The 144179-nt window shown below is 39.9% G+C and overlaps 1 protein-coding gene across 1 annotated transcript; it reads left to right on the plus strand.

Moving 5' to 3' along the window:
* The first annotated feature begins 23774 nt into the window (after positions 1–23774).
* Positions 23775–77846, plus strand: cntn3b (contactin 3b). Its single transcript, XM_084927539.1, has 23 exons — positions 23775–24188; positions 30479–30614; positions 32736–32871; positions 44296–44471; positions 48648–48746; positions 51053–51256; positions 52362–52464; positions 52792–52976; positions 53410–53546; positions 54038–54167; positions 54794–54944; positions 56497–56624; positions 58316–58491; positions 61044–61161; positions 62004–62162; positions 62291–62440; positions 68564–68634; positions 69022–69253; positions 69684–69793; positions 71046–71232; positions 72717–72829; positions 72930–73095; positions 73610–77846. The coding sequence occupies exons 2-23, from the start codon at positions 30560–30562 to the stop codon at positions 73852–73854; spliced, it is 3231 nt and encodes a 1076-aa protein (XP_084783665.1). The 5' UTR covers positions 23775–24188; positions 30479–30559; the 3' UTR covers positions 73855–77846.
* Positions 77847–144179: the final 66333 nt, after the last annotated feature.

Below are 144179 nucleotides of genomic sequence, written 5' to 3' on the forward strand. Positions count from 1 at the left end.
GTTGCCAAGTGTCAGCCATGTAAAGTAAAGGATTTAGAGAGTTTCTGTAAAGTGGAGTTGTCCAAAATCCCTCCTGAGATGTGTGCAAATCTAACTTTAAGACATCTTACCGCTGTGCAAGCCATCAACGAGTTCTCCTCTATTAAACATGTTTACTAAGGGATCAAATACTTATTTCATTCAGTGAGATGGAAATTAAAATTAAAATGAAACTACCATAAAAAAATATAAACTGTTCATTTATTTGTAAGTGAGAAAACTTACAAATTTAGCCAGGACTAAATAATTATTTCCTCCACTGTAGTTATATTTAATTCTAATGCTGCTACATGTTTTTCAGTGTAATTAAAACAAACTAATCATCAGTAAAAAAAAAAAAAAATGCTGTAAGATAAGATAAATGTATAACATCTGCTTATACTATATCTCAAGATGAGAGAACCACTGCCACACAACTACAGCATCAGCAGCTCATTTAACCTGTCAACATCAATTTAGCATAGATGTAAAATTGCTGCTTCTGTTTATAGAGTTGAAAGCATTTAAAACATAAAAAAAATACAAAAAATAAAAGCGTTATTTGGTGTATGTCTTTTTTTTAATAAATCAAACAAATTACTTTGTTTGTGGTTTCTCCTGTTCTTTCAAGAAGGAAAATTTGATTAAATTTGTGATGTGTTGCAGATGTACTTCACGAATGAAAAACGTAAGCGTCACGTCCTGTCTCACTTACTGCTGCCAAGAAAGAGAATCTGGCATTACAACTGCAGACGCTGGAGTGGCACAGCTGTCAGTGTTGGTGGCTTTGGTTGTTAAAACTATGGCTGTGACATGGTTGCTGTTCATGGTTATAACGCTGTCTACATGCAGTGGTTGTTGCTGTGATGCTTTTGCTGATTGAGCATTGCCCTGTAGCTACTGTATGTTTGCGACACATCCGTCACAGAACCGGCATCATTTCCAAAAGTACGAGGCTTAATACAGCTGAACATATCCATAGTATCATAGAGTGAACCGCATCCAGATCAGAAGGAGAAGTCAGAAAAATAACCACAAATCCCGCCACAGCTTCCCCGTCACAGCAAGGAGAGCAGCTGCAGCTGTGCTCGCAATCAGCAGCTGCATACTGTGGAATAGTCACTCTACTAAAAAGAGCAGCACATGCATCATGTAGGTATTTAGGTATTTTTGTCTGACAGTGTATAACTGAAAGATTAGAAATTCACCAACACAGCTGGCCATATAGCTCAGAGGAAAATACAATGTGAGAAAATACATATAAGGCATATGCAGTACATATGTATTGAAGTACAACTTATAAAATATGAAATTAAGGCAGTTTACTACAAAAAAAGCAAACCAGAAGGAGCGCAGGGGGTAAATGAATTCTATATGAACCATAGTCCCAAGCATCGGGATACTTTGAGTTTTGGATTTGGAGTTTTGCTTTCTGTTCTTAATTTTTAATTTTTATTTTTGTGTGTTTGAATCTTCAGACTCGATGATTTCCTGTCTGTTCCTCCCTCAGTGTGGTCGTGCTTTTGCTCTGTTCTTCTTGGCTCTGTGTTCAGTATTTGTTTTTTGGGCACTTCCTGTTTCCACTGAAGGTTTGTTTTCTGGTGTGTATCTGCTTCTAGTTTCCTTGCTGTTTCTCCTTCCTTTGTGATTATCAGTCTTGCCCTACTTGTCTTCACCTGTGTGTTCCTCTTTGTCAAGTTGTGTTTTCATGTTCTCTCTCGTGCTGCCCTGTTCACTTTCGGCTCCTGATGTTTATCTTTCTGGATCCCCGTGTGTTCTTATGTTTTTGGTTCCGTGTTCCATCTTTCTTGCTTTGTTTGTATTGGACTTTTTTTGTTTCCTTTAACAATTGATTTCTGTCTGAACATTCTGCCTCCTTCATTCTGCATTTGGTCCTCACCTCACTACTTCAGCTTAGGAAAACTAGCAAATGCCACCCTGTGGGTGTTTTTGTAAAAGGCCTGTGACACTTGTTCGCCTTGCTGTTGCATAAAAACACAGACATGTTAATTCATCATGTTATTCTTTTTATCTTCATTGTATCACTTTACATATTTGCAAAAATTGCTGCTCAAAAACACCAAACAAATGACTGAAAAAATATAAATTTTGTGTCATTCTTTTGTTTTTTCCTTCATTAAATAAGACAATAATCCACGATAGGCACTATTACTGCCAAATGAAAAGTCATTTATAGATATGCGTATAAAAACACATACCTGTTCCCCCAAAGATTTTAAAGTATGCACAACAAACAATGTATGCATAATGTGTACATATTGTCAGCTAAGTGAGTGTTATAAAAATCCCAAACAATATAAGGTATAGATGTTAATAATCCTGGTACCACAGGCTTTTTATATTGAAAGTTTCATCCAGATTGGTTAATGCATCTAGGAGAAGTGAGGGAGCAAACATACTTACACTACAATCATTATAGTAAGATGTAGAGTTACCAGAAGAAAACATATATCAAGGAGGTCAGGATGTGAATAATGAATATATTTGTGTGGTACATATAAAAAATAACAAACTGAATCGAATGAATGGATAATAACTTAACATTTAACTTAACATTGATGGGCAACTGACTGTCTGTGGATTAAATTGCAGCTCCTGTGGCCTTGTGACTTTCCTAATGTGATTCAGTACAGATGAGTCTGATGTTGAGAGAAGGGGAAAAGGAAAGTGACACAGACAATAAGCTGTGATACAGCAGCCTAGCAGAAGATTCCTGAGTAACAAACAGAGGATAGTGTTGCTGAGGAGACTGACAAAAAACATCAACAATAAATATAATACAGGATAGTAAGAACTGAAGTGTTGCTTCTTTTATCTTATTTTCACCAACGAAAAAAGGCTGGCCTCAAATATAAAACTCCCAGGCTGACAATTGGTTCTGCTTGTGTGTGTGTGTGTGTGTGTGTGTGTGTGTGTGTGTGTGTGTGTGTGTGTGTGTGTGTGTGTGTGTGTGTGTGTGTGTTTCCTCTGCTCTGTTCATTGTGTGTCACGGTGAAACAGAGGACAAGTGAAGTGAAGATAATTGCTGGTGTTGACCACAACTCATTATGCTACTATGAAACAACACCTTTCCAACAAGGATTAATATGTGCTGTGAGGCTCGAGAACCTCCTGATTTAGAAACCAAACACTGGCTTTTCCTCTCCAGCTCAGGAATAGAAATGTACATATGATCAGATACCCACAAAATTACAAAAAAATGGATCAACATAATTTTAAGGAATTATTTTTAGTCGAAAAAATTCAGATGTGGTTTAATCCTCAAGAAGACCTTAAAGATGCTGTTCTTTTCCAGACTGTGCCTGTTAAAACACCAGTATCTCTCAAAACAGGTCCAGCTCTGTATTTTGCTCTTGTATCCTGTATTTACAACACCACTTCAGTACAGCAAAAGAAATGCTTAACAATTAAGTTTAAATGCACTCAGTTTTATTCATGAAAATGCATGTCTAACAACAAACGAGACAAAAAAAAAACGAGCAGTGAAGCAAAAAACAAGTTGTAGTACCCTGAAAATAACACAAGCAGTCTTGTATATGTGCAGGAACCATGACTTGGCATTTACTAATTCCTGGCAAACTTTCTACTGGAATTTCCTTCTATGAGTCTGAGCTGGCTGAGCTTTGTACTCATATATTTCTCAAAACAGCATGCTAACACATTAAGAGTAGGGCATGCTACAGATGGCAGGACACCAGAGTCTACTTATAATTTCACACATTTTGAGCTGAGATTGGATTATTTCAGTGTCAATGAAATGGCATTCCCTTCTTCTTTTAAACTTACGGTTTTACTACAGTTAAATGCTAATTGCTAAATGTATTTAGCCTCTTAAGTAGCACCTGTTAATGGAGTGGTTTCCATGATTAATAATAATACAATGGTCATGAGAAGAGCACAGTATTGACAACATTAAAGAGCGGTATGTATGACATACATACGTCTCCTTTAACTGCCTACAGGACAAAATCTTTAATGTTCAAACGTATAAGATGTGAACTGTCAGCAGCCTAATGTGGAGCCATCACTTAAGAAATAATCAACAGTTTTAACATAATTAACGCAAATAAAAAATGTATTCTTCTGATCTGTGAGGAAAAACCTAAAGACTATCTTAATCATGATTTTTTTTTTTTAAACACTATTTATCTTCTTCATCATCTGATTGAAGTAGGTGGCACTCACAGGGATCCTTTTATGCAGAAGAAGAGTCAAATGATGTGTGAAATCCCCCTTTTTATGTGAATGCAAATAAAACCTGAGGCTTTGAGGCAAATTTGATAAACACTGTCTTGATACTTGTAACCTCTGACTGGGATTTTAGGTTTTGTTGCAAAGAAAGCCTGGCTATATTGAACGTCCTCCATACTATAGCTCACTGTACAATAACAGAACAGGAATGTGCTGACACAAATATCTAAACAATAAACCTCAGAAAGACACACTCACACTTTGCTATGTTAACTGAATATAAAACCAAAACGAGATAAAAACCCAAGACCATGAAAGAAACTTTTCTTAAGAAAAGTAAGTTTAATCCGTTTTACTCTTGTATTTAATTTATATTCTACATACCCACTGAAAATAATCTTATGGCTTGTGGTGAGATTTGCTTTTAGAAGGCCTAATATTGCCTCTAGTTACAACCAATGTCATGAGAAATACACCACTGAGCAAGCAACCTCCGTACTAAAACAGCCAGTGTGGAATAGCCAATGGCAGCAGTTCTTCAAATGATTACTTGAGAAGGACGTAGAATGTCCTGTATATGTCTTCTTGTCTCGTTGTCCTGATTTTTTTACACTAAAAATAATAATAATAATAAAAACTAGAACACATTTTAAAAATGTTAGCATTAAAGTAAAAGTCATTTATTTGAATTCAAATACAAACAGTCTCATCATTAAAAACATGGAAAGTTAAAAAAAAAAAAAAAACTCTGTTAACTTGAGGCTAGCTCCAAAAGCGGCTAATGAATGTGAGTCAAAGTACTGTGTTAGTATTTTTAAATATTTCTAAACTTTTTAAGACTGGAAAATACCTGTATTCTGTAAACTGACTGACTGAAACTCATAAAAACTAAGCTAAAATGAAGTATTTCCAGTCAAAAATTCAGTGGAAATCAGCAAATGTACTTTAATTTAATACAATAACTGAATCACATTTTTAAAAGCTGATTACGAAATACAACTGCAATAACTGTGCTTCAGTTGTGCGCCAGTGCTTATACAATTTAACACAATATTAATACTGTATCTGTGCATGCACCTTCGTAACCACACTTGTCACTGAGCTTAGCACTCCACCCACAATCTAAATATGGCCACAGTTAGATGTGTTTAAAGTTTTAGTCAGTGATTTCAAATGACAGCACAAAAACCACTGGATGTTGTCATGGTGGCCATGTTTGTTACATTAGGTAACACAAAAAGCACTTCCATGTGACTAGTAACTCTATAGCATCAAAGCATTTTTCCAAAAAATTAGGTATTGTAGAAGTTTTCCTTCTTTTTCTCACTTGGATTCAGAAAATGAAGAATTTAATAATTTGTTTAGGTGAATCAAGTCTATAAAGTCATCAAGGCTTTATATACGGTGTATAAAAACTGATCTTAGACAGAACATCAGCTGCCTTTATTTACTTTGTTTCTTTATGTACAGCTATGTACAGGTTGTATACAACGGTTTGTACAAATTATGCATTTTGTTGACTTACTAAATACTAAATACAAGTTCTTAAAATAATATTTTTTTCATTAAAAAATGTTACTTAAATCAGTCTTCTTTTTCTTATTGTTGTTGTTCTTGTTGTTTGGGCCTTGATGAAATATGAGGTTGATTAAGTCGCTCATTGAAATTGTTAAACTGATGACAACTCGTAAGCTGATGAATGCTTTTACTCTTCAAACTTTGTGGTGACACTCAGCAACTAAGGGCTCTTTACGGCAGCTGACTGGATATGAAAGCTAATTGAAGCCTGTAAAGCAGAGGAAGTCTATAAAAAGAAATCAAAGCTTCCAGCTTGCAATTTCCACTGACTAACCCGTCATTAAGAAATGGCAGTTTAGGGGATTTATGGAAGTTGAAACGAAATCTGGAACACCAAGAAAACTTGAAGGCATGACTGTATGCCTGCTGAGCAGGAAGTTACAGCAGCACCATGTGACTGCAAAGGTGCTGCAGGAAAGCTAAAGTGACACGAATGGTTACAAGTATGTTCATTGTAGCCTTGATATGATTTGTAAACAGGGTTTATTCTACCAAATAAAATATTATTTAAAATATGCACTAGAGATGGCACGAAACCACTTTTTTATGTCCGATACCGATATCATAAATTTGGATATCGGCCGATACCGATATGAATCTATAGTGTGCTCTTAATCAATAAAACTGTTTTTTAAATATCTTGCTGCATTTTGTATAAGTTTATACTCAAGTTTAAAAAACAAAACAAAACACTAAAGCTATTCTGTTATACCTGTATGCAAAAAATACACTGCACCCAAAATATTTCATAGTTCATACTGATCAATCTAATAAACTTAAACCTACTCCATACTCCCTATTCTGGTATTTTACAGAGTACTTAGCAGAAATATTAAGCAACCTAACTAATAGGGTTACAAACTCCCAGCAAAAAAAAAAAAAAAAGGAACCACCCCCCACCTCATGATGCTTAATCGACGTAATCAACTTTAATTTGATGTAGTGTGAAAAAAAATGCACAGAAATCAATTATTTTTCAAGAATAATTAAAAAGATTCAACATCTTTCTTCAACAGAACTGCAGAGATGGTACCTTCCCAAAGGAAAAAGTACTATAGCTTACTAGGGTATATTAGACTTAACAGTTACTATATACAGTAATGGACTTCTATACATTTTACATCAGATTAAAACTTTGGGTGTCAGATTCAGATAATTATTTATTAAACGCTAGATATTTTAAATGAGAATAAGAAAGAAAAGTATGTCTTTGTGCCCCCTTTTCCCTGTTCATGCCCTATCGGCCCCCCTGGCTAAACTTTGCTAGATCCGCCCCTGCACAGTTACCAGCCAAAAGGATCCTGGTCTAGAAAGTAATATTAAATAAATTCTAACAACAGCTTATCAAGCTTAAACGTGCTGCTGTTGTTCAGCCGCTGGTTTCCTCTTTCTGGCGTGAAGTGGGCCAAAAACAAACAAGAGAGACGGACTCGCAACAGAAAAGCCAATCAGCTGATCATTGAGCAGTTTCATGACTGAAGTAGCAACAGGAGAGGGAGAGAGAGAGGCAGTCGCTCCATATATCAGTTGTTAAGCTTAATGTGGGAATGCTTTACAAACATTCAGAGATGAACTTACACACTTACTTTACTTCTCTCTGGGATCACTTCCTGGGAGATGAAATGCCGGTTTGGTGGCGAGGCTACAAATACTCAACCAGACCACTGACAGGTCTCACACGCCACATGCCACTCTATCACGTGGTGCATACTGCTCGGTTATGAGCCGAGTTAGGCCATGTCTCAAGTTTTGTGAGGTGCTTGTTTGATATTTAATGGATCGGATTACATTTTTTATTTCTCTCCAATATCCGATCCAGTAATTTAGGTCAGTATCAGACCGATACCGACACGTAATATCTGATCGGTCCATCTCTAATATGCACCTCATTACCTCCCCGTGATACCATTGCCTAATTTTTGTGCCCGTTTTAAACTTTATATTTATTTTTATTGCTGGATCTTAACTTACTCACTGTCCTTTAGATTATACTCAAATTGCAGTTTTACTTACTTACACTGTAAAATGTAATATTGTGTTTAATTAAAAATATTAAATAGGCTGAACTCAATTTTTAACAATTTGTTATTAGAACTCGATTTAAATAAGTTACCAGTACTTTTTATGCAAAAATGCTGATAAACTCAATTTATTTGAGTTGTCTTAACTTAGAAAAACTAAGTAAGATGGAAGTTTTGCTTCACGGTGCGGAAGGATGAAAGATGTGTTTTGAAAATGCCACGTGACTACCGTCCTCCTCCCTCGGTCAGTCCGCATGTTCATGGTGCATTTGTTATGGAATATGTTGAGCAAACTTGGAGAAGCGTCAGCTCAAGAGATTATTGTCATTGCTGTGGATCTTTACCTGATACACTGACTTGGTGAGTAAATGTTTACTCTTATTCAAACTGATTTTGTGGCTTCTCTTAGTTTAGCACCAGGTTTATAATCTTGCTAGCTAGTTGGTGTTAGCCTAGCGTTGCTGCTGCCGCTGGGCTCATGTTACTTAAAAATTAACACCACAGCCTTAAAAACCTTACATAAAACTATGTCTGTGAAATTTTCTGTTGATTGTTTGAAATAAAAAAGTGAGATAAGAGCCCAGACAAAATTCTTCGGGAGGTGTAGCCGTTAGGGGTAGGGTGTGGTGTGGGGGGTATTTTCAATCCATAGCCATAACTAACTAACTAACTAACTAATTATATATATCATGTTTAACCTGAGTAGCAAAAGAGTGCAGGGTGGTTGAAAACAATAAGCCAGGAGTTAGCTGTGCTCCTGGACTCTATCGAGCCTTGACCTCCCGGTCAGCTATCGCGCTGGTGGATAACAGAGCTCTCCGAAAACGTGGAAGCACTTTTGCAAATATGTGATATTTTGATAAATTAAGTTGATATTTCAGCATTACATAGCTACATTCTCGCCTTAAAATATCTTATAAGGTTATTTTGTGACCCAGAAAGGGTAGTCTGGGGAAAAGGAGGATCACATTTGTCGCTGGTTGTCGGAGCCTGTGCGTACTTGTAAGCGCGGCAATGGCGGAGGAGCGCAGCTAAAAAACTTATTACTTTTTCTGGGTCACAAAATAAACTTTTAAGATATTTTCAGAATGTAGCTGTGTAAAGTTCAAATATCTGCTCGATTTATCAAGACATCACATATTTGCAAAAATGCTCCGACGTTTTCGGAGATGTCCATTTTTTTTCATGCTTTGTGGCAGCTTTTGAACATCTGTGGCATCTATTAATGTCAAATCTAGCCTTTATTTAACAACATAAGCAAACTCTATGTTACAATAATTGCACAGCCATTAAGGATAAAATCAGTTTCTGAAAAATGTTCTGTTTTTTCTCCCTCTGCTTGCTTCTTACTGTCTTTGAGGCTCGGGACCAGCACTCCTGTTGTTGGACAGAAAGACATCAGTAAGTATTTTGGTTTTCCAATATATTAGCAACTGTCAGTGACATTTATATTAATCAGGCTGAACCTTAATCATACTTTAGATCAGCCTGTTTTACTTATTGTTTTATTTGTGCTTTGGTTTGGGGAAGTTGATTCTTTACTGATCTTTTCCTGTCTTCTGTTATTAGACTTGAGATATGACTGCACTATGCTGTTGCTGGTGACTCCAGTTAATTCTACAAGAAATGCTGTGTAAGTAAACAAACAACAACAGTTTGGTCTGCATTTCTTGAAAGATCACATCCCCCCAAACTTAGTTTAGAGAGTCTACACTGTATATAGTGAAGTCTGCAAGTTTTCTAACAGCAAAATTTGTTTTGTTCCCAAATCATTTTGCACATCATTAGAATGAAAGTTATTGGCCATGTTTGCATAGCCCTTTTTAAAATGATGCTTTCATGACATTATTGTATGTTGGGTGGTGGTCACGGCTATCCAGACTGACAAGTGGGACATTGAATGTCACCTCTCCGGTGGGGAGGGAGTCTGAGATTGTCTAAATTGGAGTCTGTTTTATACCAAATGCAGAAAAAAATGTTTTAAGAAAGCAATTAAGTTCATGTTCCAAAAAATATGATTGTTTTCTTGCAGGACAACAGGAGAGATGAGTCCTCCGTCACAGATGGTGTGGTCAGTGAGGATGGTCGCCTGCAGGTTCAAGTTCATTGCATCTCCAACCCACATCCACTGCCACTGTACTTAAGGGAAGTTAAAGACTTTCTTCTGCACCTACATTTGGATCACCTCGATCCATGACAGTCATTCAGGCAGTAATGCCTGGACTGGAAACAAGCCATCCTTAAAATATTACAACATTCCAGCTCCTGTGTTGGAATGCAAAACAAATGTGTTGTTTAAATCAGAGACTGCACTTGTGACAGAACAACAAATATTTTATTTTGATTATATAAGTAAGTACAAAACAAAGTTGTGGTAGGCCTAAACTTATTTTCAGAATAATTACATCTGAGACTTTGTTTCATTGTAAGATTATAACAGTGATGGAAATATAATTGTTTGTTGTTCAGCAGAACAGTGTCCAGTATGTTGGCTGTTATACTTTGTTGTGTTTGAAAATAAAAGTTGGGCTCATTTTAACATCATTACAAAAAGTGTTGTTAATTATTTTTAATCATATTCATGGTACCACAAATAGTTTTTTCATTTAGTTGAACTTGAAATGTTTGTCAGTAGGTAAACAATTAAAATTGTACAGTCAGAAATATCAAGTTATTCTTAATACTGCAGACTTGCAATGTGTAAGTTGTCCTAACAGTCATCTTAAGTAAGCTTTACTTAGTTTTTTTGAGGCAACGAGTTTCCTCAATTTTTTTGAGTTCTGGGAACTAACAAGGCTGTACAGTGTACTCAAAATGAGTAAGTTGCCCTAACTTGGTCATCTTACGTAAACTTGATCCAATTTTCTTGCGTTCTGGGAACAAATGAGCTTGTACAGAGTACTCAAAATAAATAAGTTGTCCTAATTTAGTCATTTTTAGCTAAGCTTTACTCAATTTTTTTGAGGCAACGAGTTTCCTCAATTTTTTTGAGTTCTGGGAACTAATTAGATTTTACAGTGTAGAAGGTGTTACCTTACCGATCAGGCTGTCATTGATAAGGAATAATTTTCAAACAATTTTCAAACATAGCCAATGTTCATAATAACTGCTTCCAGCATGAAGCTGAATCCATACTGTTCATTACCACAATTCCTATACTTTCATTTAAAGAATAGATAGATAGTATTGTAATATAAATTGACAGTAAACTTTTATGCAACAGTTTGCAAAGCATTTGCAGTAATGGATGTTCATCTGCTAAATGTTCCTTGAGCAGCTTACATTTTATTTTAAACTGAATTTTCTGAAACTCAGAGCCTGGAGAACAAAAACTGTGTAACTGTCCAAATGCTTACCCACTGGACTGTACATTACGTAACAACGATGATTTCTTTTTACTTTGTGTTTTTTGATTTTCCTACTTTTTTCCACTTAGACCACCTTTGACATGTTCACGCTGAGGTGTTGCCCACATCTCTTAGTGGGTTTTTTTCTTCACAGCACAGATCCAAAGTGCACCAATGAAACAAAGTGTTATTCTCGCCAGTGGATGTTGTTATACCTCCAACTTTAGAGAACTGGCAGAAACAACAATGGGAGCAGTATACTCTATGCTGCCAAGCCTGGAGCTTGAAAGAAAAAAAAGCATTCTCTCAGTCAAAGCTGTATATGTCTCTGGGAAGAAGTGGACACCTTCAGGTAATTTTCATCTTTCTCATAACTTTTCCCTTGTTTTCTATCTTTCCAGTTTCTTTCCTCGTGGTGCCCATTCAGAAGGTCATTGTTAAGTATGAAAACAGCGAGAATGTGCAAAGCACCAGGAGACCTTCAAAATTATACATTTTTTTTCCATGTGCACTCCCTGCTCGGGGGTCAGGGGAGCACAGCAGCATTAGACTCAATGTTATGTTCATAGAGGAGCTGCTTGATGATTCCCAGCCTTCTGACCTCTTTTTAAGAATTTTATAACACTAATTTGCATATATTTATACCAACATATGGCTTCTTGGAGAATCCCTAATTTAGTGCATCAGTCCCAGTCGACCCCAGTTTTTAGAAGAATCCTCAATTGGAGTAATTTAAAACATTTATTTTCCCGTAGTGTAACCTTCAGTTATTGTTTGGACTTGCCTATAGTGCACACAGATATTATATGCTAGTGACGTGTGTACTGTGTGACATGCAGCATTTCTCCTTACTAGCAGCAGCGCCTGCAGATTCATCAGAACATGGTCCAACATTCTGAATTGATGAACATTATGTCTGTCACACAAAAGCTAATATAGAATAGTGACAGTTCAAATGAAAAAGTGTGAAGGCTCACTGGTTCAAAGTTTACATATGAAAAAGCCCATATTAATTGCCATTTTGGGGCCTGGCATGGCTGCAGTAGTCACTATTAGGTGGTGAAAGCAGAAAGCCTGATAGAAGAGATATTTCCTTGGTTATCTCTTTTTTTTAGAAAGTTGTTTTTTTTGTTATTACTAATAGCGTGCTTTAAAATTACATGCCGGAACTCAATTTGGAGCATTGGAGGGATGATTGAGAAGAGTTATTCATTAAAAGACACAAGGCAACAGCGGAGTTAGTTTTTGCAGTGAGTGGAGCATTAACCAGTACTTTCTGCTCCCCCTACATTTTTCTATAAATACTTTTACAAAATGCCGAAATGAAAACTGTAGAGCATACCAAAGCCCCAGTCTGTCTCTGTAGTGTGCAGCATACTGTAACAGCATGCTGTCAGCTTTTGTGTTTTAGTTCGTTCTTATTTTCACAAATTAAAAGAAGACACTGAAATCTATACAAAAATGCAGCTAGTAATGTTACTTAACTAACAATGTCAATTTTGTGTAATAAATAAAGATAAAAATATTGTGTCAGGTGATGCTGTTTGGGATTCTGAAGGTCTATATTTTTAGGATAACTCCTGTTAGTTACCCACTTCTGTCAAATACCTGCATCATCACACTGCAACAGAAACTTCAAAGTGAACTATAAAAGCGAGAATGAACTGTGGCAGTTTAGGCAATGCACAGTAGCAATAGGTTCATATATGTTGGACTGGTCTGAATCTTGTGCAGTTACTGCCCTGGCATTCATTCAATAAAATAAACTAAACTAAACTAAATAAAAAACAGATCAAATTCAACTCTGGTCATGTCCCAACTCCTATCTGGATCAGTTTGGATCTCTTTGTAGTTATTTTTTCCAACAAAGTCTGTTTTCCTTATTTCAAATGGCCTATCCCCCAAAAGCTTTATTGAAACATTTAAAAAAAATACAAAATCCCAGATATTTGTTATGACATGTTTGCTTTTACTAATAAAACTTTATATTCATTAAAGACTTTGAAAAGGTCCCTGTTTGTTTTGTTTTTTAAAATATTATTAAGCATGTGAATCTCATTAAAAATAATTTGTCTAGTAATGACAAATAATTAAATTCTCTGTGAAACAGTCATGTTTCTACATAAATGATTACATTTTTACTGACCAATTACTGAAACAAACAAAATAAAAAACTGTAGCAATAAAAAACTTTTTTTAAGTATTGATTTTTTTTTTAACCCTGTATTTGATGATGACAGAATGGCTCTACTTGAACAATAATAAATATTTTCTTTCTTTTAATATTTTAAGATAAATATCATGGTCCATGATGACATATATTCATATTCCTCAGTCCAAAATGAAGGCTCTGCTCTTTATTTACCTGTTGCCATGGCGAATCAGAGTATCAGCGCTCCACTGATGATGGCCGTCTTTCTCTACTCGTGCACATGCCTAACTCAGGCTGACCATACTCGGAGCTGACTGAACTATCCTAACCAAAAACTGAATGTTTCCTGGCAAAGGCGCAGGCGTACAGCATTAACTGACAACCTGCCTAATCAGTGAGCAGAGGCCAAAACTCCCTTGGAGACAGTGGGAGGGATGTCAGGAACTGAAAAGGCATAATAAAAAATAACTGCACACTGTAGTTTTTGCATCACACCATCAGGATTTAAATGACATTTCACAAGGTATTAAAAAGATTTCAAATGTAACTTGGTAATTGCTTTAATCACACTCCAAACAGTACAGTTATGCAATGTGCTTTCAACTGAATGTGAAAATGTGATATTCTCACTGAGTCACATTTTATGTATATTTCTATTGTCCAATGAATTAAATCTTTTTTAGAAACTTCATGGTTGTACATTTTCTGTAAAAAAAAAGAGAGACACCTAACAATGTCAAGAGCACATATATAACAGAAGTGCAAACCATATAACCAGGAATAAGCAAAACATTTCTATACATTTCTAAAATGATAAATTCTAGAATAAAATACTATTTCTTAATATTTCCTGACACTATTTCTTTCTTAGGTTCAAAAGTACAGCACATCGGGGTGTTAGGGTTGGGAAATAACTGGAGGTTTTAAAAGAAAGACAAGGTTATTTTCAAGTAGTCAGTAACTTCAGACTTTTAAAACGAGAAAAGACACTAATTATATTGTAAGTAATTTTAAGTAGTGAGTAACCTCAGGCTATTTTAGAAGAATGCACAATGTTTCCCCATCTCACTTTGTAATTATAGTGATTTTAGGGGCAAAGGCTGTATCACCTCCCATTTCATGTTATAATTACACATTATTTTGGTGTGCGTGGCAGAATATCCACTGTTCAACTGCACTCTTATATAAAAAAGACAAATGCTGTTCTCCTTTTCCTCCTTTGTAAGGTGACATTACAGAGCACAAGGCAATATGGTTTTACAGTAATGGAAGCAAGATGGTTTGTTTTCAGTTACCTTTAATTAAAAGAAAAAAACTTTAAACAGACATGGCTGTGTGGATTTCTTGACAAATAACTGCTTTAACAAAATATCTTCGCTAATTAGCGTTATAACAAAAAAGAACAGCAGGAGCATGAAATAATCCCTTAATCCATCAAGAAATGAAAATAAATTTGGACTACGGCTTCATTTATTTGACAAGTTGTTTTTGTTTGGGGTTTTTTTGTTTGTTTTATCTTGAACACTCACAACAACAGCAATGTTTTTGAAGGTTGAGTATGTGAACGGTGTTGTGGAGATGGCGTCAGACAGGGATGTGAGTTTGAAGCTTGAAATTGAAGGGCTGATGATGACTGTTGTCAGTGAGTTTGTCCCACAGGTTGTTGTCAGTTAGAAGAGAAAGATTTGGATGAAGTGGTAAAAAGATTCCCGAGAGGGGAGAGCGTGATGATTGGAGTAGACTTCAATGGACTGTAGGGGGAGGGAAGGGAGGTGAGGTTGTTAGGTATGGACTTAAAGAGAGAATAAGGTATATGTTTGTGGATTTAAGGAAAAAATTTATGGAAATCAATATATGGAAATGGCTGTGGTTAACACCTACATAAGCAAGAGAGAGGAACATAGGGGGATGTATAAGAGAAAGGTGCGTGCAGGTGTAGAAGGTGCAGACTGAAAGAGATACAAGACTGCAAGGTTGTAGCTAGGGAGCATCGTATGGTAGTCTGCAGGAAGGAAATGAAGGCAGAGGCGAGAATTAAAGGTGGAAGTTGAAGAAGGAAGAATGCTGCGCAGAGTTCAGGAAGGAGTTGAAACAGGATCTAGGTGAGAAGATGACTGGGAAAGTACAGCTAAAGTGGCAGGGAAACTGCCAAGAAGGTCTTGGTGTATCCTCTGGACTGAGGAAAGAGGACAAGGAGACTTGATTGTGGAATGAGGAAGCATTCAAAGGAAGAGGTCGGCAAAGAAAATGGGGACTAGTCGGGGAGATGAAGTATAAAGACGGGTACCAGGAAACTGGGTGTACTGCAAAGAGAAAGATGGCAAAGGAAAAGGCTTTGGTCACAAAGAATAGCCACTTGTTTCTGTGCTACCAAAGTTCCCCGGCTTTCATTCAAAATGTGTTTATCTTCAGTACCTGCACATTAAACTACTTAAACATTATAAATGTCTTCAAGCTCACACTGAGGCCTGTGGAGCACTATCGGCCACTGAGACAGTTCACACATTTATGTGTATTTGTATATGAATATTTCATACTTTAAGGCTGCCTGTTTATTTAAGGGAGATGAACAAAATATATTGGAATTGTACATAATAATATCACAGATGATAAATTCAATAGATTTTAAGTAGATGCTTGTGCATTCTTAGTCTTATATGTTGAATTGAACTATGTGATCTGTTCAAAGCCTCCCAGTCAGTGCTGTTCTCCAGTCTGACTGTACATGATGTTATTAGCACAAACACTTTAAAAGTGATCATTTAGGACTTCAGCAATAATACAGACAGCAATGTAGTTAGCAAAAAAACAACAACAAAAAAACGTTTAATTGGGAATTAACTTACAAACATCTGTCTCCTATTTTTTGTCACACAGGAAAAAAGCATCAATATCTGATGAGAAGACTTATTTATTTCTTTTTTGTTTGTTTGTTTTTCAACAGTAGAAGAATATCTAACAAGTTGATTTGTTCACGTTGTCACATCTTAATTTTTAAGTGAAATGTGCATTTTGAGTTTATACACTATGTATATAAGGCTTCCATTTCCTTTTGCAGTATTTTTGTGTGGTGGGGGTGCTGGAAAAGCTTGAAAAGGGACCTTGAAAGACCTTGAAGTGAATGATTGTGCGAGACACGTTAGTGAAGCTTTGTGTATCTCTAGCTCTGTGAATTTTCCCTGTGATTTCTGCATTAGCGTAACCCACCTTTTCCTGTGCACAGTTTCCCCGGACCCATGACCGACCTGATGTTTGAACCTTTGTGAAGAGAGTAGCGAGAGTGAATGTGATTCCCTTCCCGGACTTTCATTTATGACCCTGGACCCCCGCTATTCCCCCACTGTATATATCTGCACCTGGTGACTTTGTAAATAAACGTTGTTCCTTGCATTGCACTCCTTGCACTCTGCTCTGCGCCTGAGTCCTACTACAGTCCGTGACAATGCCTGAGGAACGAGAAGAAGTTTACTGGTATCAACTTTCAACAACAAGGGTGATGTGTAGAGCTATGGTGACTACATGGGGATAAAGTTTATGAAGCACACACAGAAGAGAGGTGATGAGCAGTGAGTAGCAGTATGGTACTGCAGATGCTTGCTTTGAGATTGCTGATGGAAATATACAGAAAAGCTCAACTTCACTGTGCCTTCATGGATCCTTAGAAAGCCAAGAGAGGAACTTTGGTACTGCATGGTGAAGTCAGGAGTGTCTGAAAAGTATGTGAGGGTGGTGCAGGACAGCGAGACAGTGGTGAGGTGTGCAGTAGGAGAGACAGATGGGTTGAAGGAGAGGGTGGGATTACATCAGGGATCGATCCGAGGTCCTTCTTGTTTGCACTAGTGACAGGCTGGCAGATGAGGTCAGGCAAGAGTCTCCATGGACTGTGATGTTTACAGACGACATTGTGATGTGTAGCAAGAGTGGGGGGCAGGCAGAAGAGAGTGGGGGGGCTTTGGAGAGAACAAGCAACACAAAATACATGTGTGTGAATGAGAGAGTACCTGGGATTAACAATTCAATGCAACAGACAATGCACAAGAGAAGAAAGAGCAGACTGGGTGGAGTGGGTGGAGACAAGTGCCATGGGTGATTTGTGGGAGAAGGATAGCAGCAAGAGTGAAAAAAAAAAGACAGATGGCCAAGCTGGAAGTGGCAGAGCTGAAGATACAAAAACTTTCATTGGGAGTGACCAGAAATGACAGGATTAAACATGAGGTTGAACAGTTTGCAGACCAAGTTAGAGAGGTAAGACACCGATGGTTTGGACATGTGTAGAGGAGGGATAATGGATATACTTGACAGAGGATGTTGAATACAGAGCTGCCAGTCAGGAGGAAAAGAAGAAGACCACAGAGAAGATACACGGATGTGGTGATGGAGGACATGCAGACTTTTGGTGGAGGAAGATGCTGGGAATAGGGTGAGTTGGAGGCACTATGGCGACTGAAGAAGAAGAAGATTAATCTATGATTAATTGATATGGCTGTAGTTAGCAGAAATCTTCTAACAATTGTGTTGCTAAATACATTATGAGAAATATATTGTTTTGTTTTTTTAATTTAGTTTCACATGCAGTCTTCTGTTCCCGCTCTTCAGTCATCACATTTGTTTCTCATCAGAGTCGTCACCCATCTAAATTTCAGCACCAGCTCCAACATCCGGTCTGGACTGGATTGTCATCAGTAGTAAAGCAGTAATCAAATTCCTTCTTGGCACCTGTATTTTCCCGTGTTTTTTCTATGCTAACTCCTGAGAGAACTCCTGTTTGTTAGTCACTCCTGTAGGGCTGAAGAAAACACTTCCTGCAAGACTCTCTTACCTGATTCCTTAAGCTGGATGAAAACCACTGGTCAGAAACCCACCTGTCTGTCCACTCGCCAATGGTACCAACTCTCCGGGGGTACCTGACCGTTGGCTCCTCCTGCTGTTCATCTCATTCTCAACAAGTAACAACACTTGCTCTTCAAACAATCAGTTTCTGGCATGGACTAATCCTCGACTCTTCCCTTCCAGAGTCGTACTCCTGAGCTACCTGACCAGTTTTCCCAATCCATTGTCATTCTCAATGCCATACAAATAAAACCTTTGAGGTATGTTAAGGTTGCACTCTTGCTTTAGAGTCTGCAAACTGGCTTTGCCTTTTACCTTCAAGAGTTTGTAGTTTCCCACATGTTCAGACAACATGCATGATCAACCTAATATTGTTGTACTTTTAAATTTATAATATTTGAATTTGCTAGAAGAAGAAGAAGAAGAAGAAGAAGAATGATTTTCTACTTATCTGTATTTTTTAAACCAACTCCCAATTTTGACCCATTCTAACCACAAGCTCATCGCAGTCAACATTCTTTATCAAGTAAAAAGCACTGCTTATACAGCACAGCAACACTGCAAACTTTGATGCTTGGCTCTTTGTTTTAAATAACTCTCTATATTTAATCTTGCAGAAAGATGCAATAATAACTGTATTTGGAAACTCGCATCAATTTTTAAAGAAATTACTGCAAAAGCAGAAAATTGAAGGGAGAATAATCTTCCTCTTCCTTCCTTATTCCTGCTTTCATCTTCATCTAAACAGGAAAAATTAGACTTGGTTCCATCAATTTTTGATAGTATTTTTTTTTCTTGTAAACCAAAATATGAATGCCATTGAACAGTGTATATTTTACCATGTGCACCAAAATAATTTGTAATAACAATGTGTGCACGAGGCTTAGGCTACTCAAACACAGAGCACACTCTTAAAATTACTGTGCACTTACAACATTACATGGAGCAGAAGTTATTTTCTCTAAACTACCCAAAATTTACTCATCAACCAAAATTACTGAGAGTAGAATTTTTTTGTTCTTATTATTCAAACTTGCATCTGTTTCTCCCTTGTTCTACTGAATGTCGGGGTAGATAGTTTTAGGTACTGAAAATTTTGGCCTAGATTTAGAAAATTTCATGATAAATGTTGTGAAATTGCACTTTAATTTTCAGCCTATATCATGAAGTGCCACCAAAAATTTCTTTTGACTTCTTTCAAGAGATGGTTGGAGATGCGAAGCTTCAAAGGGTGTCCAGCCATGGTTGGTCTACAGGCAATCGAGCAGGACTTGTGCTCTCTGAAACAGATGCATGTGCATGCAGAATACAGAATGGTGTCATCACTCATTTTGCCACCTCACTTACTTGTAGATGAAGGTGGATGGAGTGTATGTGATAGCCTCATATCTCTGCAGACCTTGATCTGTCATTTTCCCAAACACAAACCCCCACTACGGTACACCTCTCCTCAACCAATCAGACCCCAAATGACCTTAATTAATGGAATCTCCCCACCTCTGTCTTTTCCATTAGTCTCCCCGAAGCCCCTGGATTTTTCCTATGACCATAAACATTAAAAATTCATATCTCCATCATTTTAATATTTAAGTCAATCAAATGGTTTGCATCAGATAAAACTAACAGCAATTACCCATGCAGGGACAGGAAAATGTATTTAGTGTGAGTGACAGTTGATAAAACATGAAGCTGAATGTCTGCAGGTTTTTACCTATTTTTATTTATTTATTTTAAGCAACTGCATCTTCAAGGCATCCTTCACTTAAAAGTGAATCACTGGCACAGCTTATAAAGTAAATGAGATATCCATTCCACAGCTGCTGATGAAAGACTTATAAAATCTATTGGTTAAAGTGGCTTATACGATTAAACTTTATCGATATTTCACAATGATGAGCCTTGCATTTTTAATTTCACTGACTGTTTTCAGCCCTGTTGCATTAAAAGCCTGAATCGCTGCTGTAATGCTTCATTTTCAGTCAGTGTCTCAGTGTAAGCAGAAATCAGTGGCAGACTGCTAATTTGTGTGCACTTGTACTCTGACACCGACAACAACATAATTCGTACTGTCTGAGAAGCCTGTGAAGAACTTCAGTTTGAAATTAGTGCATTGGTTAAAAAAAACATGAGCAGTAACCCTGGCAAGATGAAGCTCTATTGTTTGTAATTTGCAACACAAGTGACCTCGTGGCCACTAAACCATCACGACCATTGTGAAGCTCTGATTTCACAGATGAAAACCGAGAGACTAATTAGCTGATATTAAAGAAGTGTTTGCTGGTCAGACACCTAAGTTCAAAAGATACACACTTCCAAATTTTAACTAGTAAGACTAGAGTTGAAGCTAACAGAAGCAAGTGATCTGATTTTACTTAAGCTGTCCCTCATGCCGAGTACTTGGAGAGGCAACCAAGCGGTCAAAGCCTCCACTCAAGGACAAGGACACTGTGGACTGAGTGCAGCAAGGGAGGGGCCACCATAGCAGCCTGGAACAAGGTTTCTTGCTCTGGAAATACTGACTATAGGAGGAGGAGATATGTAAGCAAATGGAGGTATCCAAGTGTGCAAAGGCCATCACCATCTGACTCCCTATGACGTCCTGTTGGCAGATCCCAGCTCAGCAGCACTAAAACACATTCTGGTTGGTGGAAAAACAGCCTCACTTAAGGCTTGGTGTTGGAGTATATTACAGCCTAGCGCGAAATTGAAAAGTAGAATGTAAATACCTTCTCTCCTAATCCATAATTTAAAGATGGTGGCAGATCTAAGCAGTTTCCAGTTATAATCTCATTAACCAACCTCACACAAACCTATGTAACCCATGTATGTACTCAGCAGCCACTTATTTAGGTGCAGCTGTCACAAGTACCGCTTGTGAGCACAAATATCTAATCTGCTAGTCACTTTCATTCCACATGATGGTTTATTTCAGAAACTGCTGATCTACTGGAATTTCTCCACACGATCATCTTTAGAGTTTACAGAGAATCGTTCAACAACAAGAAGATATCCAGTGAGCTGCAGTTGCATGGGTGGAAATGCTTTGTTGATGCAAGAGGGGAGAAAAGGTCAGACTGCTTTGAGCTAATAGAAATGCAGCAGTAACTCATATAACTACTTGTTACAACCAAGATGCCAAGGTACCTTGAAGCACATGAGCTACAGTAGCAGAAGAACATACCAGGTGCCAGTCCTGTCAGCTAAGAACGGGAAACTCAGGCTATGATTTGCATGGCTCATCAGAACTGGACAGCAGAAGCAAGCATTGCCTGGTCTGATGAGTTTGCATGTTTTCTCCGTGTTTGTGTGTGTTCTCTCTGGGTACCCTGGCTTCTTCCCAGTGTCCAAAGACATGCAGTTAGTGGGGTTAGGTTAAGCTGAGTGCAAATGGTTGTCTGTCTCTCTGTTATAGTCCTGTGTCAGACTGAAGACTTGTCCAGGGTGTACCCTACCCAGCGGTAGCTGGGATAAGCTTCAGCCCCCTACGACCCTGATAAGGAAGAGGAAGAGAATGGATCAATGGATCCCTCCTGTTGTATATTCAGTTCAATTCAGTTTTATTTATACACCCCAAAATCACAACAACAGTGACCTCAAGGCACTTTATATTGTGAGGTAGACCCTACATTAATACATACAAAGAAAAACCCAACAATCATATGACCCCCTATGAGCAAGCACTTTGGCGACAGTGGGAAGGAAAAACTCCCTTTTAACAGGAAGAAACCTCCGGCAGAACCAGGCTCATCTGCTGTGACCAGTTGGGAAGAGAGAAGGAAGACAGGATAAAAGATATGCTGTGGAAGAGAGCCAGAGATATTAGTGGTTCAGGTTGCTGGTGATTGTGTCATGCTTGCTGGTGGCCTTTTGGGCTATTAGTATCTATTCTACAAAGAATTAAGGCAATTCTGAACAAAAAAGGGGAGTAAACCTGGTAACACTGTGTACCTAATGAAGTGACCTGAGTGTATTTTTGAGGTTATCATTCCCGAAGAGAACACAGGCCCAAGAAGCTCGGGTACATTAAAAATGATGCCAAAACAAAACAGTGTGGCTGGGAAGCAACTGAAGTAGTCTGAAAAGTGTTTGGAGTCACATCAAATCCAGGAGTTGGCATTGCAAGAGAAATATTGCCAACAATCTTTGTAACTTGTCAACCACAGATCCTGTACAACAGCTAAAAACCCAAGTAGTTAACCTCTACTTTCAGCATACTCCTGTGAACGCTACCTACATGTCTGTGCTACAGAGTCTATGCAGTATGTGCCATTATATTTAATAACAGCTAGTCCCATTAAAAGGACCATTTAAAGTATATGCATTATAGATTAAACGATTAACATAAGTGATAATTTTTCAAGACATCCTACTGCTATTTATTTGCACTTAATCTCCAAATATTGCTTAAAACAGTAATCTGGACCCAGCACAAAGATATAATAGCAATACAGACACAGCACTGGTATGTAATCGTCTTATAAAGCTGCACATATTTGCAAACAGTTGCCCATTAGCACTCTTTCTCTTATGCTCATCAGCTAATGTCCACTTCCTGCTGCTGGACAGGAAGTGGACGGCAGATTTATCCTAATATTTTGGCTGAAAATAGACAGGACAAATGCGTAGAGGACAAAAATTCTGAACAATACCAAAGCACCTACACATCTGGGTTATAATTAATTTTTAATTTGTATTTATTTATGTTTATTTTTTTGATATTGTGACTACATTGGTTCGCTTACATGCGCACAGCAATTGGATGGCTTTTACATAGTGATTAGTGCAGCTTTCAGACTGATGACCTAACTGTGTTCATACGCCAGGCGCAGAAGTAAGTGGGGAAAATGAGCCTTTATTATTAGCCCGTGTGTTTATAACGAGCATGTGATTGAATTTTTCCTGCAAACACTTTAAAAAGAGCTGTGGGAAATAAAACTCCACCAAAAACACAGTGATTTCGGATGGTTGCATCATGAAAACAATGAAACACAAAGTAGGCAACATCATATTTATAAACCAAGAGCCTCTAAAGCACCTGTGTGTGTGTGGTCCTGCATACACACACAAACACACACACACGTTTGTTGTTGCTGTGCTTTTCAGTACAGTGAGCTAGAATCTTTATATGGTGATACATGGGCACAAAAAACAAACGCACAAAAAGTGTATTTTTTACTTGATGCATTTTCCTCGTAAAAACATCGAGGTTTCTGGTGGTGAGTTCAGTGACCAGAAACACATCGATTCTTTCCTACTTTCCGTTAATCAGAAGATCACATTTACCCGCCTTCAAGCCCAGGCATGGGTTTATCATAAAAGTTTTTGCACACTACATTCTAGACATTACATTACTAAAAACATATTTAGATTTTTTATGCGGCGTTTGTTTCTGAGTGCTTCTTCTTTTTAAAACCGACCAACCCTGTGGTTTCGATCTTTTTCTCTTTTTTTCACTGTATTTATTTTATTTTTGCACTTAAATTACCTTAATTTAAACGATAAACATATAAAACGTGCATTTATGTCAGCTGCCCATAGGTTGGTGGCGCATTACCGTGCATCGATGGGTGTTTTCACGCGTCACCAGTGGGCGCTTCTTCCTGCGCACAAAGAGAGCAGAAGCCGTGTATGCGCACAATGTGAGAGTCTTCGCTCAGAGGCAGCGCTGTCCTCTGTGCTTCTTGGCAGCATCTTGTGGAAGTGCAGTTGGAGGAGGTCGCGGAACACTCTCGGCTCGGCGCGTATCGTCCTCGGCCGGCAAATGTACTTATGATTGTGGGAATTTACCGAGAGCACAGCTTACTGTTAGTCCCTTCCAAGCGAGCAGAATTAAGTGCAGAGCGCAAACACTGCTGGAGCAGAGGGCATCCTCTCTTTTTTGTTCTTGCTTTTTAAGAGGACAGGAGTTACTGTGAAAAAAAGGAAAAGAAAGAAAATGAAATAATGTGTGTGAAACGACGCGTCTGACGGATAGTGGGATTACAATCACAGCAGTTTAATGAAGAGGAAAAAATCTGCATCCTAGGACAAGTAAGTGATCCTTGGAGAGCATCACTGCATACGTGCGTGTTGTCGCCCTAAATTTATGTGCATGCACCTACCGTGAACTGTGTTCTGCTAAGTTTTGGTTTTGCAAACATGACAAAAATAGAAACAAACATAAGTTGGAAGGATAGAGCTTAAAAGCTCTCTTTCCTCTGGCGAGATGCCGTTGTCTAAATTTGTGCAAAGGGCACAGACGCCAAACGTGTGCGTGCTGATAGTAGGCACACGTGCACGATGCTGATGATTGCGTTTCTAGATGAGCCTCAAATGGGTTGGATGGTCCTACTGGGATTTGTACCGCTGGGGCTCATTTCCCTCATCTTTAGACAAAGTCCATATGGTGCCGCTCTGCTCAGTCACACAGAGAGAAACAGCATCAGGACCGTCCGCCTGGAGAAAAGCCTCTTTCGAACTTGTTAAAGGCGATGATATCCATCTCCAGGCGGAGGAAGGGGGGAAAGAGCATTGACCTATGTGAATTATTTAAAATAGTTGCATTTTTATTTTTCTGTGCTGCTGAGTTGTGCCTCCATGCCCTCTTAAATTATAACATTTCGATGATTTTTACCCTTTTCTCTAAAATTTTGCATACTCATGATAGTTGTGCCACACGGGGGATAGTTATTAGAGAAATGATCTTTAAAAACTCGACTCCATCCTCTCTCTTTTAATCTTGTTTTCTTCTTTTTTTTTCATGCAAATCCAAATATTTGCCCATCGGTGGTCTGCACACAAGTATTCCCTTTCTTCCCACCCAGACTGCAATCGGACAGAACAGTGAACAGAAAATGCAGCCGGCTCTGCATCTTCAAAGTATCCTACCATTCAGCAGGGATTGGAATCGTTCTCCCCTCTATTCATGTTTATTTATGGCTGCTTTTCGCATAACTTTGAGAAAAACGAGCAGAAGGCAAATGAGAGGTGAGACGTGTCTTTGAAAGGCATGCAGCGAATTGTTCTATAACACATAGCAGGATAGCAGTGCAAAGATGAGCTTGTGCTGTAGCACCGTTTGCTTTCAAAAACCCTTTTGATTGAACCAGAGTGGCATTTACATTCTACAGCCAGTTCCTTTACCTCTGGAAAGGCTGTGAAACGAGTTGAATAGTATAAGAAAAAATGTAAAGAGCCTACTTGAGTGTCTCCTGCTCCTCTTCCTTGACCTCCAGTCAGGTCTTTTTTTTTTTTTTTTTTTTTTGCTTTTTTTTTTTGAAGGGAGGGGGGGGGTTTGCTGCTGTATCTAGGATGAGGGTCTGGGGATGTGCGTGGCTGATGAAGGGGTTGAGAAATGGATCGCCGCTCCCCTTTCTTCTAAGTGCACTTACTCTCTTACCACCCCCCCCCCCAACCGTGTGTTAGGCAGCAGCTGAGGCATGCAGCCGTGTTTAACATTGGAGGGGATGTCACGGGGAGATGTCACGGGGAGATGTGTGTGTGTGTGTGTGGCAAAGTGTTTCTGCACAGAGTACCAGGGGCACGAAGAAAAGTTGTCGTACCATAGGCACGAGGAGTGTGTGTGTGTGTGTGTGTGTGTGTGTGTGTGGGGGGGGGGGGGGGGGAATAGTGATTTTTCGCTTGGAAATACACAGCTGTAAAATATCCTGTCCAGATGTGTATTTTAACAAATATGTAAACACGTAAAGGAGAGAAAAAGTCAGGGGAGGTCATAACTGAATGTGAATTTTTTTGTTTTTTGTGTGTGAAAAAGTCAACACTGAATGTGAAGTGCTTTCATGCCTCTGCTTTTCACTTAAGTGATCTTTCGTGAGTAGAACTCCTGCCTCCAGCTTTGCTCTTTGCTGTCCTCCAGCATTCAACCCTGACCTTAGCCACAGTTCTAACCGCTGCGTTTTATTCACACGCTCGCAGCGTGACATGTCAATCACATGTGTGAAGCTGCTGCTTTTTCTTTCTATCCTGCGAGGAAACATCTGAGTGTGTGTGTATGGAGGAGGAGGGAGGGGTGGTTCTTTCATGAATGTTAATGTAGCTTTTGAGGCTTGGGTTTGGGGGGGGGGGCAATTACACAAAATGCCTTTTTATTTGAAACCTTTAATGCATAATTTGCTATGGGAAACACTGCTCACTCACCCAAGAGCCTAATGCAGAGTTATGGCGCAATCAATACCAAACAATTACCCCTTCTTTGCTTCTGTTTTCTTTCATTTTTCTTCCAAGTATTTCACTGCAGGCTGCAAAGTTGTGCAGATATTATGCTTTGCTTTTATTTCTACGTCATCTCGTTTTTCTTTGTTTTGAGGAACTATAATTTCTAAAAGAAAACCACCCTCAGCCTACTCGGGTCCTCAGTCAGTCAGAGTAAATTCAGAGTCGATTGTGAATTCTTCATTCACTGGCAAAAAGAGGCGAGCAGCTGTGGATTTAGATTGAGTCTGCCCCCGGTGGCACATCCTTGTTTCCCGGGTTCTTCTGCTGAGTGGATTTAATGGAGATGGCAGCAGATAGCCCTGAAGACAAGAACTACAATGAATAGATCATATAATGTAGTGAATCTATCCCCACTGTGCTGCTGGTGTTTTGCATGTTCTGATATAGCTCTGCTGTGCGTTTCCTGTGTATCGTATGTGATCTAAATGCAGACCTTGAGCTGTGATAGAAACTCTCCTTTCTTCCCTCCCTTATTAGATTCTTTTGCAATTATGCTGCCCTCGGGGGGAAATGGATGCCTTTAACCACCTCTCCTATCAATTATGCGCCAAACAACAGCCCCACTAACCAAGAAGTCATCTCATTTACTCTGGAATGCGTTTAGCCAATGACTTCCATTAGGTTTAGCTTCTGTGGAGGTGAAAGTGTGATGCCTCATTACATTTGGCAGAGCAATCGCTTGGCCATCATTTCGGCTGAGAAAGCTGAAGAAAGAAAATGCCACCTCGCCGCCACAAAAGCAAAGAAGTCATTTTTACTTTGCTTGGCATCCTCGCTATTGTGTTCTTTCTCTCCTAGATTTACTAAAGCTTTAGATGATATTCAGCTCTGCAAGGAATGACACAGGTGCCGCTTTCTGAAGGTCAAAAGAGTTAAAAATCGCCTTTATATAAGAAAACCGTTGGATGGTATTATGCAGTTTTAATCTAGTAGGACTCAAAGGATTGGAGCATCGGGAGACACTTAAGTTTTGCACTGAGAGCCACTGAAAAACTGGGTATTGTAGAAACACATGCTTCTGTTTGCTGTTTTACATTTTTTTTTAAAAGTTTTTGTGAATCAAATTCACAAAAGACTCCACGATGAGAATGTTATTGCAGGTTTATAAAGGTTTCAGAATGAAGCTGCTCGAGGACAGCTATCCTGTACTTGAGCAGACACTCTGCCATGTGCTGATCACAAACCAGAACATCTTTACTGGGAGATTTTTCTCTCAGGATGTTGAAGTTTGCTGGGATGACGAGCTTGAATCCTCAACTGGCTGCTAATACTACACTCGAACTGAAAAATGCAGCACACACTTTTTTTTCTTTTCTTTTTTTTTTGCTCCAGTAGAATCTCGAAGCGTATAATCCAATGTGATGGGGTTTTAGAGTGGCAAAACGCCCCCTTAAATTTTGAAAGACACCAAGGAAATCCACTCTGGATCTGGCTGCGCTTGCAATTACAGCAAACCGCGAACAATTACTGGCACCGGCACAGTCGTGCTAAGCCAGCTCTGGACATTAAGATGTGATCAGGCAAATGGCATTATTTTGTCCTGTCTGTAAATTTGACTGTGCATCACACTCCTCTATAAGATTATGTTGCCATGCTTTTCACATCAAACCCCAGCCACAAGCCTGTAGCTGATAGATCAAGTGAGCGGTTAGTATTTAGGTCTGTTTCAAAAAATTTCCAAAGATAGCCTAGGGTTAATCCACACAACAGGGTTGTGTTATAAGGAAGAGGGGTTGGGTTGAATTCTTAATCCTGAGAGGCGTATCACTTTCCTCTCACTGTGATGTAGGTCAGAGCTTGAGCAAAGCCCCTCCCGTGTCACTGATACTACAATTACAGCTCTCCATTCCACCAGCACATATGAAAAGTTTTAATGGCCCCTAACATCATCGATTACTAGATAAGGCAGAACGTCACTTCAGCGCCACGTAAAGCAAAGGAGGCGAATAAAATGTTCCACCACAGAACGGCTTCTTATCACAGTAGATGCTGTGATATAAAGACTGGAATGTCCACTTTTGGCTAATTAAGAGAGTTAAATGTGAATCTGATGAAAAGTCCATAAAGCAGTCCCACTGAGTGAGTTACCAGCAATGACCTAATCCATCCAGCGATATTAAGAAGGGGAAATAAGCAATAAAGGGCCAGATATACTGTTTGTTCCAGTGAAAGCTCTCTTCTGGCATTACAAAAAACAACCATGGAGAGTTATTAAAAGAGGGCAATAAATGGAAAAAAGCAGCCTTTTCATTTTTTTTCTGTCCTTATTTTCTGTCTATTTGTTGGAGTTTGAAGTTTATTGCCAATTGCTGCATTATTTCACACTGAAAAAAAATCCCATGTCTTGCCTCATTTTGTGCTGGACATATCTGCATTATGCTTGGAGGAAACTGAAAGCCACTGAAAACAAAGCTGAACGCCAGAAGAGGTGTTATCGGAGCATATCGATTCCAGTAGGGCACGTTATTATTCATCTGCTGGAGTAAATCAAAGATGACCTGGAACCTCCAGCTAGAAGAAGTTGTGCTGTACCCACTGCATCAAATCTTCTTTAGAAAAAGTCAGGCAGTGAAGTCTTAGTTTCTCCTAAGTGTTGAGCTTTTAATGTCATGCCACACACTGTAAAAATGCAAAATCCTCAACTTAGTCACATTCAGACTGTATTTTTCACACTTCAGCACCATGGACAGAGCAGGATGTTTCTCCCAGATCAATCATGTTGCTTCTGGAAAAAAGACCCCCTGACAATCAAGATTTAGCGAGGTCCTTCCATGTACTTTCGCAATTGAACACGTCTTTCCCCGTGCGTCCTTTTCCTCACCCCCAATGCCACTTCCAGTCCTTTTTGCAACCAAGCTGGACAATGCAGAGTGAAGCATTTTAGTGAAATTCTTTCATTTCTTCAACACCACCTCCAACCTCCCACTGCTTCACTGTCTTGCTTTTTTCTGGGGAAAAACGCAAACCCTATATTATGTTTTCAGATTACAAGTAACAAGCTGGGCCTGTGTAGTTACTAGTTTGCTCACACCCACCTCCGCTCTGCTTGTTTGCGGGCCCTTTGCTCTAGATTGCATTATTGTAAAGAACGGGCTATGCGTGTATCCATAAAAGGGCGCATTGTTAGTAGATCACCTGCAGAGCTTTCTGCTCCCGTGGGCAGTTTTTTTCCAACTGTGGCCTCACGCTAATTTGCCCTGCTTAGTAAATCTGTTTCATGCTTCCACAAAGTTGGCGGTCTCGGAAGGGGAAGGTTTTAAAAAAAGAATGGTCACAACTGGTGCATGAGAGGCTGAGATATTTTAGTCCCTCGTATGGGTCACCCTCCAGAAGGAGATTAAGTCTACCTAACTAACAAATGTTATTAATTGCTATTTCATAGTAACTCCAGACATCACACATCTACAAGACAAAATGTTGGCTTATCAATTATTAAGCATCTAGTTAGGGTAAGGCAATAGGATGGCACACGTCTGTCCTCTACTGTCAGTCTTGTTTTCACAGTTTCAGTGTGTGGCACTCATGTATTTCTCATGTTTTTCTTGTTGATCGAAGGAAATTTGATTTATGTATACAGAAATGAAAACAGTCACTTTGCTTACATTCAGTCGGCCACCAAAGTCTTTGTTAAAGTACGAAATAGCATTTTGTGGAGTGCTGGTACACAGTCTGCCAGCTCCTATTAATAGTCAAATTGGGAGAGAGAAGTGTCTTTTGAGGTCAATCATTTCCTTCCTCACTTCTCTTTAAAGCAGCAGAATTGAGCTTGTTAGGCGGGATGAGAAACACACACAGTAAAAGAAAACATGCCCATTTAGCAGCTGTTTCTCTTCTTCTTCCTCGTCTTCTTCTGCGCCACCTGAGAGAGAAAAAAACCCCTCTCACAGCTGGGTTGTATCCTCAGGTTTTTGTCTGCTGCTGCTTTTCCTCACTTCCTCAACATTCACTTTACAGTAACTCAAAAATAATAGGAACCAATTATGGAAGTTAGCAGTGCTGTAATCGTGTTTTCTTTTTGTTTTTTTGTTTTTTTTGCTGTTGAATGCTTGTCGTATTTGGATCAAAATGTCATATTTTAATCACATCCATAATTACTTTCCCTTCAGATTAAAACTCTTGTATTCAAGCGAGAGCATTCCATTCACAAGCAATTGGATGAGAGTCTACTTAGCCCTCGGCAACTAAAGATGATGCTACCATGGAAACAAATTGTTCTGCTATCAATCACCGGATGCCTTGCAGGTAAGGTATTTTACACGTATTGTATCTGAGTCTCATTGCACATGTTGTTATGGTTTATGTCACCACAAAACCTCTCCTGAGAAAGACTCATTTTTAATGTGTGTGCATTAAAGTACAGTCTTCTTATGCTCTTTTTGCGTTTTTTTTTTTTTTTACATTCTCACAGCAGTGTTTTTTTTTTTTTAAATAAAATGTGGATATACTTTAGTCTCACTAAGAGGAAATAGCTGAGCATTTGCAAGTAACCTTAGAAAAATCTTCTGACCAAAAAAAGGTTACACTAATTAAACCACAGTCATTATATGTACAGTGTTCCAGCATGATGTCCTTCACCATTCCCTAGCGCGGTGCGACCACTGCACGTTTTCACTACCCCGTCAGGGACATCTGGGAGTCCAATCTTATTCCTGTTTATGGCCTGTCCCGATCATTATCAGGATCCATGCAGTGAATCCAGACTCACATTTTAGCACAATCTACTTGCCACCGCGCCTCATTCTGCCCTCGTGCAGCCACCTGGGATTCTACAGCAGAAGCACAGAGACTCAGAATGTCAACCCTTGTTCAAATGACATTGTAAATCCCAATGAATGTTATTCAAATTGGCTCATGGGTAATTCACAGCCCTGCACCCAAAGGAGCGAAATCCAAGCAGCCTCACCTTGCTAGCGGACGAGTGTTTTTAACAGGGCCTGTAGGTGCTAGTTCTTATTCGGTGTTGTCATCACGCACCGGGAGCGTCTCGGCAGTCGCTGCGGCCGATAACAATCATTAATGACATGTGAAGCGACGTGTTGTCTTGGTTCTCCGTTCTGGGACAATGAAGCAGCCACACGGAATAAACTCACACCTGTGTTGTTAGCCTGTGAGATGAATGAATTCACTCCTGCATTCGCTCACGCTACCATCATTTGTTGATAGATCATTCGGCAGCAATTGTTTTGAAACGTGATGCTTTTCATCCCTAATTTCACCTCCGGATTTCTCCAAGCCCTTCTTCCCTGTGTTCCCAAAGCACTGCCAAGAGCAGCCATGACTCACCGCCCTGCATCGTTTCTCAACCTGTTTTGATTCCTTGACACATTTTCGCCGATTAAAACCACATGTAGAACTGCTAGCCACGTGCCACAATCTGTTACCAGTAGGATATTAATTAGGCCTACACTGGCCGTCTGTTGACTCTGCTTTAGCACCAGATTGTGTTCAACATCCTTTCATTTTTGGCTGCTGGCAGATGAGCGCATCCTTATGGCCTCAATTAACATGCATGAGTAACATGGCGTAGATGTTCCGAAAATACAACGCCTCGCTTTATTTATCAACCCCGTCATACCCAAGCCATCGTTAATTACTGAGGGAATACGTGAACACGGGCTCTCTGCATTAACTGTTGTTGACTTAGGTACTTAACTTAAGTCCCTGCACTGTATTCAGCTGTTCCTGGCAAGTAATTAACAACCACCTCACTTTAGTTATATCAGTCAGCGAGCTCTGTTTGACTCGCTAGAACTCACAAATCTCTTAGCCAGCTAAATATTGCAATCAAAGCAGTAGGTGACATATTTTCCAGGATTTTTATTTACTCGCATAATCACATCCGGCTACAATATAATGATTTGTCACAAGGATAAAATGACAGAATGAAGCAGGGCCTTATGGAAAACTGGCCTAGTGTGTAGAACTTGAGGGAATTCACATAAGTGCTTCGGCCATTGCTCTTTTCCTCATTATTCCAAGTGTCACACTCATCTGAAAAATGCAGTAGCACAAAGAGGAACAGATAACAAATATGTCAGCATTAGCTGTTAATGCCTAACAAGGGTAAGTAGGATTTACTCTCCTTGCAGCAAGATAAGCAAATAATGTACACAACACATCACGAGGAGTGTCCTAATGCATTCTTCTTTGTAAAGTGAGGTACTGCTCAGAGAATAGGAGGTAATATACTGTATAGAGTATATTGAAAAAGTAATATACACTGTGTGTCAGAAGGTTCCTGTATTTCTGCAAGATTAACTATTTGCCCTCACAGAGATTGTGCTTCTTCCAGTATTTTCTCTTAAGGTCAAAGAGACAAATTTTCTAGCTTGTACAACTATAGACTTTCTCCCCTTTCTACAGCCTGTACAGAGGATGTCATATTTCAAGGGCCAAGATGGAGGACGGAGCCAAGTGACCTCATTTTACCAATCAACTCCCCAGACCACCAGGCTACCATTACGTGTGAGGCAGAGGGGAGCCCTCCTCCACAGTACAGGTAAATTACCACATCAAAGTGCCATTCCACACAAGCCTCAGCTGTCTACCTGCTCCGTGCTCCACGTCTGCGTCGCGTGCTGAAAATCCAGTCCGGCTTAATTGCTTGTGAACCTTCATTGCTGCTTCCACAGAAATCAAAGACGGTCCCAATAGTGTTGGATGCTATCGATTTGTTAGAGAACAACGTTTTCTGGACATAAATGCTCGAGAGAGAGATAAGGCGCCATCCAACAAGAAGACAAGCTTCAAAGAGCAACTGCTTAATTGAGCATCTGTTTCTAATTGAAAAAAAAAAAGCTTATCTGTTTTTGGCCTGAGCTATGATGTGGAGTTGGAGTCATGGAGCCGCCACTGTGGTTGATGAATATGCTAACACCTAAGATACGAGTGAGGTTAACCTTATTAATGATAAGATTTAAGGCATGGTGCGAAATGAAGCTGGTAATTTATAATATGGTGCACGGCTTAAGAAATCATTAGGAGAGAAAAGGAGATTTGAGCGACTCATTTGCACTGCAGATCCTTTGATATCTCTGTGGCTATTCCCTGGCGGTTCAGGGAGCCCGGCCTGAAAATGGCAGCTGGCTGTGTTGTTTTTTTTTGTGGTAGATTATGTTTCAGAGCTTGGTCAGCACCATGTAGATGCACAGCAAGCAGAGGATAGAGGCAGTAACCTTGTGAGTGACATTCTGTTAAACGCTTACATTTCCTATAATGTGCGTGCACTGAAAACATGGTTCAGGCAGAGCAGCGGGGGGGTATCACTGTACATGTTGTGCAACCTGAGCTATCTCCAGGATGAAGGTAAAACCATCACTTGCATTATCTCACCCGCAACTTAAAGCCTTTCTGACATTCACTTGTGTTGTTTGAGAGGTTTTCTCTTTGGGGCTCTTTGCAGCAGTAGGAAATGCCATTGTTGTCAGGATGATCCGCAGTTTGTTCTCTAGCTGAGCAAGCAGAGGTATGATGTAATATTAGAGGAGCGGATATACACAGATTCTCACTGCAAGAGTGTATCCTCATTTTAAAGCTGCTCTAATCAATATTTTAAGTGAACAGTGGCTCATATGACAGTGTGTTATGTGAAAGGGCTCATTTGTAGTGGCAGACACCCACAACTTAGGTTTACGCTACTAGCTAGCACCACAGTCAATGGACATAGCCTTTAACATTTAGCAACATGCCAGATCTATTTGTCATAGATATAAAACAAAGGATAAGAGGACTAAAACAGGGTTAGGAGTTTAATTTCTCGGGAATCATAGTAACACAACTACAAAAGAATGCTAATGTAGCTGCTAGTGTGGCCAATTTGCTAACAGGTTAGCGATAGCTTTGTCGCAAGGTAATATTTTGTTATTCATGTAACTTTTAGGTTGTTCTGACCCAACTGGGCCAAACGGGTAGTAACAGTGTTTATGAAGTAACTGTGTGTGTGTGTCTGTGATACAGTGGTCATTCATAATGTTAAAGCCTGATTGATACAGGTGTGTTTTCTAATACTGATTTTTTTATGGGTATCAATTGTAGTATCAGTATGTCAACATTCTTTATATATTTCTAAAAATAAAAACTTGTACAGGGTTAGTATTTTAGTATACTGAAAAGGGAAAGTTATGGCATCTTTGGTTATGAACTTTGAAGGAAAGTATTTAACAGACTACTAAGCAAATGAACCGCCTTCTCAGAAGTGGCGAGAGTACAGAGCGTAGTGCAGACAATGTGATGACACAATGTCTTAATTACCCTAAGCAACATTTTTGTTATGTAAGTTTTCCTATCAGCAAATACTGAAGAGCATACACTCACTGCTTACTTAAACTGTTTCTTAATGCAAGTATCTAACTACCCAATCACATAGCGGAAAAATGTGCTCAGGCAGGTAGACACACTGAAGTTCAATCTAAACATGAGAATGGACAAGGAAGGTGATTTAAGTGACTTTGAACGTGGCATGGTTGTTGGTGCCGGATGGGCAGGTCTAAGTATTTCATAAACTGCTGATCTAGTGGGGTTTTTCCACACAGCCATATCTAGGATTTACAGAGAATGGTCCAATAAAGAGAAAATATATAGTGAGCGGCAGTTCTCTGTGAAAAAATACCTTGTTGATGCCAGAGGTCAGAAGAAACTACTGAGATCTGCTGTGAGTTGATAGGAAGGGAATAGTCGATCACCACTTGTTACAACAAGGTATGCATAAGAGCACAGTACAGTGAAACATGAAGCAGATGGGCTGCAGCAGGAGAAGACCATATTGGATGTCACTGCTGTCAGCTAAGAACAGGACATTAAGGCTACAGCTGGACAACAGAAGACTGGAAAAACATTGCCTGGTCTGATGAGTCTAGATTTCTGCTGCAACATTTGGATGGCAGGGTTGGAATTGTGATTTAAAAAAGATGAAGGCATGGCCTTCCTGCTGTGCATGAGTGGTTCAGGCTGGTTGTGGTTTTGTGATAGCATGGGGATATTTTCCCGGCCCTTCAGTATCAACTGAGTATTGTTTAAACACCACAGCTTACCTGAGTGCTGTTGCTTACCATATAGATCCTTTTATGACCACAGTGTACCAATGTTATGAACGCTGCTTCCAACGAAATAACGTGTCATGTCACAAAGATGACATTATGTCCAACATGGCTGTGCAGTCTACAAATCTGCATCAACTATGCGATGGTATCCTGTCAGCATGAAGCAAAATCTCTAAGAAGAGTTTCCAGCACTTTGTTCAATGAATCCCATGAAGAATTAAGGTAGTTCTGAATGCAAAAAGGGGTCGCAGTACCAGCAAGATGTAACTAATGAATTGTACTGCTGTCTGTAATATGCTAATATCAGTTATTACCTGGACCAGCAAAATCTTGGTGAACAGTCCCTGAAAAGACATTGATAGGTGCAAAGCTCTGTTTTCAGGCTGTTGAAACAACTTCTTTTTTCCCCCTTTCACTTTTCAACCAAATTATATGGGGTTCTGTTCTTTTTAATGTAGTCTTAATTTGGGCAAAATTACACTGTATGAAAGGCAGCCCAGTTTTCAGTAACTATGACTCAATACAGCTATGACTGGTTGATCAATTTAAGCCCACAAAACAACAGCCGTGGACAGTTGGCGCTTGGTGGGTAATATCACCCTACGATATTGAAGATATACACCGCCCACATGTTCAGGAGTTCTGCTGATAAAAAGTCATTTTTATTGCCCTTTTGTTTTTATTATTTCTCTGATTTCAAATGCATTTCCTGCTTAACTCTACCCTACCTCGCTGGCGAGCCTTGTGTGGCTTCTCATTTTCTGCAGTATCTGTCGTTCGCTAATTTTTCTGTGTTTCAAACCACTCCACTTCTGTTTGTAGAACAAAAACAACACAGATATCTCACGTTGTCCAATTTCATCTAGGTCAGTAGCTCTCGGAGTCACTGCCATCGCGTATTAATAAATAATATGAAACCAGGTTTAAAAGGAAAAATTGATGTTTGAGTAAGCATACTCTGACCACTGTGGATTGACATTTTTGATAATGCTTTTAAAGACACTAGATTTTTGCCCTTAATGTTACTTTGAAGAAAGAGTCATTTTTGAGCTTTATTTGGGTTGCATCAGTTTTTGTGACACTGATTGTCCTTGACTTGTTTCCCTTCGGGCAAGGAGAGGACTTTTTTTTCTTTTTGTCCTGGTGATAAAATAGAAAGCGTAAATTCTTTGCAATTTATTTCACCAACACTGAAATTAGAAGCTCAAAACGTCCTAAATGTAAGCTGAAAGAAGTGCCTTTAGGAAGTGGTCATGCTGTGACTTTCAGCAGACTGGGCATAAACTATATGCACAAGCCTACACGCTGCCAATGAATAGTATTTATATAATTAGATATGCCAAGCGAGAGAGGGTATTACATTCAGAGCACTTAATTTCCTCAGTTACTCTAGCTATTAAGGAAATTCCATCAATTTGGTCTAATATCCATACAGAAAATTGGGCCACACAATATTGAATTTGCCAGAAATGATGATGTTGTTAACCCTCGTGAGCGAGCCTCGAATGTGTTTGTAGCAGTGAGTTTGTCTTTTCGATTAGTATTGGGTATTTCGGCTTTTCAGCGTCTCGCATGGCGGTGGAAAACACCTGAGGACATTTAGCGCTTTTAAAATGATCAATTATGAATCAGATATTACCCGAATCAATTTCACTTTCACTTTATTCGCCCTGGGAAGAGGCCAGATGTGCACAATGTGGTAGAAATCTATAGCAGGTTTAATATAGAGTGAAAAGTCCAAGCCAAAATTTCAAGTTACACCTCTGCTGATATCAGTGAAAAGTAGCCTCTGCGTCATCTGACATGTCATCTGTTGTTGTTCGTGTTTTCTTTATTGTATTATCAGATGAGACACCTTTGGGAGCTTCGCGTGTCACCTGCAGTTTCTATGCAAGGATGTACCTCGCCTTCATCACCTTATCAGACACTTTCACACAATCCGACGAATCTTCTTTCTGCTTCTCTTCTGATCTAGCGCTCTCTTAAAATAGGCCAAGTTTCTGTTAGAAGGGACTTACTTGGCACCATCTTAACATTAGCCAACTTCTCTTGACACATGACACAGTCAGGCTGAGAGCTATTGTTGACCCCGTAAGACAGGCAGCTTTCACCAGAGTGTCATACTGACACTTCTTCCCCCCCTGGTTTCTTTAGGTCATGGGTCCTCTTCACTGGCGGTTATTGGTGGTTTCCAATTTCCTCCTCATTAACCTCCTCACTGTTAGTTAGTCGGGGCCTTTGATGTGTCACTTTTTTTTTTCACACCCTCCAATAACTGCTTGAAGTTGATATTAATAAATTATATTTTCTACAGTTTTATATTGCAATTACAGAATATAGTCAAAAGGTCCCACCCAACTGACCTCCGCTGACACTTGTGTGGCTCAGTACAATATATTGGAACCAATGCCGTAGACCAGCGGTCCCCAACCTTTTTTGCGCCACAGACCGGTTTAATGTCAGACAATATTTTCACAGATTGGCCTTTAAGGTGTTGCGGATAAATACAACAAAATAAAATGATATGACCAAGACAAAAACTGTGGTATTCTGTAAATATAATAATAATAATAATAATAATAAATGTGAATTCACTGTGTAATTGTGTAACTTTATTAGCAGCGTCCTCCTGAAATGCGCCAACAACATTGAGAGTAACATCATCCTCTCTGCACCTTAATGCTCTCTGGTCGCTATGGTAACATGTAAATATTTCTTTCAAAATAAGACACACAACTACAATACGGGAAATGACCCAGGGAAACCGAGTTAAACCCGATAAAAACCCCAAGAACCATAAATTTCACACCTGAGCCTCAACTCTCGCGGCCCAGTACCAAACGACTCACGGACCGGTGTCCCAGGGGTTGGGGACCATAGACCATATTTACATAAAGCACTATGCTGGTAAAAGACCAGTATGCCACAGCAACTTAGAACAAGAACTTATATTTTTTCTTCAGTGTCTAAAAATTCTGAGGAGACCAAAACAAGCACTCCGTTTGTCCATCTCTGAATACAATCTGATTTTCCTTTCTTATGCAGCTCTCAACCAAAGCCCAGTGGCTCTTGCTGAGTCTGTAAATGTTAAATAAAAAAGGCTCTCAAATTTACAGTTAGTTTTTAAGAATAGGTCAGTAATTTCCCGAAACAGCTGGGCACCGGAAAGGTTGACTAAACAAGAGTAAACACCTCATTTGTTCAAGACCATTTTCAGCAGGGGATGAGTACAGATTTGGCGAGCTTGTGTGCATTTATGGCAGCGGGATTGTGGATCGATTCAAAGTAAACAGCAGTACCCATGTTCCCAGTCATAAAGGAACGTGTCACTCAGTGCATCGATGTGGGTCACTGATGCGTTTTTAATAGATGTCTGACAACAGAGGAGCTCTGCTTCACGGAGGAATAAGATCCATCTGTCTTTGGATGGACACAAAATACTCGTAACACACAAAACTGACAGAAAGACCTGGCTCACTCCTGTAATTTGGGGTAAATCATTAGCAGCAACTCTCAGTGTTGGAGTGTCAGTCACGAGAGAAAGTGCTTTTGAGCCTTCGTGCTGTTGTCAGTTTGCACGGATGCTCAACAGTCACACATGGAAAAATCCATCACAGAAAAGACCCAGCAGAGCAGAATGCGGACTGGCATTACAGAAAATGGAAGGAAACCACTAAGTGAGGAAGGCAAGGATGACAAAATCTAAAAATAAACACTTCCTGACATATTTTCTCCTGTAATATACTGAAAACAGACAGATTGGTGAAATTTAACAGTCATGTAGAGGTGGATTATTCTTCTAACACAGGACTGAATGAGTTGGAAAAAAAATCTGTGTGGTTGATTTAAATAGAACTCTACACATATGTGGCAGATATGATAAAATGAGAATGCCTCGTTGTCTTTTGTGTTTATGCTCATAATCCCAGTGAGTTATTGTCGCTAGCTGGCTTCATAACGCCTGATTTTGTTTTCAGCGCGCCGTTCCACCTTCACCTCGCCTACACGGTGAATATATGAACGGGAACCCTGACAGTTTTTCAGTTGACAAATAGTCCAGCGTAGCGCCAGAGCACACTCCAGGGCTCAGGGCGCTGCTTTATGAATACACCTGTCACTGTGTTTACTATGAATCTGCCGTAACACAGAATCAAGGGCACAGTAGTGATTGGAAAAGGGGAATAAAAAAAGTGCTTCGGTTGGGGTCTGCTATCATGTAATGCGACTTCGGGCAGATGCAGGACTCTACCTTTGTTTACAAGTTGGAACGGGGTAACAGGGACACGCGTAGAACTGGGAGGGTGTGATTAGAATTCAGTCACAGATAACGGCACCGAATTGAGAAACTGTAACAAATAGAATCGATTTTTATCTTTTAGAGAGTTACATGCTCTTTTATAGGGTGAGAAAATTCTCTGAGCCTCAGGCTTGCAAAATCATTTCAAAAACAAATGGATGAACTGAGAGAGAGTGCAGCGATGTGGTCTTAGGTGCAGGTTAATTCTGCATATGTGGACTTTGATCGTGCTGCACGAGTATTCATTCATTAATTTGAGTATTGCTTTCAGGCCATAAATTGAAACTGTAAAGCGCAGATAATGTCGATATGTACAATATGCATGTGAATGCGGGTGCTATATTATCTGTATCTACTAATATATCGCTAAGCTCACAGGATTTTGCACAGCAAAGCGACACTGATACAGGGCGATTTTAAGTCTGTCTGTGGTGTTACGTTCTTACATTTGGCTCGACAGCAAAATGAACACCATTTTATTAAAAGGCAGCAGCAATAGCCTGCTAAATATAATAGCAGAGAGTACCCTGGTCAGCAGTTGAATTTCCATTATCAGCTCCTAAGCCCTGCAATTGTGTATGTGTGAACTGCATGTGGTCTGTGTGGTCACTGCTGTCTCTGTGGGTGTCTGGCCTCAAGGGAAGCCAGGTGAGCCAGTGGTGCAGTACCGTCCCCGGTCTATTTGACGAGGAGACCTCATGCAAAATTGATGTGAACCTCAAGGTCAAGAGGAGTTCATTCAGAGCATGCTCAGCTCAGTCTGTGCCTGCAGCACACCGCAGCAAATAGGACTGTTCTCCTGGACTCTCTCTCTGTGACTTACTGTAAGCTCCTCTCTGCCTGATGTGGTGTTGGATTCAGTGTGTTTCACTCAGCGCACTAACATTAAGAACTCTGGCTTGCCAAACTCTTTTACTGATGCAGTAAAAGAGTTTAAGTGTTTTATTGAGTTGCCAGGTTGGGAAGAAAAAAACCCCTGTTTCAGCATGACTCTCTGTAATTCATCTTCTCCTCTAAATCCATTTATAACAACCTATTATCACTGACAGATACAGATTACTGTAAGAACCCATAACAAATCACTTACTAGAATTTGAAACTGAAGACTTGAACATTGTTTTGTTTTTTTCAGTGACTTACTCTGAGAGAACTTTTGCTCCCAGTTTATTTGACAGCATGAACCCATAGTTCACTTATATTATATTATCTCTTATATTGATACTTAATAACATCCATATGAATTATGTATTTTTTTTGTTTAAAACTGTTTATTAATGGATACATTTTGTGATAAAACGCAACACCTTTGCAAAATGTTGAGCTTTTACAAACACCTTATATTTATGATAGCTAATATGTGTAAAAGCTTTTATTAATAATCTAAAATTGTCAATCTGATTTATTATTGGAAACTGCAGACATGTTTATTATACATGTGATGACGGTTCATTCACACATATGGAAAGTAAAAAACTCATAATTTAACTGTCATTATTGAGTTAATAACATTAAAAACTCTTATTAGTCCTAGTTTATGTGTATTTTTATGTGTTAAAGACTAACTGCCTTTACTTTTAAAAAGCTGAAACATTCATTTTTCTTATGTTTTTATAAGTTAGAAACTATAGATTTGTTAATGTACAAATTAGAACATTTATTTATGTAAGTGATGCAATTTTGATCTTTCCTGACAACTTGATGTCATCATTTGGAAGAGTTCAATAAGGTAAAGTACAAAAACATCTGTAAAAGCCATTGTCAATAACAAAATGCAGTGTAACACAGTCTACATTTAAATAGTCGGTAGTTAAAATTATCGAATATACAAAGCATCAGTAAATTTATTAATCACTAATAAAATTCAGACTTTCTAAAAATGATTGTATATTGTACAGACACATTTTTGATGGGCATGATCTGAATTGTCTATAAAATAGAGTGATCACTGATTTTGAATGGTGACTGAGTGAATGTATGTAAATAAGTAAGTGATGAGGGAAATGCACGCATTTATTATCAGGTACTACATGCAGGAATTCTGCAGAAAGCAGGTGAGACTGAGACGTCTGTCACATTTTCTCAAATGAAATAAAATTCAAATAAACTGTAAAATAAATTTAACAGGTGAAAGTGGAAAATCTCACTATGTGCACATCCGAGTCCCACAAAGCTGTGACAGAGCACTCCATTAAGAGATAGGTACATTTCTACTTTCTTGTCCCTTTGATGTAAAGCAGTGCAGACTGGTTGGGTCTATAGAGATGTTTTGTACAGCGTGTTATGTGGATGTTCTTTCATATGTTTTCAGAGTTTACACTGTCACCATGGGAAAAGTTGCAAGAGCGGGCTCATTATTTAGCTCAAAATTGGACGGTAATGGCAAACACTGGCATAGCTGCATACTGCAATGACTAAAGGACAGCGCATGTTACACAAGACTGTGCTTACAAGAAGTCAGCATCCCTTTTGCCCTTGTTGATATTTCCTTATCTATGAATCCCATACAAAAAAAAAAGGTTCCCCAGGTCTGCTAATATCAAAGCTTGTCTCAGATGTTTGTGCAGCACAAGTGGGTGGGTGGCCTACTGATTGTGTTGGTGGAGCAGCACTCAGCCAGCTGTCTGCTCCATGGGTGTGTGATCTGTCCAGGCTACCCACCTTCCTTTCCCATTAAGTTCAATCATGCTGGGTTGCTGCAAGTCTGACTAGCTTCTCATCCTTTGCCATTTAACCTCCTCTCCTCTCGCACATACAATAATCCTCCCTTTGGCACAAACAGAGGAAGAATTGAACAGTGGAGAATTCGAATGGAGGCATAAAGGGACATCATGAGCAAATAGTGAAATGGGAGTGTTTTATTTTGAACGCCTTTGCTGTCAGATATATTCTTGGAAACCTGAGCTTTTTCAAGTTCAGGACATTTAAAAGTAATATTGTTGGAACAGTGACAAAATCAGTCAGATTAAGTGACGGGCACAGACTGTTAGATGATAATACAGGCTACGAGATGAAAGACAGCTTCGTCTTTTGTAATCTGTCAGGGAGGAAACTGGGGAGAACCACGAATGGCTTTAAGACTATATGAGGCATCATTCTAACTGCCTGCTAGTTTGCCTAGGAAGGAAAAGATGTATATTGATTTTTTCCCCCGTGTCACTGGAATTGTCATTTTACAATCCTGTTGCAAAGGCAGCATTACACATGGCATTAAAATATTTCTTTACTTCTAAAACTCTGATTTTTTATCAGTGTTAACGCTCTGTGATGCTCTGTACCGTATAGGAGTTTTGTCTCTCCTTGAAATCCAGTGAAATACATATGAAGTGTTTTTATTATTCAGCGTGAACATTATTCAGTGTTTCCTCTCTGATGGTAGCTGTGATTAATAGCTGTCACTTCCTGAATTCTGTTTGCATGACAGAGTGTCTCGTGACCTTTCTTTGAAGGAAATGGTCTGTAGACAATGCAATATGAAAGTGTCAGAAAGCAATAAGTCAGAAACACAAAAGCACAAACAGAAAACTAATTAGAAAGCACTCAAAGAATGCATAAATCTGCCAGAGCAGCACAGACCTTTACATTTGTAATTCTCCAACCACAAAATGTTTACACATTTTATTTTCCATTTATATTTCAATTTGCATCAGATTGCACACATTGTAGGCATACAGTCATAGTATTTCTTTTTCATTTACATCTACGCTACAAAAACTTCAATGTCTACAGCCACGATGGCTGCTTTATGAAGTTGTGCATATACTTTGAACTGAAGTAAATGTAGCAGTATAGATACATAGATATATTCATTGTGGGAAAGGTATGACTTACCTGTAATCAGGATCATTTAATACCATAAAAAGTAGCTGTAAATCCAGAAGACATGTGAGAAAAGTATTTAATTATATTATTTTACAGTTACTTTGCCATTGATTACTTGATAATGTTTCATTGCATCTTTAAATTATGGAAACTAAATCTTAAACAAGGAACGCAGTCTAAGTGCAGGTATTTATGTCAGTGCTTTGTCAGGGTAATCTGATTTGACCAAATATCATATGACCAGTACTTTATACTGCATGCCAAGGTGAGATAGTTAGTATGTTTGTTTTTGTTTTGTTCGCCTTTTTCACATCCAGATAAGATTTTAAGCAAACATCAGAAAAGCAAACCTTTTTTCTTTCCAGACATCCGGCTCGCAGACTTTTAAAGCGTACCAATCCTCCTCTGTGGAGGTAATTAAAAATGAGATGAAATAAAATCCACTTCTTCATGCAACTAGGAGAAAATCAATATTCACCACAGATGATTTGCTGGGTTTTGGAAATTTGCCTAAATTAACAGCAAAACAGAATCCTTAAATGAAGTCAAACTGAAGACTACTGAAGTCTAAAGTGACAAGAAATGCTTTCTTTGTTCCTAACTCGCTGCAAAAGCTGTTCGCATTTCTGCATTAATAATACAGGGCCCTGGTCTTATTGCTCACCTTTTATCCTCGCAGCATGATGTGGGCGGACTGATCAAATCGATAAACGCTGCGAGTGTTCATCTCCAGGGGGCTCAGCTACTGATTGTGTTTGCGTTTTTCCAGATGGTCACTAAACGGAACACTCATTGATCTTGGGAATGACTACCGGCGTCACATGTCTGGGGGCAGCCTGATCATTAGCAACCTGGACAAGGACCAAGACACCGGGGTGTACCAGTGCACAGCTTTCAACACGTGGGGGTCCATACTCAGCCGCAGAGCCAGCCTTCAATTTGCATGTAAGTGATCCTACAATTGCTAACACGTTCCTGGCATGGTTCTGACACACTTATGACATTCTAGCATCTCTTTGTATCTGCTGTCTGGCAGCCTGACATGAGGGTAATATGCTTGCAGCCCAGGCCTTCCTTCTTTTTTTTTCATTTACTATTGCGATTTCTCATTTAGATTGCCTGGGAATAGATTTTCAAGAGGGGAAATGGTAATCGAATGAAATGTCAGATACAACAAACACAGTGGGTGAGGAAGCTTCTGACTGCTTCTGAACTCCATTGATTCTCATTAGCGGTTCCAGCTCTGACAGCATCTATGCTCCATCCAAACTGCCTCATATTTCACCAAGTGCAAGCCTCTGTGATACAGACTTTAAAGCGGACAAACACAACTAACGCTTAAGAGGTCTTTGTGTCTACACAATCACCAGCTACTTCTTTATGTGTAATATGCACAGAAGACTGTAAGTGGATCAGGCAGTGGCAGGACTGCTGCTATAGCAGCCTGCGAAGACGAAAGGGGGGCTGAGAAGTGACGCTGTTGGTTGTGGTCCCACCTTCCAGACAGGGAGTGTAGAGGCACCTCTCCTCTCTTGATCAGGCCTCCTGACTATTGATCATGTCCCAAGGATAGAGAGCCTTTCACTTCCTCTCAGGAGATAGACTGCCATTATCCCTACAGCTCAGTAATGAATCTCACTCGTGGGGACTGGGTGAAGAGGAGAACTGCTTGACATTTATTGTCTTGCCTAATGCACAGTGAGGGAGGTCTAGAAGATCAGCAAGGCTGATATTCAGTTTTTCCATGTAATGAGGCCACTGTCCTAAGATAGAAATGTCGTGTTTTCTTTTGCTTTGCTTAGCCTTCAGAATTCAGCTGCAACCACTGAAAGCATATCCTCCCACAGCTCATTTTTACAACGTAAAAAAATGTTCCAAATTAATTTAAAATACTGTGATTTAAAAAGTCTGCTTTCATACAACCAAGGTCAAACTCATTTATGAGATCTGGGAATTCCGAAAAAAAAAAAAGGCCACTTAGATGATCACACAGGTCTCAAACCCAGTGGTTTGAATTACCATTGTCTCTTTATATCTGTATTTCATGAATTACATATTAGCAGAAGGGGATCTGCAGCAGTTATTTTCCTGTTTCAGTCTTTGGAAGAGCTGTGGCTTAAAAAATAATACAAGCTCCTTACGTTTGATGATAGGATAGATTTTATTTTTCTGCAGAGTTGATTTTTTACGCATTACATACATTCACAGGGGCTAAGAAAGAGTCACGCTGTGAAAATTGGCATACAAGACTCACTGACCATTGCTTGATTCTCTCCTGACAGTCAGAATGTGACACAGCTGTTCCTATAATTTAAACAGTCAGAATAAACTGCTGGCTTCTTTACAACTTGTCACATTGTCATGTTTTTTTCCTTGTCAGACGTTTTTTAAAGCAATGTTGGTGCAGACAGAGATAGAAATTGTGTCACTGGGTACAATTTTACCAGAAGCTTTGGAAAAATAATACGTCATACGCTTAGAGACCAGTGCTGTAGTGCCTGAGTAGCAGGTAAAGGAGCTTACTCAAGAGCTCAGTAGGACACAATATATAACAGGGAATGTCTCTATGGCGCTGCCATTGCCCAGACCAATCATCGTCGAGCTGTAATGGTCACTCTCTGTAATCTCTAGGCAAGCCATTCTCGTATGGCAAAGACTGATTCTGCTTACAAAGGAATCACTGAAGCTACAGTGAGTTTGGCCTCTAGCTTTCAGAGTTACAGTGTGTGGTCAGTTCACTCCAGTGAAGCCCATTATTCTTTTTCCCAGCAAAGAGAGAAGCACATCCCCTCCAGCACCGAGTCCAGCTTCATCTTCACCCGTCTCTGTGCAGTTTTGTAAGAAGAGGCGCCATCTGTTTCTCTTTCACTAAGTAATTATTAGTAAACCTCTGATTCACCTTCCCCTGTTTCTAAAGGTCCTGCCATTATAATTATAAACAGCTGTTGCCAGGCTTGTTGAGCAGTTGCATCCATAAATGTCTGAACCTTGCCACAATTTTTGTTCTTTTTGTTTAGTGGTTACAGTTGCACTTTCCAATATGTGCATATTTTCAGGTGTCTAATGTAGTTGTAGTTGATGCTCATTTGTAATACTTTGCTACTGGTGAGAGGCACGTACCCTGCCTCTCACCAGTAGCTAAGGAAGAATGAATTTCTGATTAATGCTTTTCACTTTTTTCACACATCTTCAGATGCTACTTTGTGGGTCCAACTTAAAATTTCATCTTCAGCAAGTGATAAGCAACTCAATAAGACTGGGGACAGGTGATTGGCTCAGACATTGCATAACTGCACTTATTTGGCTTCAGAGACTCCTGAGTTGGTTTTGAGTGTCTAAATATTTTGCTGCATTTATGTGAATCTGAGCCGTCAGAGCAGAACTGTTCACTTCAGAATGAATCCAGCTGCTTCTGTCTTCTGTCAGTGAGAACAGTGTCTTTGCATCACACTGCCCTCGCTGTGTTTTACACAGGATGTTGTGTGCTCGGGATGGTCTTCGCTGTTTTTACCTACCTTATTTTGATAAAGGCTGATCTTAGTTTCAGCTGATTTGGTAAGATCCAATCAGGCCTTTCAATTTTTGAGACCGATCAGTATTTTACTCATCACCTTTGTGTTTTCTCTCACAAAGTCTTGGTTTTATGATTGAATTGGAAGAGAAACACCAACCTCCTGAGCTGAATAGTGAAGGGGCTTTTCGCCACGGAAAGGATCCTGCGGTTGTTTTCAGCAGACATCCAGGCCTTTTTATGTTGATGAACTCATTCTTTTCTCTCGGAATGTCCCAAACTGTTGATTTGGCCTCCCCATAATGTTCCCACTATCTCTCTGATGTATTCACTTTGTTTTTAAAGCCTGAGGATGGTCCTTTTTTTCCAATTGCATGCTCCTTTGACCACATGCGGTTTCACAGAAAAAGCTTCCAAATGTAATTGCCACATTTGGAATCAGCTCTAGTCCTTTTACCTGCTTAATTTGTGAAGAAATAATCCAGAAATTGGCCACAACTGTGGGGGAAAAAATCCATGCGTTTGTTGAATTAAACATTCTAGGTCTGTATTCATTATATAAATGTTTTAGTGCACATCTACCAAAAATTTGATCAGTACGTAGCACTGTACGTTTGCTCCAACACGGTTCCTGAGAATCCTAAATGTCATTTGAAGATCGACTCTCTTATTGACATTTCTTCTAAAGACAACCTAGTGAGATCAGGATGCCTCTGTCTGTATTTCAAGTCAGCCATCTCCTCCTGTGGCCTTCTAAGTGTCCTGCCGTGACTTGGCTCTGTTTGATTTCACTGCGGTCATCAGAGAGCCGCTCATTAATCTTACCAACACTCTGTCCCACTTCTCTCCATAATCTTCCTTCTCCTAATTTCCCTTATCGGTCACACTGACTTTCTTTTGTTTGTGTTTGGAAGGCTTACTCCAGGCTGTTAGCCAGAGGGTGCAGACAGAGTACAGAGCGGACTGCAGCAGCTTCCCTCCATCAGTCATGAAGCCAGGGGTGGTTTATCATCCCAGGTTTAGTTTTTGTCTGCCAGCAACTGCTCATTCATTTGCAGGGGGATAGATTGTGCTGAGAGTATTGATGGGGAAGCTAATGCTTTTAAGTGCAAGATTACACCACATTTAATAATGATGTTACTTATTGCTGCTGGCACTGCAAACTGTCATTTGTCATGCGCGCTCACCAGTGTTTGTTCAGTCTGTGCACAGTATTTTCTTCTTTCCCCTGCTCGTTTTATCTTATTTCAGCCTAATCTCTTCCTAAAGTGCAGCGTTGCAGGGTAAATGTCACAGAGTCAGGTCCGTCTATTTCATCAGCACACCAGATGCCTTTGAAAGTATTGGAGGCTGTCATGAGGTGTCCCAGGGCAATCAATGATGCCCTATAAAGTCCCAATCTTCAAAATGTAGCATCAAAAACATGGCTCAGTGATTCTGTGAAGGGAGTTTGGGGAGAATTATGTCCCCCGTTTTCAAAACTATCTCTTTAAAAGTAACCCTCATGGATATAGAAAATCTTTGAATCACACTTTTTGGTCAATCTGACTGTCAGTCGTATTCTTTTAAACCGCCACCCACTTCTGTTTCAATGTTTTCTGTCTCATCAGACCTGGATAACTTCAAAACTCAATCAGTGAGGAGTGCTGTCAATGTGCGTGAAGGCCAAGGAGTGGTTCTTTTATGTGGACCACCGCCACATTCTGGAGGTAAGTTTGCTATATGTTGTTGTTATTTAAACACAGCTCATAAGAATTACCTCCACTCAGTGCAAACTGCAAACTTTGATGAATAATTACTGCCTTTTCTTAAACGTAATCCAGTTTTACACCCATTAATGTGTGCACATGCTCTTAATAATCATCTTAATGTTGTTTATTGAGAACACCTATAAGCCAGTCGCACTTGGGTGCTTTTCTTTCCACTTCATTCAGATTCTTTTTTTTAATTAAAGCCATGTTTCTCAAATTAGAAAGATATTTATTCACTTTCACTGAGAGTTAAATTAGGAAATAAACATACTTTTTCTTGCTTGTGTGAGGCTAAAGCCAGCAAGTAGCTAGCCTAGCTTCAAACAAAGCTGGAAACAGGAAAGAAATTAGCTTGGTGATGGCTAAAAATGACAATATTTGGGCCACGGCACCTCTGAAGCAGCTCATTACCACAGTATAATGATTTGCTTAGTCTGTATAAAATGTTGTGGTTATAAAGGAGGTAGGGTGCCAGAATGATAACCTCCATAAAACCACAATTTCTCTTTTTTTTTTTTTTGCCCTTGAGCTTTACAGAAATAAATATGCTAATTAGCGAGCTTCAGAGGAGCTAAGAGGTGTTTGCTTTGTTTTGTTTTCGCACAGAGCCAGGCTTCTGTCTTCACACTATTTACAGTATTTAGGCTAAAATAACGAGCATAGCACTGTTGGCTGTTAGCCTTATATTCAAGCACCTCCACACATTCAAGAAAAAAGATGCTTTAATTGTTCAAGTGAGATGCTAAAATTGCATTTGATAAAGCAGAGGCTACAAATAGACGAGATAAAGACACGGGCTGCTCAGCCCGACTGCTCTGAGTGTCTGCGGAAAACTAAAAAAAAAATACACAATGGCTGCTGCCTAGCTTGTCACCCTCTTGATACAATAGCTTGCACAGTGGAACAACCAATTTCCTTCACAAGCGAGCAGTTTGTAGCACAGCATTGTACAGCTGGTCTTTGGGATAATGGGTCAAAGTACTCTGTGAAATACAGTTTGACAGCTTTTCTCTTTGACATAGGTTTATATGCAGTTGGCTGTTGTAACCGTATCACAGCTGTGTTTTCCTGCATTTTCCGAAGTGCATAAAAGTAAAGCTGTGCAAGGCTGTTGTCCCTGTTTTTCTTCCTTACCTCTTTCCCCTTTTGCTCTCTTCCTGGCTCCCTCTCTCGCTGCTGTCCCCTCTCTCCACCCTCTTTTCCTTTTTAAAATTTGAAAGCGATGATGTGCCACGTAACCTTGAACTTTATCTGACGCCTACAGTAAGAGGCATTCCCTTTAGTTTTCATTACACTTCATTGGCTTTGAATTCTGCACAAGCTTTTTCCTCCCCCTCCGTATGCATTATCCCAACACCCATTTATGAAAAATTAAATACAGTACCATTGCAAGCAGATGTTATTGTACTCCACCTTAGACATTTGTTTACTCCAAGGGCTTTTTTTTTGGCACTTCCATGTACTGTAAAACCACTTGTGTTGTATTTTCTTTGTCGCTTAACAAAGAATTGCTTGGCAAAATGATATTACTGCCCGTTATAGACACATAGTTCAGCTCCAGGTTATGCTGACTCTGAACTATGCTGCCGCTTTTGCCTAATCAGAGGCAGCTTTGTATCTGCATCGCTGCACCCAGCTCGGACGCTCAATCCAATCTATGGGCTCCTCCCTCGGGGCGATTGACAGTCATTGTGTACACCTTTTGACTCTGAGCCCACTACCTTTGAAGTGGCTGATTACACAGAGCATCTCCTAAGTCTTGAAAGTCTTTGCAGTGTTTTCTTTGAGAAAATGCCACAGTAATTCATCACAGAAAGTCTCTCCTTTCTTATGGTAGACCTACCATTTGCAAAGGGGCATGACAACATATATTTGTGCCAATCCATCCATCCCTCAATCCAACCATTGACTTGCCTGTGCCACCCCTGAACTAAGGCGCTCAGGGACCCAGGGAATGGAGGCCATGTGTCAGGGGAGGGTCACTGACGCGCTGTAATCCATTTTGTTTCGCTCCCTTTCCTTAGCTCTCCCTTTTTTTTCTGCACTGATAGCTGCTACAGTCACCCAGTCTTGGTATCTCCTCCCAAGGAAACTGAGATAAGGGAAGGAAAATGACATGATACGCTCACATTTTAAGGCCGTAGCCGAGTTCTTTTGATACAGCTGTTCCAGCGGGGGCCAATGCGACTAACACGTGTGAAATCAGCCGAGGTGTGTAAGTGGACCGCTGCTGCATAGTTCAACTGTCTTCCTTTCTCTTCTAGAGCTGACATTTGCGTGGATCTTCAATGAATACCCTCACTTTGTCCAACAAGACAGTCGGAGATTCATCTCTCAAGAGACAGGAAGCCTGTACATCGCCAAAGTGGAGCGCTCAGATGTGGGCAACTACACCTGTGTGGTTAACAACACTGTCACAAGGGAGAAGATCCTCAGCTCTCCCACACCACTGGTCCTCAGAAGCGATGGTAAACACTAAAATCAGGCTTTCATCTTTATGCTCATATGCCATGCAATTTTAATCTGTTGTCAGACTTCTCTGCCTGAAGGCTGCATTCCCAGATTCATCATGATTTCAGCTCGTTAAGATCTAGGTTATAATTTAAGTTCGTATTTTAATTTCATTATAAAAGCAGGTAATTGATCGTACTCCAGCAAGGTGGTAGGACCTGCTTCGCACTCAACAGATAATAGCTGGGTTGTGAAAAATCCATTTGGCTGGTGTTTATCCTCCTCCAGCTGAAGAATTTGGAACATTTATAAATTATTAATGCTATTAATATTTGTTTACAAGCTTTGATGACATAAAATGAGAAAGCTGTGACTGTCAAACAATTACAAGTGCATTATTACAAACAAGAAAAATCGAAAGGACAGCAAAAGGGATTATTACCAGCCTAAAACTGAGCCGTAAGACAGCAACAGATGAGTTGTTAACCATTAGTAAAGACACAAATTCCAAAGCTTGTCTTTTTACAATGTGGCACAGAGTTACATAAAAGCCACTGATTTCATTTGGTATTCCAGCTGCAGCACAAAGCTTTTATGAGCTGGCTTCTTAGGTTGTGTTATTATCAAAATGCCACAAATATATTCTAAGTACAGAGGAAGATGCAGTTGCATATTTTGCATGTTTTCCTGAGAGTGCGTCAGCTTTATCACAGTCTTTTCTGACTTTTAATCTGAAAACATGAAGAGGACCCCAAATCAGCTCTTACTTACTTAGAGACTGCCAGGTTGTGATTGCTAATAATAAAGGGCAGGCTACTCTCTCTGCAAGGAAGTCACTGACCTGTCCCGGTGATGTGAATGTAAATAAACTCCTGAATGAAGTCACATAGCCAAATGTTCTCAATCTCTGCTAAATAAGTCATTTTATAGCCCACCTCTTAATCCCCCACCCCCTCCCTCTTTTACAATGCCTTCACTGGTCACTTTATATTCATATGCATAACTTTTGCATTAGCTACCCCGCTGTGTTATTGCTCTCTCTCTGCCTGATTCACGGTGAGTGTGAGTCTGCTGTTAATCACTGATGTAAAAAGCTTGTCATCTATTGTCTCCCTTTTGTAGGAGTAATGGGTGAATATGAACCCAAAATAGAAGTCCATTTTCCCGATTCAGTTCCAGCTGCGAAAGAATCAGCGGTGAAACTGGAATGCTTCGCTTTGGGAAAGTAAGTCACTGTACGCCTGTGACACAAACGGTACACGCATTCATGCATGAATTTCAGCTACTCAAGACGATTTAAGAATGCACAAGCGTTAGCATTACTCATCCTCAGATTCATCAATCCATAGGAACGCATGAAAAAGACAAGGGAGCAGAAGAGTTCTTTTAAGAGCATCCGACAGCTTGGCAATCACGGATTGATTTGCAGGGAACGAGAATTCACAAAGCTTTTGCTTTTTCTAACAACTACTTTTCCTTCTGTCCTTAATCACACTTTGATCAGAACGAGTGACAGTTACAATCCTGGGAACTTCTTGTTCCTCTTTTACAGCCCCGTCCCAGAAATAAGCTGGAGGAGAACGAGCGGCGTCCCTTTCCCCAGCAAAGTCAAAATGAAGAATTCAAATGCCGTCCTGGAAATCCCTAATTTCCAGCAGGAGGATGCGGGGACGTACGAGTGCGTGGCGGAGAATCGCAGAGGCAAAAATGCTGCACGGGGCCGTATTTCATTCCACGGTAAGTGAGCCGTTTCAAATCGAATGACAGTGAGGTGGAGGGACAAATGGAACATATATATCCACAGTTGTCCAGAAAACATGCAGATGGCCAGCAGCTTGAATCCCATTTGCTCGACATAAAACCTTTTTCTACGGACGTTTGAGGCTTAATGTTGGTGAAATTTCAGAACAAGCTAAGGGTAGAAATGGTAAATGGCTATTATTCCAGGGGCTTTAAATTCATTTCCAGTTAATATTCAGATCTGTTTACCATCCCGTGTTTCTCATTATGCTGGTAATCCACTTGTAAAGTTTAAAATTTGATTTAAATTTAAGCTTTAATGCCAGGCTGCTTTTATGGTTGTATGATTCCTGATGCAATTCTTTACTAATCCAGTGCTTCTATAATTAAAACGCATGTTTGAATAGGTAACCTTTTCATTTATTCCAAGCTAAACCTCACTGGCTCCAGACGATGGCGGACACAGCTCTTTCCATAGAGGGAAACCTCTTCTGGGAATGTAAGGCCAATGGAAAGCCTAAACCATCCTACAGCTGGCTGAAGAATGGGGAGCAAGTGTTGGCTGATGTATGGAGATATGTTACATTTCTTTCCTTTCTGGCTAAAATTTCTTAGTTTCTAAATAGTTTCCAAGTAACAACAAAAAATTGAGCTGGTCTGTACCAGAAATTGTAAATGCAATAATGTTAATATGCTGTGTGTGTACAAGTAATGTATGCTAATGGATACGTTAGCTAATGTATGCTAATGCAGACGTTAGCTATTCTAAAGCCAGACTATGCTTTAGAAAGCATCGATCCCCTCCCCACGCAGCACGGAGACAACTTTATCTGTTAAAAACGATGTGATCTGTCATCATCATCATGATCATCCTGAAAGGTCATGAAATATAAGTTATGTTAACACTTTTTCTGTTCGGTGTGTTTAAGAAGCAGATAAATAGTTTTCACCACTGCACTTCCTCATCTATGTCAAGCTTACCATATGCAGAGTTGCCTTTGGATATAATAGGCTGGCCTTGCGATGGATATGCAGGACTCTTTCTCTTTCCTCCACAGGGCCATGGACAAATTGAAAACGGGGCCCTTTCTATATCTTCGTTAAACCGTTCAGATTCTGGGATGTATCAGTGTGTGGCTGAAAACAAACATGGAATTATTTATTCCAGTGCCCAGCTAATGGTGTTAGGTAAGATCGCCTCCCTCCTCCTGCTTTTATCCTGCTTATATGTCTATGCGTTTGATCATCTCCTAAGATAAAAACCAGCAGCCTGCTATAACGTTCCTCTGCAATCAGTCTGTGCACGCATTTGATGTCACCATGGGCTTTGCCAGCAAAAATGTGAATCTGATAGAGTGTCTCGTTTTACTTTCAGTCATTTCACGTATTGATTTGGATACTACAAATGCATTGTTTTGTGGCATTGTGCATGCCTTCTCATGTAGACAGGGTATTGATTTATTTGCAAAGCTTTGATGACTTCCATCTGACTGGCTCAATAAGAAATTCAACTCTCTTGATACATGTGATGACACTTGAGTGTCCTAACGATGGCTAACAAAAAACTGATGAGTGCAGACAAGAGTTTATGACATGCTTGAGGTGAATGGTGTATTCAAGGATGTGCAGCTGAAGGGTGGGATGACTATGGCGAGCTTTGAGACCAGTAGGCTTTTGTGCTGAGATTTCAGGCTGCTTTCTCTGAAAGCTGAAGGAGAGTTTATCTCAGTACAGCACGGTTGATCTGCAAAAGTTCAGGTTGCCCATATATATATATTTTAATCTCACACCTTTCTCTGTTCCCCTACATACAGCTTCACCTCCTACTTTCTCCAAAAGTCCGCTAAGGGCCTTGCTAAAAGCTCGCTCAGGCAGCGAAGTCACTCTTGAATGCAAGCCTCAGGCCTCACCCCCAGCAATTAGCCTGTGGAAGAAAGGGAATGAAATCCTGCAGAGAACTGAAAGGTAGGATAAAAATCCAAGTGTATATTACTGGCAGCTTTCATTCGCATTCACTGCAAGCTGACTTGTTTCAATAGTGCGTTTGGCATTTGCGGAGATGCATAGAAGAAAAGGCTAATGAGAAGAACGAGAGGGCGCCCACCAGGAAAATTGCAGATAGCTAATATACTGCGTGCCCCCTTGTGTGCAAATAGCTCGGTGTGAAGACTGAAGATGCTAAGTGGTCATATCAACACTGCCTGTGTTAAATATTTAAGAAGATAAAAGACTAGTAAATGGAGTTCCCGCTCATCTTGTAAACTGAGGAAGGAACTCAAAAGTAAGAATGAAGCTACTGCACCTGTAATTATCTGTTTTATCATGACAGACAAAGAGTTACAAAGGCTTGATTGATGCAATCACCAAACAGCAGAGACGAAAGCTTTGATGCAGATCGGAGAGCAGTCTCAATAGACAAGAAATAACTCTGAACACAGGCACAAAGACAATGAGCCAACATCAAGCGTCGCTTTCAGGGGTATAAAGTGGTGCTTCATTTAGTTTGGTGCCCTTCTCTGTTGGATTTTTTATTGGATAAACCGGAACGTTTCACAATAAAGAAGCATTTAAAGGTAGAGAATTCCAAAAGCATGTCACGTTTCAGGCTTTTTGTCATCTCGATAGGCAAAAGAATCAAAAAGCTCAGATAGTTTCTAAAACCTCCTGTAAGTTATCGTACGTACATCAAGACTTTGGAACACACGGTCACACACAACAGACGGACTGAATACAAACTCAATACAAAGTCAAACGCAGGCATCCCAGTACAGGAAAGAAATGCCGTTTGAATCGCTCCCATGCTGCCTATTGAAGAGGAGGTCTGAAAAAGAACAATACGAGCAAGGCGTCTTGTCAAAACAGCACCGAGCCTCTTTAGTCGGCTCCAGATGGGAAGCTGCATCTATAGCGGCGGAAAATTGGTAGAATTCCCAAGCTGACTGACATTTAGCATATGTGAAGCCCACGTACTCTTTCAAGACTGGATGTATGCAGACACTGGAAGGGAAATGTTTACTCACATATGCAGTCACGCTGTAAATTGGAGCAGTGTTTAGAAAATGAATTTTGCACACATTTTCTCACTGAATACCACATCAGTTGAAAAATTGTTACAACCATCTGATTTCTATATAAGCTTATGTTTAGCTCATGCTTGATTGATTTATACATGTTTGGAGATAGACATCTTATAAATAACTACAGATTTCTAAAAATAATGACCCAGCTAGTGGAAATAATATAATAAAACTGTTTAAAGTGAGGGGCTTTGCATGTTATTTTTTTAATATCTAGCCAGTTGGTGACCTTTCAGCATGATAGGGGTTTCACACTGACCTCATCGATTTAAAGTCTTTAAATCTGAGTTATTTGACAAATCTTTGAGAATTTTATTATATACATGGCGATAGATGGAAACGTCATTACTATATACAAATCCAAAACAGAGCTGAACACTGTAGTCCTACTTTACAATCGCTATCTTACCAAATACAGTAAAAAGCCGCTCTCTTCTCAGGATTGCTTTGCTTCCAGATGGAACATTAAAGATTGCCAATGTAACCAAACGGGATGCAGCTAGCTACACGTGTATCGCTAAGAATCAGTTTGGGACGGCAAGCACAACAGGAAGACTGATTGTCACTGGTAAGTCTGGCCTAAAAGTCGAATCGCTCTCAGTTAATTAACCTTTTCACTGTCTGCTCCATCCCTTCTTTGTCATCACACCTGACACGCTTCCCATTCAAGAACTTTGATTTGCCTCTCAAGGCTTGTGCTAATTTTTACAAACAATGGGTTCTTGATTTCAAAGAGAAGAAAAGAAACCAAAAAAACCCCGTAAAAAAACAGCTTTTCATTCATTCCTGATTTTGACAGCTGTTGTTAAAGATTTTAACTCGGAAAATTAACTCTCGGTTTTTAAATGGAATAAAGAAACAAGACAAACTCTGAAACCTTAGGAAATACATGCTTTCTTGGTGAGAGTTAAATAAGATAAGAGGCTATTATCATATGTGTGTACACTAATAATAAAGCTGATGCTGTTTCACTTTAACAAGTGCTGAATATGATTATGGTGGTTATTGAGCGTGCTGGTGGCCATGTTTAAATCGCTGCAAACATCAAAAATTAGATGACAAATAAAGTTGTCCTTTACCAGCCACAACAATGCTGCAATGCAGAATTGTGCTAGGAAAGATTGAGTTACAGCAACCATCTGAACACTTGTTTGGACCAAGAACACTGTTGGATTTTGATGGGTCATGATCTTGCCACACACGTGTACTCAAACACATGCCATGAAGTGCTGAGCCAAAAAATCCTGTAACTGCTGGCAGAAGTAGTGACTATCAGTCTCGTCTTTCAGCTCTTCTAACTGAAATTCTATGAAATATGCACTCATTGATATTTTTAAGGCAGCAGGCATTGTCAAGATTTCTATTGAGAGAAGGACTGAATAGTGAATCAGTGAGTTTGGTAAGTCCGCAACAAAACCAGGCAGGGCAGAATCCAGGGCTGATGTTATCCTGTACTATGGCGAGTTTTCTGCTCTCATATGCCAAATTTGATTTGATTGTTTTTGTTAAAGTAACTTCAAATACCGTATAGTTGATAAGACTTTAAAGGGAAATTTTCTTATTAGCAAATAGACCGTTTCCTTGAAGTATTTCCAAAATAAAAGTCAGCTCTTTCTTGTCCTTATTTTTATGTATTTGTTTCTTTCAGCTTATTGCGTGTGTTATCAAGTAAGGATATTGTAAAATTAATGGGCCTGGTAAATAACAGCTAAAATAACAGTTAAGTAAGCAACAAATGCTTATCATTGATTTAGTTAAAGGTCATTATTTATGAGTGCAATGACATAACACGTTCATGTAGTCCCCTATTTTTAATCTGTTGTGTGTGCAACTTTTTTTTTCTCATTACTTTCTATTCTTCTCATACGCTGACAGCTGAACCATTTAATGTCATGAAATTTAATTACTGTGACCTTTTGTCAACATATTCTGAGGCCCCCAATCCACAACAGTCACCAGTAAGAATGTGCTCCCATCTCAGTAATCCTGTTTCAAACAACTTTTTTTTTTTCGTCCAAATTGATCTAGGGGGATAAAATGTGAACCCGCAAAGTCATTAAATGTTACTAATGGACAAGCTTGGAATTTAAGTGCTTATTAAAATCAGAAAAAAAGCCACATTCATGAGTAATTTAATGACTGTTGCTCGGTTTAGCTGCGAATTGGAGTGAAATGGCAGTTGCAGGGGTCATGGTGGTGTTAGAGGTTTCAGTGGCAGAGATATTATCATGCTTGTGCTGTCATCTGTTGTCTGGCCAGAGCCCACCAGAATCACCATGAGGCCTACTAACATGGAGATTATTGTTGGCGAGAGCATCGTGTTACCCTGCCAGATTGCCTCCGATCCAGCTCTGGATGTCTCTTTCTCATGGGCATTCAACGGCCAGCTCATCGACTTCCAGCGAGACAGCGATCATTTTGAAAGAGTGGGTGGGGTGAGTCATGTCGAGCATTAAACTCAGATACTTTCTGGCTACTCTGGGATTAATTGGGACACAGTGTGTAACGCGCAAGGGTATGCTCCACAGCCCGGCTGAGGGCTTCATAAACCCTAATAATACTCAAACAAAGAGATTTAGGCGAAGATTTGAAGGTTTCTCTGTGGTCAGTTGTGAACAGAATTTCAAAAAGGTAGCGATATCAGTTACAGATATCGCAGTATCTGAATGGCGGTATCAGCTCTCTAAGTGGGATCCTTACCTTTTGAATTGCCTGTGCAAGCTGCCATGTGTTACACCTCTAAAAATATATCAGTGAAATGCCATTTTAGTCTTACAGAGGGCCCTCGTTAATAAAGTCTTTATACTTTTCATCCCTTCAACTTCTAATTCCTGTACCTCAAGGGAGAACATTTTCTTATCATCTCCCTGCGCTGTAATTGAATTTGCATACCTATTTATGAATCTAGAGTCCCGAAATAATTAAGTAATGAGCTGGCTGGCATTCACCAAGGGCAGGCCTGGCACCAGTAAATGTTCTTTTGAAATCCATATGCCTTGAAATATTGATAAGTGACGCCTTTTTATTATTTTTTTGTTGAATATTTGTTCCTTTTGATGAAGGGCAAAGTTAATTGTTCAAAGCTTGTCAGTTTCAAATTGCTATGCACACTCTTTTTGCTTCACATACCGCCGCTTATCATCCGAGGTTTTAGAGTCTGATCACTGCCATTCATGTGGTAATAGTTGACATCGTATCTCAATACGCTCACGGTTTTGTGGACACGGCGCACTCGTTTCTTCATGAAAGCAAATGGCAATTACTAATGACATTGAACTGTGCATAGGCATTTAATGAGAGATAGTTTTCACAGAGTCTGTTTCCCCTGTCCAGAGAGATTACCAACCCCCTGCTCAACAGCTTCTGATGAATTAATTAACATAATTAAAGCAAATCTGCCTCATCACTTCCTTCCTGCCAAGGCAGGAAGCCTGCGACGCATCGCAAGCTCTCGGGTCGGCCAGGTGGCGGCTGACATTGGAAGGAGAATCAGGCATGGCGCTTCAAAACTGTCAGGGAAGAGGAGAGAAGATGAAAGGAAGGGTAAAAGAGAAAAAAAGAGCGAGAAAGATAGTCACTTTATCCCTTGGGCGCATAGAAGTGCCATTCTGCTCAGCTCTGCTTTGTCAGTTGCCTTAGAGAGGTGAAGATCCATGGGTGTTCATGCCCAGTTGCGGCACAGTGGAACTATGATCACTAGCCTTTGGAGGTGATGAGATCTACTGTGACTGCAGTGAGTCTTACCTGGCTCTCCCCCAGGTGACTAGTTTCTAAAGCAGCACACTCTTTTTCTCTGGCTGACATGCTTTGTGACAGGCCACTTCAAGAGGTGACTTTCAAAAGGCCCGACTCCCATCAGCAGTCCAAATGAGAGCACAGTAATGTTGCCTGGATAAAGCGTATTAAGTCTGCTGACTTTCCAGACTTTTCTTATTGCCTTTGAGCACCCATCAGAAAACCCCCAAACAATCAATCAGTTGATCCCCCCCAAAGACCCATCTGATGCTGTACAGTAGCAAGTGTGTGTCACGCTGTGCAAGAGGCCTCTAATAATCTCGCTTTACAAGATGATTGAATGACGCAGACATGCTGAAGTGTAGCATGATAGCTTTTAGGTTAGGTTGTTTCATTGCGATGTGATGAATGCTCGGCTAATTGGAATGCACTGAAAGAATATTTAAGCGAGCTATGAAGAGCTAAATCATCTGCACAGTTTAGATTCGCCGCGTACGACTGATGAGTAATTTTGTGCCACGTTTTCCCACATGAATTTTAAAATGAACAAATACTTTCACGGATGCTGGAAAAAAAACTATTCTGATCGCTAACATATTCTGTCAGTACAGAGAAATGAGCTATGCACCGTACCTGCTAGTTGTTTTTAGAAGAGGTGTCTTTGTAGTCGAATGCACTAGAAGATGTTAGGAATAAAGAATGATTTCCATTCTTTTTGAAAACAAAGAAAAATGCAGAATTACAACCTCATTTTTAAGGTAATTCTACTTTATGTAGCCACACACAGTAACTCCCCTTTTCCAGATAAGAAAGTTAACATTTGCTGCTGTGTTTCGCTGCATGTTCCTCACGGCCATCACATGCATGCAGCCCATGTAAAATAATATTTATTCTTTGCACTGGGAGTTAGACTCATATCTTGCTTGAGCTTGTGTAATTAGAGAATAATTAGCATTGCTTTGCCAATTAGCTCAACTGTGTTTGTTTTGTGTGTCCTGTGTGTAGCTGGTAGTTGTTTACAAGGGGTTTGGAGGCCTGTTGGTTAGATAGTGCCTGAAGGACAGCCAATAGGGTTATTTGCTCTGAGTACATCTGCCATGTCAGTTGTTTGTGTTTGAAAGATGCAAAAATCAGCGACCCGGAGTCGCTGTGATTGTATTGGATGTTATGAAATGTAAAAGCATCCCAGAGCCACAGGCTGAAAGATTAATTAAAGCTACATCTCTTACTTAACCTTATTTCTCTCTTTCAGAGCATATCAGGGGATCTGATGATTCGTAACATCCAGCTGAACCACGGTGGGAAATATGTCTGTGTTATTGACACTGATGTGGAAAGCCTGTCCACCTCTGCCATTTTGGTCGTCAAAGGTAAGAGAAGGGCCAGATTTCGGTTGCTGTTGTGTGAGCGCCGTAGCACGGCTACCACAGAGCGTGTGTAAAAGTATTCAAAGCAAAAAAAAGTTTGACAGAAGGGTGCGAAACATCCCCGAGGCTCTCGCTAAAGATACACGATGGGGAAGCAAAAATGGATGCTGTCTCAGTCTGTAACGTCAGCTCCTGTTTACAATATATACTGTACTTGTTACTGAAATGCAGTAATGGTGTACACGCTCGCTCTGGTGTGTGAGGGTGCTGAGGTAGCTTTGTTGATATGTGCCTGGTGTATCTGGCTCCGTGTACAAGCGTATCTCTGGTGATTTACATTGGTATTCATGCCCTAAACAAACTCTAATAGCTGTCCCAGGTGCTTTGAGAAGGCAATGTTTATCACAGAAAATGACTGTAATTGGCTCATTTACACACCGGCAAAATATCATGGAAAGCATTTGAATAATGGAGCAGCAAAGCAAACGGCTATAACATGGTAAAGACTGAGCATGTTGTAGTCACAAACACTCGCTTTTCTATTCTTTCCTTTTTCTACTTACTGATGTCTCCTCCTCATGAAGCACCTATTTCCTTTTCTAATAAATGATCCCATTCACTTTATCTTTCCACAGCCGGTGAACTCATCACTTAAGAATCCCACACTCGCACACATACACACACATAAAGCGTGTACACACCAAGGGCGCAGCCCTTAATTAAAGCGAGTGTGATGGCCTTGATATGTAACAATGTGTACAAGTCTTTATGAGCTTGATGAGAGGAGGCTTTTTTAAATGGGTGCTCACCTTGGGTTCACCCTCGTCACTGTCTGATTGATGCAGGTCCCCCAGGTCCTCCGGACAAGGTATCAGTGGAGGAAATCACAGACAGTACAGCACAGTTATCCTGGACTCCCGGAAGGGACAACGGCAGCCCCATCACCGGCTACATCATCCAGGCTCGAACTCCTTTTACCGTGGGCTGGCAGGCTGTAGACACAGGTACGCTGAAAAGAGGCTTCTGTAGTATTTATTTTGCCTGGATATTTATTTGCTCATCATTCAGTTGGAGTCCAGTTGTTTAGCGTTCAATTTTTTTTCTATTAAAGAACTGAATTTCCACTTTGCAGTGCCAGAGGTGGTCAATGGTAACATGCTGACAGCCACGGTGGTGGGTCTGAATGCGTGGGTGGAGCACGAGTTCAGGGTGGTGGCACGCAATGCTGTAGGGCTTGGCGAGCCTAGCCCAGCCTCAGACAAGACCAGGACGGAGGATGCAAGTATGTACATCAAAAAAATTAAAGCTACACACATTAACAGATATAAGCACTGATGGATCAGCTTTACTTTAAAATGTTCACTTTCTGGGACTCTATGTCTTCGTTGGCAAAAAATGAGTTGAGATTATAGCACAACCACAGAACTGTGGAAAATCAATTCCAAAAGTGACGCTTATTTTATTTGTGTTGGCGGTTTTTGATGTTATTGCCAGTTTGCTTGACGGCGGAGCGCTTTTTTTTTTTACAAAAACACTTGCAATGGTGTGATAGTGAGCTAAAGTTAATATGTCCAAGAAAGTGACTGCTATGCTACAGATGATTTCACAGGAATGAATACCACATACTTCATTAGGTAGAAACGATAAATTGCTTGATAATTAAACATCAAATCACCCAATCACATAGTAGCAACTCAGTGCATTATAGCATTTTAGATATGGTAAAGATTACCTGCTGAAGATTAACCCAAGTATCAGGATGGAGAAGAAAGGTGAAACTGCTGATCTGCTGGATTTTCCCACACATCCATCTGTAGTAGATCCCAACCAATATAGGATTTGTTTTTTTTAGGATATCAATACCGATATTTGGTCATTTAAAAAATCTGATATTCCAATATATTCGATATATAACAAATTTCACCAGCATTGGTTATAGGGCTGGGTCATATCATACCGTTAAGGTTGGGCAATGATAAGAAAATGAAATATCGCAATAGAATATGCGCAGTGCCTTTGTTTTCATACGCACATGGCGGAAAAAGCATGGCGGTGACGGAGAAAGAGAAGGGCAAAAGCAGATCGTTGAATGAACCAGAATTGGTTTGTAAAAATGCTGCAACTTCAGTGGTGTGGAACTGGTTTAGCTTTCGTCCGTCAGATACACAACAAAGCGCTATTTTTGGTAGAGCATGCTAGCGGGCCATCATTATTACCGTGTTTTTTGGAAAATACGGCACACTTAAAATCAATCCTTTGATTTTTCTGAAAATCGACAGTGCCCCTTATGATCCCATGTGCCTTATGTATGAATTCTGGTTGTGTTTACTGACCTCGAAACGATTTTATGTGGTACACGGCGCTCGAAAATCTGTCAAATGTTTCAGTACGACTTTGCTAAGATACGAACCCGCACCGCTTGATGGATTGTCGGAGCATTACGGCTATCGTAGGCAGGCGCCTCGTGGAGTGATTCGTACTGTGCTTCAACATAATATTACCGTATTGTGTGTGGATAACCTCTTTTTAAGTTTTGTGGATATTATACATGGTTATGCTGAGGATATGTCGGCAAGTTTCCACTGAAAATGCCTTTTGGTTAAACTGTCAGCAAGGAATTTTCATTTGCACTGTTAAATTTTTATATAACTTTAATGCACATAAAAAACAGCTGCTTGTTTAAGTGAAAATACATTGATGGGTTTTTTTTGCAGTAATAAAGTTGTGGAGTTGTAAAGTATTTTGTCTAGTGTCAATTATATCGTCAGTTATATCGTTATCGCAAATTTTCAAATGTATATCGTGATAAATATTTTTGGTCATATCGCCATGCTCTAATTGGTTATGTTTAGTCATTTATTTACTCATTACCCTGCAGTGCTCGGATCAGCTGGTTAATGTTTTTGTGGCACTTCAAAGCTGTGTTGCCAACAGGGATGTTGCAGAATGCCCTCTAGTGGACAAAGTATGTAGTAAGAATGAACTGTGTTTCAACCCCCCTCTTCTTTACTTTTTACATTTTCATTTGTGGGAATTTATTGCGATTGATGATACCAACCGATAAGCAAATAGGTAATACTACCAATAGTATTCGCTCGTCTGTAAATTTGTCAGCCCACCAAACTGGACAGGAGTTTGGAAACGCGTTACCTGGTCTGAGGAGTCCGAGTTTCAGCTGCAGCATTCCAGTGGTATGGTCAGTTTGGTGTAAATAACATAGAAGAGTGGAGCCAGCCCTCCTTGCATCAATGGTGTAGGCGATGTTGGTAAAATAGGGTGTGGGACAGTTGTTCTGGCAGATCCTGATCTCCTTAGTAACAACTGAGCATCGTTTCAGCATCAGTTTTGTTGTTGACCATGTCCTTGTTTACCTCAAACTGATTTCTTGAACATGACAGGAAGTTCACAGTACTCAAATGTCATCAGATCTCGATCCAATGGGATCCAATGGGATGTGGTGAAACAGGAGATTCACATTCATGAATGTGCTACCAGCAAATCTGGAGCAACTATGTGATGCTATCGTGTAAACATGAATCAAAATCTCTGAGAAATGAATTAAGGCAAAGAATTAAGGCAGTTCTGAAGGCAGAAAGGGTTCCAAATCAGTACTAGCAGGGTGTAAATAATGAAGTAGCTTATTCTTCTGAAAAACCAAGAAACTCCATGGTGTTTCCATTTTAAATGTTTTGAAATTTAGAGAGATACACAAGTAAAAATGAACATAAGGTTTGCGATTTACAAGTATTTATAGTGGTTCCACATTTTGTTATGTTATAGCCTTATTCCAACACTGGTTAAATTCACACAAAATACCCCATACAGGGCTCGCAAAATTTCAAAATCCCTGGTAGCCCTTCGGGCAGGGACTCTTCAGTTTTTGGTAGCCCAAAATAAATTTAAGTAGCCCAAATAAAAAAGAGAGCAATTTTTTGATTGATGTTTTGTTTCCTGTTTTGTTTCCGTTACAATATTATACTTTAATGTATAATATTGTAACGGAAACAAAACATTAATCAAAAAATTCTTTAAACACAAATTACAACATTGTATAAAAATTACAATCATCAACTCAAATACTTGGTTCTAATTGAACAGAAATTTCTATGAACTTGTAAGAACTGTGTAGGACATGAATCAGTCTGTGTCAGATCCTGAATTTGAAATTTCCACTGAAGTCACAGGAAAGAGGCAAGTGGAACCAAGATCGAGGCCATTTGCTTTTTGAAGTTTGCAAAGACTGCTAAATTTTGCCAGTGGTAGTTCACTCTTTGCAACATAGTACGCTATTCTAAACTGATTTTCAGGTTTATTTTTAGTATGTTATTTGCAATTGGTGTTTGTTCTGGGAAAGATATTGCAGACTGAGCAATAATGCATTTCTTGCATTTCTCATGGGTTCTAATGGGGGCCTTTCTTAAAATGACTGGTCCCAGTAACAAAGGCGCTTGTCGACTCAGAAATCGAGGGAAAAGCAACAACACACCCGGCAGAACATTATGTTATTTACACGGGTGCACATAAGTGGTCCGCATGTGCGCATTCGCTGTCAAAATAAAAGACGCGCACCAGATAAGAAGTTGCAACGCGCGTTTGCGTCCATATAAAAGGCACTGTTTTTGTCCGCTAGAGTGGGATTTTCACGGCACATTCTGCACCACACCTCTGTGCGTTCATCATTTGTTTGAAGCCAGCTCACCTCCTGCAAACACTTTTCCGAGAATACGTGCTTCTTTTGTGGTTCGGACTCCTTCTGACATTTCTTTGGATGTGGAGGAAAACCAAAGTAATTGCTTAAAGGAGCTTGCTTCTTCGACATCTTTAAGAGTTCTAAACAAATGTCTGTCCTCCTCCAGAAAATCTTATGTACGCAAACACGCGGTGCAACTTCTTATCTTGTGCGCGTTTTTTATTTTGACAGCGAATGCGCACCTGCGGACCACTTATGTGCAGCCCTGGTTATATAGCTCATCATATCGCAGCCACAGAAATTCTTTTGTCCATGAAACCATAAAGCTGCACTTTCTTTTTGCCTTATAGTCTGATTTGTCATAACTTTTCCGTTTTGTGGTAAGCTTTTCTTTGGCTGTCACTTCTTCACCCTGACCTGTCTTATTTGGCTCAGCAGAACTAAAATATATATCCTGCTGCTTTTACACACGCACTCACATAACGCTCAGCGATTCTCTGCGCGATCAACCTCTCACATGTTTAAGCTTGCTGCGGGAGATTTCACTTGTCATGTTTGCATAGTAAGCTAACGATTGATAAGACGATGTCAGAGGAATTGGTGCGCAAATTATCATCACTCACCAATCAGTGCTGTCGCTCCCTATAAAACAGTTCGCGCGATTGCAAAGTGAAAGCAAAAAACAAGCGCAAATTCAAACACGATTTCAATATGTCACATATTGACAGTGGCTCACCGATGCCAATGACATAATTACCCAGCTACATTTCCGAAAGAATGCAAAAGCATTGAAATATATTTTCCTATGATAGCCCGACGGGCAGGGCAGAGACAGATTTTGGTAGCCCGACTGGAAAAATCGCTAGCCCCGGGACGTCGGGCTAGCGATTTTGCGAGCCCTGCCATAATAAAAACATGACCACAGTAATGCTGCCACCACCATGCTTCACTGTAGGGTTGGCATTGGCCTGGTGATGAGCAGTCCCTGGTTTCCCCAGACATGGAGGCTTGACATTCAGACCAGCAGTTCAATCTTCATTTCATCAGACCAGAGGATTTTGCTTCTCATGGTTTGAGAGTCCTTCAGGTGCTTTTTGGCAAACTCCAGGCAGGCTGTGATGTGCCCTTTACTGAGGAGTTGCTTCTATCTGGCAACTCTACCATACAGGCCTGATCGGTGGAATGCTGCAGAAATAGGTGGCCTTCTGGAAGCTTCTCTTCTCTCCACAGTACAACGCTGGAACTTTATTAGAATGACTACTGGGTTCTTGGTCACCTCCCTGACTGAGGCCATTCTCCCTGATAACTCAGGGAAGAGTCCTGTTAGTTCAAAACTTTTTCTGTTTACAGATGATGGAGACCACTGTGCTCATTGGGACCTAAAGTGCTGCAGAAATGTTTCTGTGCCTCAGTGCAGTCCTGTCTTGGAGGTCTTCAGACAATTCTTGAGCTCAGTTTTATGTGTTAAAGGCTGTGAATACGTATGTACATGTTATAGTTTGGGCTTTGATTTTTTTTTTAAAAATTGCAAGAATTTCAAGCACATTATCACTTTGTTATTATGGGGTAAACTGTGAGGTTTATACTATTTTCTAAATATTATTTTGCATTTTTGCTACTGATTGGAGTAAAGTCTGACCTTGTCCTGTGTGTTTGCCCAACTAGGCCTGGTCAGAATAGAGGAGAACTATCTGGCTATGGTCCTTAGATTTTGTGTCAACTGGAAACGGATCCTTCACACTCTTGCTCTGTCACATTACTAAAAATGAAGCATTTATAGGCTAAATCACTCGCTTTAGAAGTTCACTTTGTAGAAGGAACTAAAACAGCTTATTTCAGACAGAGGATGAACTGAGGGGCCGCACCAAGAACAGAGGACTAGTCTGAACTGGGAATCATGGAAAGCTACTCTAGTAGAGTCAAAGAATATAGAGCATCAAATAAGCATAACAGGTACGCTTTAACAATTTTAAGGCTTCTTTGATGAGCCTGTCATTTTACTCTATCCTATGTTGCCCCGTCTCTTGAAAATAGCCCCTTTTTTAGCCCCTTTGCAGACCTGGCGTACGTAGCTTAAAACATGCATCTTCTTCTTCAGTAGAGTAGCATGCAAAGCCTTAAAGTGTTACAGAAACTCTCAAATATTTTCTAAATCATAACATTTTATATTTTTCATATAACTTTGTCTATATATAATGATTGTTTTATTGTAGTTAAAGTTGTAGGTATGGCAAAAAAAGAAGGATATCAAGTCTGGGTAGGGGAAAAAAAAGGAATCTCAATTCCAAGCATTCAACCACTCCTGGGCTTCAAACACAAACGCTGCTTACTAAATCAGGGCTCCACTTACGAAAGGATACTATGAGGACGTGCTTGAGTGCTCCTCCACCTACACTGTCGTTTTTTCCAGCACGCTGCAGTGCACAAACAGCCTAGTGGGAATTGGAAAGGAGTGGGTTGAGTCAAATGTCATTTGCAAAATATTACAAATCTTGGCTTGTGGTGTATGCACGCTGACATTTGGGCAAAGTCTGTAAGTCACTATTCTCTGCAATGCTTGTGTTTGCACAAAGTGGGGGATTGGTGGGGTGTAAAATGGAAGGCGAAGTATCTGCAGCTGGCATACTCGTCATAAGGTTACAAGTACAGTCGAGGCTTGTCGTTGAGCTTTGTAAACTGTGTTCTAATTGCTCCCCTTTGGGCTTTACCTCTCAGTTCCTGATACAGCTCCCACTGATGTTGGAGGTGGAGGCGGCACAAAGTCTGAATTAGTGATAACATGGGAGGTAAGTCATCTGTCACATTTTACTGTTCTCTCCATTGCCGGGTAATGGTTTTGCTTAATTGTGCAGAATTGAAAGGAGCAATTTTATGACCCCCATTAGAAGGAGACACCATTCATCTGGCTCAGCCCCCAAGTGCCATTTATTCCTCCAAAAGCAGGGATGGGGACACTTTCTTTAGAAAGAACTGTGCTCTTTAGCCACAATCACATATGAAAAGAAAAGATAAGGTAAAAGGCATTTGTGGAGGCTTCTAGGTGGTGGCAGCTGAGAAAGGGGCTGTGTCTATTCACGATATCCCTTAGTCGAGGCACAGTGCAGAGACGGGCCTGTCTGTTTTTTTGTCTGTATGCGTTTTAATATCACTATAGTTTTGTGTTTTGCTCCCAGCCTGTGCCCGAGGAACTGCAGAACGGAGAGGGCTTCGGCTACATCATCGCCTTCAGGCCTGTGGGCACGGTCACGTGGACGCGAGCGGTTATCTCCACACCCACGGCGCGTTACGTCTTCCGAAATGACACCATCCCACCCTTCTCGCCTTTTGACGTCAAAGTGGGGGCATACAACAACCGAGGCGAGGGGCCCTTCAGCTCTATCGCCGTCGTGTACTCGGCAGAGGAAGGTAGGGTACAGACTTCTCAGCCTGGCGGCAGAGAGTGACGCTTAAATAACCTATAATCTCCCTCCTTATAACCATGACCTTGAATAGTAATCATGAAATGAGCTGCTTTTTTTCCAGTGCTGTTATTTCCTTCCACTCTCAAGCTGGGAATGTCAACTTGATATTAGTTATCGTGCTGGTAGATTACAGGAAATCCTAGCAGACTCTTACCACACCGCACTGTCAGGGAGGTATCCTGTTAATTGAATTTGCCGGGCAGATAGTCTTCCCTTATGTCAGTCACAGATCCCATTAAAAGAGAGCGGGGGAAATAGCTTTTCAGTGAAACTACAGGTCTATTTTGTGCCTTACCTCTTATTGCTATTAGTGTGTGTGATGGTGTTGGATGAGTCTGTGGGATTCTTACCACATTTCTGCTCTATTTCTGCAGTCCCCAGTGTGGCTCCTAAGAGGGTTAGGGCTAGAAGTGTGTCTGCAGCACAAATTGAAGTGAGCTGGGAAACTCTTCCCACCATCCCTGAAAGAGTGCTTGGATATGAGGTACGAACTGCTACAAAATCATATTCTTTTCTCTCTTTTTTTATTTCCCTTTCAAATAACATGATAAGTGGGCCTTTCCCTGTGCCTTGTTTATCCGTCTTATCCATTGCTTGTTTTGTTTTTTTAAATGAGTCTCTCTCTTTAGCTTATGATATTCTCCGGTATCTTTGCATATATCTCAGAAGAGATTTTGTTTAATGTGTTACCATCACAAAGTGATCGCAATACTTTGGCACCCCAACACTGAACCCATGAGAGGAAAATAAAAATCCTTCATCGCTTCAAGAATGCAAAGAAGGCTTTGCTGTTTTTAGTCTCCCTCCTCCTGTGCTCTTTCAGTATCTGTCACCTCTGGCCCTTTGCACAAAGCTCTGCAGTTGCCATAGTGCTGGCCACATTGTGCTTTCAGAACAGAGCTCAATTCTCCAAATGTTGTTCTGAAGTGGATTTAGGCTGCTGAATCTCAATAGGCCACCAACAGTATGGAAACCAAGGACTACACGTGTGAGGCACTCAGCTTTTAAGGAGATGTTGTTGGGCTTGTAAATTCAGTCGACTTTCAGATTTAATGATCCTGCTGAAAAGATTTGATTTCTGATCTTTATTAAACATGACTTTAATTGTCAACAAATTGGAAATACAACAATTTATGGGCAATTGAAAAACAGGGGTATCCCGTAGGACAGGCTTCACATTTCAGTTTAATCACTTATTGACTCAAGTCTTGTCACTGAATTCGAGATACATGAATATTAAAGATGACCCACAGCAAGCGGCAAGTTTGCTTTATCAAACATCGCGTCACCTGCACCTCTAAGTGTTGGCTAAAAGCCTGAGGGAAAGTTAGCTCTGCATCTAGTTTTACAGACCTGATGCTTTGCTAAACTAAACTAAAGTATTCTTTTAAAAACAATATTCTCAATATTTATCCATAACCTCTTTTCTTTAAGATCCACTTTCCTTAGACTTAGAAAGACTTAAGGCAGAATTTGTGATCCTGGGTCAGTGATCATATGGCTCTCTAGTGCCCTCTGTATATAAGTAGGGCGGCTGAGAGGATGTGCATCAGGAACTGAGACTCAACTAGTGAAAAATGTATTATTCACCACCTCCTCCCCCTCCTTTTCTGTAATACAAACAGCATTTCAGATTTCACGATGGATTATGAATTTTAATAATGCAATGAAATGCACCACTTGAATCTTTGCACCTGGGAGCCTGACTTTTTTTTTTACCCTTCTTCTCCTACCAGGTCATGTACTGGGAAGATGACACCAAGCCTGACACTATTGGCAAAGTGCGCTTATCTGGAAACTACACGCTGGTTAATATCACAGGGCTGAAAGCAAATACGGCGTACTACCTGTCTGTGGCTGCTTTCAATACGGCTGGCCCTGGGCCACAGTCCGTGCCCATCAACAGCACCACAAAGAAACCACGTGAGTCCATCCCCAGACGCACATTGAAAGTATCTTTACATGGTAACCTTCAGTTTGGCATTGGACTGTCCTCACCATGCTGGGTGTTGCATTTGTTCAGCTTTACTTTTAGTGCTGAGACTGTTCCTTTTTCCAAACAGAAGTAGCCCTAACTGCCTCACGCCTGCAACAAATCCAGGAAGTCGTCTTTAGTTTGGCAAATCTAAACAGCCCCTGCAGGTTTAGACCACATTTGTGCTTATTTTTTCCTATCTTTGTATGCTCTTATGTTTTTTCCTTACACCTCTGAAACTGGTCATAGCCAAAAGCTGTCCCCCTCTGAGCTTGGCTCTGCTGGTGGTCTCTGCTTGTGGACAGTGGGGAGTCCCCACTCTCGCCAAGAGCTTGCTTATAGGAGATCTTTGTCTGATCTTTGGGGTTGTGTTCTATTATAAATAAGCTCCTCTGAGATGAACTGCCATTATAACAATATATAAAAATATATGAATGTATTTTGGAAATCTCAGAATGGAAAGAGCAGGAATTCACTATTCACTACACAAATATCGATAACATGGGGAAAAAAATAACAGAAAAGAAAATTGTATTCTCCTCATCAGATGAGCAGTATACAAAAGAGTAGTTTTCCAGTTTGCATTAGGACATCAAATTTGAAAAATCAAGCAGATTTCCCTTAAGAATCACTTTCTGATGGGTTGGTCAATTTTGTTTTATTCTTTTTACCCTCAAGCAAGTCGAGAGGATCGTTAGCCACTACCATGGATATGAAACTAACTCGTGGTATTCAAACTTGGATCCCGAGTCAGCAATTCATAGTCAATTGAAAAGTCAGTTCAAATATAAAGATAAATGTAATATATAAGGAACATTTATGCCAGTAAAAGAAGTGCAGTGTGTCCATTATTCTTTTTACTTTATCTTTGGGCCCCTGATACGACTGTGCCATATCACATTATGATTATTAGCCAGCTAGGTAAGCTGTCGAGCACCAAGAAATATTTGAAATAATGGCATTAAACTTAAACCCAGCGAAATCTCTGTTAAGTTTGTGACACGGTCCTTGTGTCTTATGTGAGGAATCCCCAGAGTGTCTGAGAACATCTGGCATAGGAATGTTGGTTGGTAATTTAGGGACCAACAAAGTCAGGTACATATTCAAAAATGTCTAAAACGGGATGAACAGTCAGGATGAGGTAGAGCTCGCCAGTAGGAGTTTCCAACAACATTTTCTCCTTTGTTAGGGCTAACCTGACTCACTGCTTCTGAGATAGGTACAGTCTGGCCTTCCACTAGCATTAGTTTTGGGACACCAACAGTTTTCTCATATTATCACTCAAGTGATCAAGTGCTGTCTACAGTGCAGTTTATTGACTTTGTTGGACATTCAACAAAAACCAAGAATTTGAATGTTGCTCCAGAAAGATGCTTTTAAAAAAAGGCAACCAGCATATCCTCTGTACACTTACTTCTGATTTCTTTTGTAGCTCCAGATCGGCCTCCGCTCAACATACAATGGAACATGATTGGCTCCACACTTACGCTGCACTGGAACCCTGTAGTAGCCATGGAGACAGAGTCAAAGGTCACTGGGTATTTGGTAAGTCCCACTATTTTGCAAAGCTGTGATTTATCTCCAGAAACAATAATGTTGGTGTTTGCATTAGCTCATTTTCCGGAGTCACTCCCCCTTGCCTCAGGTGATGCTGAAGAGACATCGCTACAATGACATCCTTACTGTGTTGACCAACCGAACCACTGCTGAGCTCAGCCTCTCAGCCAACGACAACTATCTCATTCAGATCAAAGCCGTGAGCGAGGGCGGCGAAGGTGTGGGAAGTGAGCCTATCCACATCCATAAATTAAGTGAGTTTCTTGTTTTTTCCTTTTTTTAACCACTGATAAATCTTACGGTCGAATTCATAATTTAGAGAGAGCATTTAATTTTTCTTCATTGCATCCTTTTCCAACCAGGTGTAATAGACAGTGCGAGAAAAGCGACCTTTTTAGAAATGCGTGCACGGTGTCATCCATCTCTGCCATTGGGTTATTATTCCTTGTTGACTGGCTGCTCAGCGCAGCAGCATATAAAGCAGTTCTGTGCTCCCATCCCGCTGCTGTGCAAAATTGTGAGGCAGCTCGATTTGGCGCTCTCCTCTTTTGATATGATACCAATTTTATCTTCTCGGGATACTTAGATAGCCTCTCCTGTTGAAAGGCACTAATAATGTAGATATAGGAAAGTGTCACGCTCGGTTTTTGATTTACGATGACTTGTCAGAAATTTAGAGGATAGCACAGCAGAGTGCGGGTTTTCTTCCTTTGAGTTGAGAGGTAGTTCTGGTTCTTAACGAGCTGCTCTGTGGGTTTTCGGTTGCAGGTATGGGAGCGCGGGGCTCGGGCGCGAGTCACCTCAGCCCGCTGTGTCACTCTGCAGTCCTCATCGTTGCTCTGCTCCATCTGGTGATCTTTAATCACAGCCGATGGAGTGCTCTCCCTCTCTCCCCCTCCATCCCTTCAGTCAGCCTGTCCTATGTTAACCCTCCACTGGACTGGCACAAGGCCCGGGTTTCAGCGGCTGGACTGGGGAAGGCTGGAAAAGACCGGACTGCGCCAAACTCTTAAAGAGACCGTGCCACTTCTTCTTAAAGGACCATCAGATAGAGATGTGATGATTTGCGTGCATGAAATCTTTTGGTATTTTTTCCAGTGTCATAAGTGCCACCGTGCTTTAGGTTTCATTTTAGAAGTTCTGATGTCTACATGACTTATCTTAGTATCTTTGGAGATACTAATGCCTTAAAACCGACTTTACATATATAGTCCATACCAAAGTAGGTAACAGAGGCTGCTTGTTTTACCCTATAAGAAAAAAATAAGTTATTGTCTCAGCAAATTGATATAATATAACGATAGATTGCATCCATACTTGATCATCTCACAAGTCATTAAAACCACACTTATCCAGTATTTGTGCAGCCTTTTCGAACAGAAACATCCATTGCAGGCTTAAAGTTCTACAAGGTTTTGTCAAATGTGTGAAAGATGAATAGCCAACTGATCAACTGTGTCCAAATCCCACTTAAGCTGTGCACTAAAATAAACTTAAGACTGTTCAAGAGTCATAGGCTCCTGAGCTAAGTTCCCCCTCCCAGTACTCTGATAGATCGTGGCATTTTGCTGTGTTTCATGCTCCTCTAAATAATAAATACCTATCCGCATTTTCAGTGTAGAAAAAAAAAAGCCCAGATTCCAGAGAATAGAAACGTTTGGTATTTCAATGTCGAGCAGATCCCATGTGTACTGTTCCTCCTCTACATTTAGACGACCTGTATACTAGATCAGTTCATCGTATCGAGAACATGTACCATCTACACCCCAGATGACCAGCTGGCCCGGTGCACAGTGGACTTTGGGATAACAGTGCCTTCGGTAGAGGTATATTAATTTTTTTTCCTCTTTCTTTCCTCTTCAGAGATCTTAGAAGAGAGATTCGTGTTGCAGTAGAGGTATTGTTTGCTTTTCTTTTCTGCAGAAATTAGTTAGAAAGGATAGGAAACTCGGCATGTAGAAGAACCCATTATCGGAAATGGTATGTTGATAAAATTTTCATTGACACACCGGAGCACCTACGACAAAAGGGGATTGGAAACTTTAGGAAAGCCGCAATGGATTGAGATATATGACGGAAATTCTGGTCTCAGTATTTATGGTCTGTGGTATAATAAATGTATGATTCCATCCGTAGCATAATTTATGGGCTATTAAGGTATCAGAATAATTGATGCGAATACTGTGGTGAAAGAGCCCTGACTGGAAATGGAGCAAAAGGCATGGCTGTCATTTTACCCCCACCTCATCGCTGTCAGTTGGACACATACCAAGCTGAACATTAACAAAGGAACATTGCTGCTCTGCTGAGGGAGCTACTTTTCACGCCTTTTTATCATGTGGATGAGTCTGTCAAAAGCCACCCAAGTAAAAGCCGAGGTGTGATTGCTGGGGTCCTGACAATGTTCACGTGGAAGGATACAGTCAACCCAACTGCTACACATTACTGTGCCTTTGCCGAACACGGGGCTGCGTACGGTTATTAGCTAGAGACTGTCATCATCTGCATTTTGCACTCTTTACTCCCCCTCCCTCCCTAAAGTCCCCACCTCAAAGTCGAATGAAAGCACAAGGAATTGATGCAAGGTGACTGGATGTCCTCACTTAAATGTCTGAGCAGGTGTGCGGACCCCAGCGGCCTCGTAAAAAAAGTCCGACATAATCAGGCTGTCCTATCCGCTCCTTGACTGGTTTCATAAAGCGCCGCGCTTGTTGATTAGACTGCTGCAGACCAGTCAATGGGATATTGATTTTCCTGCCCCATTATTACAGCTGTCACAATTCAGCTGCTTGATTGACTGATGGCCGTGTTCTTATTGCACTTGTTGTGTTACAGTCAGTGATGTTTCAGATGTCCTCCACTACTTTTCTCCCTATCGGAAGACTTCAAAGACATTCTTTTTATTTTCTGTTGTTGTTGTGTTTTGGTTTGACTAGAAATCACTGTATTTGCTCCGCTTGTAGTGTACTTGTAGATTGTGACTTTGAATTGGAGCAGTGACCTGAAATTGATTAGCTGGTTTATTCTTTTGAGTTGCACATCAAAACAAACCCTGTCGTGCTCCAGCAGCAGTGCTACTGTATCTTTCTTTCCAAGAGCAGAAAGGCCCGGTCACACCAGCATTTAAAACGGTGAAATTTCAGTTCCAGAGCAGTTCAGGCTTGCTTTGATCAGTGCAGTCACTTTTCTTGCCTTGAGTTAAACACGGGTGAATTTTTGGTGGCGCTGACATTGCTTACAGCATAAGAATCCAAATAGGGGGAGCTAGCCTGGCTAATTTACTCTGCTGCACTGTCAACTTTTATTTAACTGCAGTATGTTTAAGTGTATCCTGCTCAACAAAAGATCTGTTTCTGTGAGCTTCAGTGGTGCGAATCCTCTCTCTTGCATAAACTGTGTGTCCTTAATGTCCCATTATGACAGTACTAATGACCTGGCAGTTTGCAATCTAGCTAGCTATTTTTTTTCCCCCGGGTTGGAGCTAAATTGGATGAGCCAGCTAAATACGTTTGTGATTTTATCTGATTTAAAGCATAAATGGATTCAGCAGGCATATGCACCCACCAAGGCAAGGAATGGTTTGTAAAAATTGAGAAAATAGTCCAAGAACCCACAGTAAAACCGATGACAATGCCTGGTTCGGCCGGCCAACTATAAAAATATCACACCAACTGGAATGAAAAGTAATTAATTTTCATGTTAAAAAGAGCAGTAACCATGAAATATTGGTGTTTTCCAGATGTATTTCAGGTGAAATTCTATATACTGTTTAATCTATAAGTGCTGTACAGTATACAGATACATCTATCTGTATTCCAATACTTAAATATGATGGACAGTTTGCAGCTATGTACTAAAGTAAAATTTAAAATATTCTCCTATGAAAATGAGTTGGACCAAAGTATCTGAAATTATAGTTCACGTACAAGAAGAAAGTGAGAGTCGTGGCATTTTCCTTTGCACATTTCGTGTTTTTGCATATTATGCATTTTGTTGCATAAACTTTACATGTATATCACATGATTTTTACTTTTGAAGTGCTGACCTTTTTTTTTCATAGCTCTTCACTAGTCTGCTTTGATTGTCAGGCAAGTCTTTAATCATATGTCTCCCTCTGGAGCCAATGTAGTGCCAAACCTTTTCTACCATTTGGTAAGTCTTCACTGAGTGAAACCTCGGAACAAGATAACAGCGTGGAATAAAAAACCCAGTAGACAGAAAGCAGAAGGATTTAAGAGCCCTAGCTCGAGCGTGGTCCTAACTCCACAGTATGTCCAATAATTCACAAACTGGCCAGTCAAGCTGTGATGCCTGTTTTATGAATTTGGTGTGCAGTTTTCTGGTGTGACCGGGCCTCAAAGCAGCTTGCGTGTTTCTGAGTGGTGTTAATATTTCCATTAATATCCAAATAAGGTAACCTCATCGCCAGATTGCAGGCTAAAAGGTTATTAATTTACAGTACGTAATTATGTGGCAGTTTCTCAAACTGCCTTTTATTTACATAGACGTAGTTGAGCCTAATGTGTAACGTCTGCTAATGTTCTCATAAGAAAATTAAAGTATTGTTTCTGACCTTGTGCTATAAAAAATACTACAAAGTACAATCTGAAGAAAGTAAATAAAGGGATTATTGGAGTGGCTGAAATGTATTGAACACAGAGCAACAACGTATCTATTTATATCCATTCAGTCATTTCAGTCAGTTTGGTTTTTTGTGGTTGTTGCTAGAAGTGCACCAGGTCCAGTGTATATAGCTTGCATATAATTCTTTTTTAAATATGGCCATCAAAGACAACCTTACTGCTTTTCTATAGTGTGTTCTCTGACCTTAATACTGGTGTATTAATCATTGATCTCTGTGAGATACTGACATGTAGAATGGCATTTTCATATTGAAAAGTAACTGTACTGTCTTGTATACTAAAATTGTGCATGTTAATCATTGTTTGTGAATTTGTGTTGAGTTTTTTTCTAAAACTATAAGTTAATAAAAATGTTTATTCCAGCTGCTGGTGTTTTCTCTTGCTTTTAGCCAGTTACTAACATACAAGGAGCTTTCTTTAATTTGGAATCCAAAACAAGGACCCCAGGGGGCCCCAGAGCCCTAAAGTGCTAGTGACTGTTTGGTAATTTGATTGATTGCATATTTGTATGAGAATTTGCTACAACAAAGTACAATAACAACTAAAAGGTCTACGTTATTAGCTGAGCTATTCCTGAGTGTTATTATTGTTGTTTAAATTGTTCTCAGCTAAATTAAGTTTTAACAGAATTACCACAAACTGACTAACACCAGTAAAACCTGCATGGAGCCGGGATGTGTTATTCCAGCTGGGATATTGCTTAGTTTCTGAATCTCAGGGCAAATTATGCAGTTGCAGTTGTCACTATGTGCAATGTTCAATTTTGCACAACAGGGTGCTGTAAACACTGCAAAAAAAGGAAGCGCAAAAGGGGGTCAACAGGGACCACTGTGCAAATATTTGCCCCGAGCATCCTACCAGGTTAATCCAGCTAGGTTAAATGATATGTAAGAAATCCTTTTAACTGTGGAAAAAGGGATATTTTTCTAAATCAAAAATAGGCCTCCCCACAGAATTGGGATTTTGTCAGTAGAATTGAAGGAGGCCACATATAATGTCAGGCTGCCGTAAAGCTTTGTTGGATTAATGAGCCAGGGAGCACCTGTGTTGCCGTTGGCTGTTCAAATCAAACTCCTTTAGCTTCACTTTAAACAGTGTGTGCATATTAACGAAAAATATTAAATTTACAGCAGTTATGAAATAACTCGCACCTCATCTGAGCGAGACTTGCCAGTTTCTAATGTTATAGCGATATTTGCTGTTTGTAAAACATTCTGTAGTTTGTGCTGACCGTTTGTAGTTATATTTCTTTTTGGTTGCTAAAGCATTTATTTTGCCGATGGTAAGTTTTACTGTTCAGCCCAAGTGTGCACTGATAAGTGGTGTGTGGTAAAGTTTTTCTTTTTTTCCTTCCAGCAAACCGTACACGTTTGGACACCTGTTACACTGAAACGAAATTGTATCCAAATGCTTTATAGCTGATTAAAGTAGCTTGATCATTGCTATCACCGTGCACTTCACATTGCCTTCAGCTGCTTGTAATGTTCTTATATGCTCTGGTTGCTACAACACTGGACCTACATCACGCAGGTTCCTTAGGGGGAAAGGGTCAGCTGATAACAAGAACAGGCTGTCAGAACAAACCACATTTGAGCTTTACTCTTCAATCATCAGTTGTGATATCCATAAACAAGCCTGCACTCTCCCATAGGTCAAAGCTGTTATTATGAGCTACAGTCACATTCTGAAGTTAATCGACTTCTCACTGTCGTGTGAAGGAGTGCACCTCTGGCGTCAGACTCGTATAAGTTGTTTCAGGAACTCTTCCATGGGTCAGTTCAGACTGAATGGCTAATATGATCACTTAGTTGAAGACTTGTCGAGACAAAGCGACAAGCTCGCCATGAAGAATCCGAGGCGTTCGATTGAGGTGTCAAGACTTTGACTTACAGGGGTCGGCCCTAATCAATACTTATCACAATATGGCAAATTAATCCTTGATAACAGCATTTCAGCTAAAAGGCTAATGATTTAGTGCCATGCAAAACAGACATTTGGAAATACAATGAAAAAATGGTTGACTTTCTAAAACACAAGAACTCCAACTAAATTTACTCTAAAACTAAAGATATGTTATTAAATGCAACGAAATTAAAGAGAGTTACACATTAGGAATCTTTATAGTCATAAAATAAAATTTTATGACCCAGTTTTAATCCCAGGATCCTACATTTGTAGCACAAAAAGACATATAGATGCTGCTGTTGATAATTCACAGAGGGACTTTGCAAATATCAAGCACAATGTAACGAGTAATAAGGCGTTTTAACTTTACATAAATGGCAACATCATAGTAGTGCTTGATTAAACTAAAAAAAACTCCTTACATAATCCAAAGCAAGACGAGGAGAGAGCTTCTGCTTTTGGGATTCACACATCGCTGGCAAGCAGGTCTTTTTAGTCAGTGAGATCTAAACAGGATTACTTTGTGCTACAGCAGTTTGTAGAGCAAAGGAGTGTTTCAGAACATAATCACCCGATTCATCAAAGCCCAGCTTTGCACTGCCTTCTCCACTGTGCATTTTCCCCATCATTAGCCCGGCACAGGCACAGTATCTGTGAAGAATAGAAGTTCCTTTATTTTTGACCTGGGGTTGTCTCTAAGTAATAGACAAGCTGTGGGATTTGAACTCGTGTTTTTTCTTCAGAAAAGGTGCCTCATTTGCTTTCACCCTTTGTTGACCTCCATGTTTGAGTTTTACACTATTTATGAGGAACTGCAAATTATTATGCATATAAATGATCGCCACTGAAAATCCAGTTGTAATGAGATATATATGAATGCTTCTTTAGAGCAACACCGCTCGCGCTCTCATGGCTCCCTTTACTATTTCCTCCAAATTTCTTCCTTTCTGTTTTTTGTACACGTGACACAGCATCAACCAGAGGGCTGTTTCAGATTCATAAAAAATATTATTAAAGCAAAGGGTTTCTGAAACAAAATTAAAGTTCGCTTAACTTTTTTCCTAAATTAGCACCAGCAGTAACACCATTGCACTGTAAGCATTGTTAGTTTTGGCAGAACGCATTTATTCTAGCTGAGATGTTTATGAATAACTTAAGGTCACTTCATACTTTCAAATCTATCCCCGATTCAGTGTGTGTGCATCGGGATTTTATAATTAAAGTGCTCTGGTCTTTCACACAGAATCACTCATGTGTTATTCATGGCAAATGATTACAAAATTCAATATAAGTGTGCTTTCAAGTGACAGAAAGACAGCAATTTTCAGTGGTATGTTATCTCTTCTCTTCCCCAAAAATGCTTCATGTTTCTGAAAATGAAAAGAGTCCGACCTTCCTCCCACGTGACCTCTGCTTTATTTCAAAGAATCAGAGCGACTGATTGGTTAAAAATAAAAATAAAACAACTGCGCTTTGACGCAAGCTGCAAAGAGTCTCAAGCGTCCTTTTTTTGACAGGAGACAAAAGTTGCTAAATGAGATTTGTTTCATAGAGAGACAGATAGATCTATCCATCCATCCACGCCACGTATTCAAGGCTGTGAGTGCCAATGGGTATCTTATTAATTAAACAAAGCGAAATGTCAGCTTGATCACATATTCATCAAACAGGTTTTTGAGGGAAGTGCTAATTATATATATGTTTTTCTTATGGCAATTAACACAGCGGACATTGTTAAGGCTAAATGGCCATTAGCATAAAAGATTCTAAAATGATCCCATGCATTTACAGATAAAGACTTCAGCCACAGTGAGTATTTATGGATTTCTTTTTAGCACCAGCACTGCCTTGTCCCTGGTCATTATAGACGCTCCATCAGTGTTCACTAATTAGGAGGGCGCCTTTCTTTACAGACGACAAGGGAAGGGACACAAGAGGGAGGTTTGGAAATTAATCATTGAGGTTTATTAATGAGGGGGTATCGGCCCTGTGTGGCCCAAGAACAATATGAAAAGGAGCGATCAGAGGCTAGCTCCATCCATCACTCTGGGAAGTGCGTGGAAGCCACCAGCAGAGTAAAGCTTTCAGAGGCTTTCAGAGGCAATCTTTAATGCGGGCACAAGTGAAGAAAGGAAAATCATTAACTGAAATAGCATATTAGCTGGACCTGATCCAATATTAACATTTGCTATTGTTTCTGTTTGAAAGCTCCGGCTTTTCATCACCGCTTCCTACAAATTTGATGGCGCTGCTTTACTTCGACTAGCAAATTAAGGAGAGATTCACCGATCGACCAGGAACAGCAAATGGAAGGTTTTCAGCAGGGTGATTGTTCAGTTATCTGTTGAATTTATAAACATACTGGAAAATGATGAAAGTGCCTGACATTTGTTTTGCTATATGGATCTGTTCCGCCTGCTTTTGTTTAACAAGGTAAAACATTTCAGCTAAAGGTGCGTGCACAGATCTCACTTCTATTTCATTGTTTGTAGCTCTTTCCAATAGCGGTGCACTTTATTTTCAGGTGTTTTTCTAAGAGAAGGTTGTGTAAATTACTGCAATTTAGAGAAAGAAACAATTGAAGGGATGGGCAATAGAAATTTTGCTACTGTCAGGGGGACTGTGGCTCAAGAGGTAGAGTGGGCTGTCTACTAATCAGCATGTCAGTGGTTTGTTCCCAAGCTTCTCCAGTCAGCATTTCAAAATATCCTTGGGCCGTTGATACTGAACCCTGAGTTGCCTTTGATGCATCCATCAGAGTACAAGCAAACCTTACACGAAGGTATAAAAAAAGTGCTTATACGTGTATGAATGGGTGAATGATGCTTGTAGAGTGTTTTGCGTGCTCAGTTAGAGCAAGAAAGCATTCTATGAGTATCATTCACAATACGTTTTTATACACACTGCAGTATAATGTGACATAAACATAAGTCCCAGTTGTTGTGGATTTTTATAGGTGATGCACGATGATTTAGAATTACACTAAAATTCATCCCAGTCAGGCATGTGTGCCAACTGTAAATTCCCACTCTAATTATTATTGGTCAACATCAGCATGTATCCTCCTGGGATTTAAATGCCACTGAATTAGCTCAGTGTGTAATTCCACAATTCAGAAAGGATAGAAGGACGGTGACAGCACTAAAACCAGTGTGACCACTTCAAAAAACATAAAGCCATTAGGGAAGAAAGATGGTATAAATGCAAATTTAAAGTTTTGGATTGTATTTAAGTTCTTAAAAGCAGCTTAGCTGCAGATTACTAGTAATGGAAAATGTTCCAAATAGGGGGAAAAAGGAAAAACTGGAACACAGTCCCCTCTGACATTTCAGTGAGGTCAAGCGAACCCAACATGGGAACGATGACTCATAGTGGGCTTCAGCCAAACCGCCTTGACCAGCTCCCAGATTTTACTCAGAGGATAAAGTCAAGGAAGCAGCTAGTAAAACCAGGAGACAGTGGTTGTGTGTTGGAGGTGTCTGTGGATACAGTCATCAGCACTGGCAAGTCCTGCATGATGCTCACAGGGCCAAATAGGTCACTGGTTATTATGTTAGCACGAAGGTTTTACAGCACTAATCTTAGGGCTGTGTAGCAAAAACTGTAACAAATCTTTTTTAAAAAAGCATTTTTATATTTTATACTTAAGCTGTGGAGCGGGCCAACACTGGTATTTCTCTGATTTTTCAAGGTCAGATTGGACAAGCAGATTTCTAGCTGGAAGGTTTCCATTTCAAACCCCTGACCAACAGGAACAATCTTAGCAGGGAAAGTGGATGTTTTTCCTCCCTCCCCCAGTGACTACCCTCAAACTGCCCTTTACATAGACACTTAACCCCAGTTTGCCCCTGTGATGCAGCCCTGTGGCCAACAGCAGAGGACTGTGACTATGCCGGGCTGCTCCCAGCTGTGAAAGCTGTCGAATGAGTGGGCATGTAGCCTCTCTCCATAGATAAGGTACAACAAATTAGAAAACAAGGTTAGCAGATGCCTCTGAATGCTAACCACGTTCTGTTTTCAAAGGGTGACCTAGATCACCCTAGATGGGTTTTTATAAGCTCAAAATGGGACTGAGCAAAGACTTGGATTTTCAAAGGATGAAAAAAACAGTCACTTTAATCTTCTATAATGAATTTCTAAAGGAATAGCAATATCAAGAGAATTCAAAATCAGAAAGAGAATCTGACATTTAACCTCTACTTTCATTTTAGAGCATAATTCAACTTTTTGTGAAGCAGGTCTTGTGAGAGAAAAGCTGATACTTGAGCTGGAAATAGTAGTCAACAATGGCAATCTAACCGTACAGTTGTGAACAGTTTACTTCAAGTGAAGTTGTCCAATAGCTTTATCAAAATGAAATGTGCAGATTGTACATTTTAAATCATTGGGATTTGTGGGTCTTAAAAAAACATCTTTTCATGCAAAGATAATAAAGTAGTGCAACATGTCCTGACTCGTTTTGTAAAGTGAAAAACTTCAACCTTTAAAAGATTTCATGTCTCATTCAATAACCACTTGCAGTGCAAAGTGGAAACTTTGGATTTGATTTAAAGAAGTTTCTAGCACTTTCTTCTTGTATTAGTGAAGATCATTCGTGTATGTCTTATTGTAGGGTCTACCTTACAATATAAAGTGCCTTGAGGCGACTGCTGTTGTGATTTGGCGCTGTATAAATAAGACTTGAATAGAATTTAATTGAATTGCAATGGGGAGAAATGTTGGGCAATCTGGTGCAAAAGTCTTGGAAAGGAAAATGGGGGGAAAGGTGCAGCAACTTACTGAAATGTGCAAATATAAAAGGAAACAGCATATAAGGCAAAATCAGAGTTTGTACAGTTCTGGACAGTCAGTGTCTGGTATGGCCAGCTTTGTTCTTTAACACAGCCTGTGCTGTCCTGGGAAAACTTTCTTGTCATTTTGTTTAATTAGTCTAGAGTAACAGTTAGACTTTCACTGTCTTTTGTTCTGTTCAGTCAAGATCTTAGACTATTTCATTAATGTTGAGGTCCAGACTCTGGGGAGGCCGACCTGTGACTGTTGTACCTCTTTTCTGACCTCCTCTATACATACTGAAAACAATTTGAAACAAACATTTTAAATTGTTGGATTAAATTTTAAATTTGAAAACATCACCTGATCAGACCTGTTGCCACTGATTTTCAGTCCATTTAAAAAATATATATAATTTAGCACACCTCAGCCTTTTCTTCTTGTTGTGCTCCTATAAGAACAGTTTGATAGAAGACCTTCTATTGAAACCTTTTCTGCCAGATGCAGAAAGGCCATTGTTTCATCTCACTCCACTTGTCCGGTTTCCTCAAAAGTTTCAAAGACATGCTGTACACCATGCAGAGATGTGCCAAGTTTAGTTGTTTGGGAATTACCTTATTGATATAAAAATACTATTTTATCAAGCTGTTATCTTTTAGCTAGAGAAATTTGTTCACGTGTCTTTAGTAGATTCAGCCAAAGAAATGGGAGCAATGATGTGTATTTGTGGCAGGCTCCTAGCTGGAAAGCATCTAAACATACATTTTCTATATTAAATAATCTGTTATGTGTCGACCCAACACAATTTTTACATTTTTAAGATGTGCCTTTCAGTTTACATCAGTTTGGTTTAGCCAGACTTTATCCAGTTCAGATTATGGCGTGGATAATAACTCACCTCCTGAGGTTTGGATAGAGTTTTGATACTGGTGTGAAGCATCATTACTTTACCCAAACATTGTGGAGGTTCGTTTGTTTTTCTAATTAATTCATTTTTTTCTGCAGAACATCCAGGTGTTCTTTCTCTTTTTTAGGAGAGCAATGGTCTCATTTGTTGTTTCGTTCCATTAACACCATCAGTTTTCTGCTAGTAGTGTGGACAGATATAATCAAAGTCCAGGGAGTTACCCTTGGGTTCTTTTTCTTTCTCTTTCTGACTGAGGTGTGCTTTTTTTGTGCGATTTCTGCAGGACACCCACTCCTAGGGCAAGCAGCAGTAGTTCTGAGTTTGATCAGCTTGTGGACATTCTGTCAACAAAACAAATGAGAGAATCAATAAATACCTTTGGAAATGCTTCTGTTGCCATTACCAGCTTCATGCATCTCTAAAGTCCTTCTCCTCAAGGTCCTACGAAAGTTGTTGTGAGGTATGGGTTCACCCCCAATCAGTCTTTGGAAGAAAAGCAAACTTTAACACTAACCACACACTTTGTATGCCTTTACTTACAGAGGGCACCTCTACAAACCACACTTGCAGTCTCATTTCCCTAATTTTAACTTCTGGGGAAGAGTTAACATGGTGGGCTTTTTGTAGTCTGATTGCTCAGCTTGCTCATGCGTAGTCAAGTACAACGGTTCTGTTTTCTTAGTCAGATTGTGTTTGTAATGACTAAGATGAAGCTCAGCAACAGTGTATGAGATATGCTGGTAATTCTAAAGGGTTCACAAACCTTTTTCTTTTTTTGAACTTGACTCAGAAATATAGAAAGATTTAAATTAGAGGAGTTTTGCACAGTGTGAGACATGATGCAAACTGTGGTCTTTAAGGCCCAAGAATTCAACCTAATCACTCTCCAGCCTCTTCTTTCAGAGCTTTTGCAGTATATAACAGCTTCACGCTACATGCACCCCCACAAGAGATCCTTGTCAGGAAATGTAAACAGTCCTTGTCCTGCCTTTGTTCGAAGCTGTTCTCACATCACGACTTGTCTGCAATTACCTGCTTCATCCTGAGCGAACATCTCTTCATCTCTTCTCTCCTCCGTGTCTGTTTGAATGGCGTCCTTGTCCTTTCGCTGCGATGGTGTCAAGTCTTTCCTTTCATTTGCAGTCTGTTGGATTTTCAGGTTTGCTTTGAGGAAGCGTGTGTGTAACTAAGACATATCTGTTTCATGTTGTTAATATGCATTATTACATTGGTTCTCCTTTGTGTCATTTGTCTCTGTCTGTACATAAAAAGGACCTAGAGAAGGCTTGTCTATCTTTGGCTGTTTAAAGGTGTTTCCTCTGACTGGGCATCCATGGATGGGGCGCCGTCTTTTGCATTGGCGCTTAAGAGGTAAGAGGTCAATTTGGGATATAACGCGAAAACCAAACACTATCTGTGAAATAAATATCACAAATAATATCCAGGATATACACTGGGCCTGTCTGTAATTTAATGTGTTTCATCAGAGTTCATTGTTTCCAAGTCTTTCCAATCAGTAGCTACCTGAGGAAACTTATAAGTAATCAGCCATAGCTGCCGTATGTGTTGAGTCTGGATTCATCATTAGCCTGCAGTGGATGAACAGAAGCAGCTGTCATTAATGACTGTTCAAACACCTTAGTTAAACATGATATTTAATATGTAACAAGCAGCCATATGCCTGGATTCTCTCAGATTATATGTTATAGGTTAGTGGGAGAACACTTTTTGCTCTTCTGTGGGAAACTTCAGTCTTTTGAACATAATATCAGTGTAGAAGTAAATGTGTGCATCTGAAAAAAGGAAAGGTTTGAACTAAAGTATTGGATATTTATTAAATATATACCCACGGCTTTTATTTCTGAACTTGTCTAATGACATCTTGGTGAATCTTTTTTCATTATTGTTTCCACTGCCGGCTTTATTGCAGCGCACTGCATGGCAACAAATTATTACCAGTGCGCACACCTTGGTGATCAAGACAGTGATAGATGATTTTTTTTCATGCTTTATAATTTTTTTCTGGTAGCGTGAATTATTTCCTGCTAATACAGCTTTTAAAGAAAGGACTATGTTAAAGTTCAAATAATAAACCTTAATTAGAGATCTTCCTCTGGATCCTGAAACTAAATTACAAATAGACTTGACATACAGAAGACACGTTATGCTTTTTTCTGTATATTTAAGTGGAATTTCCAAAGCAAACATGTACGTTTATTACACGAAAGCAGGACAAATGTATACAAATTTCTCTTTTCCACTTGAATATAACATCCATCCTACATTACTGCCCCACCCTAATCAAACCAACCTTAGTGTTGGACACTTTTACAAAGAAAGTACTTTTCACAATCATTTTTAAATTGATGTATTGTGATGTATTAGAATATGTTGGAATAGCAGCTCCTCTGCACAATCTTCAGCAGAAAACGTTATAAGCAACTTTTCACCTTCGTCATGTCTGTCCTAAAGGGATTACTGGTGTTTTATTTGAAGAAAACTTGCAAAGCCACATCCTCTAGGTTTAGCTTCATTTTTTCTTTTGCAAGTGATAATAACAGTAACACCTCATCTAGAATTATAAATTAGGTGAGGTGGCATGTGACAGTCCTTGTCTGCTGCTTAGTGCTTGGAAATGTATAATTAGTGTAAAAGCTTTGATCTGCTTTTGAGCTTTCAATCTGCTTACTGTTGGAAATGTACTGTAGCTGTTATATCTAATTTACAGGTGGATACAAGTATAAAATTGGCACAAATACTTTTCTATAATGACTTTTCTGATGAAGCCCATTAGTCATTTGAAAACTCAAGGTGGTAGCCATTTTCTCATGGCTGTAGACAAAGGCAACAAGAGTTTCTTCACACAGAGTAAAGATGAAGTAGTCGTTACCATGCTGAATGATCTTAGTGTTAAATAATACACGTTCAGTCTGAAAGTACTTTTTTTTTTCATTTTGTTTAATAATTTGCAAAGGGGGTTGTGGGGAGCAGGAAAACATGTCATTTAAAAAATATCTACATTTTGCTTTAGTCATGTCTCTTCTATGGATTCCTTACACTCAAAAAACCCATGAAATCCCAAAGGTGTTCTAAGGTTGAGGTCACAATTCTGTGCAGGGTAGTTTAAGTTCTTTCACATCAAACTCGCTCCACCGTGTCTTTATCGACTTTGTTTTTTGCACTGGTGTGTAGTTATGTTAGAACAGGAGAGGACATTCCCAAACTGTTCCTGCAAAATGCTGAAGCATTAATACTTTCTCGCTCTGGAACTAAGGGGTTGAACTCCTCAAAAACAACCCCATACCATAAGCCCCTCTCCACCAAACTTTAAACTTTGCAAACTGCAGTTAGAAAAGTGCTGTTCTCCTGGCAACCACCAAACCAGACTCATCCATCGGGTTGCCAGAGAGCACATCTCCACTGCTCTAGAGTCGAGAGGCAGTGTGCTTTACAGCGTTGAATCTGACACTTTACGTTGCACTTGGTGATATAAGGCTTGGATGCAGCTGGTTGGCCATGGAAACCAATTTTTTTTTTTTTATTATTATTAATCCTTTATTTATCCAGGTAAAAAATCTCATTGAGATTAAAAATCTCATTTCCAAGGGAGACCTGGCATCATGGCAACAAAAGTCACATACCACATAGGTATATAACATTTAAAACAATTCTATGAAGCTCTGTAATCTGAAGGCCACAGCTGAGTTTCTGTTGTCCAGAATCACTTTCAATTGTTATAATACCACTAACAGCTAACAGTAGAATATTTAGTAGTGAGTAAATTTAACACCTGGACTTGTTGCACAGGTGGCATCTTACCACCATACTAGGCGACCCATTCTTTCACAAATGTTTGTAGAAGTCTACATGCCCAGCTGTTTGATTTTATACATCTGCGAGTGTGGAAGTGACTGGAACACCTGAAATCAATGATTTGGATGGATGAGTGAATACTTTTGGCAATCTCATATATTTCAGCTGCATTTTATTCAAAATTATTGCTTTGTGCTTACTGAGAATGAAGAATCTTTTTTTTTTTTTTTTTTTTTAACATATAATACAACAATACAATCTTAGAATAGCATGCCTATTATTCAGAAGTGGTTTCATCCCCAGCACTTGCGTTCCTATGCTGAAGTCTTCTTAGCAAGATACTGAACCACAAATACCCCTGATGCACCCATCTGGAATTTGCAAATGTGCATACATTTTTAAAAATATATCTGTGGATGCAGCTTGCCGGATAAGAAGTACTATCAGTGCTAGGCAAGAATAAAAGAGGTGCTATGTAAATTAGAGTCTGTTTCTCATTGCACTGAACTGAAAGAGGGCGGAACACAGAGAACGCTAACTAACTTTACAAACTCAGTTAACAAGTTTAACAAATAACAGAGTGGTGAATCTGAGAGAGTAATCATTGCATCAAATTCATTAAATACACCAAGCACTTGAAATTAATTTAATTGAACTGGAAGAAATATGACTGTGCATGAATGTTACATGTTTGAACCTTGGTATATGTATCATAGTGCTGTAAAAGGATAGTCTCTCAACCACTATTCAGCTGGAATTGTCATCAGGCCATTGGTGCACATGAAACGCACAGTATGTTTCGATGCAGTTGTTTTGAGGTTTTTTGTTATAAATGAATGACCAAAAGTATTTAAGACTAAAGTAAAACCTCTTAAACGTATCCTGGGATTTAAATTTTTTAATAAAAAGATAAAAATGGTGGTCAAACTAGAAAATAATAATAATAACTGAAATGGTCAAAATTTGGCTGCACAATGTAATTTGTCCAATTAATAACTCCAGAAGGATATAACATTTGGTGCCTGTGGCCACATTTACAGCTACAGCTGCATTTAAAGAAATCAAAAATCAAAGAAAAGCAATGAGAATCATCAATTATGTAAAAGAGAAGGAAAGAAAAGAAGCTAAACGAAAACCAAGGAGCTAAAAGACACTGAAATGTGACCTGTATCTACATAGATCAGATGTAGACCATGAGAGTCAAACATTTACACAGTGGTTATCAGTACAGCTGTAATATTCGTACACGCTGCGGAACTGTGAGAGAATGGCAATAACTGCCAGCTGAAGTGATCATGTGTACATGATTAGATTAACAATGCCTTTCTTCTTCTGTCACTGTCTGTTATCACTGCTAACGTTGTAGAGAGCAGTCTTCACATGCTATTACATTCTTGAGGAGCTGCAGTAAAACAGCAGATTACAGTGGGTACATGCTAGTTTGCGGCACTATTAAATGCCTCACAATGTACACAAGACAAAAACAAGAACGTTGATTCATTAATAAGAAATGCGACTTGTTTATTTATATTTATACAGGGAGTGCAGAATTATTAGGCAAGTTGTATTTTTGAGGAATAATTTTATTATTGAACAACAACCATGTTCTCAATGAACCCAAAAAACTCATTAATATCAAAGCTGAATGTTTTTGGAAGTAGTTTTTAGTTTGTTTTTAGTTTTAGCTATTTTAGGGGGATATCTGTGTGTGCAGGTGACTATTACTGTGCATAATTATTAGGCAACTCAACAAAAAACAAATATATACCCATTTCAATTATTTATTTTCACCAGTGAAACCAATATAACATCTCCACATTCACAAATATACATTTCTGACATTCAAAAACAAAACAAAAACAAATCAGCGACCAATATAGCCACCTTTCTTTGCAAGGACACTCAAAAGCCTGCCATCCATGGATTCTGTCAGTGTTTTGATCTGTTCACCATCAACATTGGGTGCAGCAGCAACCACAGCCTCCCAGACACTGTTCAGAGAGGTGTACTGTTTTCCCTCCTTGTAAATCTCACATTTGATGATGGACCACAGGTTCTCAATGGGGTTCAGATCAGGTGAACAAGGTGGCCATGTCATTAGTTTTTCTTCTTTTATACCCTTTCTTGCCAGCCACGCTGTGGAGTACTTGGACGCGTGTGATGGAGCATTGTCCTGCATGAAAATCATGTTTTTCTTGAAGGATGCAGACTTCTTCCTGTACCACTGCTTGAAGAAGGTGTCATCCAGAAACTGGCAGTAGGACTGGGAGTTGAGCTTGACTCCATCCTCAACCCGAAAAGGCCCCACAAGCTCATCTTTGATGATACCAGCCCAAACCAGTACTCCACCTCCACCTTGCTGGCGTCTGAGTCGGACTGGAGCTCTCTGCCCTTTAGCAATCCAGCCACGGGCCCATCCATCTGGCCCATCAAGACTCACTCTCATTTCATCAGTCCATAAAACCTTAGAAAAATCAGTCTTGAGATATTTCTTGGTCCAGTCTTGACGTTTCAGCTTGTGTGTCTTGTTCAGTGGTGGTCGTCTTTCAGCCTTTCTTACCTTGGCCATGTCTCTGAGTATTGCACACCTTGTGCTTTTGGGCACCCCAGTGATGTTGCAGCTCTGAAATATGGCCAAACTGGTGGCAAGTGGCATCTTGGCAGCTGCACGCTTGACTTTTCTCAGTTCATGGGCAGTTATTTTGCGCCTTGGTTTTTCCACACGCTTCTTGCGACCCTGTTGACTATTTTGAATGAAACGCTTGATTGTTCGATGATCACGCTTCAGAAACTTTGCAATTTTGAGACTGCTGCATCCCTCTGCAAGATATCTCACTATTTTTCACTTTTCTGAGCCTGTCAAGTCCTTCTTTTGACCCATTTTGCCAAAGGAAAGGACGTTGCCTAATAATTATGCACACCTGATATAGGGTGTTGATGTCATTAGACCACACCCCTTCTCATTACAGAGATGCACATCACCTAATATGCTTAATTGGTAGTAGGCTTTCGAGCCTATACAGCTTGGAGTAAGACAACATGCATGAAGAGGATGATGTGGACAAAATACTCATTTGCCTAATAATTCTGCACTCCCTGTACATATTCTGATGCACTGACTGAATTTTCAGTGCTCCGGGTGTGCTTTAAAATAACTGATCCTCAACATCGGTATCCTTGGGTACTTCTGTATTTGCAGATCACTTATCATCAAAACCCTCGTAAAATCGAAATAAATAAACAAATAAACCTGCATCTCCATCATGTCACTGTGACAATAAGCCAAACAGACACACTTCACTATCACTGTATCTGGATTCCGGCATTGGAACAGCAAGACCGCAACATCACCGAGAAGTGATGTCTGACATTAGAGCATTGCTCTGTGATGAAGTGAGTGATGTCCTCATTGAAAAATAATAATGATAATAATAATAAAACATGTTGAAGAAAAATAGTTCAGAATGCTCTCCTGTCACTAATGACTCATATTCACTGCTGATGGATCAGCTCGGCAAATATGCGGGAATATGAATTATGAGTCAGCGCAACACGTGTTCATGCGTGTTCATGAATTTATGCAGCACATACAGTGTCATGCGATGATGCTGCATGCATCATAGGAAGCCCTTTGCACAGCCTGTTACTGTATAACTTATGTGGATGTCAGCTCTCAGAAATGCGCACGGAAAATGTGAAAAGGCATTTAATTGAGCAGCTAGCATAAAAGCAGAATTTGGCAGATGACATATGTTAATGTGTCAGTTGTTTTTCTGCTTTGTCATTTGTTCTCTTGCACACAAGCCCGGAGCAAATTAAATATGTATTTGAATTATTTGAATTATACATTTGTATCTGCGGAATGCTAAAGCAATGGATGGCGTGGGGATTACCATTCCTAAACTAGTGTTATGTTGAATCAGTTTCATCTAGATACTCTTGAATGATCATGATAATAAATATCTTCCAGGGAAACTCCCACGTCGTAGTGCAATAGTCTTGTTTTAGGTCACTGGATCTCAGTCTCCAGTGTCTCATGATTTTGTCTATAACTTGGAGTGGTGTTGCAGATAATATCTTCAGTGTGTTTCCTGCGTTCATACTGCCCTCTGGTTTGCTAAAGAGCGGGGTGTCAATCACAGAGCCTGATGGTATAAATGAGGTCTGACACTGGGCACCAAAAATGCCTGAGCTCCGTGTAGCTCATACACACTTCTTCATTACAGCTTAATTAAGACACTCAAACACAGATGTGGACTCTGTGGGCTGATGCTGTGAAAATGCTCTGTTAAATATACTCAGAGGAATTATTTTGCTGTAAGAGGGACACGGCGGCTTTGTCCCTTTTGTATGCATCTGCCAAAACGTGTATATCAGAACAAATAGAAGGCTGCTGCAGCTGATAATTGTGAGATTCAGCTACACCGGGTCTGATGATCTCTCACGTCTCTAGGTTGTGGCAAAAGGACGCTGCAGTGTGATGTTGCGTATCATTACACTAATCTAATCCCCAACCACCCCTTGGAGTTTAATTTTGATAGAGCTGAAATATAATTTGCGCAAGAAAAAAAAAGAAGAAGAAAACAGGTTATTATATGTGTCCCACACATCTAATGCATCCTAAATAAGGCATGAACTGAAAAGATATGTCTTAATTTTCTTTTGCACAGTGTGAGAATTCATGCGCAGGCACATACTGAGCCGCTGTGGAAAGCAACATACCAATTATTGGTGCCGATATCATGCGACGGGGAGGCAAGGGTGAGTCGATCATAGCTAATCTAGTTCATCACAAGGGGGCTCCTCTGCGGGGCTTCCTTGATCAGATGCGAGTGCTTCGTGGCAGGACCTGGATTTAGTGAGGCCTGTCGGGGCAGGAGAATGTGAATTACGGCTCAATGTTCCTCGACAGTGCTGAGCCGGTGGCTTCATCTGTTCTGACAGGCTCTTGACTGTGTGTGATGATGAGAGACAGCTCCGGGTTGGTGCTCTGCACCGGCTCTTCAGCTGACAATGTGAATTATGGAGACCCAAAGGAGCAAGAGCATGCATCAGCAGACCCCCACTCCTATTAATCCTTCCCCCAAAGGTTTCGCTGCAGAGACCCCAGAAATATCGCACACACACATACACAATAGGTACGAGTGCATTTTAAATACCCCCCCACCACCACCTCCTCCTATGCATTTTTTAATAGATTCTATGTTTTTATTTATGTCTTATTTGCAATAGAAATATGTAAGCACATAATCATGGACTACATATAAAAGATGTAATCCACTGGTTAGTGAAGTGCTACTGAAGCCTCGAACTGAACGTTTTCACCATCGGCGTCTTGTAGTTTTGAAGCTGGATGTGACAAGAAAAGGCAGACCTGACTGAGAAAATCAGTGGCACAGTAGCTCATACTGTATGCTACTGTCCTGTCAACGTAAGTATATAAATGGGTCTTTTTGACTGAATCATGAGACTAGACTTACCAGAATTACCATCATGTTGTATTCAGTAAGACTGAAACTGTTGACTAAGACCATGAATGGTTTGCTCAGGTCACAACCCAGCAGAGCTGAGGGCCATTTTCTAACAGGAATCTATAAAGAGTACTGTGCAGAAGTCTTGAGCCACCATGTACTTCTAGATATTTTGCTTCCAAGGAGCCAAAAATGTTTACAATTTTAAAGTGGTCTAGAGCAACAATTATCCAGGTTTTCTGAAAACCTTTCAAAGTTCTTCTTTGGACGTTGGCTGCTTTTTCACTCATTTTCACTTCTGTCCTTGCACCTGAGCATTTTCAGAAGAATGTTGTTGTTTTTTAGCTACATACACGAATGTTTCATAACATTTCATAACATCACCTGACTCAAAAATCAAACATATAAATTGACAAAGAAGCAGTTTCAAACTGCATATTTAGTTACTTTTGCAGCCTGTTGCAAAACTTGCATAATTTTATTAGTTGTATCCATTGGTTCAAAATCTCTGCACACCTGAATGGATGACAGGTACGTATGAGAAAGAAGAAGAAAATGTGAAGTCTCCACACACTTTGTAACTTCTTGCTTAACCCTATTTTACTGAGTCACAGTGTTTTACTCTAACTGAACTTCATCAGGTATAACACATATTTATTATTATTATTATTCATTATTTTATTTTTTTATAAATTAATTGGATGTATGAAAAAAGCCAACATAACACAGTTTGCCTAGCAAAAATTAGCTTTTCTTTTAACCAATCGGCTAATTCCCAAAGAGCTACAGGCTGAAAACACAGCAAATGTTGGCATGGTGTGCAGTGTGTCCTTAAAAAATCTGAGGAAACTGAACAAGTGGAGCATAAAATATGTGGCAGGCCTAAAAACCAGTACAGCAGATGACTAGTATCCCAGTCATAGTCATAATTGAGCTTCAGTTAAGGCAATTCAAGTTGCTCATATTCAGCTTAATTTATATAACACTAGATCACAACAACAGTTGCCTCAAGGCTCATTACAATTGTGTTTTTGCTTATATGCTGTATTTGCATTATCTTTGCATGTTTCAATAAATCTGCTCCTTTTTCCCATTTTCTTAGCAAAACATAAAGAAATAAGGAGCGACTCAAGTACTGTAACGCAACACGTTCTCACTCTCGAGGCGTAGGCTAGGTGACAAATCATCAACATATTACGCTTCCGGGCACTCAACACAAATGACGAGATCGGAAAAAAAGGAGGAAACATGAGAACTGTTTGGAGTCAATCTACACATGTTCGTGGATTTAAGAAGTGGGTAGAACTCATATTTTGAGTTAGCTTTTCTTTTATAGTGGAATTTAACCCAGTGACTTTTCTTAAAGTCTTCATACTTGAAGATTATTGATACTTGGAGCAACTCTCAAACTCTCACATCAGCGTTTTCTTTAAGACACATGCTGAAATGGAAAACTGTCAGAAACTAAAACATGTTGCCTTTCAAATGAAGGCCTACACACTCTTCCTGACATTTTGTTTTAACAGCATTTCTATTTGGCTGTTGGGGTGGATACTAACTCCACACTAATGCCACTCTTAGATGTTTCACTGGTGACCTGGTGGATGTTGAGAAGCCCAGCTCCTGCCACCAGATTTTAACTCACCACAGAAATTGATGGTACAGTATCTGTAGCCTAGTCTTATTTAACAGTGTACATCATGTGTTTCAGTTTATTTCAAAATCCATTAAAGCAGCAGTCTCGTGGTTCTGTCCATTCCCAGAACCCTAAATTGAGCCTCTGTTGAAGGAGATATGAAAATTGAGCCATTTGAGAGAAAAGCTCAAATCCTGTTGCGTGTTCAGTGCTAATCCTCCCTTTGGACTGTAAATGCACCATAGAGCTTAGAAAAACACCACCCAGGCTGAACCGTGATGTACAATCTCCAGGAGACAATGGAACTGGTGAGTGTGTTTTCTCATCTCATGTCTCTGCCAAGTTCACATACCCACACACACAGACACAGACACACACACACACACACACTCTCTCTCTGTTGCCAACTGCATCCCTTCCCCCGCCCCCAGCCCTCACAACCCACCCACCATTGCAAATAACTGTTATATGATAGATTTCGATGCTGGAAGGTATTGGTAAGAACATATAGAAAACAAACACACTTTATAGGAAGCATCTTGCACTCGGGAACTGCTGAGTGAGGCGCTGAGTAATTGTGGCCAAGATGATGTTTGCTCTTATCGGATATAAAATAGATCCATTGTATATATTGAAATGAAAGTTAATTGAAAGATAATGTGAAAGTTAATGGATGCTGTATTACAATACTGGGAACCCTTTAGCAGCTTGCAACAGTAAATCTGACCAGCACTGCAACTGAGACTATCCTGTTGCACACATGCTGGCGGCTAATCTTATTACTTAGAAAGAGCAGTCTCCACTGTTGGCATGTTGTCTAAGGTTACCCCCTCCCTCCTCTTCTTCATCCTCCTCCTCCTCAGAGCACACACAGAATGTGTTACTGTTGAATATATCCATTTCACTTTCAGTACATTTGTACGTGTCGATAGAGATCTTTGCTCGACTCTAATGAAGGCTGCCATTGATTTTATATTCCGGGCATGCTGTGTTTTCCAAGATGTCAGATCAGGATGTTCCAGCATTAAAATGGATATTGTTGCACTAATCAGAGCAACAACAATTTTGTGTGAACAATTGCTAGCTGACTGGAATTTGTAAAGTCTGTGGATTTTCTTATGCTGGCTTTCACACTGGCTACATGATAGTTTAAAAGTTGGAGTGAAGCTTTTTGACCCCCCCAAACATTACAAATATGCATATCTCCATTTTTTCCTCTCATCCTCTCATTGTTTTGTTGTGTGTTGTTCCGAGGCAGTATTTGCTTAGTGTCGGGCACAATAAATTTCCTGCAGGAGAATTGTGTAGTCATATCATCGGGTTTAACCTCTGCTCAATCGAATAAGTTTCTGCACCAGGATGGACACATTATTGAATTGACAGCTTTGCATCACTTCCAGCCAAACTTCCTACTTTTATACACCATTATATGCATTTGATTCCAACAAAATTTCATTACTTTAATATCACTCACATATCTTCCACTCAGTGTTTTCACACAACATCAGCATCATTTTTCATTATCCACCACTACTTGGAGGTCCTCCACCCGACTCATAAATACTGCCGAGTATTCAATTGCTGTCAGTCCGTCCGCTGCCTTATAAATATACTGCCACTACAGCACAGGGTCACACGATTCAGAGGGAGTGCTCAGAATCTCAGGTGGATTTCCCTGTGAGCGAGGAAGAGTGTGATTGCTGCGGCTCCTGATACACCGACACAGGATTCTCTTGCTCTGGGGTGATCTGTGCAGTAGTCTCACAGATGCCACCCACCAGCCTTAAACATGTAACTCGGATGAATTATTAAGACTTTAGCAAAAGCAGAGGGGGGATACAAGCAATGTGCAGTCACAACAGGTCTGGCTAGTGAGCCAGTTTGGTTTGACAGAGGAGCAACAACACAGGTGTCCCTTGAGCCCTGGCATTTAAAAACTGTGTGTAAACTACATATAAATGGCTTATTTCGCACCCACAGAATAGGGCAAATAAAAGACAATTTGAAATATGCATTTAATATTTTCTGTGGTGCACAACAAAGCCCAACCCAGTATACTCCTTTCCAGCTCCATACTTTTACATATGGGCTCTGCTGATTTGTCATTCTCACACTGGGATTTGTGCAGCCCATCGGTTCATGTTCTGTACATGAAATTAGCTCCCTTCATTTTATGACCTCTTTTCCCTCAAGCCAAGTTTCTTCTGATTGGCGGCTCAGTGTAAGCAGCAGGTTTAAACAGCAGGTGAGTGACCCTATGATGTTGCGTCTTTGACACGGTTTTGTTCCGTCCTTCTCATGGCTTCAAATTAAACCAAAACCAGGAGCAGTTCAGAGGCAGAGGGAGTAGTCTGCAGAGGGTCTACACTCCCTGTAGACTGATTCACTCTGATGTCTGACTTCCTGCCTTTCTTATCAGCCATGCGGAGCTTGACGGCTTCTATAGGAAACAGGACTGATGCTGTATTAAGTGACATGGGGCAGAGAGCTTCTTCAGGTGCACTTCTAAAAGGGCTGTAATGCATTTGTTGGAATTGCCAGCATTTCCTTAAATGCGTGTGATCAGCTCTGGTGGTTGAGGAGGAGAGCTTACAAAAAGATCTGTGTGCATGGGACTACCATCTCAGGAATATCCCATCACTGAGATCACACAGATCCAACAGTAGAAAAAGAATGAATGAAGCTGAGTGTGCAGAACACTTTAAACCTCTGGGGGGGGGGGGGGGGGGGTTGTGCCATAGAGACTCACTGGTACAAATACTGACTTAATTATGCAATGCAATAAAGCATATATTTAACAATACTACCATGATAAAGCATAGATCTTATAGGGATTTTTTTATCTTCATGCAGTCAAAGCTGCATATGCAAACTTTAGAACCATGAGCTAAATGTAGACTAGCTCTGCATCTCCTAGGCATGCTGATTACGGTTTTAGCTAAACTTGTACACATATATCTCTTTATAACCAGCATTCTTAATGACCAACTTGAACGGTACTCGTGGTAGTAAGAAAATTGTGATGCAGGTGTTTCCAAACTTCAGTCTTTATTAGGGAATATGCAAGAAACTCTAAGGAGAACATAAAAGCTGTTTAAGTTCATTTATTACCATCAAAAAGCAGCAAAATATGACACGAAAATATTCACTGGTGAGTGATTGAGACTGAAAATTAGTCATCATAAATTACATTACTTAAGCTGAGATTTCCACCAACTAAAGGAAAGGCAGGAAGAAGGAAGTGTGTAAAAGTGTTAAAAAGCATTGCAGTTTATATGTTTTCATTCAGTATGGATGCAAGATAATTTTATGGAGAAAGGCAGCTGTATCTACACCAGCAGACTGGGTCTCAAGTTGTGTTTAGCAACCAATGAATGTATCAGAAAAATTGGATAATGCGCCCGAAAACTGCTTTCTATTCACTGAGATGAAAGTTGCTCGTTGGATGCTCAAAAATCTTCCTCACACTTTTGCATTTTGGGGCATGCAGATCATTAATCACACTCCAGCTGGCTTTTAGCTGGCTGACCTCCTGCTGGCTTTTGCATGCCCATGAATGGGATAAAATAATTTAATCAGGCAGTTCTGGCATGGTCCACTGTGAGTCACATGATGAGCAAGGAAGTTCCAAAGCACCCAACAGCCACTACACTAAAATCATTTCATATTCTAGCTCCGTTCTTAGGGACTTGATTAGCATTTAGGTAGCAAGTAACTTTCCTAGTGTGAAAGACAGCACTCCACACTCCTCAGTGTCATGATTCCACACTGAAAACATGGCAAGGTGTGTGAATGTTAATGCTGACACATTTAAATGTTGTGCCCAAATTAATCCAAGAGAGGGCCAAATGCAGTGCAGTTGCCTCTCTCTGGTGCCCCAAATGGAAGCTGTGTAATCAAGTGAAGACCAAAGACAAAGAGGTCCAGATATCGCCTTTTTTTTCCAGAGACAAAAAAGTGTTGTCCTCCTCAACGCATCATTGCGAATATAGCCATAAAATGACAAATCTCAACATCCACCAGAAGCTTACATGCAAATTACAGACGCTAAACCATATTTCTTTTTGCCTCACTTTCTACCATCCCAACTTTTTTACTTTGCAAACTTAAAACAAATAATGTGCGATACATTGTTCTTTACTTCAACCACACAAAAGAACAAAACATATTTACGATTGTAACCAGACTGCATTTTGTTAGCTCCATTACCTCGCTACTGAATCTTGTGCTTCAGTGCAGCTGCCATATTGTTACGGGGTGGCCATGTCTTGGAATGCATATTTAAGGAGGCAGGAGGTCTGTTCACAACATAACTCGCTGAATTTTCAACCAAGCTCGCCCTTAAAAAAAAAAGAAGATGCTTAACAGTCAGTGCTTTGGTGTGCTTTGGTACAGTAAGTAAAAAAAAGAAAAAGGAATTGCCAGAATATGTTTGATGATGAACCCAAGAGAATAAAACTTTTACTTACTCACATTCTGTCCCGCTGAGTATTTTTTACAAGCACATTTTCACCTAGAAGGCAAATACGATCAAACAGCATTACTAGTACATGCCATGATGATGCAAAGCTTGCAGTGTAAACACCTAAAACCAGTGTACAGCACTGTGCAAAAGTCTTGCAGCATCCCTCATTTCGTTATATTTGCTTCCAAGGAGCTTTCTAGCACCTAGGCATGCAGACTGCTTCTACAAACATTTGTGAAAGAATGGGTCGCTCTCAGGAGCTCAGTGGTACCGTGATAGGATGCCACCTGTGTGACCAGACGTGAAATTTCCTCACTACTAAGTATTTCACAGTCGGCTGTTAGTGGTAGGCCATGTAAAATCACAGAGCGGGATCAGCAGATAATGAGTCACATAGTGTGCAGAGGTTTCCAACTTTCTGCAGTCAGTCGTTGCAGGCCTCCAAACCTCTTGTGGCCTTCAGATTAATTTAAGAACAGTGCGTAGAGAGCTTCAGGGAATGGGTTCCATGGGTGAGCAGCTGCATCCAAGCCTTTGAACAATTTCGTCCTCCCAACTTTGTGGGAACAGTTTGGAGATGGCTCCTTCCCATTACAACATGACTGTGCACCAGTTCACAAAGCAAGGTCCATAAAGACATGGATGGGTGAGTTTGCTGAGGAAGAACTTGACTGGCCTGCACAGAGTCCTGACCTCAACCTGCTTGCACGCCTTTGGGATGATTTAGTCCGTAGACTGTGAGCTAGGATTATGGTGTCTGACATCAGTGTATTAGCAGCCTGACACAAAAACACATAATATGTTCCAATTTCTTTAGCTGGCTCTATGAAAAAAGCTAAAGATAACACAATTTGACAGACATAAAACTGCAACGCACTATTAACGCACTATTAGCCAAAACTTGGCGTGTAATGTGTCCTACAAAATGAGGACACTCAACAAGAGGTGAACAGAAGAAGAAGCAGCAGGCTTTAAAACTAATCCATAGGAGATGAAGTGTATGTGAAAGTCATATCCTTAAGAAATGGCAAAAAGAGATGCATGTGGCCCTTCAGCTCATCCAACTACTGTTCATTGAAGCCTCATCAGGGAGGAGAAAAGGCTGCGATTTGCTAACATGTGAACTGGACTGAAAATCAGTGACATCAGACCTGATGAAATGAATGCAAATATGAAATTTTTAGTTCAAATTGTCATAAATATGATCAACACAAGCAATGACAATCTGCAAAAAAAAAAAAAAAAGTGTCTGAGGCTCTGTAATGGTTTGGGGCTGCATTTCAGGCAGCTGTGTTGAGGATTTTGTCAAAACTGATGGAGTTATGAACAAAGAAAGTTGCATACCCATTTTTTCCACCGTGCAATACCATCTGGGAAGCATCTAATTGGCACTGGCTTCATGTTTCAGAGTGGCAATGATCCCAAATGTACTGCTTTGCAGAAAAAGATCACATGGATAGAAAAACGCACAGTGGAACACTATCAGTCATGGATCGGCCTTCCCAGAGCTCAGACATCAACATTATTGAAGCAGTGTGGGATCATGTTGGCAGAGAACAGAACAAAAGGCAGCCAACATCCAAAGAAGAGCTTTGGAATATCCTTTAAGAAGCCTTGCGAAATAATCCTGAAGAAGCCTGAATTCAACTCTGAACTTGTAATTTCTTTAAGCGGTGCTGAGGAATAAAGGGGGTCAAACCACATATTGACTGTTAAGCTCTGCTTTTAATGTATACACTGTATTTCCACGTATATTTCAACATTTCTAGAAATCGATTCATCCATTTCCCATTTTCCCAGCAAAATATTAAGAAACGAGGGGTGACTCAAGACATTTGCACTGTACTGTATGCATTTGAATGCTATCCAAAATATTCTAAAACCCCAATGCAATTTTTCTCCTCAAAGTGTGTCAGCCAAACAGATTTTATCTGCATAGTAAGTGCTGGTAAAATCAGCAGTATCATCACCACATTTCTTTGCTCAACGCAACAGGAACTCTGAATATCTCAGCATGAAAACGTTGCAGAAACTTGTATTGTATAATATTCATGCTGGATGAGAGTCTTACCTTTCTCTTTGAACTGTTAGTTGATAAACCCCCACAGAGAGCATGCACAACACTGTGTGAAACTTGCTTCCTGGCATATGCAATTTTTTTTTGTAACTATTAAAAAAAGTACAACATAATGTGGAAGCGTCTTGTTGAGAAAGTAAACAGTTCATCAGCAGGTCAGTTTTGGGAACTGAGCTGCGGTACAGTTTGTGTTCTTACACTTGCCGATCAATTGCCTTTTTCACTGAAGAAATTCAAAGGTCAAGCAAAATAGACACAAAAGATTGTTCCAAACTATATTGTACTGCCGTCTGAGTGATTTGGTACCACTTAGTTTTCTCCTATATGTTAGGAGTGTCAAAAGTCAATAATTGTGCCTGCAGACATTCCAAATAAGGTCTACTTTACAACAATACATTTCCAAAAAGCATATCTACAGTTTTTTTGAGACCGAGCTGAGGGCTTTGGCAAACTGAACCGAAACAGACTTTTCCCCAAAAGTCAATCAGCATTTATTTTGTCATGGCTTTCCCCCCTTTTGGCAAACACTGCTATTGTCGCACAGGACTCCCGAACCTCACTGAGCTGTGAATACAGACGTGGCCTGTCTATCAGAATGGCTCAGTCAGCATTATTCCTGCAGTGCAAAGAGACCTCGTCCTTAGACACCAGCCCCCACCGCACCTCACCCCAAGTATTCCCTAATGGCACTCCACTTGATGTGTGAGAAGCACAGCTTGTGGTAGACCACAAAGCATTGAATCATTGTTTGCTGATAAAACACTCAACACAGTGAATGCGTACAGGGAGTCCATCTCCAGAGTGCCAGCAATGACTGCAGATGAGACCGAGTGGCCTGTGCTGGTCGATTTCATTACAGGCAGATATAATGGCATTGTGTTTACTTGAGAGAACGGCATCTTCACTGGATAGTATTCCCCAGGTTTCATTTCAGATTTCTTAAGCCGGCACAGCCAGGGTTATCAACAAATAGGATTTTAGGGAGGGGGGGTTGGAGGTGGGGATTTGGGTTCATAACTATAAAAGGATAATCGGATGACTTCTGCAAGAGTTGCTGGTGAAGGCCTCGGGTGTAGTAATTGGACTGGCTTCCCAAATAAGGTGCAGAAATCCCGTATGGGGAGTAACGGTTTGATGTGCGGCCTCGCTTCTGTTTCAATTTTCTCCATGTCTTGAAACACCATTCCCTACCACATTCAAACTCATAATACAGTAAATAAAGCCCATTGCTGTGACCTTGTTTTATTTTACCGCACAATGCCAGGCTCCCAGACTCTGATGAGACAAGGGTTTTCAACAATTACCTATCAACAAGAGATGTGCACTCAGATAAAAATAGCACGCGGTACAGCCGGCGCTTGTTCTGCTGACTGAGGAGCTACAGGCAAAACAGGCTGAAGTGAAGACTGTCAAATTAGGCACCAAATTATGCATTAGATAGCAAAAGCATGGCTGGTGACTGGTGTGCTGTAGAGCAGCACGAGTGCTCCGAGAGGTGAGGCTGGAAGGTTGTCTCCTGCTGTAATGGAGCTTGACAACCCTGTAAAAGAGCAGAGAGAAGAAAAGCAAATCTTTTTTTACCTTTTATCTACCGCTTGGCACTAAATTAGAGTAGTGTAGCTTATATAATCCCTTATATTTCAAAGTTAGAACCTAAAATACTGCGTAGTGCTGTGTATGGGTGCATTTGGCTCTTTAAGGTACAAGAAGCTCCAGCTACACTGCTTAGATGTGCGATAGTTTAACTAATAAACTATATATGGCTTAATATATGTCGACCGCCCTAATAAGCAGAACTTAAAGGCTCAAACTGCCCCCCCACCCAAAAATAAATAAATCTTGAAACTTAATCTACACATTTTTACATTTATTTTTAGAATCCACCCACTCCAATTAAGTATTCATGACTGCTCCCTACTCACCAAACTCCATTTCTGAACAAGGTTCTTGGGGGAAAAGCAACTGATTAGTTACCCTTTTGGCAATAATAGTCTCTATAGGAATTTCAATCTGCCTTCCTCGTACCTCATAGCAGCGAGGCAGTTCCGCTCAAGGTGATGAATGACTTGCTTTTAGTAACTAAGGTGGAAAATCCTGTTTTAGTTCCCCTAGATCTTGGTGCAGGTTTTGACACAGACGATCATTCACTCCTACTCTCTGGGCCAGTGCATCAGTGCCACTGCTTTAGGCTGCTTTCCATCTGCCGCACAGAACTTTATCTGATGCAGTTGAAGAGTTCAGGTCAGCTCTGTGGCTTCCTCCATGGGTCCATTCTTGGGTCAGCTATTTTCCCGATATATACTCCACACTTACTTCAGGTCACATGGTATGAAAGAAGAAGCAGTGTGTATTGACAGCGCTCTCCACTCAAACAAACATGTTGTCTTTTTGTTTTCTTGAAAATGTGAATTTGTGGGTTTGTTATAAGGATGTGTAACTATTGCTAATTGAGTTGCTGCCTACCTTGGCCAGCGAACAAAATTATTAATTTAAAGAGTTATAATTTCCTGGTGTAACAAGTGAGATGGCTGAAGGCATCCTTGTATCATTTAGACATGGTTCAAACCACTTAAAACTGGTTGTGATATTGCAATCGCGCTGTAGATGTACAGACAGTGGTCCAATCCGACTATCATGTGCAATACATGTTTGTTTGTTTTTATTTAAACAACGGCCGTGCATAAAATCCGTATAATTGGTTGCATGATGCATGGTTGCATCATTCTGTGATTGCAAACAGAATGATGACATGCACGCACGCCAAAAACATAACCTCTTGGTAGAGGTACCAAATGATGCAGTTGAATCGGTGTATGGATCAGTAAAATAAGAAATGGCATACAGATTGAGAGATCAAAAATCTATTTTTTCTTCCCTTTCTTACTCATCATGATTCTGTTTTCTTTATTTCATTTCAATCTAAAACAATGACGGTGTGTTCCAAGTCCAACAAGGACATCCAGGCAACAGATGTTGAAGTTATGCATCCAAAATCAGTGCAACTTTTATTTTGGAAATATTTTTCAGCCAAGACTAGATATGAAGAAAAGATGTGCGTTTTACATCATTGATGTTCCCATTTTGAGTCCTGGACTACAATGGAAAAGTAACCAGTATAGTTCAGCATTAAAATGCTTCAGACCTGGACTGACAAACTTCATGTTAGATGTCTTACATAGAAAAAGTACTTACTCCCTTTGAAAACAGAAAAGAAATCATTGTTCAATCTCCCAGACTGTCCACAGACCATTAAGACGATATCTGTACTTATGTTGCTTCTGCTACCTTTAAAGTGCCGTTCGATTCATTACACGGGACAGCTCTCAGACTCACCCCTGTGAGTGATATGAAAAGGTTGGATGGTCATCACTTGCCTCTTGAAGGCATCGGCATGTCGTCATTTTTCAGCCTTTGCTGTCCACGTTTCTAAGATGTCTTTAGTTTAGTCCAGAGCTTATAATCATAACATCACATCACAGGATAGCCTAGCTTTGAAAACTCCCTTTCGGCAACAGTGAATATGGGAAAAAAATGGTTTCCAGCGCTTTGTATTAGAGGCATTCATTGCTCCAAGAGTCTTGTGTGCTCATTTCTAATGAGAGAGAGAAGAAAGAGAGAGAGACTGTTTTAATTACAGTGGTTTTGTTTGTGTGTATAAAGGCTGTTTTGAGAGAGAATGATTTCATTGTTATGGACTCCCTGAATAATTAGACCGTAGTCCATCTTGACCATTTTACCTCGCTAAACATCTACAAATACACACAAAGATAAGAGAAGCCCCATTTTAATCTTACTTCACTGCACTTTGACTGGACTTTGAAGTATTAAAATGCATTGTACATTTGACTGGCAGCTCGCCATATCTCAGTGATTTTACCTACTTTTGGGCAATGATATTCTCAGACAGCACACTGCTGGAGGCAGATGCATAATACATTTGTGTTTACACAAAGAGATAAATAAGCACAGGCACTTTTTTTATGAGCTTTAGAAAGATAACGATATGGGTATGTTTGGCTGCATTTTTATAAATCTCAATCATTGTGGGAATGAGACCTTGTGCATCATTCCAATTTTTCACTTAGGTGAATAGTTATAAATTGATGTGGCTTATTTCAGATCTCATTATAAACTCCTATTATGCATAGCTGTGGCTATTTGCAAGCATCTGTATTAGCATTGAATCAAAATGCTGTCAATCTTTTATTGAAAGAGATATGAAATATAAATTTATAAAATAAATTATTTAGTTAAAACCTTGTCACAGGATAACTGTGATAACTGAAATGTACTGGCTCGAGCTAATTAGAGCTAATTAGCTTAATAGACAATAAGTCACTGGGTATAAAAAGAGCATCTTTGAGAGGCAGAGTCTGTCACTGATTTGTGAAATTCAGAATCATTGCAAATTCATATTTCTCATGTAAAATTCTGAAGACTTTGAATATCTCATCATCTAGGTTTGGTCCTAATGTAGCACTATATAAAAATAGACATGGTTCTGTCGTGGAAATTGTTGCATGTTCTCAGGAACAAAGGGACGTACTGTTTGTGGACACCGCTCACCATGTCCTTCCTCAAATGTAGGTTAAAGCTCTGTCATGAAAAAAGAAGCAGCTAAGTGTGAACAGGATCCAGAAATGCCATTTTCCATGGGCTAAAGCTCATTTAAAATGGACTGAGGCAAAGTTAGAAACTGTTCTGGGCCCAGACCAATTTATAATTTTAATTATTTCTGGAAAACATGGTTACTGTGTTCTCCAGACCAAAGAGGGGAGAGACCATTCTGCTTGCTATCGGGTTCAGTTTAAACATCTGCGGCTCTGATGCCTATGGAGTTGGAAGCTTGCACATCTGAAAAGACTGTGGTGATAGGAATATATAGGTTATACAGCAACATACGCTCACATCCAAATGCCTTGCACAATTTAGCAAGACAATGCTGAACTGCATCAGTTACATATGCATAGCTTTATGGTAGAAGTGCTGAACTGGTCTGTTTGCAGTCCAGACCTTTCTCCAACCGAAAACATCTGAATTTGATGAAATACAAAATATGACAAAGAAGAACGGACAGAATTCCAATATCAGGCTCCCAAAAGTCCAACAACTCTTCTCCTCAGTTCCCAGATGTTTATAGGCTGTTGTTGAAAGAAGAGGGGAAGCTATACAGTTGTAAACATTGCCTTGGCCCAATTTTTTTTTCGATGTCTTGCTTCATATGAGCCTGTACATGTGCATTCTTGAGCAGGGGGACCTTGCAGGCAGTGCGAGTTTTCAGGCCATTGTGATGTAGAGCGCTGTTCTTGGTAACGATACTTCCGACTGCCATCAGATCAATTACAAGCTCCTCCTTTCATTTTTAAGCTGATCCATCACCTTTCCATTGATAATTCTCACCCCCTGAGGCAAGATTTTCCATGGTGCTCCTGATTGAGAGTGATTTATCCTTCTCTCATTTCCAAATAATCGCATCAACAGCACCAAGCTTCTTTCTGACTGTCTTGTAGCCCATTCTAGACTCAACAGGTATACAATCTTGCTCCTGACGTCCTTTGACAGCTCTTCGGTCTTGCTGATGATAGTGAAGAGGTTGGAATGGAAGAAACTGATTCTGTGGACAGGTGTGCTTTATACACATGATGAGGTGAGATCAGGAGTATCTGTGATTGACGGACTGAATGATTGATTGTATGCTGTCAGCTGAGAGATATAATCTCTCCAGCATGTCCTGGATCTGCCTCGAGGCCTCCACCTGGTGGGACATGCCCGGAACACCTACCCAAAGCTCATGACCATAGATAAGCATAGTGACATAGATCAACTGGTTAATCGAGAGCTTCGCTTTTACGCTCAGCTCTTTCTTCACCATGACGGACCAGTACAGCGTCCGCATCACTGCAGCCATAGCGCAAATCCGTCTGGCAACCTGTCGCTCCCTTCCACCCTCACTCACGAACAACACCCCGAAATACTCTTCCACTTGGGGCAGATACTCGTCCCTGACCTTGGACAGAATCTCTTCGAGACCTGGCTCTGAGATGGGGGGGGGGGGCCCTTGGCAGCCCTATCCCGGGCAAGGTGAACTGTACTCATATGGGTTTTTGAATTGCTCTCTGTCTGGTCCCTCACCCAGGACCATGGGAGACCATACCAGGGGCAACCCCCCAATATATACAAACCTCTCCATCACAATAAGGTAGCAATTCACAGAGGGGATTTCACTCAATATATTCAAATCAATTTATACATTTTATGTGTTTTTTGTGTTGATATCTGTTCATTAAAATTAGAGACTTAATTTCTTTGGAAGTGAGCAAACCTGCAAATTTGGCAGGGGATCAAATTATTATGTCCCCCACTGTATGCCTGTTTAAGAAAGATGAAATCACTGTAAAAATGACTTACAATGAAGTCACATGTAAATTCTGCACATACTGAAGGTTATTTAAACAGAGTGCACTGAAACACAATTTAAAGATAATATTCTTTTCCCTTGTAACCTTTAATTACAAAGATAGTCTCAACAGGTTTTCAGTATGTCCACATCATTAAACAAGAAATGAGAGTGATAAATTACCTCCATGGTTCATTACTGTTCTGACTTTGACTGAGTTTCTGACCAAAGACAATGGAAAAAAAGGAGGATTGTGTTCTGAAAAAAAAAAAACAGTTTTCCTAATAAAACAATGTCACAGTGTAGCCTGTGCAAGAAATCAAAACGTATGGACGCTTTCCAAGGACTCCCATCACAAATCTGACTCTCTAGGACACACACACGAAACACAGTAGATCCTTTGACTTGTAAAGCAATTTATATAAGGGTCAGCTTAACGATTCCCAATCATTGTCTTTTTCTGTGTATGGAAATTGACATTGCAATGGAGATGGAGGGCCGCTGTATAATAATTGCATCACTCTGACTCAAATCAATACTTGGATTTATGAGCAAGTCTGCGACATATTTTTACTCTCACCTCGAGTCTGGAGGGCACTTTAATTGGTGAAATCTATTCCTCTGATTAGACATAATTCACATTGGGCATTGTTTAATTCACTTGTAATTAAGGAGCCGAGTAAAGAGACAGGGCTGTTTAATTAATTAACACTTGGATGCCTCACATGTAGATAAAATCTGCAGCACGTTCCTCCATTTATAATTCAGAGGCAAAAGTGAAAAATTTTCTGCTTGTCCCAAAAGTGAAAACGTTTATTCAGACGAGTTGCAGTGTCTTAGACTGAAGATCATATTTGATCTTGACAAGTAAAATAAGTCATGTTAAGAACCAGCTGAAACAGGGTTATAATTAAAGTTTAATGCTAAACTGCATCTTCATGGCTAGACTGCTTAACGCAGCAATCTAGCCATGAAATCTGCCTCATGTAATGACCCTGGCCACACCCGGTAACAGCATGTGATCCGTGCTATATGTGCAGATGATAAATGGAATGGAATTCATGTGCAAATGCAAATGTAGCTGGGAGAAAAATCTAAATGTGATGTGACAATCACAGCTGGGCGTTATTCTTGGTAGTGTGAATATTGTTAGTACAATTAGCAAGGTCACCAAAAATATCCCATGGATGCCATGCTGTGCCTGTGTCACTTGACTTGCATGTTGTTGCCAAGCTCCCAGGAACTGTGCTGGACTGTGAGAACACAGTTAGGATTACAGAACCATGGGCCCAATAGACTTTTCCTTAAATGTAAAAATTAAAATGTTTTATGAATGCTCACCAGAAAAGTGCTGTAACTGCCTGCCTTCCCCTCATATGAAAAAAGATGAAGAGATACTGCAAAAAATACTACTCCATGATTAATCCTCAGTCACCGAGCTGACCCCCTGAGCTTTACATTGAAATTCTGACCTACATTTGTGTCCAAATAGGACACAAATTTTAACCAAACTGAGTGTCTGATGATGACCATCAATATTAACATTTATATATAACATGTTGCAGGTAGCCATCGTGCCATTTAAGAGTATTTAAAAGTACTACAGCATTAACCTGGAGTAACCGTGCATTAAAAAAATCTAAATGTTGATGATGACTATTTGAAAAAGTAACCAAATAGCAGGTTATTGAGCAGCAAATTTAATACATTGTGTTATCCATGACAACAGAACAGTAACCTGAGTACTTTAATGACTTACCTTGTTAAGCGTTACCCCGTAAATGAAATTAATGAACAGTTGCACAACTCTATAAACAGCTGGTGGGACCAACAGTCCATACTGGTGCCTCTGAAGAGGAAAACAATGAGTGTGATGAGTCATTCAAAGAGCACCTGTCTATCCACAAGACATTGAAAAGAATCTGTAGAAAATGGGATATGTTGATGTCATTTTTCCATTTGAGAAATTAACAGTGTCAAGAAGTACACCATTACTTTGATGATGTTTTCAGCTCTTGTGCAAAAAAAGCTCATGTGCATTATTAAATAACAGTAACAACACAGTCCCAGAGAAAACCCCAGTGAACCCAGATGCTCCTGTGAACAATCACTTGGTGACAGTGGGGAGGAAAAACTCCTTTTCCACAGAAAGATCTCTGACACAACCAGACTGAGGTAACGGCAGTTATATTCCACGACTGGTTGGGGGATGAGAGGAACAAGAAGACAGAAAAACAGAAAAATAAATGATTCCAAAATTCATCCATTTCCTTCTTTTTATTTATTTTGTGGTCGCAGGAGGGTCCCACAGTGTTATACTGAATGCTGTTTGTTGAACATGAATATAAATAGCCCACTCTATTTATATTCATGTTCAACAAAATACATCTCTCTAGGTACTGCAATATAAACTGCAGCCTCTAAAATGATAAATTAGATCAACACTTCCTTGAGACATTCACAACTAAAACAGAACACTGGTTTTAGCCAGATGTGCCCAATAAAAATGTCCAACGCCAATAATAAAATGATGCTCTTTAATATTAAAATATCCTGATTCTATTCATTCACTGTTGTGGCTGTTGGATGATATTCTCACATCTATGTATGTTAAAGGTATTTGAAGGTCCTGTAATAATGGCTGTAATCTCAGGCCTCCAGATCAGGGAAGTCGAGAGCTTGAGACAATACACAGCGATATCCTTGTAACCGTGTACAACAATTCAAAAGAGTGATACAAATATTCTGAAATCAGGTCCAAAAATACTTGAATAACTCATTAATATTTGTATGCTTGCCTGTCATCCTCTCATATGAAAATGCTACTCAGTAATAAATCCTCAGTCAGTGAGCCTGTACCCTGGGGATGATACACCCTCCATATATAGACTTACATAGACTGACAGAGGAGTCCCACTATGACAGCAGTATAAACTCAGCAATCTGCAATGTTGCTAAATACCTCCCCATGATCCTAGCTCCATTTCTGGGAAATGCTCCTTCTTCACAATGAAAAACTCCACTGTCTTCACCAACAGCGTCTGCAAACTTAGACTGGGTCCAAGTAAAACCATTAGTGCGTTTTGATGGCATTTGTCACTTTGTTGTGTGGCAGGTTGTGGACCCAAATGCAGAATTCACGACAGTGGAGTGGAACATGAAGCAAGTCTTTATTGTTGACTATTCAAAATAAAGGGCACGACTAATTCAGGAGGTAAACTCTAACAGGGGAAAAGGTACATCAAAGAAAACAGAAACTAAAGTACCAGTGACTACAGAAAAGAGTGAAACACACAGCATTGATGGACACAACAAAGGGCAAAGGGGAGAGTCGGACAGGGAAAACAGCTGAAAATCTCAGCGGGAATAAATCAGGGATAATGAGACAAAGGAAATTAAACTCAGTACAAGGCACACAAGATAAGAGACTATCAAAATAAAACAGGAAGTAACTACCATGGAGAGAAGACTTAACAGGAGACTCAGGGAACACACGGATAAAGTGAAACTCAAGGAATCAACAACTAAAAAAGACAAAATGCAAAAGTACAAGAACTAAAACTGACCTTGAAGACATAATAAGAAAAAGCCCAGAAGCTCTAAAGTTATCTTCAAGATTTTTGGAGAAACTCCAAGAGCAAGCATAATATCCCACTGCACTTCAGACCGAGCGATACCCTCAGAAAAATATGGTTTATCCGAAGGATAAAACACCCTAATACAAGCTTAACAACACAGTATATGCTGTGCGGGTCAGTAAGGAGGGTGATGACCCCAACCTAGGAAAAACCAAACCACACAACAAACGCATGACACAACATATTGAAAGAACATTTGAACATTTGGTTTGAGAGGAGTATGGAGGGGTGCATCTAGAATTATGGCTTACACCAGCTAACACCAACTATGATGTTCAGTTGATTTCATCTACTGCACTGAGTCTAGAATTGAGCCTACAATGTGCCTTACTTAGGGTCGATGTCGTTGCCAGCATTAACAGTTCTGGCACGCATTATGTATTAATTGCTGTCGTGTCCCAGCGTTTTAAATGCAGTCCCAGCCATAATGGAAACAAATAAAATGCTGTGACTTTTTTTCCTTTGTTGTGGTCAGTTTTTCCCATATTTACCCCTTGAGTTTTTTCCACATCTTTGTACATTCCCTCAGGTCCATTCTCAGGACTCACACCTCTGCCTCAGGTAACCCCAATAGCTCAAATGATGGTGGGGTGAGGCAATGTCTTCCAGAGATGCAAATGAGCCACACATTTCCTCACACCATTTGTGTCCCATTAATTTAACTACCACTAGGGGTTAAATACATGAGACTCTCCATCATCCTCCAACAATCTCCATTGTTTTAGAACTGAAGAAGCCTTTTTTAACCACCCAAGAAAAGAAAATCAAATACCAAATCCAAGCAGAATACATTTAAATATGATGTTACATCATTATGTTATGATACCATGAAGTCATGGTAAAAGAGAAGAATTTGACTTTGATAGAGAAAATCAGAGTGCTACCATTTTGTCCCTGATCTCTGCACATGAGCTCCATTTTTTTTTTCAAATTGGTACTGATTTATATTTATGTGATTTTGAAAAGGTTCTGACAGTGTGCCAAAAACACAAGACGGGGCTGTACTTCAGAGGGCAGAAAAAGAGATTCTCCATTACCGTTGAAAACTACATTTCTTTTTGCTTGTAAATAATTTAATGTGAGATAAGCTTCTGGGTTTGAAGCTTGCCTCTGCCAGGTCTCGCGCTCCCCTTGGCCCACTGAAAGACTCGGCTTGGCCCAGTGCAGTATGACACATTTCCCATCCCATTAAAATGCTCGCTGAGAGTTTAAAGCTAGATAAAAACAGCAAAAATCAATCTTCAGATGATTAACTACTAACCATTTTCAGCTGCAGTGAACCAAGTAATGTGCACATTTTTTTAAAATTGCATGCAAATGTCGATTCATACTGTTTAAGCATCGTGTGAACATTTACCCTCGTTAAAGGATGAATCAACAGAACGATGGCTGTTGGCTGGTGGGATCAAATGCTGAGCAAAGAAGGGGTTAACAGGGCAGAGTGCAGCTGTTATGCGGCTGTGACCTACTAATGATGTTAGTCAGTGGAAATGACTGTCCATGTTAAAGCAATATTCATCACTGCTGCTTTAAATGATAACTGTCAAACATGGTCAATCTTTTTTTCCCCTGGTTTCATCCCAAATGCTGCATCTCTATTAAGACTGCATAATTCTCCAGGGATTGCTTTTTCTAATCATTCCCATTACCAACACCCGCACATATTTGTCATGCAGGCTGCAGCATAAGCCCAATGTTTAGGCATTACGCTGCTAGCTCTAGCATGCATTAGGATAACTGGTATTCCGTAAATATTAGTCTCGCAACACATTTTCAGCTTGAGTGACTCTGTTCATATTAAGAGGTGACAAACAGATGGGATGTGCGAGCTGCAGAATCAGACAGGCTTAAGGCTGTCAAATCAAGTCTGGGAAAAGTTGTAATGCTGCAGCCTACTCTAAACGATCCCTTAATCAAATAGAAGGAGTGATGCAGCTCCATCTTTTCTGCTTAGAGCAGTGGAGGAGAATCCCCACTGTTCAATAATCTCCTTATTATCAACAATAAACAAACTGTGTTAGATAATTTAAATTGAATTTCTCTCAACCCGCAATTCAAAATTGCCAAAGTAAGTGTATCAGCATGAAAATGACTTCTGATAGTTCCATTCTTAAGGATGTGCAATTTTATAACTATGACAACTCGAGTTCCAAGTGATGACAATAATACAAGTAGTAATGATAATAATAATGGCTGCATTTATTTTTTAAAGAAGGAGCAGGGGAAATTAAGCACAGCTGCAAATTGTGAAGTACCATAGGGTTTATTTATTTTTATTATTTTATTTTTTGAGGCACAAAAGAAGACAAAACAACTTCAAATACAAAGAAAAGGCAATGAAAAAAACCCAATAATGAAAGTAGTAAAAGCAAAACCAACACATGGATGTGACAAGATGATTAAACTGTAATGCGACAACAAAGCAGCCATTAGACAGAAAGGCAAATGTAGAAAAACTCAGTGCTTCTCAACTTTAACCAGAAAGTGAATTAAACCAGCAGACCTGAGAGCTTTTTTCAGAATGAAAACATTGATTGGTTGGTTGGTTGGTTGATTGATTGAAAAGATAAAAATGTATTCTTTAACCAGTCTCAAAATGAAACAATGTGAGTTTAACATCAACAAAAATCTTTCTGACTGTTGAATGATGGACCTTCTCAGATTAATGGGCAATAACAATCCTCTTTTTTCCACCATCATTACTCATGTCTTCCCTTCTTGGCATTGGTAACACACACCTGGATGCCCCTGAACAGCAAACTGCTAAAACCTCTTCTTTTATAGACTTGCTGATGATCACTTAATCAGTTGTATTATATATAATACATATATGAGACACATACACACACTCATATATATTATATCTTATACAGACTACCAAAAATTCAGCTAAGATTGTCTATTCCACAAAGCTGTAGCACACAAAGAATGCTCACTTCATTATTTTTGCTTCCCCTGCTGTGACACATCACAGTATCTAAGGGCAAATAGGTAAATAGCTGCGCTTCCATCCTCCTTCACCCATTTATAAACAGAAACACAGTAGCTTGCTCAGTACTTAGCAGTAAACTGAGATTTCACAGATTTGCATCATCATTTCAATTGTAAAAAAAAACTATAATTATAAGTAGACCAACTGTTCAACTGTGATCCTCTGCACTCAAGCCTTGCAGATTTTAATTGGAAACCTCTAATCAGCAACTATTGTGCACCTGGGACCCCAGGTGAATGCAGTTAAGTAGATGATAGGATATAAAAGCCTGCGCTGTGAGTCATGTTGAAAGAAGTATAACCAACTTACAAAAATGCAACTAACGTCTGCTGAGGTTTGTTTTTGCACCCTTTGAGGTTTAGAAATAATTATTTAGCACGTGGGTCTTCCAGAAAATTAGACATATGCATTCCTCTGAATCTAACTTGTAATTGGATGTAAGATTAGAGTTGGCTTTGTGACAGTTAAAAAAAAAATCACCACCTGAGCTTCAGTACTGTGAGAGATATTCCCTTTGCAATTGCTACAGTTTTTCAAATTATTAGAATTTTTCATGCCAAATTTGAGGTAATTACCATTCGAGGTGCATAAATGCTGTACATCTCTCAGTCTGCTACACTCACACACACATACATCATCGGGCTGGCAACATGTTACTGACCACTGTTACTGATACCCTCCACAAGAAGGGCAAGCCACAGAAGGTCATTGCTGAAAAGGCTAGCTGTTCACAGAGTGCAGTAATGAAGAATGTTATGGACAGTTGACTGGAAGGATAATGTGTGGGAGGAAAGGATGCACATGCAACAGGGATGACCGCAGCCTTGACAGGAATCGAAAAGCCAATTCAAGAAGGGAGACATTTACAACGGAGAGCTTTACGGGGACCTGACGGTGTCAGTAATGTGACAGTCGCAGATCCTTAGCTGAACACATGCTTGTGTGGTGATGTGGATGCACTAATAACTCAGGAAGCCATGATGAGACAAAAGTGCCTGGGCTAAGGAGAAAAAGAACTGGACTGTTCAGTGAGGATGATTTGAGGTACTTTGTATTAGTCCACTGTGTTTTATCAAGTCCAAAGTCAACGCAGCCATCCTGCAGAAGATTTCAGAGCACTTCATGCATCAGTCTGCTGACAAGAACTAGTTGTCGTTTTCAACATGCCTACTATCAAATGGTTTGCTGACCCTTCTAAACAAATTTGGAAATCAGAAGACAAACAGAAAGCCACTATCAAAGCAATTAAAATTAAACCCAAAAGTTGAATTAAATTATATTAAACTGCACTCGTTCTGGTTTATTCAAGTAATAAAGTTTGTAATAAACATTACAATGAGCTGTTCAAAGTGCAACGGACGATCATAGACAAGTCAGATTAAATATTATATTATAATTTTGGTCATTTTCAGAAAATCTTTAAAAAATTTAGTGTTACCTGTACACTGCTTGTAGATACCTCAGAATGGCTTGTGACATGCTGTTGCTTGAAGATTCATGCCAGACTTTTGTGCTGCCTCTGGGTGTCTAAACAAAGATGTGCCAAAACAAAGAAACTGAGAAAACTAAGATGAGAAGGTTCTAAATATGCAGAATTTTATACAATGCATCAAAAGATCCCTCTTTAGCTATAGACAGCACCATGCTGAGTTAATGTCATTATCAGAAATACAATGTATAGTGTGGTTATTAAAGTAATATTCTAAATATCAGTGATACATATCTGACATTTTACATGGACCAAACAGGAAACTTGATACATATGCATCAGGAAGTCCAGACTTCCTTACCAATATGCTAGGTTCTTTGCCACATAGCTGTAGCCAATGTGGCATGTATACTCATGTGAAGAAAGTTTTTCACTGGACTGGAAAAACTAGTAAATCCTTCATCTTGATGCATGCTCAACAATCCAAGTAAGGAAATCCCAGGAAGTTGATTCTGTTCATCTGGACACAAAGTTTTCTTTGGGAGAAATGTTTCTCAGCAGATTTCTCCAACCTTTCGACTATGACAAAACTCGGTCCGTCCCAAGGATCTGGTACCCAGGACAAGACAGCAATACACTGTACACAGTTAAGATTCAGAGGATTGCACTGAATCATACATTGGGAATGTATGGACCAAACAGCCTGAATAAGTGGATGGCACAACACAAAAGAGCTTCCTCATCAGGCCAGGACTCTGTCATCTATTTACACCTAGAGGCTAATGGACACTTTTTCCATTCAGGATGTGCACATTCTGGACAGTAAGGATTGGAGTTTGGAGTCAAGGAGGTCAACTGACCATCACTGAAAAGAGGAGAGGGCCTAAGAGTACACCTTTAACCATCTTACGATGCTCTAATTGCAGGCATTCCCAAACTCTGAGTGAAGAGTACTCATGGCCGTTGACTAATGGTCATCACAATTTGCATCTTAACAACCATGACACCGAGGTCATGATTCATTGTTACGTAGTGGTACTGTTAACAAGGTTGGGGAAACCTGCAGTCAAATGACACTGAAGAAGCCACTTGGATGAGTGATGAAACATTTCTCCCACTGTGGCACCAGCAGAGATGGGCAGTAACGCGTTACTTGTAAGTAACGAGTAAAGTAATGGATTACTATTGCAAAAACGGCAATTAGATTACCGTTACTTTCCCGTAGGAACGCTGCGTTACTAAAGCCGTGATTTTTTTGCGAGAATGTCTCATGACAGTGACGTAAGCGAGTGCGACGTTCGTGACAACAGCTGTGTGCAGATCAACAATGGATAATATATCGAGTGCGGGAGAGAGTATGAGCGTGCAGCGTTTAAAGCGTGGAAGTACTGACCTTACTTTGAGTTTTATTCCGTAAAAAGTGACGAAAACATTAGTGTCCGTTGTGCGAAAAAAAAAACCCTAAACTTCCAAGCAAGCACCGAGTGCGCTACGACGTAATGGGAAACTCACAGAGAAACTCGCAGATTCTTCAACTGACCGCTGCGGCACACCTGCACCAGGGTAAACCTCGGCCTACGCCACTCCTGCTTTACAGGTGAAAATAGAGCAACAGGACCGGTAGTCTTTGACTTTATTTATTTTCTGCTGTGTTTTACTTGCATCTATTTGAAAGAGTGAGTGTAAACACAAAAAATATTTTATTTTATGTGCTGGAATGTGCAGAAAATAGGTTTAAATATTAAACAAATTTCTTCCAGTCAGAGAATGTTGCATATAATTAATTTTTTTTGCTTGATGCATAAAGTTAAAAGATTAAAACTAATAAAACACGTTTTAAAAAGACACTTTTCCATTTGATTACATTTTGTATGATGGATTATGCAGAAAAAGTAGAATTGGGCTAAAAGATCTATCGCTTTATTACCTATTCAGGTTGTAAATCATGTTTTTAAAAAGTAACTAAGTAACTAAGTAATTAATTACTTTTGAAAATAAGTAATCAGTAAAGTAACGGGATTACTTTTTTGGGGGCAAGTAATTACTGATTACTTTTTTCACGTGGCACCAGTGGTACTGGTATTGATTTAACTGGATTAAAATTAGAGTAAAACACCACTTAGATTAAGTCTCCTTGAATAAAGTACAATGAAAACATGTAAGTTCAAGATTCTAAATGTTTTGTATGTGAACAAATCAGTGGTGAAGTGTTATAATGGGCATTTACAAGTAAAAGCCCCTAATTAGTCTTGTAAGAAACAAGCTAGGAGTACAAGAATGAATGGAGTGCTGAATGAACACAATGTAACCCAGGGTGTTACACTTCTATTTACAAATATAACCACTTGCTGAAAAATGTAAAACACATTTAGGGCTTGCATTCCTTAAAACAGGCACCAAGGTCCAAATATGTGAGATAAATGACAGAATTCTCCTAATTTTCTAACTACCTCCAGTCTGCCTTCTTCTTAGTCAACTGAAATTCACTAGCAGATGTCTGATAGATAAATATATAAATGAAAGGGAGGTGTGAAGGCCGTGCTTTGGTTCTGTCATCGCAGATGTATCCTCATTCATGCACGGGGATCTATTTTGGCAGCACGGATGCAGAGCTCGCAGGGCTTTGGAAGCAGGAGTTCTAGAGTCTGATGAGAGACTATAGAGAGAAACTGAAGAAAGGAGGGCTCTTATCGCTGGGCTGGCAATTAATCCTTGTGTGCTGCACTCCCACATATACAGTACACTGCTCCTGTGTTTCACCCTCTAATTTACAGGCTGAGAGACAGCAGGTGTTCAGGACAAAGTAAACAGAGGGGAAGTTGGTGGGAGGGTTCATTCGACCTGCTCCAGCCTGCTATTATGTGGCTCCCTGCTGGACTGAAAACAAGGAGCCACCTCTCTTGGTATGCAAAACCTGCTTAGCCTTTCCCGTTTAAGTACTAGGCCGGGGCCCAAGGTCACACTTCCAGGGTAGGCTTCGCAAATGTTGTTCTACCCCTGAGGCATCAGCAAGCAAGAAAATTAGAAGACACTTTGTGTTTTTCACTGTGTTCCTGTGGGAGAGATGGGTGACTGCCATGCTGATCTTATCTTGATCTCCTCGGCCAAAATCACTCCATTACTTCAAACAATAGCTCACCCTCTCCCTAAGTTATGGTGCAGCACCTTGTTTTCTAATTAAAACTCTAAGTGTCAGCTGGGCTTAGTATTTTATTTTATTTTTTAATTTAATAAAGAATAAACAAGAGTGTGCTGAAAACAAACACGACGAACAATTAATATTTTAGTCATCTTTTAGCATTTCTGTTCATTACGAGCAAAGAAAAGCATAAATGATGTTACAGTACGTTACAAGACTTTAACTTGGTGAATAATTTGCAGTTTCATGATCTAATTAAATTCTAATGAAACCCATTTTTTGCCACCAGTTTTATGCATTTGTTGTTTTGCATGTGTTATGTTTCTGGAGTGTGTGCAGAGATCTGTAACACAATAATCATTTTCATGTTTAAAAAAGTCACTACTATTAATGAGGTTGTTACAAAGATTATATATTACATGTCTAAATCTTTTGACGTAACTAAAAGCAATCAACTAAAAAACTTTCCTATATTCATGGCAAGAAGAGAGCGCTGAGGTTTAAAGAGCATATTTTAAACCCCTAAATTACAGCGGTTCCATTGTAAGCTGTGCTAGAACAGGCCATTAGAGTTGCAGCATCAGCTGCAGAAGCTGTATATTTAGCATACTGTCAGATATCATCCCATTGGACTCCTTACAGCTCCTTGCAATGGCCTTTAGCACTGTTTGAACTTTCTCTCCATATGCATATTCTACATCATTGCATGTTCTTGTTTCTTTAGACTCATTCTGGCTGACATTTCTACAAGAGTCACTCTGATGGCCAGTATTTTTAGCATGTTGTTCCCAGAAAAACTCAATAGTTGGCAGTTTATTTCCATGCTGCAGTTACAGTGTTTCCACTCAAAGACTTTGCTCTAATCAGTCCTTTAACTTTGTCATTTGGATGACAATGTTGGCATGCTAGTGAAATGTCAGACTGACCCACATTATTGAATCACTTGTGTTTAATTACTGCTAGAATCTGATTCATCTGACTTGTTTTCTTTTAAATGATGAATGTATAATGACCAAGCCTTTGCTCAAAAGTCCAGGTAAGCCATCCATGCTCATTAGGACTGATTGTCTGGCAGATGTCCAGAAAATGACATAAAACCTTCGTTTGACACAAAGCTTTGGTTGTAAGCGCAATCTCAAAAGATTTTCATTACTGTAGTGATTTGGATAGTGATATGGTTTTTGTTTTGGGTGGTTTTTTTGCCTTTTTTCAGTAGCTGTTGAATAGTATACCATTAATTCTTACACATATGCATGTTAACCAGTATTTTATGTCCCCGTACTTGTCACAGTTTTCACTCATCTAGCAAAATAAGATCTACAACAGCGGTCCCAAACCTTTTTTGCACCACGGACCAGTTTATGTCCGACAATATTTTCATAGACCGGCCTTTAAGGTGTTGCGGATAAATACAACAAAATAAAATCATCGGTATCGGTACCAAAAAAAGAAGATTTATTCATAACACACGGGAAAAGACCCAGGGAAACCGAGTTAACGATAAAAACGATAAAAAAACAACAATAAAAAACGATAAAAACCCTGAAAACCATAAATTTCACACCCGAGCCTCAACTTTACCAAACGGCCCGGGGGTTGGAGACCGCTGATCTACAAGATGGGTTAGAAAGCTTTTTAAGCTAAACTGTGTTCATTTTTCCAGGTTAGATTTTTCCCATTACTGTGAAGCAGAACCAAAAAAAGCTAACGAAACACATACGCCTCTGCTGTATTCATTGTTTTTATATTCAATTAGAAACTATTAGCAGGCTAATTATTTGCCAATACATGCTAATGTTAGCATGCTAATACAATTGTTTGCCAACATATCTTGCTGCGTAGCAATGTGTTATCATAAGTATAAGCATGTTAGCATGCAAATATGCCTCACCATGCCTGTGAACATTTGGGTCCCAAAGTAGAAATCATTTCAAGTACTAGTGCTGTCTGCCATGGACTGCCTGAAGAGGCTGGCCTGGGCGTGGCTCAGTACTCAGGACTATTACTGTAGTCTTTACCTTACAATTTAAAGTGCCTTGACATTGTTGTGATTTGGTGCCAAATAACTAAAATTAAATTGAACTGAATTAAATTGAGCACGCATGTAGTGTGACTGCCAATAATGCCCACGCATGTAACTCCAACGTGTCCTCAATTATGGTGGCCTCTGTGGGCTTTGCTGTGTTAATAACAAATCTATATGGCGTCAAGAAATCCTAATAAGGCTGCAGAATGCAGAAAATCATGAACCTCATTGTGCTTGTACATGTTTTTGTACAGCACATCTGTAAAAGGGAGTGAGATAGAGCATAAGAAAGGAGTGGAGATGCTAAGACAAACTGATGTGTATCGTTAAGTGCAGGCCAGCAGGGGCATAGGGAGGGGGGGAGGATAATCACGCTCGGACACAGTACGAGGCAACCTTGCCTGGTGTGAGTACACCCTTAGTCTGTTGTAATCTTGCAAAGGCACGCATGTGTTCTTGTACACCGATGTGAATGTCGCGTTGTCCTCAGATTAAAATGCGTGGATCGTATAAGCCAAACATCTATATTTTATTTCTGCCTCATGTTTGACCAGACATGTCAAATCAGATTACACCGCACCAAGAGTGCTTCCCAGACCAGCAGCTCTTCTTGTCCAGTCAACAGTGGCATCATTGTCATTTCTAGCCCTTGCTGTTGAGGCAATTCAGTGTCCAAAAGGATCTTCTGTAAGCCATGGAAATAACAACGGCTAAATAGGAGCATGGGGTTGAACATGGCTACAGGGGCAACAGGCCATAGTAGTATAGCAAATACAAGGGTAGCAGAGAGCTGTGTATGTTGTTAGCAGTATATGGATAAGTTAATAAACGCTTGAGTGCGGCTGTCAAAAATGATTTGATGTGGCATTCAACCGTTTGTGAAATATGGAGGAAAAAATGTGATGTGATAACCAAAGACAGTGCTATCTGTTCTGTGGCACTGAGCAGGAAGAAAAATCTGATCTTAAAGTGCGGATTTGTCAGGAATAATGGCTTTCACAGGGATCTCAGATAAAGCATCTCATTTTGTAGATGTCATATGGTGTGATCAGTGGAGACTTCTGGATGGTATTTCCAACCAGAGATGCCTTTGAGATATGAAAGCCTGCCAAAACTCTGCTCTCAAGGATCGGCGTACCTCCTCTTACGCAAACATTTGCATTCGCCACACATCTGTTATTGTATCAATTCACCCTCGTGCAAAGTGCACTTCTCAGGAAAAAAAAAAAGAGGAAGATCTTCTGGCTCAAGGTTAAAAAAAACAAATCCTGCTCTGACCTCAGTCCATTTAAAATAAAGTTTTACTCGACCATCAATTTATCTAGTGTGCTGTGTACTTAGAGTGCCTGGGATTTTATCAATTATCATCTCATAAGTGCTCATACAAACATGCCTCACCAGTATAAATCGGAGCATTAGGGATATGAAAATTCATGTTTAATGATCTTCATTCTTTCTAGGGCTGTGCTGTAATCTTAAAATTGTGTGCTATGCAAATCATGGAAAAAACAACACTTTTCAAGGTCATTTAAATGCTAGGTTTGGTTAATGCGTGTTGTATGACAGCAGAATATTAAGCATAAATTTGCTCTCGCAGGAGGTGGCTTTTTTAAGACCAGAGGATGACATGTTGTAAAAATGACAGGGTTGCTATGAACCAGCATGACCTTAAAATCTAGCGAAAAAAGAAAGGAAGAAGGGGGAAGAAGCTATAGTTTTGGTGTCCAGAGTCTCGGCACTTGTCTCTTTGTCTGTGAGTTAATTGGATGTCGAGGCCTTTGGACGAAAGATTTATGTTCTTTCAGGCTAATGCTTCATCTGGAGCATGACTCTGGATCTAAAAATGTGCCGCCTGTACACTGACATGGCCTCGCCTCGTGTGTCACCACCTCCAGTCTCATCATGCTAAGCAGCTCTGCCTTCCCCCCCAGCACCGTGAGCCACAAACATGCGCTCAGGTCCATCCCCACAGAGCAGACCTAAAGTACTTTCCGGGCTCTTTTTTTCCCCCCACTGAGATGCATTTAAATCAGGTGTGTGACAGTTATGCGTATATGCATGCTATGAATATAAACACAGAGAGCGAGGCTGCTGAGGAGTGGATGAAAAAGAAACGAGCCATAGATAGAATGAGATGCAACGGAGAAGGGCGGGCTTTAGAAATGCTGCTGGAGCTGTAGCATCTGAGAAATGCTCGTAGCTCAACAGAGGCTGATAAATATAAATTGATTGGAAGTGAACTCCCATAGTGCAATGTGCCACAGTGTTTATAGGCAGGTGGAGATGCAGAGTAAAGTGCTGTGGGCTTTAGAGAAAAGAGGTTCTCCACACAGTAACACAGAAACTCAAGAGAGGAACCGTTCAGCAGTGCTTTGGATTGCCTCCTTATAGAACAATAAAAAAAAAATCAAAGTGGCAATGGCCTGTCACTTTCAACAGAACCACAAGTATCTGAAATAGTAAACAGCTTGCAGTAGTAGGGAAGGCCAGCTCTTTGACAGTGCACTGTAAAATGTCCACTGCAAAGTTCACTGAAAATGTTGACCGATAATGAAATGTTATACTTTCATAATATAACAGTAATGGGCTTTAATCAAGGGGAGTCTCAGAAGTGGGAATCATGCTGGACGCGGGACAAAAGCCCCAGATCGCTTGTTTTAATGGCAGAAGCAGGGGTCATACACAGGTAGGCAGTCACAAAGCACATAATCTCCAAAATAGAAAATCCAATCAATCCACAGAACAGGCAAAAGCAGTGCTCGTACACAATGACCGTAGTCACGGATCATACATTAGAGACAAAATAGCACAAGAACAAAATGCTGGGTGGGTAATTAGCTGATTGGACGCAGGTCTGGCAGAAAAGCAGATGAAGAACTAACAGAAATGAGAAGCAGTATACAAATAATAAAAGAAATATAAAAGAAATACAATGAAATAATTAAACTCTCGCTGTCAAACAATGGGTTTTTATGTAGTTTTGCAATCATGCTACTTGATCCATGTCGGTCTGTATGTGCAGCCTATTTTAGCCTGCTAGTAGCACATCTGAAGCTTGAGTTATTCAGCGTTAATCTGCAAAGATGCACAAATGCATCTGCATATTAAGTGTTTATTTAACATTTAGTCTAATTCAGTGCTGTTTATATATAGCACCGGTTTACAGCAGTCCTCAAAGTGCTTCTTTAGAGAAAGAAGCTTAATGATCACACGAGCAAGCACTTGGCAGTGGTGAGGAACAAAAAGTCTCTTTTACAAAACCAGTCACAGGGAGGGGCCGCAACCTGCCATAACCCATTTTGGGGTGATGGGATCTGCTTATAAGCTATGGATAAGAAGCACCGACCAGCTGCATTTGTGTATGTGCTGTGGATAGAGGTCTAAAGGTACAAATAAATACTTAATCACTTAAAAAGACATAAGCTGTGTTCCTGGAACAGAACCTTTTATTATGTGAAAAGAAATCACTGAAGATTTTGGAAAGTTTCCTGCTTCTGAGAGAGACGATCAGTCCCTTTGCTTGGCTCAGTATAAAAAATAAAAAAAACAACAACAACAACAAAAGGATCTGGCTTTGCTCCCAAAAATCCCACAGCTTCATGTTCATTGCTCGCATTAATGTCGATACGTGGATGCCTGTCAGAGGTCAGCGCTGATTGCTTTCTCATTGCATACTGTTCATGACAGAAGTAAGGTAAATGTCATTCCTTGACCCCAATTAACTCCTCGTGTAAATTGGAATTAAAATTAATCACGACGCCCGAGAGTGTCGTAAAATGTCCAAACTCGCTATAAAGGTTCAAACTTGTTTTTAAACAGCGAGGTTTTAAAAAGCAGCCTCGCTGATGACTTATACCTGCCACGCCGCTGCTGTTTTAAATAGTTTTGTTACACTTCATTATGCCACGCAAGGAAAGAGCGCCTTGTGTCCCCCTTTATTCACTACAAAAGTATTTCCAATTAGATTTCAAATGCCATCGCAACTCTTGGCTCCCCAGGCATTATGTGAACAGAAGTCTCCCAGGGCTGCACTTACTATATCTCATTACTGACAGCACCGGTCACCTGGGACTCCAATCAGAATATCTGAACACTTAAGCAATTGGCTTCTCTGTTACAGCCTGAAATTGATTGGGTTTGGGCTCCCTAAGCACCACTTTAATGTCAAACACATAATGCACTGGCTAGACTTTAGGTAGAAAACATTCAATCTTTTCACAGCTAATAATATATATTTTTTAAATGTAAGTAGGATGCAAATTGAACTTCTCTTCCTGATGTTTTTTTTTTTTTCATTTGTATTCTTAAATGGTTTAAAAATAACTCTCTGCAACACAGCACAGCACACCAGATGGTTTCTTAATTTGGATAATCTTATCATATGTAGCTGGGATATATCTCAGTAGTGTGACCAGAGCTTTGAATAAAAAAGAAGAAACATGGGTTGCTGTGTTAATGATCTAAAAGGAGGAAGCTTAAAAATCCCAACTGGAGCTTAATACAAACGATTAGTTATCTGGTTAAAATTTAAAAAGACATTCAATATTCTTTAATGGGGGGGGGTATTTTTTTCTAAAGGGTGGCCAAAACATTGCTTTCTTAGGCGCTGCCATAAACGGGTAGAGTTAAAAGGAGTATAAAAGGCTGGCAGAGGGCTCAAAGGTTGGCTGCGTTATCCAAGTTGGCTGAAAACATCGAAGCTGTCCTAGTTCTGATACAGTCTGCTATCGCTGTCTCCGATTTTTCCTTCATAAGACAGAGTATGACTCCAAGTTGTGTGCTATATAAAGGTATTTTAAAGTTTGCTAGCTAAGAAACGCTCAAATTTTGCTGCTTGAAATGTGCACGTTGAGGGTTTTTTTCAAAATACTGCATCCAATTTGCAGCATGTGATATTTTTACAGTTTAATTATGACCTCTTTTCACTTTTGTTTGAGCTGAAAATCATTCAAGGATGTTTCCTTTTCAGATTGTTTAGTTAAAGAAATTTTCAGTTTAACCTCTTCAGCATTCAAAGGGGGAAAAACTGGAATATTCTGAAGTATGTCAAGGTTTGTTTTTTTCTTGTTGTTTTTTTTTCTTTTTTTACTATTTTATCAGTTTTTTTCTGCCATGTTGTGTTCTTCCAATGATGAAAGTCACATATTGCACCCTGTGAGCATGTATGTTTTCACAGTTGTGCCACTGTCAATTAGTGCAGGCAAAAAGCCAAAGGGTACTTTCACACCTAACTTCTTTGGTGTGCTTCACTGTAAATTGACTCTGGTGCTCTTGCTTGTCTCCTTTTTTATCGTGTGAAAACATGTCATTTCAGAATTCATAAACATGAAAACATGCGGACGCTAAGTTAATTCTGGTGTGACTAATGGGTGCTGGGAAAGCAAAACAAAGCACTGAATTTCAGAAGACATTATTTATTCATCTGAATTGTGAAATGCGAAGACAGCAATCTCACAAGCAACTTGATCATGCAAGCTGACCATAGCAACACTTGTGCATGGCAGCACATTGGTGTTGTGTAAATAAGTCATTAATTATTGAGTGAAATGGCAGCCACGAAGTATTTCAAGAACAGCAGCATCAGTTGTTTCAGCAGGCGCCCTAAAGCAGTTGGCTTCATTTCATTCCCCCGAAAAACAAACAGATAAAATTGTGTATATTAAAACCTCCCTCTCAGCCCCTGGGGGGCAGTTTGTGTGATCCTCAAAGTCTGGAGACCGAGGAGTTAGAGGGGTTTGTGCAGTATCTTAGCTGTTCCTAGGACTGCGCTCTTGTGGACAGATAATTCTGATGTTGTGCCCGGAATCCTGATGTTCCTGTTACCACTGGGATGACTTTGGACTTTAACTTCCATATGTGCTTCAGATGTCCTTCAGCCCCTGGAATTTCTTGTGCTTGCTCTTTAAGATTTTGCCATCTGCTGGGATTGCCGCATCTATAACGACTGCATCTTTATGCTCTAGCCACAACTATGTCTGGTTTGTTGGCCAGCAGCTTTCTGTCTAAATGGAACTCACAGTCCTACAGGACCTTAGCCCTCTTTATTCATTGTTTTCCATTGACACTTGTGCTCCTCAGTGCATGTTGTCCCAGCTTGCATCTTATACAATGCTGCTATGTGTTGGATAGTTTCTTTGCACAGTATACAACTTGGTTCCTGTAAGCTCTGGTAGACTCCTACTCTGTGCTCTGATGCTTGCTCTTGGAATATTCCACACTTGATTGACTTGAACTTGTGCGATTTCCTTGGAATTGGATTCTAGTGTTATCTTCCATAATCCCATTAAGTTCCCGATTAATGTTACTGGCACACTATTTGTCTTGAGTAGTGCCAGTCACTGCAGTATCCATGTGTGCGGTACTGTGTCAAAGATTTTCTTGCAGTCCATCCAGTGCTTATGTTGGTCTGGCAGGTCTTAAAGTCCTGGTGTATTTCCTTATCAACCAGGAGCTTGTGCGTTGCTGAGCTGTGGCTCATGTGCCTGAGAGAGGAATTTCTTTGAAGAGGCATGTAATCGGGTGATGGTTTGATGGTATCGTCCTATTGTGGGTCACATTAATGATCAGGATTGTTCTGCCTTGTGTTAGCCAGTCTGGATGAGTGCCTGCTGTTAGCAGCCTTCTTATTTGTGGTTCCAGGCATCCATAGCATGTCATTACCTTCTTGCGTGATGTCTCTTTCTCTCAAATCTTCTTCCAGTATTGCTCAGTTTGAGCTCTTGGTTGGTCCTCTTTTGTATTATTGTTCCCATGTAGTTGAGAATATACCACTGATGGGTCTTTGGAGAACAGGACATTTATTCTCCTGGCCTCTGCTTCTCTGAGCTGTGAGCCTCCGTTTGGCTTGACCCTCAGTTCTTGACTCTTAGTTATGCATATCTTGTCATACTTCTTGTACATCCAAAACCTGTCTGTCTTGACATCCTATTAAACCTCAGTTAACCGACTGGGTTTTTCTGATTTTGGCTTCCTGTCTTTTTGTCCATGGGAGGGAAAGAAGACTGTGCATCCTTGACTTTATGCCCATTGCTTCTTGGATTACTGTCAGAGTGGCTCATGTGAGCTCACTGGTTCTAGTGGTACTGGTAGTGGAGATGGTGTGCACTTGTGTTCACATCTGTAAGCCTCTCCTCTAATGGGACTTTGTGAGTGAGAGAAGGAGTCATGCTCTCAGCTGGATGTCTACCTTGAGTCTGGTCACATTCATCTGTCATAGCAGGTGGCTGGGCATCACAAAAAGAGCAGTGTAACTAATTTCAGTTACACTGCTCTCTTCTACCCAGGTGGGTTCATTAAATCATTCCTGCTCACTGTTGTTCTGATTCTGGCTCACTAGCTTTGATAGTGTAGTAGCTGTCTTCTATTGATGTAATTGCAATGAACTACCAAGTGCTTCTTAATCAGTGTTGATGTCAGTGACTTTTCAAAATCAGTAATTGCCAAATAATGTTTTTCTAATTTTGACTGGAACATATGACACCTTTAGGTATCGACAACAAATGGGGTTTAAAGCTACAGTTTACAGTGTTATGTGGGCCACAAAACAAACCATCATTCTTATTTTTTTTTTTTAAGAATCAGACAGTACTTGTCCATTTTCCATCATTCTGTGAGTACCTGCCAAGCTGCCAAGTGCGTGAGTCTGTGAACAGAAGTGAAAATGAAGTTTGGAGGTGTGCTGCATGCCACACAGCTCTTCATCTAGCAGCTCAGGGGGATTCTAATTCTTGTTCCATTACGCCACATTTTTGAGAAACAATATTGGTAAAAACGAGACTCACATTAGCCGTGATTACTTCATAATAAAAGTCACAACATGTTCAACAAAGCGCCTTGAGGCAACTGTTGTTGTGATTTGGTGCTATATAAATAAAACTGCATTGAATTGAAAAGGTTTAGCAATGAATAAGTGGTTTAATTTGATTGTTGCAGCAGTAGGACGTGGTTTATTTAGTATTAGTTTTTTTCTAGGAATTAATAAGAAGTTTATAAGACAGCACACTGCAGTACTTTCATCACTGAGCAATAGTGTGAATCTTTTTTTTACCCCAATCTGTTAAATGATCAACCTCTAAATACTACAAAATATTTTCTTGTCAGCAGCATAGTGTGGCGGTAAAGCCCACAGTAAAGCTATACCTGAGCATTTTCTGACATCCAGCTTGCAGCCTAGCACAGTGGTGGTTTGCTTAAAATAGAAAGCTCCTCTTAAAAATATAGCTACGGGGCCTTGGAGGAACTGCAGTCACTATCTTGCTGTGCACACTTGCTCCTGAGGCATCTCTGCCTTGGGAGAACAAAACGCTTTTGGGTTTCCGTGGAGGCAACTGCCAAAAATGTTTCATTATTTTCATCAGTTCGTCGTGGTTGCATAGCTGACAGGCAGCGTGTGGCTGCTAAACTTGTGAAGATTTCACCAGGCTATCTCTGATGTGTATTTTATACCAAGAGGGATATTAATTTTCCCAATTTCAAATAATATCTTGCAGTCAATCCATTTTAACCTTTTTTTTTCCCAGTATGGATCCATACAGTATATCCGAGAGATACATCCTCTGTTTTTGCCGCAGTCATGTTGTGAATTTCTCCAACAAAGAAGCCTTTATTTTCTCCCCCAAAATCCAAGGTTACTGCTCTGGTATGTGACCCACATTCTAAGCACTTTACACAATAATGGCTTATGTCAGAGCTCAGAGTGTGAGATGCAGTGCTTGAAAACAAATAAATGAAATTATGCAACGAATTATTGGTAATAGCAGGACCCAGATTATGCTTTTCTAATGTTAGAGAGATTTGTTCACACTCTCATTGTCTCTCTGTGACTCTCATGCTGTGTTACCGCCACTAATTAGTGCAGCATGGACATTATGCAGACGCCCCTACAGGAGGTGAAGATGAGACCACTCCAGCCTTATTAAATATGTATATTTGCCTTTAATTAGGAGGTATTTGTTTGCAAGTACAACATCCCCCCTCCTGCTCTGATTTTACAGTGCACCTGCTTTCAGAGGTTGAATGGGGACCTGCTGACTGGGATGAAGCAAATAGACTGTCAACACTCCTCACAGGGACCTTCCATTAGGCTGTCTCTTTCAGTGGCGCACACCCCCGAGGCTATGAAGCATTTTGCTCTCTTACTGCCGCACACTGCCTCTTCTTCTTTGTCCATCGAACGGAACAGCCACTTCACCTTCTGCAGTTCTGTCTCTGTCTTTTTACTGCGCCAGCTTTCCTTTCTTTCCTGAAAGACCTTATTTCCAGGCTGTCCTTATAAAAATGTCAATAAATTACAATGTATTGAAATAGCGGACGGGCCACCATCAACCGAATATGATTACTACAGTCAGAACCTGGGGACTGAAACGGTCTAATATCAGCTTCTGGGTGAGATATTCGATGCTATTTGTTCAGTGTAAACAGAGATAGGCAAAATAAATGAAAGAATGCAGGATGCTTCACGCTACATTCTGACGGTTTGACGGTCAAGACGCTCCCAAAAGTAAACATAAAGATAGGCTTTACTAGTAGAAAAAGCAGAATTCTACAACAAAAATCATATTTTTTTTCTTTTCCTTTTGAATTGCTTTGTAATTTTCTCCCTGCAGGCTCTTCAAAATCATTCAAATAAATCAAGGAAAAGAAATCATTGTTTGATTGAACTGGACCCTGTAACCCTACCTCTTAAAAGGAATGTTAACAATGTACTAAATTGCTGCTAGAATTATTTTCACTGGCACTGGCACAAAAAAATGGACCATATTATTTCCCTATATAAAGCACAAGTATTTTACATTGTATTTGTATTATTAACATTGAGATACAGTCAGCGGTGTCTTAATTAGCTGCTTTGTGCTGCTCTGCCTTTGTGCACGTCACCTTCAACAAAATCTTTGCTCTTAAATTTGCTTTTTTATATGTTGCAACAACTTTAGGGGCATTTTCTTGATTGTGACACTGAAGAATATAAACAATTGATGACATCATATATTAGATTATCATGTAATATATGCATTGTTTTCCCAGCATAATGCTGTTGGTCAGTTGTCAATAACTGAAGCAGTTTGTTCGTTTGTAACATTCAGTGACGTTCACTAAAAGAATGCTGTGCCTCACAAAGGGCTGTAACCTACCAAAGGGTGACAGGACTTGAATAAATCAGAGATGTAACTAAGCAACAGCTAACTTTGGAATCAGTGATATACAATACTAAGCTACAGTCTTTAGCTGCATCTCACTTCTTTATATTTTTTTACTTCCAAGAAGCCAGACTTATTTTTTTTAAAGTGGTCTTGAGCAACCGTTCTCCAGGCTTTCTGACAGCCAAACCTTTTCTCTGGACACTGGCAGATTTTTCACTCATTTCCAGGAATGTTTTTTTATTTATTTGTTAGGCAACTTAACAATGACCTATGACAGACTTGGGAAAGATCCAGAACAGTGTTTTTCACGATTTCTTTAGTTGAATTTACAAAAAATGACACAAATAACAGTTTGACAGGAATTAACTGTGTTTCTGCATCAACAAGATCATTTGAAAAGGGCCACTTGCCAAAAGCTTGTTTGCAATGTGCCCTTACAAAATTTGAGGAAAGTGGACAAGTGGAGGACAAAATAAGTCTCTCATCTAAGAAAACTATCTACATTAAATGAGCACTATCTGTGGGACGTTTTGAGGTCAGAGAACATCCAAAGAAGAACTTAAAATGTCCTTCAAGAAGCCCCGAGAACTATTCCTGAAGACTTTTTAAAGAAATTATAAGAAAGCTGCCTCCAACACTTCAGGCTGTGTTGAAAAATAAAGATGATTATCAACTATTGACATTCAAGCTGCTTGAAATTAAACAAACTTTGTTTTGGCTTTTATGTTTGCACATTTACAATCACACAAATCTGCCCATATTTCCCACATTCCTCACAAAATATGAAGAACTTTTACACAATCATATATGTCAGCGAAATAGCTGACAAGTATTTACTTTCTCATTCAAACTGTTAACCAATCAAATAACAATGCAATTGTTATAACAATGCTGTCTCTTAGGTCAGCTACTGTTGTGTGCCTCAGGTTATGTTCACACATGCATGCGTATTTTTTAAACTGTGTTTTTTTCCAAATTCATTATGAAACATTTCTGTCCACATGAAAATGCAAAAAATGACCTCAAGCGCTGTCAAGACCATGCCAAAGCAACAGGTGGTAATATTCATGAAGAAATTTTGATTTCAATCAAAATCCCACAAACAAACAAAAAAAAAAAATCTAAGAAATCAGAAAGGGGCCAAATACTTGTTGCAGTTGTGGTTCATTTGGAACCAGTAATAGCTTTACCTACAGCCCAGTTTCAACACATTTCTTGTAATTTACTTTAAAAGGCATACAACTATAATTAAACCCAAGCAGATGCCAAAGAACAGCCATGCACTTACCCAGCTGTCCAAACAGTTCAATTGGAGCAGTTTTTATCCTTTAACTTGCTGTTACTTGCTTATGAATCACATTTACAGCCTCTCTAAAAACAGGTATCAATAATAAAAGCACCTTCATCTTGGCTGCTGATCAATATCTATATGACCAGCGCCCAGCAAAACATTGCACTGCAATTGTTCCTGACTTCTCTCGGCTATATCTAATGGACAGTCAGCAATGCTCACACAGCCTTTCAATCACAACAGAAACACAGCGAACAAATGCGCCCCTGAAACTCAAAGCTCCAAGTAGAAATCTTTCTGCTGTGCTGCTTTAAATTTGTCCTCCTTTGACTTTCAAGCACTGTTCCTGGTTATATATCTTAAGGCACAGCCAGCTTAATCCTCTCCTCTTTGAGACAAAATCAGATAATGAGTAAATCACATAATGCGAAACATACGAGTAGAGCAGGAACGCAATTATATGACAACACAGTGCAGTAACCTTTTCTGAGAGCTCGCTAACTACATGAAAACAGCAAGATCAGGATATTTTCTTAATTGTTAAATGTGCGTCGCTGGACCTTTTTGTGCAGTTATCTCAGAAATCAAATGAATTATTGAGAGAGAAAAAAGGTCAAGTTTTACTACACTGATCACACAAACGGATACTGCACGTCCATGAATGACTCATTTTGATTAATTCATTTGCACCTTTTGATTAATTGGTGCCAACATTCATGCATTAGGTCTAAAAACTGACAGAGCTAAAAGCCTGCAATGAAATGTAAGACTTAAAGCAGCTCACTTAGGCTTATAACTCAACTTTTACACGTTTAGATTTTCTTTTTTTTTTAGTGTTATATCCACAAATAAAATTTTAAAAATCTGGGTGGTGGAAGAAAAATCCTGAGGGAGTTTGCTTTCAGCTGCCCAAATCACAGCGCTGTTTGATGTGTGAAATATGATGAAACTTGTGTTATCTTTTAAATCAATGCATTAATTATTACATGACTTCAGAAATAGACAGCGATGCCAACCTCTGTGATTTTATTTATTTCAAGGCCAGAATAATTTGTACTTGAGTTAGTTTCTTTGGCTAAGTTTAATCTTCACTCACCCTGAAATGCCAAGCTGGATTTATGTAAACAATCACAGTAAGAGCTTCATTTTACATCCAGAGCACCCGGACTTTAGAGAATCGAGTAAATCAAAATAATCGACTGTAACGGAACCCGTCCGGCCGTACTACGGTTTCCTTCTCTATTCCTCATTTTCTCCGTTTGTCCTCCTAACTTGTGTCATGTCAGATCTATCTTTTTCTCTCCATAGCGAGAGTTCTCAATTCAGGGCACGTCCAACAAGAGGTGGGTCGGGCTGAAACGACTCCTGAAATATCCATCACCTCAAATTACATCTTTGGTAGCGCTGATTCCCTCTTTTGGGCTAATCAAGTTATATGCCCCTGCACAACTACCAAGATGCCTGCTAATGTCTTTTAATTTGCAAAGATAATTACAACAAGGTTCCACTTGAAAATCCATACAAGCTGGCAAACTGAGCCAAAATCGAGCAATCCACTAAGGTAATTACTTCTCCCTTAGCCTTAATGTATAGATATGTCTCAAGGGGCTAATGGCACTGATCAAAATGATTTCTGCAAAAACAAATCAGTCAGGGTTGACATGACATGTGTACAGGAAATAAAATATGCATTTGGCTGCAATTGCCTATGAATACTAATGCGCTTAGCATCTCTGCTATTCGGTGCGTAGGAAATACCGAAATTTGCATTTGGTGCCTAAAGGTTCTTGAAAGCCAGCCTAGGCTGTGCCCAACATTATACACTGTGCAAACAGCCCGTGTAACACAGGCAGAACAGGTTGTGGGTGTTGCTATCTTAAGGTGAAAGGCACATGCGTACGCATGCTCGCTCATATGCATGCAAGGCGAGTGAGAGAAACAATAGAGGAGCAGGTTGAGGGAGTCTTAGTGGCAAGGAGAGTCTAGACATAATGAGTTTAATAACGTACAATGTTCATTAAAACATAGCTCACAGCCTCTCCGGAGGTGTCATTCCTGTCAGCTTAGTGGTGCTGAGATATGGCTGGTGCTGAGCGGAAGCAGCCCATATGGTCTGTCTGCTTGACAACACTGTGACCCACAACAGATGTGTTGTTTTTCTCTCCCCTGGTGTTAGACTCAGCTTCTTTGACACACCTGTGTTTCCTCCCAAGCTGCACAATAACATCCAACAAATGAGACTTTTGGAATCACCCTCTGAGTTAACTGAGGATTCTGGGCAGCCTCAAAACACATTTTGGCTTTAGTGGGAAAGCTGGCTTCCTTGTGGGCATTATTAAAATTTTTGATAACCTAAAAAAAATTAACAGAAAAAAAAGAAAATTAATCTGGTGCAGTGTTTGCATGCTGATGTTTTTAAAATGAGGATAAAGATATGGCTTTTTTTCTCTCATTATACATTTTTGGAATTGCTGTTTTTCCAGTCAAAGAAGTTCTTAATTAACTTATGTAACTTATATTATATGAGTTCTGTTCAGTTCATTTAGAAGAGATTTGTTTTTAACACAAAGAACAAATTAACAATCAAGCAATCCTCTGAGAAAGCACACTGCAATGACAGGAAGGGAAAACTCCTTTTTTACAGGAAGAGACCTCTGACAGAACCAGGCTCAGGGAGGGGCAGCTCCCCACTGTGACAGGTTGGGGCGTGAGAGGAAAGAGAAAAGAAAAAGTAGGGAATAGGGAGACAGGATAGAACACACACTCCAGGAGACAAACCAAATTTAATGAGATGATGCAGTGGTATATAAACACCTGGAGAGTGTAAAGAGGTGAGTGAAGAATAACAGCTAAGAGCATCACAGTGCATCGCAGGAATAAATGCAGCAATCTGAGCCTATAGCAGCATAATCAAGCAAACCAATATTACGACAAAGCGTGTTTCAGACACAGCAGTCCAGCATGTCCATTTCACGCTTTCCCTCTCACGTGAAATGTAAACACATGGAGAAGTTGCAGTTATCTGCAGTAACAGCAGATATTTTATTTCAAGCCAACGTATATGCAATTTCTGCATGCAATAATGCAACATCTGCATGCATGTCCATTTCACGTCTATTGGAATAATATTATAGTATGAGGTATTTAAGATATTTAAGGGCCTGATTTTTCAAGGCATTTTTCAAGGATTTTAAATTTGAATCTGGATTTAACAGGGACCCAGTGAAGAGACACTAATATGGGAAAAATCTTATTTTGCTTTCTTATTCCTATTCGTACTGATTCACAGCAGTTTGGATCAACTGAAGGCTTTTCAGGGAACTTGTAGAACAACCTGACAATACATTACAATAGTCCGATTTTAGGAAAATTTTGCAAATAGAAGAAGCCAGTCCTTCATATGTTTATTCTGCATTCCGAAGGAAATATCCTGATCAAAAATGACTCCAATATTCTTCACAGTGTTACTGGAGGCCAAGGTAATGACATCAAGAATAAGCATCTGATGTGATACCAGGTTCCTAAGACTTTTACAGCTGAGTGCAATACCATCATTTTTTTCTGAATTTGGGAGAAAAACCTATGGTCCAACCAGGTCTTCATTTCTTTTAAGACATGCCTGTAGTTTAACTATTAACTTGACAGGTAAATATAACTGAATATCGTCTGCATAGCAATGAGAATGTTTTCAGTATTTTATGATAATCTTGCATAAGGGTAGTGTGCATGTACCTTTTGAGGGATTTGTAATACAGTTACATGGCAAATTCTAGAATTTTATCAGTCTGTTACTTAGCACTAGTTTGCAGCTGCTTTTTTTGTGCAAAGCACTCACAGAATCCAAGGATATACCTTGTACAATGTAATTTGCATAATAACTAAACTCTCTCCACCTATCCAAAAATTGAGGGAAAAAAGTATAGCCGTCTTTGCATCATCTTTGGCTCAGGAAGTAGAGCACTCATGCACTTGTTAGCTATGAATCTATTGGACTGCACACACTCTCTTCAGAAAGTACTTTCATCAGTGTGCATGTATCTGACACATACATTTTTTCCATTTGGTGTGTGCAACAAGTGAGAAAGGAAAACCATAATCAATGAGTCACTCAGATACACATTGCTATCCTAAAATAGACCTTTTCTATCAAGCTAGAACATTTTCTATCAAAAATTTCATCATATGACAAAGATGATCACTCCAAAAAACTTTGTATTGATTTGCAGTGACCCTTACCTCTACTGGGACAAGAGGACAAAAACCATGTGAGAAAAATACTCCCACAGCATCACAAAGTCAATCAGTCTCCTCTTCCTTTTATTCAGACAACCTCTGTGCATGTGCATTCACATTTTTAATGTCTATTTGGAACAATATTCATGTATTCTCGTATTAACCTAAAAAGAAAATGATTTTTCTTTGATCATTGTTCCAACTCATTCTGGCCACTGAAAGGTCCAAGCTTAAATGAGGACTGTGGAAACAGTAATGGCCAGCATACAGAGGATAATCAAAGGAATGCCATTTTCAAATGTTATACAGGCATGTTTGTTTTGCATTGACCAGAAAACACAGAGAAGATGCTTTTGCCCTTTTGATGCCAGCATGTCATTATGTTCTAACCACAAAAGATAAGAAAAAGTTTGTGGTTTTGGTCAAATAAGTTAAGCAAACATGTCCTGTCTTGTCCTTCAAGTCAGCATTGACTTCTTCAATATTTAAACAAGACCTTAAAGGTACACTCATTAAAATTTCAGAGCCTTCAGTCAGTGGTGGTAACTCCAAGAACATTTCAATGATACAAGCCCCAGAGTTAGGTTTGAAATAACTAGCCTATCAATCACTCAAGGTAGGAAACATGATTTGAGCTGCTGCTTCTTCAAAAATACTGATGAGCAAGTTTCTGGATTTCTGGATTTGTTGCTGTCCAGCAATCATCATCTGAAACTGTTTTCCCCCTTTGTTTTTCAAGCAGCACAAAGTCTCCCCAACTTATACTTTCTTTTCCGGTAGATTGTTCACTACATCTCGGAGAACTTGCCACAGTTCTTTTGTGGATTTAAGCTCCCTGTGAGTTTTCTGCCTCTTCATGTAATCTCAGACTGACACCACAATGTTCAGATGGGGACTCTGTGGGGGCCACACCATCTGTTGTATGACTCCTTGTTCTTCTTGTGGCTGAAGAGATTTCTTCATGACGCCAACTGTATATTTCGACTTGTCTCGCTGCAGAGTCAGTGTGAACTCGATCAGATGCCTCCCGGATGGTGTCGTGTGATGGAAACATCTTTAATGCCTAAATCTTTTGCATAGTGCTGTGATTCATTTTTCAGGGGAGCCCAAGTGTATCACAGATTTTCCATATAATTGTATATTTGTGGATAGAGGGCCCGTTTTCAGGCATAAGCCGCCATCTGGAGGGCCCAAAGAGAAAAAAGGAATATTTTTTAACTGCTCCCAATCTGCAGTTGAAAGTCTGTCACTATAATCCAGGGCAATCCTTACACGGGTTAAAAGACACCTGCGCTAAAAACCTGATGCTGAAAGAAGGAGGGACACTGCTGGGGGCTGAATCACACTCTAATATAATCTGCTAGCTGCTGCTTTGGCATCAGCCTTAGTTCATTCACTCCGGCTGATGCAGTGCAACCCTCCACCATGCCAGTCTTTTCAGGGAGTAGTGCAGTATTTTTGTTTTCTCTCTTCTCTTTAAACTTACTTTAAGAAAGTAGTACTGTAGTAAAAATAAGATAAGGGTAGCATGACAGATGCTCACTTTGATTACACACATGTAGTAGTAGTTAATGGATAGTATGTACTGATTTGTAAATAACTGCATATGAATAACCTGAGCTTGTTGTGAGGTCAGAGGTTAAATGTGACACGATATTTGGATGCAAACTATAATGTCATACTTAGAATCTCCATACAATTCCTGAAATGTTACCAAAGGCAGGAGAATTGTAAGCAGAGTTTTAAAGATAAAAACCATTTTATGAAAGTTTGACCTTATATTACCTTGAAGAAGGGATCAGAGGGTCCAAAGTAATGTGATATTTAGAATCTCTGTTCTAAATATGTTGTCAATACAAACAACAGCAGCAAGAAACATAGCTTTAATAAACAGCTCTCTATGGCATTATTTGTCTGACATTTAGATCAATCAATTGAGTGTGGAGGAGGTCACTTCAAATATTTATACAGTACTTTCTATATGTTGAAAATATTCACCATACTTGTAAGAATGATTGTTTCTATGTTAAAAGGCTTTTTTGTCAATTTTCCACCAATGAATTGTTAAGTTGACCTTAAAGACCCTGATGGATGTGCCAAATTTGATTGGATTGTTAAAATGACTCCACTAATACTCTGACAAAGTTCATTCAAAACCTTTTGTCATCAGGTTTACAGACAGAATGACACACACACACACACACACACACACACACACACACACACACACACATACGCGCCACCAAAAACACAATCTCCTTTATGGAGGTAATTAGGTCATCGGTATGTTTCATGAAAACATTATTATATGATTCATACAGGGACATGTTTGCAGGTGTGTCCAGCTTGAGTCAGTGTTGAGCTCCATGTGTATTGTACATAACATGCTGTCCAAACAAAGACAGTTACAAGGAGTTGAAATCCTGTCTGCTACTATGAGAAATGTTTTTTTTTTTTTATATAGTATGTTGTTGCAATATTTGCACCTATACAGCTGATCCAGTTTTCCATGTCACATCCATGCTCTTTCCTATGAATGTGAAGATGAGTGGTTGATTCCCCATCGGTGTAAATGCGAGGTGCATTCAAACACTTGTGGGAACTGGCCTTTATTAGGTCAGAAACAATACCTGATTTAAATTTCCTCTTCAAGGTCATCTTCTCATGCACTTCCAGGCTGCTTTCAGCAAGACTGTTTATTTTTACTTGCTCCCTGGAACTCCCCTTGCACTTGCACTCGCATCTCTGCAGTTTCCCTTTAGATCTCAAGCTATGAGCAGAGAAAAAACATCAATGTCTCCTTCAAACTGACCCGACTTTTCTAGGTGGTATCATCGCTGGGTGATGACAGCCGGCTTTCTGGCAGTTTTCTGTTGAAGAGTTCACACTTTCTAGGCCCGAAGGCAGGAGCAGGACCAGGGGCATGCTTTTCCCTTCTTTCGACATTCACGAGGTTGTGCGCCATGATTTCAGCCCCCGGGATGACACTGACAGTACAGAGTTCTACTGTAATATCCTGAGTCAACTGGGGGAGAAAATACTGCAAAAAGAACCTGAACTTTTGTGCAACTGTGCCACAATGACCCAAAGTTTTATGGGAAAAAAAAGACACAATCTTCATTTGCTACCAGCTGTACAAGCCAGATTTGCCTCTGTGCAATTTCATCCTTTTTTCCTGAAACAAAAATCTAATTGAAAAATGATCACTTTGACACAGTGAAGGGCTTCCAGGGGAGTGTTAAATAAAATAGCAGTAGCACTGGAAGCCGTCCAGGCATGCACGAGATGATGATTCTGAAGGGAAAGTATAACAAATTTAAGTCACACCACTCTCGGTAATGTCAAAAAAAAAACAAAAAAAAACAAAAAAAAAAACATGTTTGATATGATTAAAACTTAAGGATTGTAACTACATTCAGCTTTATAATTTCCCCAGTCAGATGATGTGGGCAGCCACTGAAAATGTCTTGATGGCTCAGGCTCATTACTGAGGGATATCCAGTCCAGGATTTCTTATTATTATGTACAAATGAAAATAAATTTTTAGAGAAACAAAATCATCATGAGAGGATAGCCAGTTGTTTTGAGATTGCCTTTGAGCTTTTCTTCTTTTGCTTTTCTTGTGGACTGTTTGTCTGCCAACCAAAACCAATACTTCTTGAACTGGATATTAATTACTAACAGAATTTCGGAAGCTTCGGGTACTAAATTTATTTTTCTTGTGTCTACACATGCTCAGGTTTTTTATGCAGATATCGGTTTATACAGATTACCCCCAATCGTAGCCACAAGGACAGTAAACACGCCTTAGTTAGAGATGTATTGGATACATTATCAGATGTTTTTTTGCTTTGTTCAGTTATTTGTGACTTTTAGTCAAGTTCAATAGAACAGTTTTCTTACTATTTTAATGAATAAATAATGCAAGCTTCTGTGGAGCCAGGTATTTGCATAAACTGGTTGCAAATTAGTATTATATGGGGGGGGGGGGTTACCAGACGGTTTGCTTCCAACAAAAATCTGACTTTGTCAACTAGACAAATTACGGGCGAGCTTTTTCGCTATTAAACTGTGCCTAAGTTCTGAATTATAGGGTCATCCACACACTTCTGCCAACACTATATGAAGTATGCACCTGATAAGCAGTTTGTAATTTCAGCTGGCTGGAAGGCAATTTCGTCGGAACATGCAAAGCGCTGGTGATCAGGCTCAGAATGGACCCTCCTGTGACGAATGCCACTCTGCTTAGTGGCGCCCACACGGCATGAATACTGGGACATGTGCTACCTATGAATATTTTCCCCTTCCATCACATTGTATCACTCACTCCTTCGTGTGTGTGTGTGCACGTCAAGGAAAATGGGCATTATGTGAAGCATGACTCACAGCGGGGATTCTACAACTGACACCCTTCAGAGGTGTAGATTCCAGTCCTAGCCCTGAACTCTAAAACACATCTAGTTTTTATGGATATAAGTGCCTATCTTAAGTAGCAGCTGTCTGCTCTCACTAATCCTTCTGCTTGATTTAAATGTCAATACCTTCTTCATATGTGCACAGGCATAAATCTGTATCGATGGAGTGGGCAGTCGTGACATCACGGGGGCACGGGGTGAATGGATCTCTATGAGCGCTTGCTGCTACACGCATCCCACAGATAGGCTGGTGGGGAGGTCCGTGGAGTTTAATGTACAGCCCCCTGGTGAAATGCCATTTGGAAGAAGTGGCACGCATATGGATTAATCATCGCAAGGTTCATTCGGAGCGAACCATCCTGCATTTGCATCATCTCTGGTGGTCCCGGGAATCAAAAAGAACCTTGGAACTACAAGGCTGTGCTGACTGCCTGTCAGGCCTGCCAGCATGGTTTTTCTGTAAATGTTGGAGGCAGAAACTAGGACAGCTAATGGATGACCCACGGTGCACACAGATAGATTAATATGAGGGGAGGAGGGGAGCGCCAAGGAGGATGCCACTCTTTTGGGGTGTTGTGTTGTGAAGCAGCTAAGAGGTTTTTTTCTTTTCTTTTTTTTTTTTGGCTTGTTTTTTTGGGGGGGAGATTTATGATGTCTTGCTGGAGGCATGTGGATAAATGATGGCTGCATTGTGTATGTGAGGCAGACTTGTTGGGTTTGCTCAAATCCAACAGAGAGAGCAAAGAAAAGCAGGGGAGCTCTCACATCACCAGGAAATTCATCTCCTTGCTGAGGTTCTGCATTTTCCTCCTCCTCAAGCAGACACAGGCGGCCTGGTGTTTGAAACAGAAGTCTGAAGTGTCTGCTTGAAGTAGTGTTTTTTTCCACTGAAGTATCCTTCTCTGCACACTCAGTCTAATGTTGAACTGTTTTAAGAAGCATGCAGGACCTTGTGAGTATTATCAGTCATTATACCACATCGAAAGTAAGCAATAAATAGCAATTAGTGTGTTTTTTGAAGGGCAACCAGACTTCGAGGGTGGTTTCCAAAATCAATAACCTTGTTAACTGAGTAGCTGTGGCACACTGTTGCACCTCACTGGGTTCAGAATTAGCCATCAGTGGCATGTGTATAATCACGATGGAGAAAATTGAAAGGGAAAAAAAATAAAATGCATTGATGCCATGACGCTGATTAACATTGTCACGCTGCGGATGAAAGCGAGGCCAATGCATGGAAAGCAAATGTAAATGAGCGCATTTCACAGAACACGTTCCAAGTAACGTGTGGAGAAAAGTGCCCGCAGTAGTTACTAGTTGTAGACCTTTTCCAGTTTTGCCTGTGGGTAGCAACTTTAACTTAACTTGAAATGTCACACAAGGCAGGAGCTAAGGTGGCTCTGTGGCCTTGGGCACTTTTTAGTTACTATGTAACTACAAAGTCCTGGGCATGAATTCAGCCAAGGACCTTTATCACGGCTGTCCTCCTTTTCATCCTGATCTCACTTTACAAGGACATAATTAAAGCAGAATCAGAGGCTGTATATAAAACACTGACATAGCCACTGGGACATCACACAGAAGTTTGTCATATCAGCCTTCAGTTTAGCCTAGTGACCGTGGTATTTTGATTTCCTTGAGCAAGAAATAACATTATTTAAAGTGTGAATTGTTAAATTATCAGCTGACATTAGGGTGCATGAAGAGTATGGGTGCATTTGTCCTTTGAAAATAACACACAATGCAGACACACTGAAAAAGGTTAACAGATTTAACTCTTTCACCCATAAATACAACATCTGACAACTTCCCCTGTACCCTCAATGACAAGTCTTGACACCTCAGTATATCTCCATACAGATGTGGTTTGGGGACTGTTTCCAGGTTTGCACAGGCAGAGATCTCTCGCACTTATTTCTAATGCACGCCCAGTCATTTTATTCAATAACCAG

The sequence above is a fragment of the Perissodus microlepis genome, chromosome 5, assembly GCF_051167445.1.
Source record: "Perissodus microlepis isolate ML-2025 ecotype Zambia chromosome 5, ASM5116744v1, whole genome shotgun sequence".
In the NCBI taxonomy this organism is placed as follows: Eukaryota; Metazoa; Chordata; class Actinopteri; order Cichliformes; family Cichlidae; genus Perissodus; species Perissodus microlepis.

Excerpts from the sequence above, each read along its gene's own strand:
- cntn3b (XM_084927539.1), top strand. The coding sequence starts at position 30,560 with ATGATGCTACCATGGAAACAAATTGTTCTGCTATCAATCACCGGATGC. Across the intron at positions 58,492-61,043 it reads ATTTTGAAAGAGTGGGTGGG|AGCATATCAGGGGATCTGAT; the intron begins GTGAGTCATGTC and ends TCTCTCTTTCAG. Across the intron at positions 73,096-73,609 it reads TATCCACATCCATAAATTAA|GTATGGGAGCGCGGGGCTCG; the intron begins GTGAGTTTCTTG and ends TTTCGGTTGCAG.